Here is a 144,179-nt window from a genome sequence, read left to right on the forward strand (position 1 = left end):
TATAACATTCTGCAGCTTGCTCTGATGCATCAAATTACTTTATCTTCCATTCAAGTAAAAAAAAAAAGCTGAGATTTTTTTTTGCAGTACGTCCAACAAATAGAAAAACAATAAATAATATTGCACATTACAAATCACATTAATCCCCACCTGTGTGCACATGTCCTCCTGTAGTAACTACATTTGATTCTTAACAGGACACATCTGTGATGAGAAGAAATGCCATAGTTAACTTTCTGTGCCCTGTACATATGGACACGGTCATCCTATAAATGACCAGACCCAGGTAAAAGTACTTTGATAATATATAAATGTAATTAGTCAGAAACACTTTATATTGATTTGCAGTAACCCTTCACTCAAAGGAGACATGGGAACACACACCATGCCAGCAAAGCTTTTCACTGTAGGGGTCATTGTATTGTTCTCTGGGTGAATGCCACACATGCACTCGTCCACTCATTCATTGTGAAGAAAGCTGTACGACAACTACTCGGCCCAAATCACTTTATATATTTTTTCCACGTGCCTGTAGATCTTTGTTGGTTTTACATCATGGAACTTTCAAATGTCTTTGTCTGTTGTAAGAAATTTGGTATCTTTCTCTATGCAGTTGTGACTGACTGTGTCTAAACATTGATTTTCTCAGTCTCTTAAGCTACCTTTGGTCCCCCTTTTCTTTATACATTATATCATACAATGCATTGGTAACTGTTCCTGAAACACAGGTCAGTGGAGCAGCCTTTGTAGACTAAAGCAGCAGTTACACATACCTCAGTAATGAAGCCTCTTTCATAGAAACTTAGATGTTTTTTTTCTGCCTACTTGAGCCTTCTGGGCCTGCTGAGTCTTTTCAAAACATGAGAGCATGGTAGGATGGGGACTGCTTAACTGTATCATGCAGCACACCTGTCTGGAAGCGTCGGCACTCGTTAAGTTGTTTCTCTTTTAAGCTGTCACTCGTCTGTTTGCTGAGATAGATATGTAAACATCATATGTAGACTTTAGTAAATATGGACATGCCTTTTGAATGTGTTGCTAAAAAAGAGCAAAAGTGAGTGTGTGAAAAGGAGCATGCAGGGGAAAAAATATATATCGGCATTGCCAGATTTTCAAAGTACCCCGCGAGACACACAGGGTTTCATTTGGCTTTGAACTGTAGAGTCCCGATCCCCTAATTCCCTTTAAAGAACTCATCATCAGAGAATAAGTGATGTGGCTCTGGATGCTCTCAGCGCCTCGAGAGGGTCATTTCTGTCCGCAATATGCATGATTGCAATTTTACCATTTACTCTCCCGCATGAAGTATCACTGGAGAACATAATGGGCTTCCGAGGAGATGAGCCCATCTAGCAGGAGTTATCAGGGCGTGATTATTCAGAGTTATCTTTCAGGCAGGCGCACGCTAGCCCTGAGGCCTTCCATATTGTTCCAGCCAAGCCACAGAGGGCTCATGTACTGACCGTGAGACCTACGCTGAGAAATTCAATTTTGCCACTGCCCACAGGCCTGTAAAGTGAGGGCTCTCCGCTTTTATTAGCGGCAAAGTTTTCTGATTGCTTTTCAAACATGCTCTGTGCTATTGTCTCACTGTTGCCATCAGTGCCGCTAACCTGAGGCTTGTTCCGCAGATTGCAAAACTGTTTAAAAATAGAGTTGGGTATTCCCTCCTTCAAGCAATACAACATGCATCTAGATATATGGTTTACAATACAGCACACTGTAGTTAAGTGATTGTAGTGAAATATGTTCAATTATAGATGTTTTTCCATTCGGCCGCGTTAAGTCTCTTAGACTGTGTGCAACAGGGACCGTACAATAAATCACCACCAATAGAACAATGCTTATTTTCACTAGCACTCCCTGTCATTTGTAATTCTATGCTGATACCAAGCTAATGGTTGTGCATATTAATGTATTTAATGAGAGCTTCAGCTTAATCCCAGACATATGTCTGAGGTAATACAACATTCAGAGAAGTATATTTTTTTCTCAGTATTTAACTGTTTTATAGTGATTTCAGTAAAGATTTTATCTTAAGGGTTTCTAAAAACACCTCTGTTCACACCTTCTGAGCTATGTGCAGTCACAAAGTAAGAACACCTGTAGCATTTTTCTTGACACTAAACGTGCTTTGTTTTATTTATGTGTTTTTTATTATTGGAACATAAAGCAGTCAGCTGAACCACCACCAATGTGCAGCATGCACCTGGATGATGTGACACTCAGAACTCAGCACTCAGAAGAGAAAATGGCTGAAGGCTTTTTTATGACAATAAAAATGAAGCTAGAATATGTCACTGTAGCAGATTTGGCCAGGACACTGAGGTAGCACCTAGACCCAAGGACCATTTATGAGCACAGAGAGTAAGGAAGTCAGTTTTAATGTCTCTCCCAAAGGACAGTGGCCTTTTATTCAGTACACTGACCCTGTCAATCCCCACCTACACCACATACAGCAGACACCTAAGCTTTTCTAAGTCTTCTTTCCAAGTACTGGCCAGGCTCAAACCTACTTGTTTAACTTTTGGGGAGCACCAATTCTAGGGCTGGGCAATTAATTGAAATCAACATTCAGAACTTCTAATTGATATAATGTTGTATATCAAGTGTGTGTGTGTGTGTGTGTGTATATATATATATATATATATATATATATATATATATATATATATATATATATATATTATTATTATTTTTGTTTTATTATTTTTATTTTTTTATTATTTCTTTTTGCTGTTTTCTCATTCTGATATTTCTCTAATGTGTCATGTACTGTCCCTTTAAAATCAAGCTGTAGTTACTTGATTCTTCCCCATCTGCCACCTAGAAGCAACCTAAACACTGAGGCAGACCAAGCGACTCAGGCAGCTCATACCAAAGAAAAAAAAATGCTGTGTCTGTGGTTTGAATGTGCTTTCACTATAATGAAGAAGTCAAAAAAGATGTCAAATGTAAATGTTTAGAAAAAACGTTTACATTTCAGCGAACAAAGCAAAATCACACACCAAATATAAACAGAAAACAAGAGGGGAACAAGCTCCCAGCAACATTAGAGAAAATAAATATTCCATATTTAATACTGGAGCATATTTACAGTACAAGCCTCGTCACTGAACTATGACGGTCAAAAATACAAAAACTATATAATCGTTCATTAATCGTAATTGTGGTAAAATGTGCAATTAATCATTATATTGATTTGCGCTCATATCACTCAGCACTAACCCATTATCAAACCAAAACCTCCAAGTACCCTTGGTTCTTACACAGTTCTGGAATAATTATTAATATAAAAAAAATTCAAACTATTACAAACAGAAAACAAATAATAGGCCTAAACTGAATGAAAGAACGAAATCAGAAAAGACAGATTAGAGGTCAATTTAATATTTAGGAATTCATCATCATTATCTCTTTCATTTCAGGGTCGCGGTGTATTTAGGAATTATGCACTTATATATATATATATATATATATATATATATATATGTAATATATATATATATATACACTAAATAAAGGAGCAAACAGTGAGACGCTTGGAGCAGGTGTTCACATCGGCTCTGGTATCAGTATGTCAAAGAGGCACAGCGCTTCTAGTATTAAATGATGTGTTAGGTTCTCTAATGATGTGAAGATGTTTTCCTTCAGCTGAGCATTTGCTTTTATTTTGTCTTCACATGCACATAATTCTAGGTTTCTGTCTATTTTTGCCTCTGGGGTGTTTCTGTGTGTTCTCTGGCTTTGTCTTTTTTCCTCTTTTCCGCTTTGCCTTTTTGGCAATAAAGTCCAAATTGTTCATGTCTGTCTCTATCCTTTGGTTATGTCCAGAAAGTAAGCAGATAAAACCGTGGGTTTCTTTACATGGATTTCTGAAAATACTGGGGAATTGCGTTCCCTCCCTGGAAAAAATCCGGGAAATGCCTTTCAGAGTGTTGGTACTCTCAAGGGTACATATTCTGTACCTATAGTTTGGGAACATACGTGTACCATAATTTATAATAATTGCAGATTAAGTTGTGTTGATTTCATATTCCCAATTTCAGTTGCAATTGATCTTATGGCAGAGATTTATAATGAAATCTTACGAATATTCAACTCTATTTCTGGATAAGAGAATGTACTTATACAATAACTCTTTTTTCCTCCTGTGTACTGTGCCAGTGTACTGGCAAATCAATTCAGTGCATGTTTTAACAACAAATACTTGGAGGATATGTTGTATAAGGATGTATTTTTAAAACTGGGAATGAAGTTTATAAGTAGACTTGTTGATATTCTTAAACATAATCACACAGCCTTGCTCATTTTGCAATGTAAATTGACTAAACCTTATTGGATGTTCCATTTTCTGATTGAAACCTGATTTGATGTATAATGTATGGCCAAAAGTGTGTTGACACACATCCGACATTTCTTATGAAATGTTTAATGGGCTTCTCCCTGCTTTACTGCAGTACTTCTACTATTCTAAGGAGAACGTGTGGTTGCTGTCAGCTGTGAGAGCATCTGCGAGTTCAGGTACCAACGTTTAATGATTTATTTTAAAGCAAACACACCACACAGTTCCACTGTTCCAAAGCTCAATGCTGGGGGAACCTATTCCCCTCTTGCCTATGCTTGGCATTGAGCAAGGTGACCTTAGGCTCATGTTCAACTCCTCCAGAATGTGCCACTTTACTAGAAAAGGTGTGCAAATAACTGGATGGTAGTATGATCCAAGGGGTTCACCTTAAAGTAACTGAATTCTAAAGTATAACTAGGTTATGAAGCACAATCAGTATGATATAAGCCGAATTATTAATGGATTTGGAACATCTACCTACCTTATATCTACACTCATTGTCAATTTTATGAGCTCCTCTGACCACACAGGAACACAACTACAGATTATAGTCCACATACTTTCTTATCCCCATTTCACCTTGTTCTTCAATGATCAGAACTCTTACAGCACCACCACAGAGCAGGTAGTATTTGTGTGGTGGATTATTCTCAATACTGCATTGACACTGTCGTGTTGGTGGTGGTGTGTTGTGCTGCTAAATCACTCAGTGTCACTGCTCGACTGAGAGTAGTCCAGCCAATTAAAAATATCCACCCAAACAGCATCCTGTGGGTGGCATTCTGTGTCCACTGATGGGCTAGAAGACAACCAACGCAAACTGTGCAGCAACAGATGTGCTACTGTCTCTGAATTTAAATATACAAGATAGGTGTGTTTAACAGAGTGGATACAGTGTTTAAAAACCTGAGCAGCACTGCTGTGTCTGATCAACTCATACCAGCGCAACATACACTAACTACTACGTCAGTGTCACAGAAGTGGTAAGAATGATCCACCATAATCATAACCTAATCATACCTGTGGTTTATGGTACAGTCTTTATATACTGCAATCTGTAACTATAGAACTACAAAGTGCTCCTGTGTGGTCAGTGGAGCTGATAAAATAGATAATGAGTGTAGATACAACGTAGGTGTTCCTAATCCAGTGATCATTCAGTGTATAACTAATGAGGCCATTGTTTTACACAACACACATTTATTAGTACTGTTGCTGTAGACAAAAGAAGCCACTGGACCATGTTCTAATCACTGTGTCTATGACACAGGTCTCTAATCCTAAAAAAAATAAACCTAAAGACATGTTTCGTTGGCTACACATCACAGTTGTTGCTTTCTGCTGACAGGTAATTGGCATTTCACCAATTTAATTTAAACATTTTTTTCTTGTTCAAATCAAGCCTGAGAAAAATATGCATATCATGCAGCCGAGAGCTAATATAATATAAATGTTAATGAAGATTTGTGCAGTGAGTTCGGAAGATGAATAATTTTAATATTGCAAATCCACTTTAACTTTTTGGATATGAAAATTGGATATTGCTTTCTGCTTTTTTTTTTTCTTTTCTTTTCTTTCCCCCTCTCCCTGTTCTTTATAATCCCCTGTCAAATGTTGATACAAAACTGGCAATGGACAGTGAGGTAAATAAGTTTTGGGGAAACAGAATATATGTTGAAAAATGTACCAATGTTTGGGAGAAGATGGAAAATTGATAGCCAACTGGAATGCGCTGTGCTTGTTTACATTTTTATTCAGAAATTGTGATAATGCTGGAATGCAGGAGAAAGGCTTTTTACTTATTTATAATCCCCCCCATAGGTGAGATATTAATAACTTGCATTTGATAAGCCTTGGCTTATGAGAACAACAAATGCAGAGACTCACTATGGAATCATTTGCAAATGTGTTTAATCTATTATTTACTGCTGTTCATATGGTATATGGTTAAGGGTTATATTTCACCATCTATGTTTTTGTGTGAAGCACCTGCTGCTCTACAGTTAGTTTTATAATGCATTCACATTTAATTGTACCTCTGGCAAGTTGACTATCGTTTTTGCTTCTTGACCTTGAAGGTTTGCTTTCTTTCTTTTTTTTCCCAGTGTAATGCTGGATTACTGTACATTTGTTTGCTGTGACAATAACGCTGAATTGAATGGAATATAAGCCTGAATCACAAGTTTCCGCACTGAGTCAGAGGTTTATTTTTGCCTCTCAGCCGCATGCCAGAACAACAGTTGCCATCCGTCTTAAAAATCCTCCAAATCTCTCTGCAGATTTTGCTGTGAGGAGGCTTGCACGGTTGAGATTTTAAAGCATTAATGCCACACTCTGCCTTGACTAATCATGTTATTCAGTTAAATGAATAAGTGCAAAACTTCTATAAGACTAATCTAATTAACTGCTTTAGTGCTCTGTTGGAATTTACTTGGACAGATTGTCTTCTGAACACTGTTGAATTTACAGTGGGCTGTGTTGGCTGCCATTGTGGACATGAGGACAAAATTGATACAGTGAACCAATTACCTCAGATTTAGCCATTGCCCCTCATTAACCCCAGCATGCTGCATTTTATGCAGATGAATTGAGTACATTACAATTGCCATCTGTTGCTACTACACTGCTTTTCACATGCTTGTTTATCATTGAAGGTGATTTTCCCAAAGGCAGATCATAACCCCACCTTAACAGTACTCTTTGTTTACATCATATTTTCATCTTTTTTTTTCCTTTTTTAACTGAGAGAACTTTTATTTGAGACTTCTGATGTTGTCACGAGGATTGTTATTTTGTGAATGACTTTGTTAATACACTTTGGGCCAGTTTCCCCGACAGGATTAAACCCAGTTTATAGTAGCCTAGACTTTTTCCTTATTTAGTGGAAACCCTGTACAGTTAAAACTTCTGAATATATACTTAGGCATGCTCTTTATAAATGTTTATAAAAGTGTATTAAGTGATATTGCAATATCATTTGTATGGTACTAGTTATAGTGGTGCAATCTATTAAACAAATATATGGGCTGGTTTTCCAGACAGTGTTTAAGCTTAGTCCTGGACTGCTTTCTAATTTCAATGGAAAATCACAATTCAGAATGCTCTGTAGTCCAGAACCAGGCTTAATCCCAGTCTGGTAAACCATCCCTATATTCAGCATGCAGTTTAATCCATCAATAAATGCAGTATTATATTTAAAAGATTAAGCCCCAATTGAGTGTATTTCACTATAGGTGAACCACAGTAAAACATTTATTATTATTAGTGTTTGAAGTCTGTAAATGAAAATAGGGCATATTATTGCGTGCACTTCCAAAATATATAAAAAATATTTTAAACCACTACTATAATCGCATTTAGAGATAAATGAATGAGAGATTGTTTTTCTTTTTCAGTTGTGGGTTCCTGTCTTCTTTCTACAGGACAATATTAGACCTAGATTTCCTATTTTTTTCAGACCTGCACAAATTTATAATCCCTGACACGCTCACACATTCACTCACATCTATGGACACTTTTGAGTCGCCAATCCACCTACCAACGTGTGTTTTTGGACTGTGGGAGGAAACCGGAGCACCTGGAGGAAACCCATGCGGACACAGGGAGAACATACCAAACTCCTCACAGAGACACACCCGGAGCAGGAATCGAACCCACAACCTCCAGGTCCCTTGTTCCTTGCTGTGGAGTGACCACATGACTGGACTCAGACCAGATATTAATAATAAAAAATAAAAAAAACACACAACAGACAATTTACTTCACATACAATGCTTTTTAATAGTGCTCTTTTTTTCTATGCAGTGGAGCCCAAAGCCATACAACAAATGCAACAACTAAAAGGAAACAAAAACATACAGTAAACTAATAAACATGCTTATCATAAAAAATAGCTTTACAAATAGTTTACATTTTTATACAACTTTTTAAATTTTTTTATTTATTCAGTTAATTATGTCTTTGGTCCTTTCAGAGGACCAATGTTTGACCACAGACTGTATATAATCTTCATATTCTCTGAAATATTAGATAAAAATAAAAAATAAAAAAAATAAGTGAATAAACACATACTTTCCCCACAATGTGATACTACTTGTATTAGTTTGCATTTTTTTCTTCAGATTTGTTATATCTGTTTTCTCACATTCTCCATTTGAATACATTACACAGAAGCCATAATCCGAGGCATAGTTAGGTCCTCTTGTGGGGGGAAAAAAGCTGACCTTTCTAAAGCCATTTTTCCCCAATCAAATTTGTGCCATACAAAAATAGAGAGCTCATAGTTCATTATCAAGGTTAATGATAATGTATAGCTTTATGGCAGCAGTGGGAGTTGAGATGATGTGGAATGGGTCATCTATTAGTAAACATGCTATCTTGATAGCAACTACACAGGACTGTCTGAATTCTGTAGACCTCATTTAGGTTCCTCACAAATTAACCCTTCACTGTAGGTCATTCATAAGGCTTCATGACACAAGACAATTTACATAAGCCTATATACATATCTGGAAGATTCATCCAGATTCCTCAGTTGTCATAATTAAATACAGCTTGCTGGAAGCCTTTATAGATGTTTATATGGGCTTTTAAAGCTCGTGATTTAGCCTTATGAATAAACACCTACAGTACAGTGCAACCCCTCACACACATCTATGCACAAGTATGCATTGGCACATAACTCTAGTAAAATACACTCCTGCAGCCTGGGAGATCTCACAAATACAGACAAAAGGATTAAACTGAGAAACATGAACACAACGCCAGTTAATTTAGTACCATTTCTCCTGAACACAGAGCCAACGAACGAGGGACAGAACTCATACGGCAGTACGGTGCTGAAAGTCTTTGGACTGAAGGGTCTTTGTTGTTTCAGAGTCTTTTTTTCGAGCAGGTGCAGCACCGCCTCATGAAACAAACCCAATGTTTGGACATCTTTTGAATTAATGGAGTGTGAACAGTAAAACATTAAAGTGAACATCATTACTTCAAGCTTCTGTGTGAGAACAGAACACCTGAGGTGCTGATGATATAGCCCTGCTAGAGACTGGCAAACATAAATAAATAAAAATACGGAGAGAGGTGTGGAAGATGACAAAGAGATAGAGATATTTAGCAAGAGATGGATATATAAATAGAGACACATTAAGTGAGATAGTTATAGATACATGGGTAGATATAAACAGAGAAAGAGAGATCTCACACTCTGTTTATCTTCGTCCCACTATCTGTTCTTTCTCTCAGCATTGATTCAGGGCTGGACAATCTCTCTCTCTCTCTCTCTCTCTCTCTCTGTGTCTCTGTGTCGACACCCAAACATACACATACTGAGAGAGGACTGAGAGAGAGCGAGATGAGTGCCGATAAAGAGAAGTGTGAGCAAGCATCTCCTCTCTATTTGGCCTGAAACATGTCTGCAAAACAGAACCATACTCCATGTAGAGCAATACACAAACATCGAGCTGGAGAACACCAGGGAAACTGAGGGCTTCAGGGGAATTATAATGTAACACTGTTTTCCACTTTCAGACTCAGGCTGTGGATCATCACATACATGGAAATCTACACTTTATTCAATTAAACTAATTTTTACATTTAACAAAATAAAAATGGTTCTTTGAGTGGAACATGACTACATAATAAATAAATAAATAAAAAACCAAACAAATAAATAAAAAACATTATACATTTTAAAATCTCATGACAAACTGCACTGTACGTTTAAAACCAGACATCAGTAGTTCATTATTTTTGCTCCCTACAAGTGTCTGGCTCTGACCTCGACAGAATGAATATTTGAGTGTATTCAAATGAAAGGCCTGTGAAATGTTGAGCAACAGATGCTGAATGGTGGTGAGAGAATTGTCCGTGAAAAAAAAACACTGCTCTGCCTCTCACCGGGACCAATCATGCCTGCCACATTGTCCCTCCGAAAGAGGAGTTATAAGTTCTTTTCTTTTTTTTTTTCTTTTCTTTTTCTCTTTTTTTTGGCTCTTCCACCCTTCAGTGTCTTCTTTCTTTGCCTCACGAGAGCATTCAAAGCTGCAGTGATTTCCCTTTTGACACGGCCTGGCGAGAGAAAAGACTCCTCACAGTGCACTGTTCTTGTGACAAATATGAATTTCTTGCTTCAGAACTGTGATCCAAAGCTTCGGGTTTATAGCCAAGTCTAATAGAGTGTGACATATTTTATGATGAAATTTCAATTCACTTCTAAAAAAGTATCTGACGTACATTGAAATGGGAGGTTTACTTAAAAATTTGAAAAAAATATATAATAATAATAATTTCCACTGAAATACAGAAGGCACTGTTTGATTAGAAAGGAATACTACTTAGCAGTTGAAGCAGTCTTTATAAACCCAATTGTTAGATATCTGTTCAAATGAATCTGCTTGGGTCCCCATGATACTAACTGGCTAATGCACTCTATTGTTAGGATGCCAAAAAATAAAAGAGGTTATCGGTTTCCAAAAGTGAAAAACATTTTGACTGATAAAACTAAAATATAACAAAACAAAGCCTGCTGTGTTTCTGCTTATTGAACACAGCTATAAAGCTTTAGTTCACTTGTTACTACCATTGGCAAATGCATTACGTCCAAACATCAGAAAAGCCATTGGTATTATTACAACCAGAATCAGAAACTGCAGTCCTGCAATATAGCTCCTCCGTCTTCATTAGTGTTAGCTTTGACCTTTTTTATTTGGCTCCTGGTTCATGGTTTAAAAACCAAGGTCAAATGTATTTCAGCCATTACCTGGACATGAAACATAATTTAAAGCATGTATTAATCAGATAAACTAGCCTCATTTTGGACTAGTGTTCTATTTGTTAAGCGCTACACTTCACTATTTGGCTCTTTCTGAATTAATTATATTTAAACGCTGTTCTATATCTCCAAAATGAGAGATGTGACTGTAAACACTGTGTCACCAAAACAAAGAAAAAATATATGAACAAATTTAGTAAATCAAGTTAATGTATTGTTTATATATATATATCCATCCATCCATCCATTATCTGTAACCGCTTATCCAATTTAGGGTTGCGGGGGGTCCTGACCTGGAATTATCGGGCGCAAGGCGGGAATACACCCTGGAGGGGACGCCAGTCCTTCACAGGGCAACACAGACACACACATTCACTCACACATTCACACCTACGGACACTTTGGAGTCACCAATCCACTTGCATCGTGTGTTTTTGGACTGTGGGAGGAAACCGGAGCACCCGGCGGAAACCCACGCGGACACGGGGAGAACACACCAACTCCTCACAGACAGTCACCCGGAGCGGGAATCGAACCCACAACCTCCAGGCCCCTGGAGCTGTGTGACTGCGACACTACCTGCTGCACCACTGTGCCGCCCTGTTTATATATATATATATAATTACTTATTGAGTATTGATTATATATTATTATTACAGTAAATTTAATAGGTTTCCGATTTATTAACCTTATTAAATTCATGTTAAAATTCACACTTAAATAATGTAGGAGTGAGTAGCTGCAGCTAAGTACGATTCTCAAGATTCTGAGGATTCTGAGGATTCTTAACATGACAACCTGAAGTAAATAAATATCCTAGCTACAGTGCGCAGTCTGTTGGTCCAATTTAGTGATTCACTATTGGTAATAGTCTGTGCATGAACACAAACACGACTGCCAGGTTTAACATGGCTCCCAATGATACTAGGCATGCATAAGAGAATGAACTATTTTTGAGCGTTGAATCTTAGAAACGCTATGCTAACATTGGAATACAAGAACAGAAATCCAGAAATATGATTCTGCTTCAGCTGATTAGTTTTGTAATTCTGTTTCTAAGGCCTGAGACAGACTAAAAAAATGTCTTCATTTTCCAGCATTTAAAAAGTCAAGGTTGCTCTGGGCTTACCTTCAGTTGTCGATGTCAGACACATGGTTCTCTATCTGTAAAAGAAAAGACAAATACACCTGATTAAAAGCATGATAATTCCTTCATTCACTTAATGTACTCTGCTCTTGCAAATCAATGTAAATCAAGTTCGCCTGCAAGACTAAATGGAAAAACTCCTCCGGGTCGGTTTTCTTTCGCTGGGACGATTGTGACCTTGATGAAGGATGAATGTCTGTCGGAACAGACCGCTGCCGAAAAATATTATCCTCCATTAAAGCGAGAAGATTCCCATCACTCACAGTTCGCTCCTGATGCCCTTTAAACGGGCTAATAAATATAAGAGAATGCGTGGTCACACTGAACCAGGGATGAACCCACACCAGACAGTCATTATTCCTTTGAAGTAGGTGAGTGATCTTGAGAAGCAGAGCTCCTCTAACTTCACCCACAGCCACAGACTCGGCTCATTGGCCTTCAACTCCTCACTTAATTAAAATAAACAACAGCAGGCTCTTTACTGACACAATGACTCTTACATTTCTTATACAAAGTTTTACATTTGTTTAATTAAATACATTTTATGACCATATATCTGACTGTCTCATCCAACTTTTTTCAGCTAATTATATGCAGTTTGTTCCTGCATTGTTGCAGTAACAGTTTCTGTACTCTTTTGGGAAGGCTTTAATCAAGATATTGCATAATTCCTGAGGATTTATTGGCATTCAGGCACAAAAGCATTAGAGAGATCAGGTGCTGATGCTGGATGATTAGTTCTGGATCACAAACTTGCTACTCGACCAAATGGCATTAGATGGATCACTCCCACTTCTCTGCTCCACATCCCAATACTGTCAGGTTTATACATCTCTAGTCAGTGTATGGCATGGAGCACGGTGAACTTAGACCAGGGGTCATTAAATTATGGCAATGTTTGATGTATGGCCAATGTACATATTTCTACTAGCAAGAGTAACATTAGCTATATTGAAAAAAACTTGTTACTGGGTATAACAGTGTTTTAGGGTCTAGCTCTTTTAAAGAGTCAATATCTGCACGTTTCAGGGATGAGCATGTTTCATGCATGCTGCCATACATTCTACTGTAAAAGAAAGAAAGGAGAAAAAAACATAATTAAAATCATGTTAAGTAGTTTTCTATATGGTACTGAATCACTGAAATAGTTAACTGACCCTTTGAGTAAAAACTTTCTGCAGTCAAAATGTATGTGCACAACTGACTTCAAGTGTCCACAATGGGTTCACTGTAAAATAGTTAAATTCATTCATTATAAAGGCAATCTACAAACATATGGACATAATGTATCAGTTTTTTTACTTGAATGTATAAACTCATGTCTTTACAATGTTGCTTCACATGCGAGAAATGTTCAGTATAATGGCATGAAAATCATGTACAGCATTTAATACATTCACCATACAAGGACAGCTTTGTGAGCTCCATATGTGAGGTCCATATTGTTAGAAAAGGTTGGTCCCCCAAATAGCCCATATAGAGATTATCCAGAAGCACACGCCCATCTTGAAACCTTCTAGCCAATAAACCTTTTTGTATGTATGTATGTATGTGAACAGAAATGACGTAGGCCAACCTTAATTGGTGGCAGAAAGTCACTGTGATTATAGTGGTGTCAAGTGTAGGAAAATGGGAATATGGCTAATCCGGATACTTTCTCCAGTTATTTTATTAGCTTACGAGTAAAAGAGGTTGTCCTACACTAACAAGCTAACTCTTAGTAATGGGGTGAGGTTTCCTTATCTGTACTCACTGTCGGGTAAGTGGGTCAAGGAACCAACGAAATGGCCAAAGTTTCAGTGGCCGGACATCTTCATAAAGCTTATGGTAAAACCCAGTGTTTATACTAAAGAGTTCTAAAGCCATAAAATATCTTGATGATATGTCCAGGATATTAAATACCAAGATTTGACTGATGCTTTTTGTGCATTACGGGCTAACGTACTGCCTATGGTATTTACCATTATAAAATAGCTGAGAATGCTGCTTTCACTAATTTGTTGTTATGAAGTACATCATTCGTTTTGCATTTGTGGGTGATAAACAGTGTCAAAAAAACATTGCCTGATATGAAATGTGCACTGCAGAGGTGAGAATTTTGGATGCTTTCATCAGTCCAGTCTGTCCATTTAATAGTTTGTAACCATAAATGTATGCGTTTTGCATCAAAGGGCGTCTTCAATGATGATATTCAATAAAAATGAAGATAATTTGCTTTTACAGCACGACATATTTTGGCCCTATTTTGTGTATCTCGCCTGTTTCACTCCATTTGTTTATGCTGTTTTAATCCCACCACAATGCCCGTGCAGCTGCCAGTGACGTAACTGAGACATCCATTCCAAATTGGTCTTTGGTCAACCTTTGTGGGCCGGCTGGGTACACTCGCCAAAAAAGCATCGGAATGCATCCACCAATAAAGCATGCATTTGTTTCATACAGTGATAGAAATCACAGTTCTGATTGATTTCACTGCACTCAACAAGACTATGCATGTGAGGTAACTCCTCTGAGGGCAAGTGTAAATGTGTACAGAGCTAAACAGGCAATTCTCAGAATGAGAGGCTGATAAGAGATGAGCTTGGGTGTATTTGGTGTGCAGATGTTTTAAAGTGTCAAAGTTCAGACGTTCCCATTCTTTGGAATCCATGGCAGCAGGGAGTGTCTCAGTCACACAGCTCCAGGGACCTGGAGGTTGTAGGTTCGATTCCCGCTCCGGGAGGAGTTGGTGTGTTCTCCCCGTGTCCGCATGGGTTTTCTCCCACAGTCCAAAAACACACGTCGGTAGGTGGATTGGTGACTCAAAAGTGTCCATAGATGTGAATGTGTGAGTGTCTGTGTTGCCCTGTGAAGGACTGGCGCCCCCTCCAGGGTATATTCCCGCCTTGCGCCCAATGATTCCAGGTAGGCTCTGGACCCCCGCGACCCTGAATTGGATAAGCGGTTACAGATAATGAATGAATGAATTTTGCATAGTATTAAAAAGTAATAATATAATACATTCACAATTACCTTAAAATCACCATCTTTATGATGCTAAACTGAAAGTCTCTCACAGTTTTGAATACTATATTCTATCCCCAAGAACAAAGCACAAAGAACAAAATCAATGCACATGATTTTGTGGCATTTTTTTCTTGATGGAACTTGAATGCAGTGATGAATAAATTATTATTGTTTGCTGTTTCCAAGCAACTAAATTTTTAGGTTACTTTTTGTTGTATAAAATGAAAATAATGTTTAATACTATGCAACAGTTACCATAACATTAAAATTTTTATTACATGTTTCACAAAACATTATAAAACATACTGTACATGTCATATATAGGTTTAACTAGAAAGGAAACAAACCATTTATTTTTCGTATCATGGACTTTCTGTTGTCGTTTCAAAATGACTCAAACCTATTGGTAAATGTCTCATTGCAGTGTTTCTCATTTATGAATGCTGCTAACATGTTTTTTTTTCTGCCTGCTACCATTACTGGGACATGTAGTATATGCAATGCACCACCCTGTCCTATTTACACCGTCTTAATGCCTAGCTTCAAAGCGTAGGTACTATGATGGCTTCTGTGAATCCATTATCAGCTTGTTCGTCTAGACACAAGGCGCTTAAAAGCTTCCCTTGCACATACTCTCACTCATTTCCTGCATTTAAGAAGCGCAATGGCTATGTAAAAAGAGGCCCCCTGCCCGGCTCTTCGCTCCATCTTAATTTGGTGGTGCTATCGGTGCCGGCGCAGTCGGCAGCGCTCTGTTTTAATTACATGTGTGACAGCGGGTGGTGAAGAGAGACCTGCCCCAGTGCTGACAGGAGTCACAGCAACGGGAACGGCATTCCGCCGAGAGCTCAGATCTGTGGGCATGAATAATTCTGCTGCATTACGTTTAATAGGACAAGCTCTTCTCAAGCCCACACTGCTGAACCCCTACCGCTGTCACCCCTCCCATCACTAGCACCATCACTCCCTTAACCCAACTCCCCCCAGGACCCTTGGAACAGGTGACTCTACCAGATCAGTGCTGCCCTCTTCGTCGTAGTCATCCTCGCCTCCGTCGGTCATCTCCCCAGCCTCAGTGTCCAGTGGTCCTTCCCCTGCCTCCTCTGCAGAGTTCTCTGCCGTCTCTGATATAGACTCCTCATGGAGGGAGTCACAGTTATCTTCATACTTCCTCTGAGCCTCTGAGAGAGAGAAAGTACACCATGAGAAATCTGGAAGGGAAAATAAAGAGCTCCTGATAGAGGAAAAAAAGTGGACGTGGGGCCAGAAATAGTGAGAAAGGGAGAGAAATCAATTGAAAGGCAAGGAGAAAGTGGTGGAAAAACATAGAAAAAGTCAGAGGGAAGAGGAGAAAAATTAGAGTAAGTAAGAGAAGGAAGATAAGAAAAATAGTGAGACGGAGAAGATGAGGGGGAAAAAATCAAAGGAAGAGAGCAGAAATAGAAAAGGCGAGAGAAAGCGCGACAAAGATAAAGTGAGTGAAAGAGAGCGGGAAAAATGATAGAGTAGAGCGAGATTGAGAGTGAATGGCAGCGGTGGGCATGCTAACACAAAGAGAGACATCAATCACAGAGAGAACGCAGTCTGAAAAAAAGAGCGCTAATTAATCAGCAGGGACGAATCGCCTGAAACCGAGGGCAAGGTCCAGTCCGCAGAGACTCTGTATCAATGACCTTCGGGCAAACTTTTGAAAAGTTTGACTCCTGGGTCTGCTTTCTGCACCATGGCAATAAAACACAGTGATGGGGAGGGGTTTCAGTGGGTGAGAATGTGAATGACAAAAGGAGTCTTCTGGGGGAGTGATTATATGGCACTGAACATGAGATTCCTCCATAGACGCTGCAGGCTTTCTGTATTTATACGAGCTGTGGCCCTTTCCCTTTCTTGTCGTATTGTCCTCTGCTCTGGGGTGTCTCTATAAAAAGCCCACTCATAACTCGGGGCTTATACTGGGGTTGTCATAAGAGCTCTACTATAACAGAGAGCTCGAGCCTATCTCCAAAACCTGTCACAAAGACTGATCACTTGTGTGCGCTCTTAATTTACTTCCCCCTCCACAACTTCTGTTTGTCTTTGGCATATCCCCACCAGCCCACCCGGTCCCCCTCTCCCACCCCTCCTCACCAGACTCGGCTCTCTGCTGCTTCTCTATCTTCTCCAGCCGGCCCAGGAGAGAGTCGATCTTCATCTTGATCTGAGTGAGCTCCCTCTTGATTGTCTGGACCTGATCCGTCTTTACTGCTGGCGTACAAAGAAACGCAGACACACACACACACACAGAGCACATAGGGTACATCAGAAACATTAATTTGAGCTTTAAGAATCTAGTCTAACTACACAGCTCTTTTATCTATCATTTAATCCAGCCTTAAGGGGTTCCCTATCTTAATCTACACATTCCTTCTATCCTCCTCTCCTGCAGTTTTCAATTTCATCTTTACCCTCAGTTTCAGCTAAGCCATGCTGTTTGATATCGGCCGATACATAACACCGCTGTTGGCTTAGTGCCTCAATCTCCTCCGTCTAATGCACTTTCCAAACTGAATTAGTTTTACCTGAGAAAGTTTAGTGATTGACTGAAGCCTAGTATCTTCAATGTGTCGACCTTTATAGGAGGAATTAAAAACTTTGCTAACTTTCATTGTTAGATTGTTATTAAAAAAACTTTAATTAAATTTAATTTCTAATGATCCACTGGTCCTTTTCAAGTTTTGTAAAAAAAAAAAAAAAAAAAAATCTGCCCTGTTCAGAACGACCAATTCCAGCACCTGTTCCTTTAAATGAGAGTAAGCCACAGCTCAGTTCTACATGAGGACCCAGGAGCAAGAAGCAGGAGTGACATTTTTTTAGGCATTTCCACTTGATTCTTATACTTTTCCAATCTTGTTTCACCATATTTAATCAGTACAATGTCTTCATGCTTGTTTTGTTTGACTTACAGCATTAGACATTTGAATCTGACTTAAAACTGCCATTTTAATCTGGGCTTTAAAAGGTGACATTTTTAATATCACACACACACACACACACACGATTTAACAAACACATGTAGAGTTGTGTACACATCCCTGGTCATGGTGAGAAATATATTTTTACTTTAAAAGTATAGCTTCAAAATCACTGTGATCCTTCAATGACCTGTCATACGGAGAAATAGTGCCTCTGTCGTTTCTACTAAGCTCTGCTAAAAGTGCTCAATTGCACTCTGTAACTGTAGGTGGAGCCCAGGAGCAAAAACACCAAAATGTAGTGTTCTATTAAGTAAACACAGACTTATTTTCCAGCAGGTCTGGTGGTTGGATCAAATCTAAACAGCACTCAACTCAAATCTGGACCAGCACAAACCTCTTATTGGATCAGCTGGAGAACCACAATTTGCTGTACTTTCTTTGCAGAGGAATAAACCAGCCTTTTATTGCATCCAGTACTTTGCTTCATTCATTTATAATTTACAAGACTTTTTTAACACAGGAACTTGGTTTCTCTACCTTATGGTTGTGGAAAAAGCTCACTAGAATAAAATTGAGATAACCATTATCTACAACTAAACTTCAGATAGGAACTCACACATTTGTGATTCAACACTACGAACCTTCAGTTCTGATGCTGTAAGTAGTTTAGATACGTCTGGGTCCATATATTAATGTCCCCTTGTTGTCTGTTGCAGTTTCTCCTGGGCCAAAAATCCACCTTTGTTGACTAACTGACTTTATGAATTTCATAAACTTTCAGCAAAATAACAATGTCCAGATTGTAAGCATGTGATATATAGTGTCTCTTGCGGTGCACTTCCTAACTGTGACAGGGTGTAGGTGTTGGTGAGTGAATGGGGGGGAAAAAAAATCGGAAAAAGTGGTATTCACAAGTCCTTTTAACACATTGGCAGAAAGACGCTTCTTGACCTTATTGATTCTGAATGAGGTAAAGACTAATTACAGCTTGTTCTCTGAAGCGTACCAAAATCGATTTTAACTGCTTATAAATTTGCACCCTTAGTGGCACACTGACGGAAAACCATAAACATCTAGACACTTGGTCGATGAAAAGTCATCATTTAAAACACTGAAGGACCGACTATAACTGGAATTTCAATGGCAACAGTAAATTTCGTTCTTCATTCAGCAGTGGAGAGAAAATGGTCGGGGCTTTCTGTCAGTCACCGATTAGGAGTCTATGAACGTGGCTGCTGTGAAACTCCACAGATAACTATATAAAGATACGCTACATGTCCAGAACTTTGTGGACAGTCCTAATTTTTTAATTGAACTAGGTAAGGGTGAATATTTTGCTGACACAGACATTTAATTGCGCACACACACAGACCCACACACACACACAGCTTGTTTAATTTCCATATAAAGACACTGCCAAAACACTAGGCTGTGCTAAAGCAGCTGGATCAGAGCCCAAGGTCACCCTGCCCTATGACAAGCATCAACCTGAGCCCCAACACTGCATCAGTGCTTTCTGGAGTGATGAAGCTCCATCCAGTACATTTCAGAGGAGTTGGATTTGTATTTGTGATCCAAGACTTATCATCCAGTGCCAGAACTCAATAACATTTATACAGCTCAACTCAATCAAATACTCACAGAAGTGTTGTTAAATCTAGAATAAAGTCTTCCCAAAAGGGTAGAGGATGTTACTGCGGCAAATGTGGATTTACTCTTAATTAATTCACTGGAGAGCAGAAAGCTGTTTATTTATTATATTATTTTTATAGCAACATCCCTCTTGTCTCTGCAGTGTCACTGCTTTATCTGGAACATTATAAATAGCCACATAAAATGAAAGGAAAAGTTGTTAATTTTATATCAACAATTTGTAAATTAGTTCAATAATTTTAGGAACAAGTGTTTAAAAAAAATAAAAAGACAAATGAATAATTAATTTTTTGTAACTATTTTTCAGCCTGATCAGTGTTGCTGTGGCAAAAAACCCACAAAGTTCCTCACAGACCATAGTCTGAGGTGTGGATCAGACCCAGGACCCTGAAACCCTGAATGGAAACCATTTTTTGTACCTTTGCACATTCACAAATGGCAGCTGTTTCCAGCAACCAGGGCATTCTCTAACACCAAGGCAGTCACGATCAAAAGTTTTTATGATTTTCAAAGAGACACATTAAAATGTAACATTTTTCTACCATTTTTATCATGCATGCTTTTTATATTAGGTTTACAAATGAGTTTTAAACATTTTGTGTAATTAATAATTAATTTATTAATCATCTGTAACCAACTATCCAAGGTGGGAACACACACTGGAGGGGGGTGTCATGTATAATTTAATTCCAGCATTCTCTTTTTTGTCAATTTATGGTGACAGTTTCACGGTATTAAGAATGACAACTGTGACTGTACTGAAAAATAAATAGATTAAATCAATAAAAATTAAGTGTTAATATGCTACATCACATTGCTAACACCAAAATCACCATCTTTAAACCATCTAAACCAAAACACTCACACAGTTTGTATACAATATTTTCACTTGCCATTTTCAAAGTACTTAATTTTTAGGTTAATTCCTGTTAATTACAATGAAAGTTATGATTTATAATACTGTAGCACAGTTACTGTAAACCCCAAAAAATAAACAGTAATAGAACTTGTAAAAACAACACATGTAATTTATTCAGTAGCATATGCCACTTTTGCATATGTCTACATAGTCAATCAAGGCATGACTCTGGCTCAGGGCAGCTGTATTCTCATGAATATTGGTGACCTGCCAAGTTGATTTCATGTGACCAGTCTGATGTTCCTCTGTAGATGGACAGAGAGAGAAGGAATCCTTCCTTTTACCCAGAGAACAGCAAATCTAACTGGACTATCTCAGACTCCTATACACAGACAGACACATTTTAGCCCACTAAGGCCAATTGGAAATTGATTGTTTAGACATTATTGTGTTACAGGCCTCTAAAATAAACGAGGCTTAAGCATCTGCTTAGATTCTACATTAAATAAATGTATGATTAACAGATGAGTCCACTTTTTGCAAACCTCTAATTCAAATGAACAAGCAGATATGAAGAAACGACAGAATTCTGTTTTGAATACCAAATAGAAGTTTCTTTTGCTGTGACTGACCATCACGCACCATGATTCAACAAACCTCCGAATAAATATTTAGCTTTTTCAAAGTGTCTAGAATACTTTGCGTGTGTACTTTGATAAGCGTATAAGCAGCTCCGCAGCTAAATATAGGCCATGTATATGCCTTGACAGCTGTCAGATTAATCTCAAGTGTCAGCTTTCTCCAAGGCCTCGCCTCTGCCACAGAATACACGTAAGTAGCTTGAAATGAGCAGATTAATATACAGTAAAAAAGAATCAGGTCTCAGACAGCAGTGGACATAAGCTAGAGGCCAGCGACTATCACTTCTTTGATGCAACATCAGTTTTAAGAGCAGAAATGGCCTTTGACATCCTTCAGAGGCATTCAGTGTTGTTTCTCACAGGCAAACGTGAGATAATTCATTATTGTCATTGGCAATGTCCTATTAGACCACAGGCTTTTCATCTCTATAGAAACATCCTGGATTCTATAGTTTTTAACATTAGTTTTTAACATTAGCATCCATGCAAGCACTCAGTGTCAATGCTGTTCCTGACATTGCTTTACATCTCCATGGGCACCTAAGACTCACTCGTTCATGTGTTTAGTGCAATCCCATAGAACACTGTAACCCATACTATTGACTCTCTTTTTGATGCATTTCACTTCACCTGTCAGTGGCCTTAATGTTGTGGCTCATCCATGTATATACACCTAGTGGTCAAACATTTGTAGGCATCCAAGGTTTAACCTGAAATGAAGGGTATTAACTAATAACTTGTTCAGAGAGTTGCATTCAGCCACAAGAACCTTAGAGAGGTAAGGTACTGATGTAAAACTCTCAGAAAAAGTACCTCATACATACAGCAAGATTTCATAAAGTGTGACAGTGAAGTTTGGCAGCTTTCAGAATTATAGGCAACAGCAGTTTACTGTAGTGAAAAAGGGTAATTAAAAATACTCTATTTTCTGGGGGGCATGTCACTGACAAAAAAAAAATGCCTACACCAGTTCTTGAAAAGAAAACCAAATTCGATGACATGTTAAAGGGTACATCTATGATTGTGGGGAAATGCAGTTCTCTGGTTTAGGTTTAGAAGGGCCGTTTTCCTTTCATGCAGTTACCACTCCTCAGAATTTAGAGCCCATTCCATTTGCAGCGAATATAAGAACATATTACCCACCTATGAAGCAGGAATAGAGCAATATCCTTACCTTGGTTCATGCTCTTTAACATTTGGAGGGTCTTTGCTGTTTACAAACCTCCAAAATGCTGTTTTTTTTTTGCCCAAAGCAGAGAGAGAAAGCCTAGCATACCTACATAGATACTGGGTCTGCATGCAAACAGACTGTGGGGCTAATAAATGGGGCGGAAGTATCCTGAGAATTTTATAAAAAGTGTTATTTTTTTTTTTTTATAAAAATCGCAAACGTCTTTAACACTCCTTTAACACTCTCGAGCATTTAACAGTCAAAGATATTTATTTATTTATAGTATTTTCCCTGTATTTTGCAAATTTAAAAAAATGTGAGGACACTGAGGATAGTGATATTTAAATTTCAGATTTAAATCTGCTCATTTTTGCTTGCTAGATACAGGAAATATAGTCAAGCTGATTGTCCTCTTTATGATGTGCAAAACATTTTCAATAGAAGACAGATCAGCACAAACAGCAGGCCAGTCAAACACTTCATGTCTTTGAGATCATGCTGATGAGGTATCTACAGAATAAGGCCTAACACTTTCTTGCTGAAATAACCATGGACTTCCTTGGAAGAGACATTACCTTTATGGCAGCATGTGTCTCTCTAAGATCCTAATATATTTTTCTTCATTAGTAGTCTTCATATGCTGTGAGCAATGATGCAGCCCCTTACCATTAGAGACATTGACTCTGGCATCAGTGTGGTCGCAAATTTTTTACACAAAGTGGTGAGTCATGATTCACCTCTGCTTGCAAAGGCTAAGCCTTTGGTGGATGGTCATTTGCTATACAATTATGATTATTATTATTATTATTATAAGATAATATTACCTGTTAGCAGTTCACCTGCTTATTCTGCATTGCAAATGCTCTATCTGTTCATATTTTGTATAACTTTATATATGTATATATATTTTTTTATTAACACAATAAAATCTAGTTGGTTGGCCAAAACACTTAAAGTCATTTATTTCTAGGTGTATTACAATTTCTATTATTGAAATCGACATTCAGTAATTCTAATCGACATAATCTTGTTTACGATTATACAGATTATTATATTGATTATTTTTATTATGTGATGTACCAACTGTGTCTTCATGTACTGCCCCTTTAAAACCAAGTTACCAAGCTGTAGTCAGGTGATTCTGCCCCTATCTGCCACATGGAAGCAACCTAAATGCAGAGTGCGACCAAGGGACCAAAGAAAAACACAGCGTCTGTGGTTTGGACGTGTTTTGCTTTGACTTAAATTAAGATGAAACTGGACAAAAAGAAGTCAAATGTAAACACTGAGAAAAAAACGGTTTGAGACAAAAGCACAATCAGACACTAAATATAAACAGTGCTCAAAAAACAAGAGCGGACCAAGCTCCCAGCAACATTAGAGAAAAAAATATTCCATATTTAATACTGGAGCATATTTACAGTACGAGCCTCGTCACTGAACTACGAGGGTCAAAAATACAAAAACAAAATAATCGTTCATTAATGGTAATCTTGGTAAAAACGCACTATTAATCGGGATATTGATTTGCACTCACATCGCCCAGCACTAATGAAATGTGTATGCATGAGAAACATTTGTTTTTTAGTTTAGTCAAATAAAGCAGAATGATTAAACCTTGTTTTTCCTATTGAGTCTCACCCAAAAAATATCTAAACTTTTCTAGCAACAGAAGACTGTGGGTCCACATATGGACTCCTAGGCCAATTTACTCAGATTAAAACTAACATCCTAAATCAAGCCTAATAGACTGCAAATCATTTTGATAGTGATGCAAGTAAGTGCAAGACTAGGTTTACAGGTCAGTTTTTGTAGAATTCACTACTCTTTAATCAAACACTGCAAGTAAATAAAGCGTGACTGCATGCAAGAATATTCTTTCAATTAATTTCCATGTGCTTCGGCCAAACTCTCTAACCCCAGCATGCATTGAAACAGAAAGAGTGACCTTGGCCCACTGTCACAGTCCCTGACTGTGAGCATACAGAGCACAATGGAAGGACGAAGGAACCATGTATGTGTCTGTCCATACACAAAAAATAACACTTTCAAGGATGCAAGCGCTGGTGTCGAACATATTCAGTAGTAACAGTTGTGTGCTACTGAGGTGATAAAAAGGCACAACACATGCCACCAGAGCCATTCTGAAAATGCAGAATCTTTAATTACTGCTAAAATCACACACACACACTACACATACTCACTGCAGTATATGGTCACAGAATCACAAACATCTTCGCTCAGGGCAACAGACAGTGCTTTTTTTTTTTTAGATGATAAGGAAAGGAAACGTATTTTCTCTGTTATCAGTAACTTCAGGCCTAGTACCTTTTGTTTACTGCCTCAAAAGGAGAGTAGATCCAGCGATTAAAAATTTGCTATTCTCACTTCATTTCATCATCACCTTTTCAGTGAAGCATTTGTCGCAGATGAGAAAAGTCAAAGTTTTACTCTCTGGCTAAACTTTAGATCTAAATTTAGTTTCCTATAATGCCCCTGAAGTCTAATCTTTGGTTTTTGAGACGGATTGTGCGGATTCCGAGCTGCTCTCATGGACAGAGTGTGAACTCTGGAGAGATAAAGCTTGGAGCAAACAATATGTGTTTTTGTGCATGTTGCCATGGTTATTTTTGCCCTTAAATTGCTTTGATTCAAGGCAACCTCCAGAAAAGCCACTATCTCACAGCTAAGAGCATTAGTGCCATACACAAAGCTAATCTCCTGGCTTGATTTCCACAAAGAGAGAGAGAGGAGGGGGACATTCGAGAGAAGGATTCGATGGCAAAGCCAGGCACTTGGTCCTTATGGATAAGAGATAAACATCTAAAATGGTGCAATTCATTGTAAAATTCAAGCATATGGACTACAGCATGGTCCGTCGTCCAGTTCACTTCTGCTGCCCAGATCTCCGTCTGGAAACGTAGTGCATCCAATCCAGGAATCAAAGTGACAATTTCAGTGGAGAGTAGCAGCTGACATGGGCAGATATTCGAGCGTGCTCGGAGGAAAAATCAATACATAACTTGCATGAAATGAATGAAAAAAAAATCCATTTCCCTTTTCATCCATTGGCAGGGTGTAAGCGAGAGACCACTGTGACTAGCACCTCCCAGCTGCTTTCATTGATAACACACCACTGAGCAGCGAGGAATAAACCTCATAGACTTCACATTGTGTGCAATTAGGTTGGAACACTATTGGAGCCATTGTGCATTATGTTTCCATTTTTTTTTCTCCCAGATCCTGAATAGGGGTGATATTAAGTCCTTTGTGCTGTGGTGTAGATTAAGTATTGTGAAAACGTTTACACATTTTTTAATACCAATTCCGGACCGCACTTGAAATAATGTCTCTCAAATGACACACAAAGGCCTGTTTAAAACGTGCTGCTTGTGTGCAATGTGATTAGTGCTAACCATTATTCGTGTTATGATTCAGAATCGTGGGCTACATCTGCATTCATGTGTGAATGTTTGACTCTGTACTGCAGGCTTATTCTGGCCCATTGCTGGAACAAATAATATTATTTGGGCATCCATGAGCTGGAGGGCAGGAGGCTGGTAAATCAGCAGGATCCACAGAATGAACAGGACATTCACATTTACAGCAAAATCACCAATGGAAAATCTGTTTATTTATCTTCTCTAACGTTCTTAAAATTCTGTATTTCTTAAAGTCACGCATGCAGGCCTCATAGGTTTTTGTTTCCTTTTTTGAATGTAGTCTTGTATATACGTATGAAACAGTTTGAAAATGTAATATCATGATTATCACAGCCAAAAATCTCATGGTTATCAACGTTATTGAGGTATAGTTAAAATGTGCTGAAAAGTTCAAAAAGTACTGATACATTCAAATTATTTCACCATGTGCTTATATTAAAAACCAAAAATAACAGCACTTTATACTCATTTAAATAAAGTTGAAACAAAAAATGGACTTAATAAACTCTACAGTTTTGTCTTCCTGTTTGCTTTATGTAAAGCGGTATTTGGGTTTGTAACAGTTAATCATAGCTGTGTAAACCTCAATATTATTGTTTTTGTAGAAATCAATTAGCTACAGAGACAAAACATTTCACTCACTCCAGTGTGGTTCCCAATCTCTCCTCCCAATCCTGATTTAACCTCCCCTGGTTTTGAGGGTCTTTGGAGTAAAATCAGGACCTAGAATTGAGATGGGTACAGCACAGTGGCTCTGTAACTGTGACACTAACTGCGTCCCCTGATACTAAACAAACCTAAGTCATGTGCTAAGCCATTGGAGCTGCGCCTGGGAAAGCTGGGTTTCTAACTTTGGTTGATGTTGTTTTATTTATTTATTTAAACCATAAAAAATGGTATCATTAAGCACCAGCATTTTGTAACATGGCTTACTATGAAACAAGTCACAGTTTCATGTCTTGTCATGTCTCACACAAAGTTTAACAGTACAGTAATTGTTTTTTGCTACTTGCCACTCAGAAAGTACATACAAAATAGTGGCTTTAGAGGGGGGCTGCTGTCAAACCTGGGCTGATAACTTCATGAACTTACACTTCAGGCCAGAGGAGAAGGAGGATGAGGAGGAGGCAGGCCGTGAGGATGAAGATGTGGAGGTTTTGATAGGGAAGGAGGTTTTCCCTCTCCTCGTGGATGGCACCACAACCCGTGACCGTTTCAGGGGGATGACAGCGCGCGGAGGTGGGGCCACCCGGCCATGATAGTCAAAGAGCCTGAGGGTGAAAATAAATATAAGGTTGACTACAGTTTTACAGACACGTCTCTCAGTCAGACTAAAGATGACCACAGTCCAACACCTCATTAATCCTTTATTCAAACTGAGTTAAGTTTAATGCACACACTTTAGCAATGGAATATATATTTGTTTACGTATTCCCCAAAACAAAACAACAACAGAAGTATTAAGTCATCTGTAAATTTTGTCTTTCTGAGCTGTTTATGAAGTAAAACCACAGAAACACGGTATGTACTCTACTGTTCATAATGTGTTATGTGAATTTACACCACATTAACATGAAAATTATTATAAAGTAGTTAATGGCGATGCTGTGTGTCTGAGCAGGCAATGTTAAACTCTCGATTTGACATTTTATCAAGGCTTAATGTAGTGCTGCACATTTCACAATCAGCTGCTAAATTTTACTGAACAGATTACACGTTTCAATTAACGTTTCACTAAACATATCCTTTCTCAACAAATGTATAATACGATGTGTTTCTTTTTCTTTAAGAATCTTCAGATACTAGCGGAGAGAAGAGAGACGCAGGAAAATGTCAAACTGAGCACCGTGCCCTTGCTCTGGCGCTCTCTGAGCTCAGCAGCTCTCAGCCCGGTTGACATTTAGCAAAATGTCTCCACTGATAAAAGCCTTGATCATAAGCAGGGGAATTAGTGAAAGAAAACATGGCTCCTTCAGGCTTAAGGATGTGCTCTATTCACTCAATTCTAATGGATTTTTCACGCAAAATTTCCTTTGGTTTGAATTTTTTTCCCCCCTTCTTTCATCCCCAAGGAAAACATGTGGGTGAGTGAGAATGGAGACAGTGGCTCGGGTCTTGTTGTGCTCTTTGTGAATGCCACCGCTAATTGCTTTACTGTTTTCGCCTGCATTTCACTGCCATGTTCTTCACAATGATGAACACTGACCTCTGCTAAAGGCCAAAAAAATTTTCATACCACATTGATGAATCACGTCCATGCTGAAACGGCCATTAGTTTTCTCAATAACTTAAACAAGTTATAAAGTCTAACATCCAGGCATCACAGGAGCAAAATTTTCCATTAGAACAGCAGGACAGAAGTGAATACATACCTGTTATAGAAGTCATCACGGTAGTAGTCATAGTCAAACTCATAACCACTGAAATAAACACAGAAAACCCAAAAAAAAATAGGTTCAATGTGTTTTTATACAGGAACATTGTTAAACATATTTAAAATATAATATTGCTTCCTCATAGACTATAATTTATACCCCGGAAAACCCCTTCACCTAACAAAAAAGCCCAAAAATGTAGCATTCTTTTAGCTTTCTCTTTGCCATAGTTTAAGGACAGTCTTTATGCATGATTCAGCTCCTATAAATATTCCAGCATTTACTCAATCCATGAAGCCCATGGATTTAAAAAAAAAAAGCTATAAAAACAATCCTGCTTTCAATGTTGTTTTTGTGATGTTGCAAAAAAAATGTCTTAAATGTCTGAGAAAGCAGTAAACAACAACATCTTGAGGAGAAGCCGATTATTTATTTGATAAGACTACAGGTTAATCCAGTGTTTGTCTAGATTGTTTTTCAGGAGAGCCACGACACAGAGCAGCCAATCAAAACAGAGACAATTAGCATATTTCAGCTGAAAAAAATGCTCTTGTAAAAACGGATTGGCTGTCTTTGGTACATAAACCCAGGCAAACATCAGTGGAAACCATTGGGTTTTTGGAGGGAAAAAAGGAAAATGGTAGGCTATGGGCTCTAAGTGCAGGCCACCACAGCCCTCAATCAAAAGTGAGTCACCATGGAAAGTACTCTTAAAAGCATGTTTTCCATGGTTCTTGAGCAAACTATAACACCATGGTGAATGATCATTGGGTACTGATTCAGTTTTTACTGGATATGTTCTCCAGACAGTGTTTTTCTTTGTGAGAGGAAGTAAAAAAAAAGGCTGCAATGGTTGTAGTTGGAGAAGGGCATGGTGGTCGCGAAACAATTTTCTCGTGTTTACTTAAAACACAGCTTCTCCCCAAATGCATTAAAGCTGTGACAAACTGGCCACACAGGATGTAGATTAGTTTGCAGGTCACGCTGAGTGGTCAGTGAGAGAAAGTGGAGGATTGAGGGCTGGAGAACTATGGCTTACACTGCCGTGTGGCAGAGCGAAGCTCAAATTGCTTTCGACTCTACGGCACGCCTTTCCAGCCCGCTAATCCCAGCCAGGTCACCATGGCCACAGCCACGTCTCCCGTCCAACAAGCCCCAGTCCACTTCCAGCTCCAAAACACGCTCACTCCCATACATCATTATTATTATTCAGCCAAACGGAGCTACTCCCGCTTCCAAATTTTAATTAAATTTCATTAAAAAAAGCAATTACCATTTGAAACACTTCTTTGATGGTTTTGTCATTCTCCCATTATGTTTTCCTAATTAAGCAAAGTTACATAATGGACGTTTTGAAAAGTACTGTTAAAATGCAAATTGAGTTTTAATGAATTTTGTAATATCAAAAACAAAATGAGAAGGCTATAAATAAATACAAATACATTGATAGCTAATGGAAAAGACTACATCTAGAATGTGAGGGGCACATAACCGAACCGAAACAAAACAAAAAGCAATGAAAGGGTTCGGAGAAGTGTTTCAGGCTGGGGAAATAATAGTCTCCCTGGGTATCTGCAAATGCATGCCTCATTACTTTCCTCCCCTTTTCTCAGCATGGACAACTAACCTTTCTATTAGCTTCATGGCAAACAGGAATCCAAAGATAATCAATGCTGTTTGCTCTGTGCTAGAAATAATGTTTGCGTTGGACCTGTTCTTTGTGTACCTGACTTTATGCCAATTTACTGATGTCATACTCTACTGCAGATCAATTATGCAACTCTTCCATCACTGCAATCCTCAGTCTATTTGGGTTTCTCTCAAAAACATAAATATTGCAATATAGCTAAAAATAAGAAATAATAAAGCTACAAGTCTGGGAATGGTCTCTCATTCTTCGTTTGTTAATAAATTTACAAACCTATCCGTGCTCCACCCACAATGTTCTGTCATAGCAATCACTGTAAGCTAAACTTTACAGCTTTATAGAATGGTAGCCGAAACCAGTCCTGTCTAATGAGATTGTAATATAGCGGTCTTGTTTGGAATCACTGTAAATACCTGAGTACCTTATTATTAAAGAAATATTATTTATTAAATTCAATCTGGAAGTTAATCTTGTGGTTTTTAGTGGTTGATTCCTGCCGACGTAAGAAATGTCTCATGTCTCAAAGTGATGTCTAGTAAAAGTCTAGCTTTAGCACTTGGTTAATGTCATGTACCGTTACACCACTGAGTTCTCGGACACAGCTAAAAACAACATGAACACACATCGAGACTCTTACGAACCCATCTGTGACAGTGAAAATAAGCGCGCACACAGAGCAGTGGGCAGCCAGCCACAGTGCCCTAGGAGCAGAGCAGCACGAGGCAGAGCAAAAAGCCTTTTAGTTTAAATCTGTTTGCAATTGTCTTTCCAACACGAAAATGGCAACGTTCAAGACACTATGCACGTGTAGTGTCTTTGGGTGCCAGACAAAACCCACTGCATCCCTTGCTGTTGGCTGAGTTTTATGCGCAGTTGACCGGTGGAAATGAAATACACAGAGGGCGATGCTTTTCAAATAAGAACTTGTTAATATCTCAGCTAGGTACCAAAAAAAAAAAAAACCTTTATCATGAGCTCATCTGAAGGGATGGTGTCCATCACTAAAACGTCTCCCTAATTTGATTAATGTTAACTTATTATTGATTATTGTGTTAGCATTAAAATAGAACAACGATTTAATTTGATGCAAACATCAAAGCTTATATTTAGATGCAAATTACTGTTAAAAACCCTCTGTTCCTAGTTTTTCCTTTGCACCAGAGAACTAATTAGCTTATGTTTTGACATAGCAATATCAGTGGGGCATGGACGGCAAGTTCCTGGCACTGTTTTGGCAGTAGGTAGACTCAAGGTACACGTGGTCTCACTCTGCAAAGTCAAAGCAAAGTCTTAATATTTTCTTCACACACACTCCTCACTCCCCAACTTTTTTAATCTCGGCCTCCAACAATAAACCTCCCCACTGATCAGCCCAACTGACTTTCTTCCCTCATTAATTCCTTGCTTAGTTAGTTCTCACTTGGGAGGTTTATAATCGTTCTGTAAGTCGTGGACTTTGAGGAGTGGTGCAACAAGGCCGTCCCAAATGTGACACAAGTGCAGCTTCAGCAAGAGTGAAAATAAATTGTCATAGATAAGTGCTCACTAGCAAGACAAAGACACACAGCTTCTGCATTATCTGGAGCTGATAATATGAGTGACGGAAAGTGCTGAGCACTTTACTCAGCTATCTCCACAATCCTAATCTGCTCTCTTTGCTCCTTCTTACCAAAGCCAGGGCTCCTATTTAAAGACAAAAGTCTTAAGATACATGGCATTATAAGAGTGTACCTTCAGGATTATACAAGCACAAGAACAGTGACAATAGCCTATGAATTTGGTGCTTGTTAACAGCAAGCTACACATGGAATAAATCACTAACTTCTAACTTCACTTTCTTAGGGCTTGTTATTCAGTAAATCCATAGGAAAAAATGCACTCTTGAGTTTCCGCCAAGTTTGTTAAAACTTTTCCCACAGCTATTGCAACATGTGCCAGTTAATAACACTGCGGACACCTCTATAAATGTGCACTGTGAATTGTGATTGGCTTGCCACCTGCCCTAAGTTTCTTCTAAATGCAAGTATGTTAATGAGGACTTTCTTTGCCATTGGCTACAGTAAAATAATATACATAGTTTATGCTAGATGCTGGAACACTGTTGTGAGGATTTGATTGCATTTAGTCACATAAACTTGAAGTGGTGAAACCATAGTATTATGTAAGAAACATCAAGCCTGGAACAACAGAACACAACTAATCTGTTGCATCACCTCAAGCTGAAGGTCAAGGAAAATCAAAAATGCCATTAGAATAGTTCAACAGCCAATGGCAATCAATCTGTACTTCTTTCTCGGCAGAATACGCACACAGTGTTGCTTACTGTCCTGTAAAATACAGAATCGTTCCGTATTTTGACACTAAATTATATGTTCCGTTTTGAACCGATACGAGACTCATTTTGTTCCTTATTTTCAAGTTCCGTATTATCGCCACTCTTATGGCAATAGACTGAAACACGCAGCTCTCTCTCAGCCAGAGTGAGGGGCAGGTTCTCCACGGCTCCTAAACAGAGAACACGCTTTTCATTGGTCGTCACCTTTATTTATCCAGTCAGCAGCCAGAGTTATCTGTTCATCATTCAGTTCTGCAGCCAGTGAAGTCCCAGTCCCTCTTACAGGGGTTTGTTTTGCAGCCACACTGAAAGCAGAGGGTCCAGTGCTCAAACACTGGAAACTACAGCTCTGCTTTTAGACAGAAATAATGTTAGCACTGTGTCCTGGAGAAACTACATTTCATTCTCCCTCAAAACATCACAGATACATTTTTGAATCAAAGTAATTCTTTATACATTAATATCACATTAGATATTGTCATATAGATTAACATTAGAGTGCTATACAAAGTTAGAATCCTAAATAACAATTAATTCCATGATATTTTGACTGGACATAAGTTAAATACGATAATGTAATGAGGATGAGTCTTTTAGACTCTTAGACCAATAAAATTCTTTCACTTCAGAGCTTATTGTTTAAAATAATGCAGTTACACTGGTAATACAGTATTTGCAAAATACATGGGCAGATCCTGCTTTGCCATTTTTCAAAAGGCTACTGACAGGTACTAACAGTCCTGATGGAAGTTGGCTTAATAAATGTCTGACAACAAACATTTTTAACTTATTGACTACAGTTGAAAAGGATTTATGAGTGGTTCCATTAATTGAATGCCTGTTACTATCTTTAATTAACCAGACTGAAAAGCCACTGATGCCACTGATTTCAAATAGCATTAAGATAGCAGAGGAAAGCTTATTATTGATGAAGGTAAAGTAAGCCTGCTAAATAAGCCAGTTAAAATGTCCAATTCATTAAACACTGCAGTATAGGGCATACTGAACTGATGTATGTTCTTTCCTGACCTTATGACTGTGCATTTTAGATACCTGTATATAATGAGTTAATAGTTGTTCACAACTCAGTTTTGTTTTTCTACCTGTAGATGGATGTTCAACATTTTTTAATTTTGTAAAGGCAGTAGCTATTTGTGGCTTTGCTTGATCTGTACCTCATCAAAGAAATTTACTGCTATGAGGCAATTACCCTAGACCTTCCAGGATGAAGCTTAGCCCTGAATTTAATTTTAATAACATATAATAATATTTATCATAAGAATATCCCCATTTTTATAGCTAAGATTAAATCCATTAAACAAAAATATATGCAGTATTAAGTAGAAATACTTCTGTGATATTCTGCAGCCTCGTTTGAGCCCCCTGTTTGACGACTGATACTTTTTAGAGTTAAAAATTTGAAGTCCCCCAAAGAGTTTTATATAGGCTATATAAAAATGATGACAGCCTAACAAGGCTCCTGACTTTGATAGGTTGGCTGGAGTGAGCCTTCCAGCTGGCTAGGGTTATACTACAGTGAAATCATCAATTTTACACGGTTACACTGCTTAAAATCTTAATCTAAACTGCAGAATATGGCCGTGTAGCTCTGCTCTTCTCAAACCACTACTAACAACTTACACATGAGCTGCCCATGCTTCATTCTGAGTTTTTCAAAGTAACCTTCTCCTCCAGCAGTGCCTATGGAGCCAATTTTAAGCCCAAGAGTGAATGCAGCATTCCCAGCAATTCTGAACTGCTTCCAAAATTTTCTTCTCCCTCAATAATTAGGTCATTACAAATATGCCACTTTAATATAAGGTTGTTTTTGGACTGTGAAAGGAAACAGAGCACCCGGAGGAAACCCACAGGCACACAGGGAGAACACACGAAACTCCTCACAGAGAGTCACCTGGAGCAGGACTCAAACCCACAAACTCCAGGACCCTGGGCAGCGACACTACCTGCTGTGCCCCTGTGCCACCCATAATATTTTTGAGATTGAGTAATAGAGCTGTATCAGAAATACCTTAAATCACAATATCCCCAATACTTCACCTTTCTAAAGCCTTTTTTCACTTATTTGATCAAAATGGTGACACTCCACTCCACTAATTCATAAACCATTGAACTGATATAAAAAAGACAGTGCTGTTGAGATACAGCCAATGTCTTCTCACCTGGCTACCATCTCACTGTGTGGAAGGAAAACATTTTAATCTAACTCATTAACTAATTACTAATCCAACAGCTTGGTTTGTCTTCATTAAATGATCCTGGGAGGCCTGATCCTGTTTATTTTCTAGTTAAATAGGACTTTTACACAGACAAACTGTCACTGTGGTGGTACCCTCAAGGACACATTCTGTAACTTTTAGTTAGAGACCATTTTTTGTACCTTATTCTATTATAATTGTAGATATATGTTGATTACATATGCTTGATTTCCTTTTCAGAACTTTTGTTTTAATTTGTATCATTACACAATTCTATAATGAAATTGTACAACTATCTGCCTCTCTTTCTGGAGAAGAGAATGCAATGTACCTTTAGGAAAAACAACAGGACTACCGCTTTTGTACTTTTAAAGGTACATTGACAGTCTGTACCTTTCGTGACCAATAATGTACCTTTACATTACGTCTTTCTTTTTGTTTTTTTGTTTTTGTTTTTTCCGACAGTGTATACAGCTTTTAAGTGTACAGAAATTTTAATGTTATTATTCCCTCATTGTCTTCTAAAACACTTTTTCTTTCACCTTAAACTTTAAAGCATATGGAAATTCCCCTATCTATTACATGTACTGTACATTTGAAATTGTTTCACAATTTCGCTTGTGGGTAGTCGCTTTTTCAAAATGTTCTTGTGTATTTAAATAGCTATGGAACAATTATTGTACAATACGCACAGGTTTTGCAGCAAATTGATGGATAAAGTGTAAGTGCCAAATAATTGCTTAAGTGATTTGGGAAATACTTTCAAAGCTTTAAGCATTTTTTATTTTTATTTATTTATTTATTTATTTATTTATTTATTTTAAGAAAGTCAGCCAGATCAAGGATTTCACCAATTATTTTAATAAGAGACCATCATTACTCCTCACTAAAAGTTTAAACAGTCTCTCCACTTTCAGATTTTAAACAACAACGTTTGCAGAATTGTAGACCCAATGCCCAAATGTTCTGCTTGGGGTTTTCTCAGTGTTTCAGTGTACGGTTTCCATACAGTATTTGTTCAAATATGATATGGTTTCCAATGGGAAATGATTGAATGTCTGACAAAAATGTATCTACCACAAATGAAGTGTTACATTTCTCACACATTCCACACAGACTTGCATATGTACAAACAAATGTAGTGTCATGATATTAGAACCTACTTTAGAATACATTAGAATCGACTTTAGATGCAGCATTGTTTGCTTCTACAGCTCAAATCAATGCAAGATTTTTTTTCCTGAGGGTCATGATTGCTTCTGCCCTGCTTTTAACTGTGGAAATGCACTCTAATTTTCAATGAAATCACATGCTCACACTGAAAACCTATTTATCTCTACTGCTAAGACTGATTAGGCAAGCATTGATGCTTAACTGTAGAACTGACTGAGATATAGGCTCAATTTACTCAAGTCATATACAGAAGATTACAAGTTAAGTCAGTCCTAGTGCTCTAATCTAATAATATACACTTATAAATATGGTATAGAATCAATGTATTGTTTAATCCAGAATAAAAATGAGCTTTTAATATATAAATGCAAAAGTTCTGTTTGAATAAGTCTTACTCTGCTTAAAAAGCTTATTAGCCCATTACTAAAAATAGTACATTATAAGCACAAACTGCTAAGACCATAGCATGAAGCTATTAGGCATACTATGTTAGCAAACAGTGATTTTTACATTAACAATATATTTTACCTTTACAATCTTTTGTATGTTCATGTGCTGTGGCTGATCACTCACTGTTATTATTACATTAGGGGTATGTTCATTTTAAGAACTTAAGAGAATAAAAGAATAAAAAGATGCAGGAGCACTCACGTGTAGACAGCAGAGAGCGGACGTTTGGAGCCAGCTTTGGGCCTGTACGGTTTGGGCTCTCCTGCCATGTTTATATCTGCAGAAAAGAGAAAGAGAAAATAATTCCAACACCATCACACACACACACACACACACCTGCGCTCTTCATAACGCACTCGGCACACTCCAGAGTCGACAATTACTCCAGAGCTCTGCTAATACAGCCCCGCTAACAACAACGCTGCCCTGAATTACTCCATTACTCCTTTTCCAGAGAACTCAGTAATTAATTGCTAATCCTTCAGCTATTTGTGCTTTTCAAAATGCTTTTATGGTTCATGAGGATGACGAGTCCTTCCTCTCCTAGTGAAAAACGGAGCTTTGGGTGATACATTGGCCTTTTTTTTTTATTATATATATATAAAAAATTTCTAAATTTCTAAAGTCAGGTGCATACACTTTCAGCCTCTCTACAAACTGAATTTTACACATCAGGTTAGCAAGCCTTTGACAGACCATAGCAGTCACTTTAAAAAGAGTAGTAGGAAAATTAATATTTTAAACTGGAAGTGTTTTGGCAACATACTGCTGTTTTTACAGCACTGTTATGGAAAATCTGTTATTCTACTGCAGTGTTATAATACAAATGCGTGGCTTTTAGTAACAATAATAATACAAATATTAATCATTCATTCATTCATTATCTGTAACCGATTATCCAGTTCAGGGTCGCGGTGATATTAATTATTATTATTTATTTTTTTTATTAGTATTATTATTATTAAAAAAAAAATAATAGCATGCCTTCCTTGATCTTATACACTCATTATCCAATGTATCAACACCAGTTCCAAATACAGTCCATCTTCCATTCGTAAATGCTTTGTTAGCCCGTTTTACACTGTTATTCAATGGTCAGGACCCCACTGTGTCTGGTCTAATCGTACAAGTCAACTGTTATATCACTACCACATCAGTGTCACTGCAGCACTGAGAATGACCCACGACCCAAACGAATCCTGCTCTGCAGTGGTCCTGTGGGGTTCCTGACCACTGAAGAAAGGGTAAAAGAGTACTTGCACAGTATGCACAGCAACAGGTAGACAACAGTCTGCAATTGTAGTGTTTTTTTTTTTTTTTGGGCTGATCTATTTAGACCACCTTAGAATAAGAGCACACTTATTAAACCACTAATTATAATCAATTAACCACCGATGGTATGTATTTTTAAACACTTATGATAATGAAGTGCACCTTTAAATATGAAATTATTAATTTCTATTCTAAATTAAATTCTAAAGTCTCAGCATATTCTTTAACTTGTCATTTTCAGTAAGTCACTTTTAGATTTAGACAAAAAAAGAAATCAGTTATACTGTTTGTATTACAAATGATTCATATCCATGTAATAACCAAATTTAAACCATTTATTAACCTTTATAAGTGTAGACTTATTTTAAAATGGTACCTTTCTAACTGTTTGTAAATAATACAGAAGTCCGTGAATTAGCAAATAGTATGAACACACAATTAACTTCACAGTTTATTAATAAGACAATATAGCAGCATTTATAGCAGTTACATGTACTTTAACACCACATATGTACCAGTAGCCAATATGTCTGCTTAATACAATTCAACACAGCCCATGGAATAAACTGCATGAATAAATTAAAGCTTAAATGTTCAATGAGATTTAAACAGGCCACATTTATATTTAATGTTTTGCCGGTATGTTTAGCTCAGCCAATAATCAGTGATTTAAATGTGTGTGAGTGTGAACTCTATAGGAAATGTGTACTTATGTTTACTAGGAAAATGACAAGGGGTGACCAGCATTAAGTTAGTTTTTATCTGTAGGTGTCAGTACAGTGCTCCACGAGGTCTTGCATTGTTGTTAGGAGTCGTTTTACCTCTCATGAAAGTTCAGAGATCAAAGGTTCTCGACTGGTGGTTTTAAAATGTAGAAGACCAGGGTGAACCGTGTTGAATTCCAAGGTCAACTTTCCTCCATTTATCAGAACAGTGACAGCTGTCATTTTCTTTGTTCCATTAGAACCAAAAATAATTCAAGGCCTTTCCCCTCTTTGCTTAACAAATCCATTGCACATCAAAAGAGGTCGACGGCTTCAATGAATTCCTCAAAGCATAGTAGACGGATGAGAAGCGCATGCAAAACCCGTACGTGGAATGCTAAAACTCAACCTCTTCTAGACCTGTCCAGTGACCTTCAGAATCAAAGCAACAAACATATTTTTGCACAGGTGTATGGACTGCAGACTGAACTATGCAGGTGCTGTGTGGGGGAGTGTGTCAGAGAATGACTTTTAACCTTTTTGAAGGTACTATATATGTCTTTTAAAACATTATTATAAAAATAATGGTTTGTAGATTGATGGCAGTTGTAATATCAGATTGGAGTGCTGTTCTCTCATTTTAGAGCTGATCTGTAAAGGTAGTCTGCTAGGAACAAAGGGTTCTGCACAAATGTACAGTGTAATTTACATAAAAAAATTCAACAGGAGTGCAGTTGTGTAGCTTGAAGGTGCAACAAATTCAAAAGTTTAAATCTGAAATTAAAAGGGGGGGATTCTGTTCCTAAGTAGTACTTACTAGAGACCACTGCAGTGACAGTGAGAGGTATCATCCTAGTGAGCGTTTCTGAATGGGAATTTATTCTGGTAGCCTATCATATTTAACATGCTTCTTAAGAGTATAATTTTTAATATTTTAATCATGTTGATATTTGATAAAAAGGTGTCATATGACCTCTTCTGCCACAATATATCGCACTACAGCACCAGCATATCAGACCAATACACATTCTTCATATTTAGCCACACCCCTTCCTTCAGCAAATCCTCCCTCCTCTCATTTGTGTTCCCAGCAGTGGAAAAACTTAGTAAACAACTGCTTAGGAACATTAAATATCTCTCAAAATAAATGTGACAGACTTTCTCCAAAAATTACATACTGTAGGTTTGGTAGTGCTGAGCCCACTACTAATGCAGCTGCTAAATACAACAGAGGAGCCATAATTGAGAGTCATGTTGCACATCTTGCACGTAAAATGCATGAACACTGTCTCTTGGGAAGACAACTTAAAACATGGGGAGGTACAACAGCTACACTGAGTGGGACTTAAATACATTGCTAAACCAAGGAGCAGGAGACTTCATTCTCTACTCAGGACACTTTACTCAAATAGTATAGCACTATAATCTTATATCAATTCGTTATTTAATGCTATATTAATGTATACATTATTATATCGACTTTAATTTCAGTGTTGTTCCCTTTCTGTATGCAAGTGGATTAATTTATCCCTAATCTCCACAAACATATCTGCTGTTTTGACTGAGCATTAAATGAAGGGTGGCCTCTTTTTCACAGTACTGTAATCTTATCATATTTTCACAGCTGAATATTGTCTATATTGAATTGTCTAGATGGAAAATGTTTGCCAAAACATCTTGCGGTGTGTTGACTCTGTGTCTATGTGGGGCTTTAGTTTTGACAGAACACATTTAGCTCCTTCAGAAAGCTCCTCAAACTCTGTAATCCTTTTAGGTTGATCTATTTTTTTTTTTTACTGGAGATTATGACTGCATCACTTTACATCCAGAACTCCAACCCAAGTCTTGAGCTGATGTGGGAGTTTATGCCCCACATAAAGTAATACACCGTAAACAACATCACACACTTCCGTTGCGGTTGTATGGAGAAACTTTTACTCTCCCTCTCAGCAAAATTGTATGGTAAAGTAATCAGGGCTTGGTGAAGCAGGGTTTTTTTTTTATATACAAGGCTGCCCACTTCTCCAAGCCCCTGAGCGCTTGTCCACTGGACCCAGTTGGCAAGCGGCTGGCTGCAGGGCCGGATTTAACACAGTTTGACTGAGCTGTCAGCAGCAGCTTGCATCAGGTGGTAGACTCAGCAGAGCAGAGGTGTCCATCAAGGCACAGAGATGAGAGAGAGAAGGAGGAGGAGAGAGTAGTAATGGAGGAAAGGAATATAGGCAGGCTAGGATACTGCAATGAGGTGGATGAAGATACATGCAGAAAGAATCTGCAAACAAATTGTGTGTGTGAGAGAGAGAGAAAGAAGAGACATACAGTGTGAAGAGTGAAAAGAGGACCTAAAAAAAACAATGTGAGAGAGACATGGATAAGACAAGAAAAGAGAATGTCTGAGAGACACGAGTAAAGTCGATCAGGAAGGGAGAAAGAGAGAATGAAGTAAGAGAGCAATTACAATGAGGAGAAATTGAAAGTGAGATTCAGAGAGAGCAGGGCAGTAGTGGAGACCAAGTATGAGTGAAAATGAGAAAGAAAAATATTAAAATGAGGAAAAGAGAGCAATTCTGATGAGGGAAATGAGAGAAAGTGTGAAGTATAGACAAAGAGAGAGAGAGAGATCAAATGCTAGGCTGGGTGACAAGACGTTGCCTTACTTATACTTCAGCCGTCTCATTTCAGTGGTGTGTGGTGAGAAGTTGTAGTTGCGGTGAAGAATATTTATTGGTTCTGCTTGTCTGGGCTCAGGCGGTTGCCTGGAGACTCAGCAGAGCTGAGTGTGAGTGGAGCTCTCCGTGGTGCTGAAAGCCGAGCGGCCTGGAGAACGAGCAGCTTTTTGGGCTGCAGGGGAAATGAAAGCTCTCCATTCACAACGGCCCCTAACTCTGAGCCACCTACAGCATCCAAAACAAGCAGCACTGACACACAGCCTCAATAGATTTATTCAACACCACCCCTTCTACTGAGAGCCGGGTTCACTGCTGAGACCCAGCAGAAAAGCAGGGTATATGATATGAATGCATTATATTGTTATCAGAATCAATCCTCTAAAATTATAGGGTTACATCTCCCCTAATTAACATTAACTGAATGAAAGAACTGAATGGTACAATCCTGTATTGTAGGACCTCGGACACGCTATTCAGCCGTACACTAACACATAAAAAAATGTATATATTTACTTATTAAATATAGTTAAATAAAGTTAAATCACCTAATACTAAAACTGATGTCAGAAACTGAGTATTAAAAATGGATGTCTTCATATGGGGAACCCACCAAATGGAACATAAGCTGGTTTATTTATATGAAGTGTTTAAAATAATAATAATAATAAATGATAATGATTTTTATGCTTTATTTTGACACAAGCTCATCCAACCTTTCTTTGAGTTTATTATTTTATTTATTATTAGTACAGATTGGTATTCTATCACTCCCCCCCAACCCTTTTCTTGAGTAACAGCCTCTGCTGCTCTGTTGAAAAAGACAGAACAGTTGTTTAGAGGACTGGATGACATTCAGCCACAAGAGCATTATTAAGGTCAGGAACTGATGTTGGATGACCAGGTTGGATGCTCTAGGGCTTGAAATTGAACATGGTGAACTTGAGCTCATGTGCAGCAGCTCCAGACTATCCCAACCTATTTTTTTTTATAGAGGATATACAAGCTTAATATGCACAGGAATTGTGAGTCCACATTAGGGATGTGCTGATTTAGGAAACGCAAGGAAATATTTTGGTAGTTTTGCTCTTGGGCTCACCTTACAGTTTCAGAGTGTAATTCTCCTGTACAGCACAGTCCTGAAGTCAAGGGGAAGTGGTACTACCCTCCTATCACAGGCCAGTGAAACATCACAATGCTTACACATCACAAAGGTACAAATACTTTCTAGTGTCCATTTAATAAATTACAATGGGTTGTCCACAAACTTATGGACATGTTACAGAGCCTACCTGGAATCATCGGGCGCAAGGCGGGAATACACTCTGGAGGGGGCACCAGTCCTTCGCAGGGCAACACACACTCACACCTACGGGCACCTTTGAGTCACCAATCCACCTGCCAACGTGTGTTTTTGGACTGTGGGAGGAAACCAGAGCACCCGGAGTAATCCCACACGGACACATGGAGATCACACCAAACTCCTCACAGACAATATTAGGCAGTTTGCTTTAATTTTATGGAAGACCAGTGTGTAGTAGCTAGTGAACAATAATCTCAAAATGAACAGTTGAATTAATAACTGGATATGGTTACAAGAAAGAGATGATAAACCTGATCTCAGACAGTAAGTGTTTGATGAACAGGATGGTGTCAGAGAGGGGGGGGGGGTGGGGGAAAGGAGAGAGACGGTGTGATTGAGACATGAGGTACTCAAGTGGACGGAAAAGCTTCTGTCACTCCAGCATAAAGCAAGAGAGTCTTTAGGAGTTCAGATTTCTCCCTGCCCCCATAGACAGACACATATAAATAACATTTGTTGACCTTTAGCACAATTTTCACAATATATAATAACACATTTCTTCTCAGATGAAGAGTATTAATAGGTAAAAACAGGAACTGAAGTGAAGTATTGATTTTAGGACAAGTGATGTGAATTAAATTGACCTAAACGAAATTGGAAAGATACTAAACCAGACTGAAATGAATTGAATTGACCTCAGCTTTAATCAACTTTAATACACAATTCTTGGGGTCTTACAGTGTAAGGAAATAGGTAATTCATTAAGGATTACAAGACTTCTGGTTTTGACAAATGTGAATATTTAAGCAAGCTGCATTACTCTCCCTATTAATATTATTGAATACAAAAGGAATAGGTGTCTACAAACTTTTGATCAGACTAAAATAGGAAGCTTGAGTTTTTGTTGATTTCATTTTCTCCCTTAAAATTCAGGTTAAGTTTAACAAATAAGGGTGTGTAGGCTGTCTTAGATTAAGTTAACTGTTGTAATTTTGGAGGAATATTGGAGAAGTAATTAAATATATAGTCAGTAGACATACTGTAATACTTTTGGAATTATTGTTATAATCACAAATCTTTAAAAACAATAGTAGAATTTCACACAGTAATTTCACTCTTGGGATGATCCGGATCCAGCTAATATGATGTTTAAAAGAACACTAATATTTTTACATAAAAATTGACAGCTTCAGAAAGCTTGTGAGGCTCCTCTGAATTGTAATAAAGACAATAGTGCCTTTCACAGCTAACAGGCCTTCTCCTTTAAAAACTTGGCCATGCAACTTCAGAAAGACAGGGTGGAGATTTCTCACGAGTATAACACTTCATGTCATGTAGCTCATGGATGTTTACTTGTTTTTCCTAGCATGCAAATCATGGCAGAGTGAGCAGTTGTTCAAGAGTTAATATTGGACAGATTTTTTTCAGGTATTGCTGTTAGTGATAAGTTTGATGATAGTGTTATAATCAGGATTTTGAGTATTACTGAGGGTTTGCTGCTGTTAACTTTAGCTGGATTAGATTCCTTTTTAGCGTTAAACATTGATTTGGGTAATAAGTGCTGTTCTCTGTTGCTGGCCAGAGTTGCACTTTGTGTCTTTGATGTTAGAATCAGGTTTTTTGAGAGTTACTGATGAGCAAGGGCCAGTGGTAGGGTCTGCTAACTTTAGCTGGATTAGCTCACTTTTTTGCGTTTGACGCAGATTCTTGTAAGAAGTGCTTTTATAGTTGTAATTACACGGTGCAATGTCAAGCAGTCAACATCATTTTATTCATTTACACACATTCCCCAGGATCAACATTGAGGTAGTGGGAGTGTAACACTAAAAACCCCAGTTGTGTTTATCAGTTGAACCTGAGTCCTTTGTGACCGATGTGAATATTCCTCATCTCAGATAGTCTCTCTCTCTCTGTGTGTGTGTGTGAGTGTGTGTGTGTGTGCACGCTTGTCTGTGAGAGGAACACTAGGTAAGATTTGGTACTTTTACTCCTGGCATTTTTCTCCCTATAACAAATCATTGAAGCATCACAACAACACTGAAGCTGTAATTTTAATGTAACAATACTACCTAGTGTTGCTCTAATTTAAGAAATGAGTAAAAGGCGAATCAGGGAACAATTTCCTCACTGAGGAAGGGTCATTCTTAGAGGAAGAAGTTCAGCATAAAGACTTAAGAAAAAAAGTCCTTGAGAGAACTGGTCTTTTATGCGCTCTCCGAACGCGCCGTAGCTCGGAGGTATTTGATGCTGAAGGAAGTCACAAAGGACTGCTCTTTTCGGCTGCGCTTTAACCGAACCCATACAGTATCAGAGAGGCTGCCTTAACCGGCTCGTTGTGCATTACAGTCACATCGGCTCTCAGCCGCTCGTCTCCGAGTCATCCTGGAATGCCATTTTAGCGCTCCATGACATCCCAGCGCAACAGAGCAGACGAGCCAAGATTCAGTTGGCTTTCTCTAACAGCTCTGTGTGTCTCCACTGAGATAATACCTTGATGCCTTTCCAAAATAAATAAATAATCTAAAATAAAATCAGCTTGGATTGTGTGGGTGATATGATGGGGAGGAAAAGTGTCCAGCATTCTTTCTTTCCTCAGTGACCTTCAGAGAATGAAATACACATCCTCTCGGACTCCAGCTTCTGACTTGTCCTACTTTTCACCTTTTTAAAATCGCTCGCATCTGTATTGTCCCGTATTGATACTGTATATGTCCCGTGAATTTTCATGTTATGGTGGATATGTTTTTACATTTTGATTCACATATATAATGTATAATATTACACAATTCTCACCTTGGCTCAGCTCGATTCGATCTTTACTCACACCTGGTACGAAGCGAGTAAACAGCAGCTAATATTATAGCTGCTGCTGTTGTGGTTTTCAAAGCCTGCAGTTCCCATTAGAGTTTAGTTTTTTGCTACGTCACTGGCTACATATCTTGGGTGAGTTGTGGAAAAGCACATTGAGCCATGCCGAGCAGAGTTGAGCCGATGCCACGCAGTGGAAAAGGGCCACTTTGTTTTCAGAACAACAGACTGACTCGCTGTTCCAGAGCCCACACATCAACATCCTTGAATGTGTTTGGGAATACACGGACAGCGAAAAGGACATAACTGATACCTAAAACTGAACTTGGGAGGTGTGGGAAAATGTACACAGCAGATTATAAAAATAAATAAATGGAAGCCTCCTGAAAATAATGTAAGCTGGAACAAAGAAACAGGGTGGACTTATGTTTTCACCAACAATCTGAGCACTTTTTATCATTATTATTAACAAATATCAAAGAAAGAGCACATATGTAGACAGAGCATGGATGGATTGGACATTATTTTGGCAAAATAGGTGATTTTATTTGAATCTTCCAGTTCTAAGGTGCTGAGAATCCTCCAGTCATTCTCTGGATGGCCTTCTGCTTAAATGATTTCAGAACTCAAATTATTTATGCAAGCAAGAAGCAAGGCAGAGGAAGGAGAGAGGGGTGCATCAGGAAAAGAGGGAGGAAAAAAAATAGGGCAAGAAATCAAAAGATGAAAACTCAGATGATGGGCATGTCCACATATCTAGCCTTCTGGAGAGCCGCGGGCTAGCAGCCCACACACTGCTTCTTGGTGTCTGTGTGTGGTCCAGATATACATAATGTTGTGGGGACCAAAATCTGTTTACACACTCACATTATGGTGATTCTTTTTACGTATGGCAACACACAATCATTTCTGCATATGGTGACTTTGTGATTAGCACGTTCACATTCCCGTGCTGAGATCTTGGGTTCAAGTCTGGGTGGAGTTTCCATGTTTTCCCATTGTCTGTGGGAGGTTAGGTGAATTAGCTACTAATAACAAAAAACAAAAAAAAAAAACAAAAAAAAAAACAATTGTGTGTGTGTTAATGACGTCTGTATGTGTGTATGCCTAGATATGGATTGGCGCTCTATCCTGTGAACCCCCTAGTGCCCGATGCAGTCCTCCAGGTGGGTGGTTGCTTTTTGCCTGTGTGTGTGGACTGAAGGTTGAATGGAATGGCGTTCTGTGCAGTGTTGACTGTAAAAGCGTCCTTGGGTGTCTAGAAAGGCGCTATATAAGCTTAACAATAAATAAATAAATAAATAATATTGTAAAATCTTATGATGAAGACAAGGTTAGGTTAGGTCTCTAAGAAATGAAAGGAAGTCTTTGTACTATCCCCTGAAACCATAGAGACAAGATGGTGTGTGTGTGTTTTGTGAAATGGCTTCTTTTTAAGCTGTGGTGCTGGGCGCAGGTGTTGAGGCTAGAGGACATTGACTGCCATGTCGCTGTGTTCTGTGACAAGTACAGATTTTTGTGTGCCTACGTTTGGGGCATTTAGCAGCTCTCCCTCATTCGTCCAACTGCTCTGAGAGTTAAAGACAACAATACGTGTTTCTTACTTGAAGCAGACAAAAATAAATCCTTTAGCCCCAGGCTAGAGTTAGCATGAAGAATAAATGTCATTATGTATCCATTGAGGAGGTTGTGATTTAGCGTAAGATTTAGTACCATCTGCTCTGAGCTCCAGAGTAAAGAAAGGTCACATTATATTCCATGACAGCTTCAAACATTGCAACCACCGAGACCATGCAAGTTCGCTTATTGGTTTTAGTGGACTGTGTGTGTGTGTGTGTGTGTCTGTTGGAATATCACTCATGCTTAATCAATGGATATGCAACTGGATCAAAACCCTGCATTCTCAATACACAAGGACCATTGGTTCAGCATTCACAATAATACATTATGAGATAGAAAAACTGAATACACACTTTAATAAACCTGAAGCCCCAACATTCCAGTATAATCAGCAATAACTTCATATTAACCATTCTCTTAAAAGCTGAAAAGTTCTGTCTTGCTCTGGTCTTTAATGAAACACATGTAAATATATTTGCATAAACCATTTGTCCAAACTATGCAAATCTGTCAAATGCAATTTTCCAAACCTTTTATTAATCTCCCCAAATCCACAGCACCACCAACATATGATTAAATTACTACAATAAACAGCCTTCAATATGTTATTAACTGATAATGACGATCACAGTTAAAGCCTGTTGCTGTGTAAAAGAAGTTTTTGGAGCTTTATGCAATTAATATAAGCTTGTTAGCTGCATCAAAGAGTAATGGGCTGTTTGGCCAATCCTACTGAACAATTAAAAATGTCTGATTTTTCAGGCTATATATACACATTTTAATTGACTTCAGTGGTGGCACGGTGGTGCAGCAGGCAGTGTTGCAGGCACACAGTCCCGGGGACCTGGAAGTTGTGGGTTCGAGTCCCGCTCCGGGTGAGTGTGTGTGTTCTCCCTGTGTCTGCGTGGGTTTCCTCCAGGTGCTCCCGTTTCTTCCCACAGCCCAAAAACACACGTTGGTAGGTGGATTGGCGACTCAAGTGTCCGTAGAGTTAATGTGTGAGTGTGTGTCGCCCTGTGAAGGACTGGTGCCCCCTCCAGGATGTGTTCCTGCCTTGCGTTTAGTGATTCCGGGTACGTTCTGGACCCACCATGACCCTGAACTTGTTAAGCGGTTACAGATAATGAATGAACGAATAACTGACTTTATAGGAAACCAATTCTACTGCTTTAAAGTTCATGTTACCCTGGAAGCAATGGTAGCAGCTCTGTCTGAGCATTTGGACCTTGCAACACAAATAGTTAAAGGTTTTACTTCTTAATGGACACTCATGCAACATATTTTTTAGAGGGCTGTCTTTGGTTGACCTGGATGAAAAAGGGCAAAGCTGCTTGTGTGTTTTGCTGTTTGTGCTGAGATAAATAAAGTGGGATAAAAGGCAAGAGCAGCTAAATAATACATCTTCCTTTGAATTTACGCCATCTGAGCCTCTTATGAGGGAGACCTTGTGTGATTTCAATAATGTTTTGGTTATCTCAGTGCCTCCAGCATCAGACCACATGCAGAAGCAACGGAAGCTAGTTGTTTGATGTTCTTTTGGTTTTTTGCTGATAGCTAACATGATGTTCAGGTAATTTTCAGGGACGTGTGACCCTCTTTCTGAATCATAGATTAAGCAAGATAAAGAAATAAAAGTAAAATATCCTCCAAACCAGCCCACTGGAGGCTATGCCTAAAGATAGAATCCATCAACATGGCTCTAAACAAGGCAAGACCTCTGAAACAGCAACAGTGGTGTAAGCTTCAGCATGTGTCTGCCATTAGTCATTACAGCTTTTCCTTCAATTGAGATCTCGGAGGCCAGTTCAACACCTTGCACTCTTCATCCTGCTCCTTAAACCCTTTCTGAAATATTTTATTATTATTATTTTTTTTTTTTTTTGCAGTGTGGCAGGGTGCATTATTCTTTTGAAAAACTGCATGTCCATGTAACATCCACATGAATATCAGTGTCACTGGTTCACCATTCAAAGATGAACTTTATTCAGATATTCCCTGTGGTGTTAAAATATACAAAAACACCAGCAAGAATGCTGTGTCTGATCCACTCTTACCAGGGGTTCTCTAGGGGTTATATGGCGTTCTGGACCTTTAAAAGAACAAGCTGAATGGGAGGTAGGAAATAAAAGACTTGAGAATAAAAGGATGTGGAAATGACATCTCAGTGGATGGAACATTACAAAGATTAGATTAACTGGTTATGTATTAATGTAAAAATCTTTTTTAAAAATGCATTCAAATCATAAAAATGTTTTAGTATCGAGTGTAAACCTTTCCCAGAAATGGAGGCTATAACTAATCTACCTGTTAAAACCCTAGATTTCCCAAGAAACACCAAATGTGCAGGTGTCTTCACACTTATGGCCATAGAGCAGATTCACCAGCATTTGATTTATTGACAGAACTGACTCAAAGGAATGAAATGGCTTGTTGCCTGCATGTGTAAAGGATAAAGGGCAAATGTTCAAAGACAAGGGCTATTTACTAACCTAAACTGTCCAAATTAAACTGCCTTTAATTAAACACAACTCCCAAATCCAGCCCTAATACCAGACCTACTCTAAGAGTACTCACGTTTTATTAGTCAGTAGAGCTTCAATAATTAACCACCTAATTTGCACTGAAGAACTACCCAAGGACTATCCCTAGAGAGCTGTTCAACAGGGGCTGGACTCATTTTCCGAAAATACACGTGAGAAGCTTGAGAGTTTATGCGAAATAAATCAGAAAACCAATGCCTGACCCAGGATTTTCTGCACCGATGATCCACTGATGCACATACACCTGCTGCTGCAACCATTTTAATACTGCACACAGAAATGTAGCCCTGGATGCGGCATCTACAAAGGAGAAAGAAGTCTTTTATGTGTATTTCTTGTGCTCTTCTGTTTAAAGGGTTGTCATGTGCCTCCCCTCATTCTGCCCCCCTTTCACTCAAACATCAGTGAGGTTTGGCCTTCCCTCGTGCACCAGCGTGTGTCAGTGTGTGCTCATCATTCACCGGTGTGTCCTTGGCTTCCTTCATCCTGCCTCTGAGGACCTCAATGACATTTTTTTTATTTTTTTTATTTTACTCACGGAGCAGTGACAAAAAACTACCTGTTTACCAACTTACTCAAACCGAATACAAACAAGGGCGCCGTGCCAAGGGGCTCTGTGCTGCCCGGGGTCAGACTGCCATTTAATCACAACGACAAACACAGGCAATAGCAGGCCAAGACTTGCAAGTACAAGCAAACAGTAACATAAGCACGTCTAGGGAAACTAAAGCAGACATAGGCAAAAAACAGACAAGCATGAGCAGACATAGGCAAACACTGCCAAAAAATAAAGAAACTCTTGTGCATTAAAGATGCTTTTCGATGCTGCCCAGAGTTAGCTAACCAATGGGGATGAAGAAAAAATATCCCCATGGACATTGTTAATGCGCATTTCAATGCCTCTTGTGAAGTACTGCTTCATTTCATTATGTGGTTTGCATGTAAAATACTCATGAGTTCTGAATGGATATGGAGAAGGACACATTATGAGAGAGAGAGAGAGTGAATACAACTATAATCTTATGTGGATTACCCCAATACCTGCAAGATATCCCCAAATCCAGCTAGATATACCCGTACACTCAGCTCATAGAACAAACCCTTCTAGATACCACCAAATCCTGCTGGCCTAACCCTGAACCTTTCTAAACAGTCCCATGCCTCACTGCATAACTTCACCATTTGCTAAATAATTAAAACCTGGCTAGACAACACCAGCTCTTGCTAGAAAACTTGGTGTATAAATAAAATCCTTATATACAGTATAGTTCCTACACCTACCCTGAGTTTCAATTCAGATTTTCACTTGCTCTCACCCACTTCCACTGACCACTCTGAAGTGCGTATAGCGCCTATAAGTGCCCACTCTTTGTACAAGGGGAGGAATGGGCAAGAAGGAGAAGCTATTTCAAACAGAACATACTCAACCGCAGGAACAAACACAAACATGCATCCTCCCCTCCTATCCTACCCTGCTATGGAAATTGTTATTCTGGGAAAGTTCCACTTCTGAAGTGGACCTCAGGCTTATTTAACACACTTCAGTTCATATGGAAATGGAATGTCCCTTAAGATGGGGTGGGATTTATGACCAGAATTGAAACACAGGGCTAAGTAATCCCAACGCTTGGTAGTAACTAGGGCTGCCCACCCCTCTGGACGTGTGTACTCACTGCCCCCTAGTGTTCACTAGTGTGTGTGTAAATGTTTCACTGCACAGATTGGGTTAAATGTGGAGACGAAATTGGCACAGTGGCCAATAAAGTGATTACAATTCTAATGACCACCACAAACTCTTCTAGATAATCCCCCAAAAAATACTACTATGTAAACACAAAACGAATACAGCCCCTTCATTGGCTAGATGACCGCAAATATTACTGGGTAATGCCAAATCTTGCTAGATAACCAAACCAGACTTGGTTAGACGCTCCTAAAAACCAATCTGGCATAACTTCAAAACCTTCAACACAACCCTATCTCATTTTAGACTTTCTCAAATCGTGCTGGACATCTTGTTACATAAGCCCAAACTTGCCTAGACTACTCCAGCTCAAGCTAACTTACAATGAAACCAGCTAAATGACACCAAAGCCTGCTATAACACTTGGCATACAGCCCAAAATTATATAAATATTTACATATTTTGGATATTAATATTCACAATATTTAATTCTAAACTCCCATGACCCAAAGTGCTCCTGGATGAGCCAGAGTCTTGCAGGAGCTTGCCAACCCCTTTGAAACAGCTCGGCCGATGTGTGATGCAAAATCCTGCTGACAGACCCCCAAACCATGAGGTGTGCAGCATGTGGTGGCCAGCCCGCTAGCTCACTGCCTCTGTTGAATGTAGAGAGTCTGATCAGCTTGTGCTCACACAATACATGGTGCGTGAAAAAAAAAAAAAGCAGTACGAAGAGACAGAAACCCTGCCTTTTAAACGGATGAATATTGCAGTGTGGAAGCAGCTCCAGGGATGTGAAGTTAATTGGTTTAAAAGCCTGTGATATGATAGTGTGCAGCGATGTATGAAAGAGAAAAACAAACATAAACACTCAGAACACGGCCTGGCTTTGATATCCGGCTATATGAAATAATCGTGCTGTTGGACCGGAGGATCCAGGCTGAGAGGGAGATTAATCTCAGCTAAATCAGAGGTGCCGGAGTGCACATGCTAAAAATAAGATGTTGCCATCCTCTAACCGAGACAGCGACAGACTACTCGAATTGCCTGCAACATCCCGATGCTGGAGAATTCATACTCTCCGAGCAATATCCAAATTCTGCTCATTTCACAAGTGCACACACAATCTTTCGCTCTCTCTCTCTCTCTCACACACACACACACACACACACACACACACACACATTCGCATGCATAAAAACATACATCTTAACCAGAGCTGTATTCTAATACCGCAAAATTCTAATCACACTTTCCCCATTTATCTTACAAATTAATATCATATGGAAATATAAAAATCAGTAAAACGCACAGTATATCAAATGATCATATTTGTGCCTATAATTGAAAATACGCATTAAGACCTGCGCATATCTGCCAGAGAAGCACAGGAAGAAGGAGGCAAGAGTGAAAAAAGGAGCTCCAAATAGGCCGCTGAGGTCCACTGGGGATAGGCTAGTGGCATTTCCAAGAATTCTGTCCTCATTAGAGACATGAACCAGACGCAGCATTCGTCTTTTTTTGTCTTGGGAACGTGTATTAGTTTGTGTGTGTGTGGATGTCTGTATGTGTGTACTCGTGTGATTGCTTAGTGCACGCATGTGTGTGTGTGTGTGTGTGTATGTGTGTGTTTGCATGCGTTGATTGGAGGCAGACTTATGCACCAATTTTGCACCTACGCACAGCGTCCCACTGATGAGCCCCAGCGAGACCCAGGAAGCCCAGGGAAACTCATTTGCTCTGACTGGATATTTCATAAGGCATTGCCACTCATTAGAGCGACATCCTGCACAGTAACTACTGCTCCAGCGCGAGCAGAAGAGACCCAGTGTAATTCTGCACCATGGAGAGCTCTTGCACCACTGAAAGAGCTGGAAAGGTACTATACCCACACAAGGACTTAGCTTTTTGTCTCTAAAAGCAATATGAATGCTGTATGCAGATCAGTGAAACCATGTCCACCTGAGCTGATTTTATATATTCCATCTCATATTTAATCTTTGACAGTATGTACATACACAGACACTGAGTGGAGCAACATTTAATGTGTTCCATGCTATTTCCCAAATGGCTCCCTATTCACCATTCCTTATATTTCTCACTTTACATGCAGTCAACTATTATAATAAAACAAATTCAGGAGATTAGTGAACAGTTTTGGACGTTATTCCATGCAGGGTTTTATCAAACAGAGCAGTGTACTATGGGTACCTTCTATCCACTAAGGTATATGGGTTGTATGCTACTTATTGTGTACTTACGTATTGTGGGATTGTTAGAGTGCACAGAAAATTGTCACGATGTTTTCGAACACTACCACAAAATGGCGGAACCCCAAAACAGTGCATTATATAGTGAACAGGGCTCAGCATCAGAATTAGTAGCTGCTCTGGCAGTGTCTGAGCAGCTCAAGGGTATTTTGGACTCTATTTTTACTGGAATACAAACTTAAATGAGCACAAGAAGTTTGTAAGTCGCTCTGGATAAAAGTGTCTGCTAAATGCTGTAAATGCAAATGAAGTGTTCTCCTTCAAGCGTGTAGAGCTGGCAATGATACTGCATTAGTGGCAGCTCAAAAAGGTATGGGGGATACTTCATGGGATTCAGAGGAAGCTTGTGCTAGTCTTAACCCTCCCTGTTTTGCAGCATCAGATGAAGGTATATCTACTGACAATGACTAAGCTGAGACGATTATAAGTGTAGAACAATTTTGGAAGCTCATATTTTGCACCTATTTTCTTTGGGTTTTTTTCTTATTTAAGTGGATGTCTATCTAAATTTCTACATATTTTCTAATAATAATATATATATACAATATACATGCAGCCAGAATACATGCAAATCATTACACAAACCAAAAAGAATAATCAGAGGTATTTCCTTCAAGCTAAAAACATACATTACTGTCAGAAAGGTTTAGAGTACAGTCTCTCTCTCTCTCTCTCTCTGAGAATTTGAGCTGAACCTGATCCGCACATTTCTGCACTGCCAGTACTGCTGTCTCACAATACATTGCACTACAGCTCAAAATCCCCCACCACCAGGAGCCATGTATAAATGAAGAAGAGGAGCTCTGCTCTTGAAACTAAAAATGAAGCAGCGTTATCCATTCAGTCGTGCAAAACTCTATTCATTCTGACACATTCTGGCTGTACTTTAGTTGTCTGACACGGGACTCAACAAAAGCAGCTCTGAGCTCAGTTCTGAACGTGAGCCGTGGGAGAACAGTGAGAAGTGGAGGAAGACTTTGCTCACCTCCCGTCCTGGGGAGCTCTAAAATGATATCAAAGCAGTTCACACACATTTTACATCCTCAGAGAGCTGCAGTTTTATGAAAGAGGTCTAGTCTGCTGCCATACATTAGATTTTGTGATTATTTTTTTTTTCTTGTAGAAGGAATGTGATGGTGGGTGGGTGAAGTGTGTGTGTGTGTGTGTGTGTGTGTGAATACATTCCTGAGTGTTCTTCCAGAGTACAATGTCCCTCTGAGTCAACAACGTGCGATCTTATCTTAGATGTTCTCAACGATGTTCATGCTGCTGCTGATGATCATGAACACCATGATTGTGTTTAGGTCTACACTCATCCAATTTCTCCTGAACACAACAGAGACCTTCTGTCGGCGCAGATCGCTTCTTCACTTCTGGAACCAATGGGAACCTAAACGCTGCAATAACCTAAAGTTGATACGTTCCACTGCAACTGCACAACCAGCTGATAAACAAAGACACAGCGACAATAACACACACAAACAAACTTATCATTTCACATCACATTCAATCAAGATAATTCTAGTAACTTGTCTATTCACACATGTGGCGCCACATTAAATGGTAGTAAGTAAAACACGTTGAATGAAACTGGTGCACCGTTTAAGGTGGACTGGAATATTCGAAAAAATAGCTAACTTCTCCACTAACGGAAAGAGTCACGAGAGTAACGAGCGTCAGGTAAAAAGTGTGGCTGGAGACTCACAGCGCTGGTTGCGGCGCTTGCCCTTGTACATGGTCATTCTGAATGGCTCCAGATTGACGGTTTCAAACTCCTCTCTGAAGATAGATGAAGTGTCTCACTCTCTCTCTCTCTCTCTCACTCAAACACACTCTCTTCTGCTTCTCTCCCTCGCCGCTCCGAAACTGAACCGAGGTGAACGCGCTGTGTTCGTGTGGGCTGTACCATTGCGCTCATCCACGGGGGAGAGGGGGAGGGTCGACACGCACTGCACAGTGTCCGTATCAGTCAATAGAGAAAGGTCTATACTAATGATGTAAGAAATTCTAATTAATTCAATAAACTGTAATACTCATTGAAATAAGGTAAATGTTAATTTAGTGGTGTTTTGTTGTGTTTCTAATACAGTAAGGAAAGGGGTTAATTTATTGGGAGCCAAAATTCCACTACTGCAGTGCTGGGCAAAAATAAGAAAGAGTTAGGGTTAAGGTTAGGTTTAGATTGTTATTTATTTATTTGTGTATTTATTTATTTAAACTTCCACTCAAAATGGCCATTAAAGACAAGTCATACATGTTTAATTAGAAGCAGCCAAGTAGATATAGGGAAGTCTTAAAGGGGAAGTCCAAGGTCCCAAACTGAGGCCATCAGAAAATCTGATTCCATGTTTGAGAGGCGGGAGAACATCTCACTCCACCCCTGCTACAGATCTGTGATAAAACATCATGTACTCTTGTCCCATATCCTCCCAATGGGAAGACAACTCAACAGGACTAGTCTGAAAGGATTGTGTAGCTGTTGAGGCACCGCTAATGAGGAAAAAAATAAATAAAAATTGAAGCAATAGACAAGAAAGAGGCGTGTCTGGAAATAATTATATCATGAGAAGCAATGAAAATGTAACTCTAAAAGCAAACTTTGAATGTGTGGAGAAATTTGAAAACCACTTGAAAAAAGAAGGGAAGGATGGACAATTGAAATAGAGGTTAATAATATTCTATAATTGTTTAAGTTTATATGTCAGTTTGTAGTTGGATCGCTAGTGTATAAACTGGGTATTTACAGTTTAAGACACCCGTTCTTGTGGTTGGAGATTAAAATCTGGGGGTGGTCAGGGCTTCAGGAAAAGTGTTGGTCACTGTTTTGGGCTCTTGATAAAGAATTTATGCATGTTACATTGCTAAGTGCATTTAAATTATTTAACAGACACCCTTATCCAGAGCGACATCATGTTAATCATGGTACAGAGTTAGTCTAATGCAGTATTAAGAGTCATGCACAAGGACTTTTAGGTTAGATACTTGGTACTTCTGCTGGGAATGAAACTCTTGTCTGCCAACTAGAGGGTAGCAACATTGCCCACTATGCTTTACCAATAATACCTCATCTCCGTAGCCCCAGCCTTTTCTGCTTGGCACGCTGTAAAGTTTATTGACCATGCGTATTCTGTAATGTTAAGTATTTGGATACGACTGAGCCTGGAGCCAGGCTTCTGTATTCTGATATATGCTCAGGGCACTAAACATCAAAAAGACAAATGGACCAATGGCGTAGGTCCAAATTCAGCATCAGGTCCTCTCTGGAAAACTCAAACTAAGGTCAGTCTGTTGGAGTCCACTTTCCAAATGGCCCTGCAAGAGCAGAATGGCTTTTCATCAACAATTACACCGTAAATTTGTATACACTGCCTGCTGCCTGGTTCAAGCATTCAAAGTATAAAATAAATGAAAACGCTCTGCATGCAGTTTCACTTGAAAGAATTCATTGCAGTCCATTTTTGGTATTTTATCCACTAAGGACTATGAGGTCAAAGTTTAACCGCCTTGAGATGCTTTTCACTGAGGCAGCTGCAGCTCCACACACCAAGACAAATGTCTCATCTGCCTTTCACTGGGAGATTGCGTTGCTACGGAGACAAGGGAAGGAGAATGTATATTGTGGATATAGTGAGCTATTTATTGCACTTTTGGTATCTGTGTAGGGGTTGGATGACTTTCTTTTGACCAGAAATAACAGCGAAAAAGCAAGTGAGTAATATCCAGTGGCACTGTGGGAGATAAGGGAAGTAATACACTCTAAATCGCACTGCCTCTCTACAGCTAAGCTTAAATATGACACCATGGTGTTTTGTCCTCCAGCTCGACCAAAGGACGAGTAGGGATTGTAATCAAGACAATCACAAGTATTGAATGAACCCCTGTAAAAATAAGGCAGAGTTCAATAGCTCACGCATTAAACGTCAGGCTTATTACAGTGTTATTCATCATAAGAGTTATTATTCAGTCTGTTCTGTGAATCATTCAGAAAGCACACTGAAACTAATATGTACCTTGTGTAGTGAGTAATTACAGAAATGGAGCACTTGCAGAGTCTTGCAGCTTAAGGGGTCAGATGGGTCTGGAGCTGAGATTTGCAGCTGACAGTTTTTATTTATTTATTTATTAAAAATGAAACTACAGAGATTTTCAAGCAACAAGCACTACAGCCTTTAACAAACACACAAAGTGCCATTGATGCAAAGCACAACAGCACCCCCGTGTGGAGGAGTCCTTATATGTGATGAATATGTGAGAAATGGGGGTGTCATGTTGACACCCAACTCCAGGGTCCTTGGGGTGTGGGTTTGAGGCAATAATAGGATGATTCAGAGTTTAGTGTGTTCTGCCTGTGTCCGCGTGGGTTTCCGCCAGGTGCTCAGGTTTTCTCCCACAGCCCAAAAACACATGTTGGTAGGTGTATTGGCATTGCTTTTGTGTATTACTTGTTTACAGCAAGTTCAAACATGTGTGTAAAAGTTTCAGAGAACAGAGCCATCCACCTGAGCTCATAAACAGTGGAGAAAGTAGCCAAAAGGCCAAAGGTAAGATATGGTATTTTGCACAGTGTAATTCACCTTTACAACACTGTCCTGAAATGAAAGGAAAGGGGGTGGTTTCCTACCTTTCTACAAATGCTCCATAGTGCAGTTTCTGCAGTGCTGAGCCTGGAGTAGCAAAGAAAGCGGGTCTGTTCTCTCTATTACAGGTCAGTGGAGCACCACAATGGTTTTGAAGCTGTCCTACCTAGTGTTCTTGTAATTTTTTATAAAGCTTAATATAGTGTTGAGGGCGGCACGGTGGCACAGCAGGTAGTGTCGCAGTCACACAACTCCATGAAACTAGAGATTGTGGGTTCAAGTCCCATTCCGGGTGACTGTCTGTGAGGAGTTTGGTGTGTTCTCCCTTTGTCCGCGTGGGTTTCCTCCGGGTGCTCCGGTTTCCTCCCACAGTCCAAAAACACACGTTGGTAGGTAGATGGGTGACTCACAAATGTCCGTAGGTGTGAGTGTGTCTGTGTTGCTCTGTGAAGGACTGGCGCCCCCTCCAGGGTGTATTCCTGCCTTGCGCCCAATGATTCCAGGTAGGCTCTGGACCCACCGCGACCCTGAACTGGATAAGCGGTTACAGATAATGGATGAATGAATGTAGTGTTGGAATCTACTGTTTATTTTGTAGTGTACGGGTAATTATTGTAATGTACAGACATATCACATATCACGCAGCAGCAGCTATAGAAATGACATATAGCACATCTTTTGTACCTTTCCAAATGATCCATGTTATCAATAGACAAGGAGTGATACAACACTTATATAAAGTAAAACCTGTGTTTTAAACCAGATAGAGATAATAATCAGAGAGTTGCTGAGCAAATTGAGCAAATAATTGCTGGTATTAGATTGGCATTTGTCTTTGTTATTAATTGTTTTGATTTGCCCAGAGTCTCACAACTCTCTTGAGCCATCTGCTGACGCCAGTGCTTTATTTATAAAGACACCATCTGTTTCCTGTCACTTTAATATATTGTAGCTGTCCAATTTAAAAACATGTATCTCCAAAAGAAGAAATAAAACCTTAACTTTCAATGGAAGCACATGTAAAACATAGATTGTATTCCAAGTACATTTTGGAACGTTTCTATTGGGCCATTCTTGGACTTTGAAGGACAACTGCTGTGTTCAAATGATGTAGTAAACTAAAATGGATATACATGTTTTTAATTGGAAAGCGATAATATTAATTCAGGTCAAAATATTAGCCAACTCTCTGCTATGATGTGCAGGTATTCTCAATTTTTTTATCTGTCATGAGAAGGTATGGATTATGATGTAGCAGATCAAAGACTCATGGAGTATAATTTTGTAATATTCTTCCTATAAACAATGTCATAAAAACCTCGTGCAGCATGTAAAATCTTTCTCTCTCTCAGAGAAAACGTCTCCTCCTGTGTGATCACCATCCCCTCTGTATAAAATTATGTCTTACTTCAACTATATCTGCACTAGAGCGGACAACACAGCAGGTTTCTGCACTAGCCTGTTCTTTCATATTTAAAGCAACACTGCAAAGTGGGGAACCGAATTCAGACTTTTATTCCAGTAATATATTCGCACTCCTGTTGTAACATTAAGAAAATCCATTTCATAGCAGAGTTCAGAGACAGAGATGAACTTTTACTCCATGTGAGTTTTAAATGCAAAGCCGGTACAATGCTCAGTATTCCAGAGGGCAGTGAGTGCTGTCTGAACAGGCTCTTAGTATTTTAGTAAGTTGTGCCAATTGCTCATATGCTTCTTACTGCTTTGTTTTGTGAAGTGTCAGTGACAGCCATGGTGTAGAATGGACGGAATGGATACTGAGGCACTCAGTGTCACAGCTTAGTCACAGACCACAGCTGAAATGGTCACTGCAGCAAACCTGTAACAACATTAGAACCCATGCAATGAACAAGGTTTTTTTTTTAATCTTAGATATTTCACAATAACATATTTACACTATGCTTCACTAATGAACCTTCCACTGGAAAAAAAAAAAAGATTTTAGGCAGTGGTTCTTCTATAGGATCCAGGCCAGGATTTTACAATGGCCAGCCGGTATGGTGCTATACCTGGCCACTGAAGTGCAGCTATAGTGTTGTACCTGCTGGCTGGTCTAAACTTGAAGAATATTCTATAGCATTAGGTCAGACACTGGCACTGTTATTTGTAAAAGTGAATATTAACACTATTTTAAAAAGATTTTGCTTTTTACATGCTTCAGATTTCTGTCTCCTCATGATCTGTGTCTGTTTCACCCTCCTGGGAACCTGGACTAAACTATCACTCCTGGGGAATGGCTGCTCCATTCCCCTTGACAGTGACTCTCATCTGCAGCTGCTCAGAGACTCATAAACACAGCTTTTTAAAGCCCTGTGACTGAGGAATGCTTGTTCACTGCTCAAAATGTTCCTGAAGGCAGTGCTACCTTCGAGGAAGCATGTCATTGGCTTCCAGCCAGCAGGCACTGATGAGCATGATTGGTTAGCAAACACATTGCTTTACCTGTCAGAATTGAATTTGAAAGAAATACATTTTTTGAAGTATATATTATTATTTTCATTTATTTGTTTGTTTGATTGTTTGTTAGAAATCTTGCAAAAATTCCAGTATTTTGTTTTGATAATATGGAGGAAGTATTTTTGAAGCCTACTATACACCGAACCAGTTTGTCCTGTGTCTCTGTGGTTGACCACCTTGCTTTGCTGCTGCTCCGTAGTTTTGCATGTTACTGTTTTATTATTTTATTTACTTTTTTTTTTTTTCATATGGACCCATCCTGGCTTAACTAAGATGTGAAACATATCCCCATGAATGCTACTCTCAGCTGAGGCAAGAATATGCACACACAGTGCTGAAAAATGCATCAGGTCTTGTTTTGGTCTTATCTTAGTGCATCACTTTAGAGCTGTGTTTATAGCAACACTGTGTCCGCTCCCACAGCACATTTTCGTTGAATTTTGAACAACACTGCACCCTGGTGGACGAAACCGAGCAATACAGAAAAGATCCTGCAATTTCTTATTCAATTAATCTGAAGTCCAGCACTGAAAGCCAAAAGCTTTTATTCAGCTTGGTGCATTAATGAAACTTCCATTCAGTACTAAGTGATATGAAAAATTCAATGCTTGATTTAACCAGGGCTCCTAAAAGCAATGGCATAGCTTTAAATGTTGTAGTTTTAATTCTGTTACATTAGTTTGATGGACTGGATAACAAAAGCCTGGCTAAATATTTTTAAAGTATGGAGTCATCTGTTACTATTTATATTAATCACTATTATCAGTGTAGCTAGACTGGTGGAGGCATTATGCATCTCTCACATCCAAAAAACAGAAGGCTAAATAATAAGAACGAAAATTATTATTATTATTATTTTTAGGACATAATAAAGTAAAATGGAAGCTGGATTAAAATGTTCTTAATAACAGAGCAATAGAAATGGGCCAAAATAACTATGGGCCATAATAAAAAAGAGGCGAAAATAATAATAATAAAAAATGAATGAAATTTGAAAGGGCACCTCAGCTGTGGATGTTGAGGGAGGATATAAAGCTGTTTCTTCATACCCCTACCCCCACCCACAATCCTGCTTGGATCAAACCAGTGAATTTCCAGTCCCAAGTCCCCTCCTTTAACCATTAGGTCATGTCCAATGTATTGCCATTCAAAGCAAATAATAATTTTTCCTTCTCCTGTAGATCTCCCAAATGGAGGATGCTAGCATTTGTTCTGAGTGTGACATGGTTTCCAGTTACTGACTGTAAAAGTCAACATAATTATCACCCAATAACGCCCAAAGGTGCAGAGTTTTTGCACTTCTCCTTAGGTCTCCGTCAGTTTGCTCACTTAATTTTAAATAGTGGGCAGAACAATGGCAGAGTTAGTGTCACTGTCAGACAGCCCCTGGGGTTGAGGGTTTGAGTTCCACTTCAGGTCACTGCCTGTGAGGAGTTTGGTGTGTTCTCCTTGTGTCTGTGTGGGGTTCCTATGAGTGCCAACCATAATCCAAAATCACAGAGGTAGGTGGATTGACCGTGCAAAATTTGTCCACTGGAACCCTGTCCAGGATGTGTTTCTGCCTTTCACCCTGGAAAAGCCATTATAGATAATGAATGGATGAATGAATACATTTTACATAGCATTTCTCTACACACTCAAAGCACTTTACATTTTTTGGAACATTAGGGAGTAACCTGAACCACTATCAATGTGCAGCATCTTCCTGGATGATATGATGACAAGCTAGGTAGAGGTTGTCAGATTCACTATAGTGCAGTACATTTAAAGGAAATTCTGGATAGGACAATGGTATATGAACTACATAAACATAAGTAAAATAATATAATAAAATGGGGGGTGTGGAGTTAAAGCAAGCTAACAAATGAATAAACAAATAAATAAATCCAGTGTCATTTTCAAACCTATTAAAAAAAATTTGAAAATTGAAAATGAACACATTTGCATTACTCTATCAACACCAGTAAATGTCTCTGTGTAAACTTCTAAGATACCAAGCAGATTACATTCAGCACACGCACACTCATATCACCCTCTCTCTCTCTCTCACACACACACACACACACACACACACACACACACACACTCGAGGGCAGCAGAGTGCAAAGAAGCACATTATAAAAATATTCAAATTTTTGCAGAATGCTATTCAAACAGTCATTAGAGTCTGACTAATCGAATTCAGCGTGGGCTGTATCGCTCACACACTCACTCACCCTCACAGACAGCAATAATACAGCTGACCCCCCCCCTCCCCCCCACCAACATACACACATAAAACACACACACACAAATGCAACGAATCACACACTGCATGACTCCAAAAAATAATGGAGCTTCAAATGGCAAGAGCGTCAGCCATGGAATCCTATTCAGAGAGGCGTAGACATTTTTATTTCTCGATTCATCTGTTGAGGAAGCAAATTGTCTCCAGTCCCACTCTCACAACAGCCCCCTACTATTATTTCTAATCCCCCACCACGAGCCGCTTTCATCAAGTAATGTGTCTGTAATGAAGAAACTATTATTCCCCATAGCTCAGCGCTGGAGTGATGATATCCGGCGCTGGCAGCGGCGATGCGATCAATACAGCGTGTCTGATGGATGGCATCGAGTGGCACTGAGAGTGGCAGCTTCCTGTCTGCTCCTGAGGAGAAGGAGAAACACAGCTCGGATTTCAGATTCTGTACTAAAACATCTGAACATCCTGAAGAAAATATCACCCGCGTGTATTATTCAGACTTCAGAATGATTTCAGTGAGAAGTGTTCAGACTAAGGTTAAAGAGGTATTTCGATGTACTCTGAAAGCTTAGTGTTCATTTTATCCAAGTAACCTTAATTTGAGTTATTCTTTAAGGAAATAATGATTTAAGTCATTACTGGCATAGCATTCAGTCTCAGACACTGTATGATCTCCACAGAATAGCCCTGGCAGAACAAGCAGCTCCACATGAGACTGAAGTTACTGTATCCAATGCCAAGTGTCAGAGGGGTATAAGCACTAGGTTGAACACCACCTCTGAGAGTTTGATTTTGGGAACACATTCTGATAGAATAATGCAGAAATCTGAAACAAGACTGGCAGTATTATGCACAGTATTTATGCAGCTTCTAAATGATTACAGCTTCTAAATGATTGTGATGTTTTACAGAGCTGTAATAGGGAGAATAGAGCCTCTGTGGCAGCTAAGCCAGGTCCTCTGCTGGTTTACTGCACTAAGCAACTTTTGAATCATGGGGTAGAGGATTCACGAGAAATGGGTAACACTAAACGTAGCACATAGCTCAAAGGTGGATGGTTGCCTAGTTACAAGAAGAATCTGGCTTGGTATTCCTGGTACAGACATTATATGGCAGAGAGAGCAAGGAGGAGAACAGAGTCAATACTTCACTGAATTTACACAGTAGAGTGAGCTAAAACAGACATGAGCAGACGAGTTGGAGCAGTAAGCATTTGTTGCCCTTTTTTAATGTGTTGCGGTGTACGTTTTGATGACGAAGGTGTTCAAATAATTTTTGAGAGTTACTGAGCAGTGAGTCAGGGTTTGCGCCTGCTAACCTTAGCTGAATTAGCTCACTTTTTAGCATTGGACATCGATTCTGGTGTGTGTTAGTAGAAGTCACAAGAGCTGGTCATGTTTGAGTGAGTGAGCGAGCGAGGGACAGAGAGAGGTGTGTGAGACTTGATTTCATGACAGTACTGTAAACGTGAATTACACTCAGCAGTAGGTAGGGGGCAACAAAAAAGGCCAATTCTTATATTGTATTCCTTTAAAGCGCAGGTGCTGATGCATTAAAGCAGGATGAATCTGAATCTTAAGAGAACATTAATAACTCAATAATTCAGTTTAAAAAGCACATTCCTTTCATCATTTGAGTAGAAGATTGAACGCTGTCCAAAGAAAAACATGATGAATTTTTTTTAGAATAAAATCTTTTACATTGACCTCCACTAAAAGTTAAGAAGAGTTTTTCCTTTTACTATGAAGTTTAATATTTTGGGGATACATTTTTTTGGATAGTGTATAATTTATTATTATATGAATAAATGCACCATGTACCTACATCATCTTAGTAGCAATTACAGTTATATACGTTGTAAAATATCAAATTGTATTGAATTTTATATTTTTAATAATTAACTTTCCAATTATTATAATAATTTAGTGTAGTTTTTTTTAAATCATGTACTTGTGACATCAGCATTATGCCTATGACACAATAATTATAGTAACAATTAGCATCATAGAATATTATAGCACAGAGTTACATTAGGGTTATTTCTTTCCTTGGCTTTTTTTTTTCTTTCCTTTTGCTGCTATACATTTGTGAGAGTCTGAATGTGCTCCATATGCCGTGTAATATATTAATCACACTTTGTCATCCCTGTGGATTAATTATGCATAATTATGGAGGTTAAGTCCCACACTAGAGTACATAGAAGCCACAAAGTATACCACGTGACTTGACTGTACACACTTTATTATTGTATGAAGTAAAAGCAGGGGTAGAGAGTATAAAACATGAAGTGGGAGAGTGAGTGTGTGGGAGAGAAAGGCACTCATAGGGAAGTTAGAGAAAGTAGATGAGAGAGAGGGAGAGGGAGAGACAGAGGGAGAGGGGCATATATAAAGAAAAGAAGGAAAAAGTGTGAGATGAGAAAGAGAGAGAGCGAGAACATACAGAAGTATAGTAAGGCAGATAAAGGAAGGGAGGTGAGGAAAGAGAACAGTGGTATAGCAAGGAAGACAGAGAAAATGATGTGAGGAATGAGAGTGAGAAAGGAGAGTCTCAGCTAAAAATACAGACAGAGATCCAGACAGAGAACAGAGATGCAATATACCTAGTTCCAGCTGAGTGAGCTTTGCTTGGGTTCGGGCGGTCCTAATGCGTTTCAGGGCTGTGTGAGTCATGGTCCTGCTGAGACCCTGTCTGTCTGAACTAATGGAGAGCTGCTCGGAGGTCAGCTCAAAGAATATGGTGGGCTTCTGCTGCGCTGGCTGAGAGCCAGCTTGATTAGCCCTCCACAGAGCTGCCCCGGGTCAACACGGCCTGAGTGGACTAATCGAGGAAAGCGTCATAAATACAGACGCCAGCTCTCTCAGGCTGAATGTCTCACCAGCACGATGAGGAGAGGGGCTGCTGAGAGCTGAGAGGGTCAGGGGGAAACAGATTTACTTTACAGAACACACTCCAGACTGTGGGCTTAATGCTAGAGAGAATACCTGCCTATAATGAGGAGCTTTCACTATCTCTGTGCTCTTAAAAAATGATGGAAGCTCCTAGAGAGGGAGAGAGGTTTCTTTAAATGAAACCAAAAATAGAGATTTCTCTGCCATTCCTATAAAATAAATATATATCCTCTTTTATATATATATATATTTTTATTTCTATTATCATTTAAAGTGAATGTGGCTTGGTGACAACCAGTAGTGTTTCTGCCACACAACTTTAGGGTCCTGGCGCTCTGGGTTCAATCCTTGCCTTGAGACATTGGCTTGAATTGGTGTATTCTTTCTGTGTATGTATGGGTTTCCTTTGGATGCTCTGCATTCCTCTCACAGTTCAAAACACACATTGTGAGTGTGAAATTGCCCAAATGTGTGAGTGTGTGATGCCTTGTTATGGACAGGCACCCTGTCTAACTTGTTCCCAATGATTGTAGGGTCCAGACCCACACTGACATTGATGAGAATGAAGAGGTTTGAGAAAATTAATGAATGAATGTTAAACATGGTTCTTTAAGGCTACTTTAATGTCTCCTTCCTTTGGTTTTGTTTCAGTATAAACAAACTCAAAATCTACATTCTGCTCTGAAGTTAACAAGCCATAAATATGCTGTGGAATCTGCCAAATGCTGTTAATGTTATGAGTGTTTGGGTCTTGTGTCTTGTTAACATTACCAGTAATAATCATAACATATGTCACAATGATTATGTTATGACCCCCAACTAGTGCATGCTGCAAACTCTGACATGTGACATAAGCATCTGTCAAGACACTGAGTATTAATAGCAACATGACTGTTATATAATTGAAGAAAATCTGCTATCGCTATCAGAACAACACCTTTAGGCAGCTTTACAGGAGAAGATTCACAGGCATGTACTCACATTTATGTAAATCAAATGTGAAATGTGAAAAAGACATTTCCAAATGATTTTGGATCATTTCTGTTTGTCTGTTCCTCATAATATACACAGAGGGGGCAACTTGTGACTAGGGAGCAGGCAAGAAGGCAGAATGTAAACGTGGCTTTTAAATAGACACCATGTCAAAAATGACAAAGACACAAATAAATACACATTAACTAAAAGACAAATAAAAGGCATGAAACAAGAAATAACTTGGACTAATTAGTAACTGACCAGGGCATGGCCAAGGGGAGCTAAGAGCAGAAAAATGAGTGACAGGAGCAAGTGGGAAGTTAAACTAGGGTGACCAGATCTGAGATGGTGAAAAAGAGGACGTCTCGGGCGAGGGTTCTGCCGTTGTATGCTTAGCTGAACCTATGTGTGCTTTTAGGTCCTTTACATCTTTATTTGCCACACAAAACATGGAGTAGGGGAGGGCGGGACTAGTTTGTGAACGAAACGCTTCTCGAAATTCTATGTAAGCTCCAGAAAAACAAAATCCCGGACATTTGTGAAATTCCTCCCGGACATTTTTTTAAGTCTAAAAAGAGGACATGTCCGGGTAAAAGAGGACGTCTGGTCACCCTAAGTTAAACAAAGACTAAAAACAGAGACAATGGCAAAACAGGGACGGTAAACAAAGCAAAACAAGGCCAGATGTGACACATGCCTGCCCTCCACGTGGCACAATGGGTTCAATTCCTCAATAGGGCAACCTACTGAGTCCTTGCACAAAAAAAAAAAAAAAAAAAATTGATAAGACTGTAATGCCTGGCCCACACTACAGGATAATCAGGATGATTCTGGCACTGATTTGCTTCTCCCCACAATCGCAAATGTTCTGTCGATTGTATGTGGCTCGTAAATAATTACCTTCTCAGATTATCCTGTAGTGTGGGGAGTCCATAATCCAATATTTACTCCTTCAGTCTTCTCCCAGTGCAGTCAGGGGCTGTGCAGATCGTGAATCGTAAATATGAAACGTTACACTCAGAATAATGTAGCGTGGGGTGGATGCTGACTCTCAGGTGTGAAACGAAAAGTAAATATCATACCTGAGAGCTGAGCTAGGTTTATGGTCTCATTGCCATCCACTGTTTGTTTACATCCCGCGTGTTCTCGCGATGCAGCAGTTCACGAGAAAATGTGTTTAATTCCGGGCGTATCGTGTAGGGTGAGGACGAACAACGATCAAGCACATAATAATGGGTAAAAATGCCAATATATCACTACATTTTCAACATAATTTATGATTTTTTAAATCCTGTAGTGTGGAACAGACATAAGTCGCTTCGAGTAAGAGCAAATGTTTATAGCAAAGTGGTATAGCACAGTGGTGTCAGTGTTACTCAGCAGGATTGAATGAAGGTGTGAAAACGTGAACCATGCAGACCAATCCCGAAACCTCAAAAACACTTCTACAATTTTTCTAAGACCTGGTCTGCATTTCCATCATCAGCCACATGGTGGCACTCAAAGACCACTTCACTATACACGACAGTGGCTACACTGCAATTTCACAATGCAATTAATATTTATTACATCGCCATTTAGGCTATAACAAGGGCCCATCATCCTATTGGGAGCCTAAATTTCAGCTGACAGCGGTTTTCAAACTGCAGGGAATGCGAGCGGCTTCATTTTCTCTGGAGGATATGAGGTGCATAAATACAGCAGGAGCCCATTAATAACGCTGTCAGCCAGGTGGCCAGCGAGACAAGGCAAAGCACAGACAGGCTTTGTGTGTGTAATAACACACTGACCTGCGCGGCTTTCACTCAAGTCTGGCCAGCGTACCACCTTTCAGCTAGGAGTGGGAATAACGGGAAAGGGCTTTGATGAAGGCCAGGTGTCTGCGCACACACACACACGTGCACGCAGAGCCAACATGGCAGGACACCAGCAGCAGAGCACACTGAGGCGAAACCTGAGTGTGGCACTTCAGTGTGAGAGAGTCCCCCTTGGGTGGGCAAAGCTCCATTCTCGACAAACCTTTACTCTGCTGGTGACCGTCGGGCTCCACTTTTCAAGTGGCTCTGGTTCTGCTCCTTTTCTTTACTGGGTTGAGCAGTGTATTTTGGTCTTGGCACCAGATGGAGGTGAGAGAAGTCGATGGCACAGTTGTACCAGCTTTAGGAAGAATCCCCAGGCCATCGGTGGCATGTGAGTGAGCAGTCGTGAAGAGAGGAGGCCAGATGAGCTGCTAATGCGCTGTGCCTCCTTTCATCTGCTCCCACTGACCTTTAGCAGGCTGAGGAGCCTCCAGGGGGGGAACACACACACACACACACACACACACACACTTCTTAGCTCTTAAAGTCCCCATCGAGGCACGCTGCAACCAGCAGGCAACCGTAAACAACAGAAACAGGCCTTCAGACATCACAAACAGTGATGACAGAAACATTTGAAATAATGAAAACAAAAACAGCATTAAGGTCAGCAGCAATGACAAAGTCTGCACTGTTCAGTAAGGACAAGGCAAGAGACATTTCAGGTGGACAATCCCAACATTTGACCTAAAAAGCTAGCTTATTGTAAAAAGAGTTATTTTAATGTAAAAAAAAAAGACTGTGAAAGTACATCATAAAAACTTGAGACGAAAAGCCATTTTTTCAGTAGAGAGGAAATAAAGTACCCTTCTATTAGTTTTCTAGTTTTGGCCTAAGTCCTTCAGCTTTTTGATATACCACAAGAGAATCAAGAAAACAGATAGAAACAATAGTTGCAATATAATTAGCAAGAACAGCAATAGAAAAGGGGAATATTTCACAACACTGGATTTCTCAGTTCGCCTGATAACTTGAGCCCAAGTCAAACCTGGGCCCTGTCTCACAAAGCAGGATTTCCATTATAAATGTGGGTAATTTTGACCATGATATATGGCCGTGACAACTTATGCTATAGGACCAGAGGGGCTAGGACCCACCAGGTGTCGCAGTGGAGCAGTGCAGGACGTAATCGATATCTAAATAAATATACTGTCTTCACAACTAACATTGTGCATTTGACATATGAAGACTCCTGTACTTCACCATACAAACACACTGTATATTCCTGTACCCATTGTGTAAAGCCTAGTGTATCAACCAGTCTAGCATGTACTGAGAGCCAGTTTAACCAAATGAGCAACATGATCAGCGCACATTCAATAACAAACGGGCATTATCATGCTGAGCCCATGGTGGGAGCAGCCAATAAGAAATGAAAGGTTTACACTGTTTACACAGTGATTTACATTGTCAGCTCTGATACGCACCTAATCGTATAAGGTTTCTTTAACATTTTCTGTTTCATTTCCTCCTTCAAGCCAAATCAGTCCTTCACAGAAGGTACTGAAACTACTTTAACAATGTTAAGGATTTCAGTGAGGTGCACTGTGTACTACATACTCAAAGTTACATTTATGATTACTGTTCTCATCATTTCCAATATGTCACTGTAGCATGAGGGGAGTCCTATAACTTTGTGCATAATTTTGTGTGTACAGTGCCTTGCGAAAGTATTCGGCCCCCTTGAACTTTTCAACCTTTTGCCACATTTCAGGCTTCAAACATAAAGATAATTTTTTTTTTGTGAAGAATCAACAACAAGTGGGACACAATCGTGAAGTGGAATGAAATTTATTGGATGTGTCATACTTTTTTAAAAAATAAAAACTGAAAAGTGGGGCGTGCAATATTATTCAGCCCCCTTGCGTTATTACTTTGTAGTGCCACCTTTTGCTGCAATTGCAGCTGCAAGTCGCTTGGGGTATGTCTCTATTAGTTTTGCACATTGAGAGACTGAAATTCTTGCCCATTCTTCTTTGCAAAACAGCCCAAGCTCAGTGAGGTTGGATGGAGAGTGTTTGTGAACAGCAGTCTTCATCTCTTTCCACAGATTCTCGTTTGGATTCAGGTCTGGACTTTGACTTGGCCGTTCCAACACCTGGATACATTTATTTGTGAACCATTCCGTTGTAGATTTGGCTTTAGGTTTTGGATCATTGTCTTGTTGGAAGATAAATCTCCGTCCCAGTCTCAGGTCTCTTGCAGACTCCAACAGGTTTTCTTCCAGAATGGTGCTGTATTTGGCCCCATCCATCTTCCCATCAATTTTGACCATCTTCCCTGTCCCTGCTGACGAAAAGCAGGCCCAAACCATGATGCTGCCACCACCATGTTTGACAGTGGGGATGGTGTGTTAAGGGTGATGAGCTGTGTTGCTTTTATGCCAAACATATCATTTTGCATTGTGGCCAAACAGTTCGATTTTGGTTACATCTGACCACAGCACCTTCTTCCACATGTTTGGTGTGTCTCCCAGGTGGCTTGTGGCAAACTTTAAATGAGACTTTTTATGGATATCTTTGAGAAATGGCTTTCTTCTTACCACTCTTCCATAAAGGCCAGATGTGCGCAGTGTACGACTGATTGTTGTCCTATGGACAGACTCTCCCACCTCAGCTGTAGATCTCTGCAGTTCATCCAGAGTGATCATGAGCCTCTTGGCTGCATCTCTGATCAGTCTTCTCCTTGTTCAAAATGTTTAGAGGGACGGCCGGGTATTGATAGATTTGCAGTGATCTGATACTCCTTCCATTTCAATATGATTGTTTGCACAGTGCTCCTTGGGATGTTTAAAGCTTGAGAAATCTTTTTGTATCCAAATCCAGCTTCAAACTTCTCCACAACAGTGTCTCGGACCTGCCTGGTGGGTTCCTTGGTCTTCATGATGCTCTCTGCGCTTTGAACAGAACCCTGAGACTATCACAGAGCAGGTGCATTTGTACGGAGACTTGATTACACACAGGTAGATTCAATTTATCATAATCAGTCATTTGGGACAACATTGGATCATTCAGAGATCCTCACTGATCTTCTGGAGTGAGTTTGCTGCAATGAAAGTAAAGGGGCTGAATAATATTGCACGCACCACTTTTCAGTTTTTTATTTGTTAAAAAAGTTTGACACATCCAATAAATTTCATTCCACTTCACGATTGTGTCCCACTTGTTGTTGATTCTTCACAAAAATGTTAATTTTATATTTTTATGTTTGAAGCCTGAAATGTGGCAAAAGGTTGAAAAGTTCAAGGGGGCCGAATACTTTCGCAAGGCACTGTAGCCACCAGGCATTTAATGCTAGATATGCCCCTGTCTAGGACCAACCAGGGTCCAGTAACTGTCCAATCAAGTACAGCCTTCTTAAAGAGGTGCGTGCATCAGACACTGATCAACAGGAGGAGAGTTGAGGGATGTTTTAAATGGACAGTCCTCACTTTTGAGTTTTAATTTATTCAACTCACTGAAAAATATTGCTTTACAGACTACGCCTCAGTAAAATGGAGTAAAAACAACAAACAGAAAAGAACATCACAAACAACAACAATAACAAAGAGAGTCAAGCAAAACAAACAAATACAAAGCACTAAAGTGAGTTAATGAGTTCACGGTGTTGCAACTTCAGAGCAGCTGTTGAACTGTGTGGAACATGGCTATGGCTGTTAATAAGCTGTTTGACTCAATTTGTGCATGTTTTTGTGTCGGGTGTCCCCTAGGGTGCAGTATATATTTTTTTAATTATTTCTTTTTCTGCTTTTTATTTTGTCAACCAAATGTGTTCTGCCCAGTTTCCTAATTTGTGGGGGAGGCATCCTTGCCCCTAAAAGGAGTGTGTAGGAAGCAGCAGCGCCTGTGTCTCTCATTTATTTATTTATTTATTTATTGTCCCTATCGTGCTGCAAATCAGAGTGGCACCCCGAGACCTCGGAGGGTCAGAGTAATTATAGCTGCAGCACTGATTCAAATCGCGTTCAGTCGTGTAACATTGCACAGTGCTACAGTCCTGTGGCAGAGAGTTTAACAGGCAGCAGGGCAAGACCGGGTGATGATTAAGGCATGAATAAAGAGGTGAGTCGATCAATTCTGCAGTGGAGCTAAAGGTCAGACTTTCCATGGAGGAGGGCTGCAACAACTCCATAAAGTTCTCTGTGTAGATGTGTGCGTCTGTGTGTGCAATTTAGGCCATAAAGAGCAGCCTTGCTGAAAGGTCACTGAGGGTTTCTCTCCTACTGCTGTTATATGCGTTATCCCCCCTCACTGCTTCCATGACGTCTCCATTAAACCTCAGTGTAAACACAGCAGCTTCTGATCCTTAACAAATGCGCTGCACTTACAAGACACTAGGCTTTACATCAAATGCTAATCCAGTGATCTCCGGTCCTGCTCTTGGGGTAGTCTGTTTTCCGTGCTCTAAATCACCCACTTTGTGCTGATCAAAATATTATCAGTACTGCTATATTGGTTGTGACAAGTAATCAATAAATGTGTAATCTTATTTGCTGAGATAAGTCTCTGAAGTGCAAGTCTGAGTCAAGACTTGGGTCTGCAGTGAGAGTCTGAGGCATGTCTCACAGCAAATCATGGCTTGGTCTCGAGTCTCAAAGAGGCGATTCAGAATTTAGTCTTGAGTCTCTGAGAAGTGATTCAGAATCTATTCCTGAGTCTATGGGGAGTGATTCAGAATCTATTTCTAAAACTCAAAGGTGTGATCTAGAATCTGGTTGTGAGTCTCAGAGAAGTGATTTGTTATCTAATATCAAGTATAAGTGGTAATTCAGAATCTAGTCTCATGTCTCTGAGGTGAACTAAAACACTGTGTGTAGTAAATGTAATGCAACTAATGCACATTGATGTATGTTCATGTGGAAGTAATTTACTACGTTCCCAGTGTAAATTTGACAGCAACAATAAGAAGTGTGAAAGTACTGTAGGACTGGGCCTAAAGCAATTGTGATCTTCCAACACAAAACACACTCTAATAAGGAAACTCTCTTCACTCCCTTTTATCTTCTCTTCACTTTTTTGCTCTAAAACTATCAAATATTTGACATTGACACCAGGACTAAGCACATACCAAAGCACAACCCTTAGTAACCCCAAGTAGACCACTGGAACCACTAACTGAAGACTGTTTGCATGGTAAAGCAGTCGCTATGTTCCAGGCCCTGAACAGAATTCTAATGAACACTTTCTAAAGCAGATTGCCTTGTTTTGGCTGCGTGCTGCGTGTGTGTAGTCCTCACAGTGTGCAGCCGCTCTGTGCACTGTTTACTGGCTGCTGGGAGTAAACGTAGCTACATACAGAGACTTGTTTGACTCATTGATGCAGAAGGTGAAGATGCAGAAAGGCAGTGATAAAGAAGAGCAAATACCTGCAGAAAGCAGGAAGATGAAAAGAATGTGGAGATGATGCAGGTGGAGTTAAAACAAGTGTGTGTGTTTGTGCATATATATATATATATAGACAAAGGTGAATCAAATTGAGCTGGATGAAAAGCAGGTGGAGGTAGAGAGGTAATGCGGATATAAGCCCAGGAGACACAAAGCAAATATAGAACTGATGGACTGATGGGAAGGAAGGGTTAAAACACACTTAAAGCAGGTCAATTAAAGGCAGGTGGAGATAATACAATGTCTATAAGGAAAGGGCAGTGCAAAAAAGAGATGCAGGTAAAATTGAAGCATTTAAAAGTAAAGAAAGCAGAGGTAAAACAGATAAAGTTAGAGCAGGTGGAGGTAGCAGATAAAGGTAGAGCAGATGGAAATAAACCAGATAAAGGTAGAGCATGAGGAGGTAAATCAGATAAAGACAGAGCAGATGGAATTAAACTAGGTGGAGGTAGAGAAGGTGGAGGGAGGGCAGTTGGGAACAGAGAAGGTGAGCGGGAGCAGATGGAAGAGATGGTCAGAGGGTGAGGTGGAGCAGACGGTAAAGCAGGAGGAGGCAGAAACAGAAGGCCTGTGTGAGTGGAGGAAGAGAAAAATCAATAAATTAATGGCTTTACACTCAGAAAATCTGTAATAGTGTGAGGAGTTGTTACATTTTGCTCTCACTGCAATGGGGGACACAAGGGTACACCTTCAGTACATTTAGAAGGAAGGGAACATAATTGGACCATATCCTTTTTCTTAATTCTTCCTCTTTTTTTCCCTTTTAAGTTGCATTGGTTCAAAAATTTTTCACTTCAAGGACTTTTATTGTGTTTTTCTACCTAACAAAAGTTCAATTTTATACATCTTTTCTTCTGGATATGTGAAGGTAATGTACATTTACAGAACACAGCTGGACTCTAAAAACACTGGTGTATCTTTAAAGGTACATTTACACTGAGCATCTCACCATTCAGATGAAGTATGCCTGTGACATTCATTAAAAAATAAACCAGGGCTGGTATCCATCAGTAATGGGGCTCTCTAACTCTGAGTGGTGTGTGTACATGTGTGTAAGCGTGTATGCTTAAATAATGAAGAGCTTGGATGGCATGGTTGTGGTCTTGTGGTCAGAGCAGTCAACTATAAATTAGGTCAGGGTTCAGTCATCTCTGTCATGGGGACATATATTATGAAAAACAAATCTGTACATTAATTTCTGGATATGGAGCACATACAAACACAGAACCAATTAAGTGGTTTGGTCAGCCTAAGTCTGAACATATGGGATAAACATAAAAAAAGACATTTTGCTGCACCTTACATAGAGTACAGAGACTTTAGGACTGTCCTTGTTCTTAATGACTTGCCTTAAATGTGCTCTTCACTCCCGTGCTCTCGTGCGGAAACGAGGCTCATTTTATTTTAAAGGAACAGATGCTGAAACATGTCATTCTGAGCTGAGCTGTTTAGACAGAAATGTGCTGGGTTTTTTAACCTTGTGGTGTTTTAACGAAAGCATGCCACACATGCACCATTAAGACCCCAGGGAACCATGTAAACCAGTGGAAAAAGGATGTAATATGTCCCCTTTTAAGCAAGAGATTTGAGCATGTATTTTTTGTAGCACCGGCAAATGACTAAATGTAAACAAAGTCCTGCAATGGCATAGAATGACCCTCAGTCAAGGCATTCAGAAACAAAACACCAGTGGAACCTTGCCTCCTTTCTTATATCTGCATTTGTATAATACTAAACTGATAGCACTGACTTCTGTTGGGTCCCCTTTCTTCTTTTACAAGAGATATCATTCCAGTAATTCCCATTTTCTTACGATAGTGAGCCCTGTAGTCCGCAGATAACTGGGCTGCATTGTCGCTGCCACAAATGCCTTTCTTTATCAGGACACAGAGCTTCTGGGGCTGCTGGGATTGAAACCATCACCTTTCTCCAGATTCTCTTTATTCCACACCAGCGTTTACACACACATACACACACACACGCATACACACACATCTAATATTTACTCAAGGCTTCTCTGGCTCTGGCATGTCTGGGCACACTTCAAACGGAGAAAATACACAGGACAAAACAAACGCAGCACTCCCGCTGCCTCATTTTAATTGAAATGAAAAAAGCAGGGCCTCATTAACATGTTCTGCCGGGGCTAACACACCTCCACTGTGTTTGCAAAACATACAGAAACATGTCTGTTTTCAATACCCATATACGGCACATTTCTTTTCTGTTTGTGCTGTTGCAATAGCAACAAAATCTTATGATCAACAATACAGGACCATTCTATACACACATTGTTATTTTATTATTTTTTTAATTTGTACAGTAAAGTGAATGCAAGACTGCACATATATAATACGTGTTTCTCCTTTTCTTTCCTGACTTTAAGGAAGTTATTAAACAAGTTATTTTAACATAATAACTTTAACAAGTTATTAAGTAAATAACTTGTATTTAATGGAAATGCATAAATGTAGGGCCTTTGCTTTTCACAAGTCTCTATATTTACATCATATGTGTATCTTAACTTCAGTAATCATAGAATAAAAGTTGCCCTTTCGTTTAAGAAGACGTACTGAAAGTCATGGCCACTGTGTCTGTTCTTACACTGTAGGTAAGGCCTCTTTTCCTTTGGCTTTTTTACATAATCCAGACATGTGTCTGTGTGTGTAAGAGACAGAAAGGAGCCATTTTAAATCACCTTGTCTTTGCAAGGGGCTGGAATCTGTCAATACAAAGCCCAGAACCATCCCTATGCTCACGGTTAGATGCTCATTCATTCATTGTGTAAGCATGGGTGATTCTGTGGTCACTGTCGTCCAACAGAGGCCCGGGAGTAAACAGCAGATGGGCCGTTTGTGCCAAGCTCCTCTCCCCAGCACCCCTCGTACCAAAGCCACCGCCTGGGCAAAGTGAGATGGATTATCCGCATGCTCTCAGGCAGGACAACCACACTAATTCTGCGATTAGATATTCAGGTTCATTCACAGTGAAATGCTAAGCGGTAAGTCAGCCTCCCAGCCACGAATAGGCTTTAACATTTGCATTCATCTGCCTTAACAGAAAAAAAGAGAAAACGCCATTGCGTGTAGTGTACTCTCCAGCACTTTAATACTGTGCGATCTGTATAGAAATGTGGCTAGGGTTGTGTTTGTAGACAGGCTGAATTTTACACTGTCCTATGTGTGTGTTTGTCTTTATTAGAGTTATGAATATTTGTATAACGAATGAGGCACCGCTGGAAAAATGAGGGAGGCATGATAAAATGTGTGTGTGTATACTTTACGAAATTCACCTACTTTGCACATGAAAGTTGAAAGCCTAGATATGCAACAGTTTTCAGACACCTCTTAGTAAGCTCAACTATTTTAACATGTTATCAACCAGTGTTCATTTTGGAAACTGATTTTGATATAATTTTAGTCTTGATGAGAATACATTAGTTTTAGACTCATTTTAGTCAGAAAATTATTGTTAGTTTCCAAATAATTAAAAAATATATAAGCCTAATTTTAGTAATGCATATTTAAGGTTTTTTAAAGAGGCATTATTTATTACTATCTTTATTATGCCACATTTAAAAACACTTAAACATTCCAAATTATGCAAGATATTTGCCAACATTTTTCATCAAATACATTTAGCATTTATTTAACATATAATATTTAAAATCCAGAGTGTGCTACAGAAGGCCTTTAGAAACTGAGACTCCAAGACTTTCAAATCTATGCATCATTGGCAAACACTTCCACCAATTGTGCACTTAATACCAATTGTAACTAGTGTTTGAATGTGTAGTATGTAATGTAGTTACACATGTCAATGTTTGTATACTCCAGTGCATCCTTGGGGCAGTACGGCGGTGCAGCAGGTAGTGTCACAGTCACACAGTTCAAGGGACCTGGAGGATGTGGGTTTAAGTTCCGCTCTGGGTGACTGTCTTTGAGGAGTTTGGTGTGTTCTCCCCGTGTCCACATGGGTTTCCATCCATGATCCAAAAACACATGTTGGTAGGTGGATTGGTGACTCAAAAGTATCCATAGGTGTGAGTGAATTTGTGAGTGTGTGTCGCCCTGTGAAGGACTGGTGACCCCTCCAGGGTGTGTTCCCACCTTGCGCCCAGTGATTCCGGGTAGGCTCTGGCCCCACCGCGACCCTTAATTGGATAAGTGGCTTAAGACAATGAATAAAAGTGCATACTTAGAAGGAGGTGATTTTTGAGAATGGCAGTGATGTATCTGACATACAATGCATTAGTTTAGTGTAGAAACTGTTATTTTATGACATAAACTGTGCACTATGAAGTGTGGTGGGAGATATTTGAAGGAAAAAATGGCACCCAGCAGCATGGTGTGACATGTTGTCATAGCAACTGTTCATCACGTTCTGTTAGAAAGAAAAGGTTTAGTATGTTAATATTTTGGCTGTGTCAGAAACAGAGTTCAGCAACCTCAATGTCCTGTGTCATGCTTTCTCAAGTCAGTGCCCTAGAAGGCAGCGTTTTGAAATGAAGGGATATGTAACTGAGACACATTAGAGACAGGTTTTTAGGGCAGCAGTATTTCAACACATTTCCAATACACTAACGCTCCCTCCCCAGAATAATTACAACTTTGAACATATTGGCAAAAAGCAGGCAGCATTTTATTCAAGCGTTCAATGCAGACACAAAACTGTGCCTTCCTCCCTCAGAATACTGCCTCAGTAAACACTGTTTCAGTCGTTTCAGACACATAATGTACTAGCCATAGTGTATTAGCCTATCGAACTTACACTTTTAAGGTTAGTGCCCTCTACATTATTAGTGTGCACAATTGTGAAGAGAGACACTACACCTGGAAAGCTTTGAAACTCTCTAAAAATAACTAAATATTTTTTGAGTAATATTTGCCCCATGTTGCAGCAGTCCCCTCTCATTGTCCTGACAACAGCAAACAGATGGAGTATTTTCCTGTTTATTTTTCCTTGCAATTTCCTGTTTTCATAAGAGGAATACCAGGTCATTTTATAAGTTTTTTTTTCATATGTTAATTTAGTAGTTATTTGTTAGTGAAAAATGCAAAACACTTTTTCATTGGTCTTGTCTTCAAATGTTTCTTTATATGTAGTTCTCGTTTAGTATTTGATGTGAAAAATTGGTTGTCAACAAATTTGTTTCTCTTTTTACTTTTCATTAGTGAAATAAACACTGCTGTCAACAAAACTGCTCCCTTTTATAATTTACAAAGGTAAGCTTTGCCAACAAAACAAAATGCTCTTGAGCACATCAGCCTAAGGTCACTATTGTCAGGGTCAAATGAGAAGGGTAGAGTGTGGTGAGAGGGGTATAAAGGCACTTTTCAGTACCTTTAGGATGAGTTGACATCTGTGATCCAGAACTAATCATCCAACATCAGTACCTGACCTCACTAATTTCATATGCCTGAATACCATCAATTTCACAACAGCATTCCAACATTTAGTGTAAAGCCTCCCCATAGAGTATAGTCTGTTAGTGCAGTGAAGAGGGGCCAGCCCTCAATTAATGCCTTTTGACTGAAATAATGTTCACTGAAAAATTAGGCCCTCTGTTTGTATACCCCAATAACACAGGACCCTTGGCACATGACCATGTGATTGACCTTAAGACCTACTAGGTTTATAGATATAATTTAGTAACCACTATGAAACTATGATGTTAGTTGTGCAGTTAGGTTATAGAGGCAGTGAATTGCACCCCCATTTAAAGTCCTTCAGGATTTAAAGGGCAGGGCCATGCACAGACATTTTAGGAGGCAGGGACTCAAGGGAAAGAAAGGGCATCATGAACGTGAATAAAATTTAATTGAATTTACAGCATATGGCAGAATGACAGACATTCTTATCCACAGAGACAGTCTAATTATTTTTCAGAGGAAAGCAAACACAGACTTAAGAGTTTTCCCAAGGCAAGCCTGAACTGTTCCCATTTCTGCCTGAGTGGGGAATTGGTTCTCAATCTCATGAATACAAGTTGATGGTGTTTGCCACTATGCTACATGACTACTGGGGCGAGGGAGTAACAATTCTGTTAGGAAAAGTCACAGGCTAAAAGAAGCCAGTTAAAGGGCTTAAGGGGTCCAAATATGTGTAGACACACCTTAAAATGAATAAATTCATATATTTTAGGTTGCTGACACTTGATAGCCATGTTACATTTTGCACACAGTGTGCATTTTATATCTACAGAAAAGCATAAAATGAAAGGGGATGCTCTAGAGCAGTCGCACATGAGCCTAAGGTCATGCTGCATACCAAGAATCTACCAGAAGAGTATAAAGACCTCAAGCATTGAGGTGTTGGACCACTGAAACTGCATTCACTGTAACAACAGAATATTAGAAGCTGTAACTTCAGCAAAGGGGGTACATTTTCTATTAATATCCCAATAATTATTGCATACTTTGGCCTACCAAAGTATGCAGAGCACTGACTGGACTATAGGCTGTAATTGTGGAACTACTTAGTCCTATTTTATGGCAAGTGGATCTGAGTAAATTGATAATGAGCTCATTAAATATTATGGCTGACTGACTGGCATATAGTGATTTAGGACGTTGTAATATTTAATATAGCTTTTTATTTTCTTTTTCTAGAATATCAACATGTTCTAATTTAATGAAGCATTTATGCTGTAGAAGTTTTCTGCTCAGACTTGTGAAAGACTTATCCCTGGTGCTTTTATTCTGCATCACCCCTCACTTTTGATCTCACTATCTGTGAGAGTTTCAGACTCTCTATCGTTGCAATCAGTAAAGTGATGCCATAATATGGACCAAGCTTCATGGTATATGGTTAAGAAACAACACTAGAGGCAAATGGGTGGGTACAAACCGTGCTATCATTATCAAGGGCTTGGCAGTAAGCCTCTCATTTGGCCATGTGCTGTGCATTATAATCATTTGAAAGCATTATGCCGGAAAACTCAGGTCTACATATTAAGGTCTGCATACAGCTTGGGACAGATTGTGCCTTGATTGCAAGGAGCTTCCCCTGCGGGGTGCTGGCCTGTGTGTTTAACTGAAGCTCTTCCCAGTGAAGGCGCTCCTCCAGCGCCAGGCTGTGGGGCGCAGCGGCAGCCCAAGGGGGACAGGGTGATGAGGACACTGTTTATTCAGCAGCCACCTCAGTGATCACAGGCTGATTAATGAGCACACAGACTCTGGCGTTTGGGATGCATTCTAATCATTCACAAGGACAATGAGTGGCACAGTCAGACACAGGAAAAATAAACACCAGCAGGACCCAGTGGGCCAAAAGTGGTTAACTCTATATGTGGAATGAGCCTCACTTGAAGATGGATTTTCCCACTGCAAAACCTGAACAGGATAAAGCAGTCACAGAAAGTAAATGAATGAATAAATGTGTGTACACAAGCGTGAAGGCTTGATTTAAAAAAAAAAAAAAACATGAGGTGAAAAAGAAACTATTTTCAGGTTGTTAATTAGGTAACCCTTAACAAAACAAGTCAATATTCCTGAAATAACCAACTGTGTTTGCTTAACTGTCTCCAACATCAGTACCTGACCTCACTAAGACTCTCATGGCTGAACGCAAACCAATCCTCGCAGTTATGTTCAAACATCTACTCAAACCATTCCCAGAGGAGCAGAATCTCTTACTGCAGGAATGCTGAGAAGGACACTGTATATATTAGAAACACTCCTGTTTCCAGAAAAAAGAATAAACAAAGATAAGCACATGTCCACAAAACTATTAAGTGGCTTTATGCTAAATCCTGTTTCTCTGCATTGCTGAGAATGTTCCCCCACCTATATCACACCTGCTCTGTGGTGGTGCTGTGTCAGTCCTGACCATTGAAGAACAGGGTGAAATGGGGATAAGAATGTATGTAGAGAACCAGGTTGACTATAATCTGTAATTGTAGAACTATAACGTGCTATTGTATGGTCAGTGGAACTGATAAAATGGACAGTGAGTGTAGATACAAGGTATCTGTTCCTAATCCAGTGATCGTTCAGTGTAGTGTATATTAAGAGCAGTCCATCGTTAATTCATATCCAGCCAAGAGTGGCTTTGTGGTCAGACACACTCCAGCTGACTGTTGATGAAGGGCTATAGTCTTTAATTGAACCAGTTCTCTAATCATTCACAAGGACACAATGAGTGGCACAGACAGACACCCAGCCCCAGGAGAAATAACTGTATGTGGAATGAGCCTGGTTTGCAGTTGTATCTTCATGTGGAATTGATGAAAACACATGGGTACATGCTTCATATGAAACCTGAGTCAAAACAGAAAGTTATTTACAGGTTGTAAATGAGGTAATCATTACTTCAACAGCAAGAAATCGACACTACTGAAATGGCTGTGGTGCAGAGTCGTAGGGGTATTGCCGAGTGAAATTTGTGCTAAATATAAAGATAAGGGATGTGTAAAGAGCAAAGGGATATGGTTCATCTGCCTCAGGGTCTAAAAGGAATGTACAACCAATGGTGACATTAGATGAAGTTTTCCATCAAAGTCAGAGCTAAATATACCTCCTTTAAAATTTCTCCTCTGCCTCAATGGTGCACATTCAGTTAAAGAATGCAGTTTAATTTCCAGACAATATGGCCATTAAAGGATACCATTTTTAGGAGACGTTACTTTGGACATTAGATATAATAACATACAATTTGGGTATGGCAAAATTAACTCAAATTAAAAAGTAGTAAAAAGCAGTAAATTCACCCAACATCTAAAACTGAACTTTGGAGGTTTGGAAAGATTATCACACAGATACTCTGGAAAATATGATATCCTCTAAAAAGAACAGAGGATGTAATAAAACATTAAAGGAACATTAGGTACTATTTTTACCTTGAAATTTAATGACATTCCAATGATGCACCGACACGTAAGAGGGAGAACAGAGCCTCTGACTTTGCTAATCTGGGCTCAGCACTGCAGAAACCTGCACTATGTAAAGTTTTGAAGAGAGAATGAATTTCCCTGCCTGCTGTACCTACTCCTTTCCAAGACCATAAGGAAATCTTTTCATGTTGACACTAAAGCTAACCTTCAAGACTAACAACAACAACAACAAAAAAAAACATTTAATAAAATTCAGATGTTTCCTCACCATTTGCTAGTGCTCTAATCTGTTTGTGTGCTTGAAACCTGTCTAATGTGTTCACGGAGTCCCAGTGTCTACAAATGAGTAAAAAAAGTACAAACTATCTAGGTCCAGTATGCTAGGCTTCCTCTTTATCTCATGAGTATATTGCTCTTTTCCTGCTCCACAGGTGGATTAAATTGACTTATTTTTGCTGTTTTGGATCCCTTAAGGTGGAAATGCCCCCAAACTCGGTAGACAGCTAACCACATTACCGAAACCTCTACAAAATTAAAGAACTTGAGTTACAAATGAGTTTCTGTGGTAATTCAAACAGTGAATAAAAACTTACAGACACGAACAAACAACAGATATTTTTTTCCCCTCTAAAAACACACAGTTCAATTAAAGACGCAGAGCTTCTGAATGTAAACAACTAGAGAGAATTGTTTCCTCATCATAAAGGCTCCCTTTAAGTGTTGTGTGTTCATGATGAGTTTAAGACAATAGTTTCATATTCAAACAAAGTGTCTTTCTTACAATGTGTTCTTGTGTGTTCTGACCTTCTTGTGTTCTTGCTTGCTTGTTCTCATCTTCTTCCTAAGGTCAAGTTATATTCCAGAATTCAGAAACACAAGATGGTGTTTTTGATCTGTTCCAAATACAACCTGAAAGTCCTATCATTCACTGCTCCATCATGCGTTCTGACAAGGTGAAACAAGTCCAATTTTTTGCACTATTGCAAGTGCTATTGAAAAACAGCCACTGAGGGTTTTAAGATGAGTTTTAAAATAAATGTTCATCAATAACAGTACTAGCAGGCTTATGCTATGTGGGCTAATCAGGAGCTTTTATTCTGTATACTATAATTTAAACATATAGCCATAATAATATTTCTTTGACTTATAAGTACTACTATGTAACAGAAATTTTCTAAGCATGTTCTAAAACTTAGCCGACTCAAAAGTGTCCATAGGTGTGAGTGTGTGAGTGAATGTGTGTGTCGCCCTGTGAAGGACTCGCGTCCCCTCCAGGGTGTGTTCCTGCATTGTGCCCAGTGATTCCAGGTAGGCTCCGGACCCACCATGACCCTGAACTGGACAAGCAGCTAAAGACAATGAATGAATGAATGAACTTGGAGCTTTTATAAACAAGTAAATTACAAGAAGTTAGTATCTTGGCCTTGCAGTCGGGACCTGTTTATTCTGCTTTTCATACATTGTTTGTCTTCAAAATATATTAAACATACACAAACACACACCACCGGTCAAAAAACATGAAACTGAGTGACAAGAGCTGAGAATGAGGGGCACTAAAATCTTAACCTACAAGATAAATTTAACATTCCTACTCATATGGCTCACATTTCAATAAGGGTATGCCATACAATACAATGAGGACTTCAAATGCTGAATATGCCACTTAAATGTGTCATTTTTTTAAGTGAGGATTTTGTGCTCCTAGAAAGGATCACAGCAGTAATTCTGATGCACATTGACAGCGCTGGTGTGAAGTACTCCACACTGCTCACAGTGGTATATAGAAGAGACTGGAACAGGTGGATATCCTGCTATTTTCCACTGAGGGAGCAGATTAATGACCTGACCTTTTGTTTCAGTGGAACACATTGAGAGTGGAGGAAATGGAGGGGAAACAGAGTGGGAAGTAGCAAGCAGTGAGAGAAAGAAAAAAAATATATCAGGAAAGAGAATGGTGCGGAACTGAAGAGGGATTGGAAAGACGTGGGTAAAGTTACATCAGACATTGAGAAATGGGGTGGGGTGGATATAGAGGAGTGCAGGCAGTGATTGATCTCTTCACTGGCTCCTATGGTCTTGTTTCAGTGTAGCTGTTCTTGTGGTTGAAACGGTTTTCACTATGTGATTACAGCATGCATGCATCACATTGCTTTGAAATGATGACTGATTGCAGTGTTGCAGCCACAGTAATCCACTTAGCATGGATTTTTAATCTAAATCACTGGGTTATTTATGTACCTAATTTTACTCTCCGTCATTCGGAGAAAGCAGTAGGTGATCAATCTTTGCTTTTTCTGTGGACCAGACGCTGCTAATGCACCTTGTCTGTTGTGGCCAGATAGGCTAGCTACATATATCGCTCATGGATATCCATAAGAGTTCAGCCAGTGAATAGCAACAGCTCCATAGGAAACATAAATCGGAATATTCTAGCTGATAATTCATGCATGTTCTGTAGAGAAATCCCCTGGCGCACAGTGCAGCACACAGCTTCGTTATCTCATTGGGTTAGTGTAGCTTCATTGACTCCAGTGACCTGTTAGCAATACGGATCATCCATTCTAATTACTCAGGGGCTGCAGAAATGGAGAGGAACGTGGGCTGGGTATGTATAACCTTAGTGCAGTTGATCCTCTGCAGAGGCTGTGTATCCTGGAGCCACGCTAACAGCCTTCAAGCAGTACGTCTCTCTGGAGATGTCGTTAGCACTTGGAGTCTGACTGTAGCTGCAGGCATATGGCTCTTTGTAGCTGGCTAGCTGGTGTTGCGTGTTGTGTTATCCTACTCCCATCTCTACCATTAGAAACCTGGGAAACATGTGCTCAGTCTCCTTATGTCAGTCAAACTCTTGTGCTGGCCTCTGGGCACAGATCAACCTCTTCAGCACCTCATCCATCAGCATGTTGTTCAGCACCGGGAGTCACACACTGCTTGCTTTTCTGCCACAGACTACAACACTAAGCTTTATCAGCTGGGCTTTTAGACATTGTTAGACTTCCAGAACATGTGCTTTGCCAGCTTAACATGTCTTACTACAGAAACAAACTGCACAGACTTTGATACTGTAGGTCCCTCAACACATGCAAACTCTCCTACATCGTATTGCATAGACAAAACAGGTTATGTAGCATTAAAGGCGATGTTCACAATTTTATTAGAAAAACACTTGCAGAAACACTGGCCTAATGTGTTTCTGAAGCTTGTGTCAGTAACCGTTTTTTTTTTTTTAAAAGGCTCAGTCTGATATACTAGGATGTTAGCAGAGAGAGACCTCCAAACGTTGAAAAGCATGGAAAAAGATAAGGCTCTATTCCTACTCCATAGGTGGGTAATACTGACTTATTTTTGCTGTTTCAGATATCTTAAGGTGGAACTTACTCCAAATACAGGAGACCCAACTGCATGAAAGTAAACAAAGACAGAATGTGCTACAAAATTATTTTTGAGTTACAAATGAGGTTCTGTGGTCATTCAAACAGTGAATTAAAACTTACAGACAAGTTAAACTTCAGAAATGTACAGCAACAGTCTTTTTCCTCTCATATATACTGTTCCACCTTAAAAGACACATAGCTTCTAAATGTAAACAAACCAAAGAATAGCAGTTCCCCAGAATCATAGATGTTCTCTTTATGGAGCTATTTTGAAATTTTCATTTGAGTTCAGTTGAAAATCTGCTGTGGTGCATAAAAATGCCAATGTCCAAGTGGTGTATAATGCTGGTTGAGCTATGTTTTGCATTAAAGTGAAATGTTAAATTTATCTGTACATCTGTGGTTACCATGTGTACTTGTGTGTTTTTCACATTTAGCCTGTGATACAGATGGAATATGCTGAGTTAATGATACTAATCTCAACTCATACCAAAGGTACTGAAATATCATTACTCCAGAGAACACAGTTCCACTGCTCCACAGAGCAGTAATGGAGTGGGATTATATATCCCTCCAGCCCACACTACATTTCATGAAAAGTTATAAATGTATTCTTCGTGACTCATACTGTATGTGTGCTTTATTTGAAGAAACGAAGCACATATTTAGAAATGAAGATCAAAATCCAAACTTGGAAGAACTTGGCTGTTCTAAAACCTGCTCACAAGCACAAACATCATATGAAATTCTGCCATATGTTTTGCAGTTTCAAATGAGATATATAACGAATAAACTCATTAAAAATGAGAGATGAAAGAGATTGAGTTTAAATTGTATAGATAGTATTATTTTTATAAACATGAATGTTCCTCTGATTGACTGTTCAGGACCCCTACAAAGCAGGTATGACTTGACTGGATTGTGTGTGTGTGTATACAGTGGTATGAAAAAGTTTGGGCACCCCTCAATTATCATGATTTTCCTTTATAAATCTTTGGTGGTTCGGATCAGCAATTTCAGTTAAATATATCATATAGCAGATGAACACAGTGATATTTGAGAAGTGAAATGAAGTTTATAGGATTTACAGAAAGTGTGCAATAATTAGGTAGATTTTCAATCATATTCAGGTCTGGGGACTGAGATGGCCATTCCAGAACATTGTACTTGTTCCTCTGCATGAATGCCTTAGTAGATTTTGAGCCGTGTTTAGGGTCGTTGTCTTGTTGAAGTATCCAGATGCAACTTCAAATTTGTCATCCATCCATCCATTATCTGTAACCGCTTATCCAATTTAGGGTCGCGGGGGGTCCAGAGCCTACCTGGAATCATCGGGCGCAAGGCGGGAATACACCCTGGAGGGGACGCCAGTCCTTCACAGGGCAACACAGACACACACACATTCACTCACACCTACGGACACTTTCGAGTCGCCAATCCACCTGCAACGTGTGTTTTTTTGAACTGTGGGAGGAAACCGGAGCACCCGGAGGAAACCCACGCAGACACGGGGAGAACACTCAAATTTGTCACTGATTCTTAAATATTGTTCTCAAGAATCTGCTGTTATTGACTGGAATCCTTGTGACCCTCAACTGTAACAAGACTCCCAGTACCTGCACTGGCCACACAGCCCCACAGCATGATGGAACCATTGATGGCATCATTCCGCACACTTTTCAAAATAAAAAAATTTAGACTGATAATAAATAAAAAAAGAAAAAGAAAAATTTGAACGTTCTGTGCGGCCCAGTACCTAATGGCCCACAGCCCGGTACTGGGTCGCGACCCGGTGGTTGGGGACCTCTGCATTAGCATACCTCAAGCAACTCTGTTTGTGGCATGCGCAGAAATCGCTTCTTCTGCATTGCTCTCCCTTACAGCCTCTCCTTGTACAAAGTCTGCTGAATAGTTGAATGATGCACAGTGACACCATCTGCAGCAAGATGATGTTGTAGGTCTTTGGAGCTGGCCTGTGGGTTGACTATGACTGTTCTCACCATCCTTTGACTCTGCTTATCTGAGATTTGGCCTGACACTTCGAGCCTAAACTATAACTGTGCCTGTGGTCTTCCATTTCCTCACTATGTTCCTCACAGTGGAATCTGACAGCTGAAACTATGATGTAGAACAATCTTTGTTTACAGGTCATTTGAGAGTTGTTTTTGGGCTTCCATATTGCTACTCCTCAGAGAAGATGCAAAGAGGAGAAAAACTTGACCACCTTAACCCTTTCTCAAAACTGGATTCACCAGTGTATGTAGGTCAAGGTTCAATGAGCTTACAAAACAAATTTTGTGTTTCAATAATTAGTGCTAAAATTATTCAAATCAATAAAACAACAATGGTGCCCAAATTTATGCACTGCCTAATTTTGTTTAAATAATTATTGCACACTTTCTGTAATTTAGTAATAAGATTTATAAAGGAAAATCCTGAAAATTATCAGGGGTGCCCAAACCTTTTCATACCACTGTATATACCATGACTGTCCTATGAAAAACACATATCTTCAAAATAGCAACTGTACAGGGGAAGAAAAAAAAATAAAACATTTTCTTACTACAAACCGGATTCCAAAAAAGTTGGGACACTAAACAAATTGTGAATAAAAACTGAATGCAATGATGTGGAGGTGCCAACATCTAATATTATATTCAGAATAGAACACAAATCACAGATCAAAAGTTTAAACTGGGAGAATGTATCATTTTATGGGAAAAATATGTTGTTTCAAAATTTCATGGCATCAACAAATCCCAAAATGGCCGGACAAGGAAATAGGAATGCTCTCCCATTCATGTCTAATACAGGCCTCTAACTGTTCAATCGTCTTGGGCCTTCTTTGTCGCACCTTCCTCTTTATGATGCGCCAAATGTTCTGTATAGGTGAAAGATCTGGACTGCAGGCTGGTCATTTCTGTACCCGGATCCTTCTCCTACGTAACCATGATGTTGTGATTGCTGCAGAAAGTGGTCTGACATTATCTTGTTTTAAAATGCAGGGTCTTCCCTGAAAGAGATGACGTCTAGATGGGAGCATATGTTGTTCTAGAACCTGAACATAGTTCTCTGCATTAATGGTGCCTTTCCAGACATGCAAGCTGCCCATGCCACAAGCACTTATGCAACCCCATACCATAAGTGTGATGCAGGCTTCTGAACAGAGCATTGATAATAACTTGGGTTATCCTTGTCCTCTCTGGTTCAGATGACATGGCGTCCCAGTGTTCCATAAAGAACTTCAAATCGTGACTCATCTGACCACAGAACAGTCTTCCATTTTGAGATTCAGCTGGCAACGGTGGATGGCACGGTGGATTGTGTTCACTGACAATGTTTTCTGGAAGTATTCCTGAGCCCATTCTGTTATTTCCTTGACAGTGGCATTCCTGTTTGAGGTGCAGTGACGTTTAAGGGCCCGGAGATCACGAGCATCCAGTAGAGTTTTACAGCCTTGACCCTTATGCACAGCAATTGTTCCAGATTCTCTGAATCTTTTGATGATGTTATGCACGGTTGATGATGATAACTTAAAAGTCTTTGCTATTTTACGCTGGGTAACACCATTCTGATATTGCTGCACTATCTTCCTGCACTACAATGGTGGAATTGGTGATCCTCTTACCATCTTGGCTTCAGAGAGACACTGACACTCTGAGAAGCTCTTTTTATACCCAATCATGTTGTCAACTGACCTAATTAGTGTTAATTTGTCTTCCAGCTGTTCGTTATATGCTCAATTTCCTTTTTCCAGCCACTTATTGCTACTTGTTCCAACCTTTTTGGGATTTGTTGACACTGTGAAATTTTGAATCAACATATTTTTCCTTTAAAATGTTACATTTACTCAGATTAAACCTTTGATCTGTCATCTATGTTCTATTACAAATAAAATATTGACATTTGCCATCTCCACATCATTGCATTCAGTTTTTATTCACAATTTGTTTAGTGTCCCAACTTTTTTGGAATCTGGTTTGTAACATCTTGCTGTTATTATATTGGACAGTTAAAAAAATGCCACAAATCTGTGTCAGAATTACTATGAGTGGACATTCAAAGCCTGCCTATGTTGGATATTGGGCCTGAATAATACATTAACTTTTTATGAACATAGGTTAATGCTGACTTTGGGCAACAGGCTGGTTCATTTCAGAGGATGAGGATAGTTTTCCTCTTGTAGAAAATGGTGTAAGGAGAAGTCATGAATGACACCATGTAGTGGGTGTCCCCTTTTAATTACTAGTTCATGTTCATCAGAATATACAGCCAGATTAATTAGTTTGTTCTGGCCTGCAATGTGTAGGCGGTCAATATACAGATGAGTAGAGCAGGTGGCAAATGGGCTAACTAATAATATCCTTACTAATCATGGGTTTATCAGTTGTATAATAATTAATAATAGGCTAGCAGGTAAGTGCTTAGAATAAATTATATTCTAACCAACAATAGGTTACTCAATTATAAGACAGTTAAATAGATGCTTGTCAAATACGGTGTAACCAAACAGATTTCTAATTTCTTCTAATAGTTCATTCATTCATTCATTATCTGTAACCGCTTATTCAGTTCAGGGTCGCAAATTCTTCTAATAGTAATTTACACAAATTTTATTCATAATTTGGAAAATTGTAAAAATCAAGGCCACCAAAATTCCCAATGACAGATTTTTTTTTTTTTTCATAATTCCAGTAGGTCTCAGCTAGTGTCCTGACATTCAAGGCCAGCCGTCAAGTCTTGCCAGCCATGCACAACACAGTTCTGGCACGTTTGTAGTGGACATGTGCATGTGAGGGCACGGCACTGTGGGAACACATGGAGAGGTTCAGCTTAGGGCTTGGATTCCTTATGTAAACATGTTCATACACACTAGGGGGCTGAGGTAAGGGCCCTCTAGCCACATGCCCCCTGATCCAAACGCAGAACACACACAGCAGGAGATCTGTACCAGCAGGAGCTACAACAGGACTCATGCTGGGAAAGACCTCCCCTACAGAGACCGCCAAAGGGCAAGCAAAAGCCAGGGCACATTTCTACTTCAATAAAAACTTACAAATATCTCAACAACTTCTGTAAGCACCAGCAGAAAGCATTTCAATCTCCACTTATTAAAATGTGATATTTCAAGCTGTGCTGTAATTGACGGTAATTGCACACCTGCCACCATAAATAATTACTCAAACCATGTGATCAACTTCACCCATGAGCACTTGGGTGTAAAATATTTGCTTAAAATATTTCATGCATGGACAAGAAAGTGGTGATGCATATTGTTGCTGTCTAAGAAAACCTGCCATAAAACACGCTAACTTGATGTTACTGAAGTTTCTTGCAGACTGCAGATGCTGGAAGTTTTAGAAAGGAACACAATAAACTCACACCTTCAGTGATCTTCCAGCTACATATTCAAATGTTCTGTTCTGCCTTAAAAGGTGGATAGGAAAATTCAAACAAATGGAAAATATTGAGCCAACCTCAGGCTCGTATTCACTTTGGATGATTAATGAACCTGAGAGCCACCTTTTACTGCACTAGAAGTGAAAGCTGAAGTAGGTGATTTGTCTTTAAAAAGTTTTTGTTATATTTCTTGAAATACGCTTTACTCATTTCTCAGTGGCAATCGGTAAATCAAACGGTCTGGCGCCATAAGTTAAGAGTCCTTTATATAGTTATATAAAGTCTGCAGGACTGTTAGAATCTCCGTCCAGTCATTTCAGTTGGAAAGAAATGATTCGATGACTTGCCTTCCTCTCTACTACATCACCCTCAGAGAGAAGGTATTCGAACCAAAGGGGGGCTGGATGAGGGCAAACAAGAGTGAACATCTGTGTAGAACTTGGGTTTTATTCGAACATATGAATGAGACATGAGGTTAGTGGGTGTTGTTTGAAAGTAAGACAGGGTTTTCTTCTCTCTCTCTGACTTATCAAGCCATGTTCACATATTTTAGAGGAGTGATTTTGGAAGGACGACTGAATGTAGCGGATGGGAGTTTTCTGGATTTTTTACATTTATTTATTTATTTATTTATTTTTTATTGCCTTATACAAAATCACCTACTTAAACCACAGTGTTTTCTAGCTTTTTTCTTTTCTTATGTTCAGTTTTTGCTACTCATGAGCTGTTCAGGAAACCTTCAGGAAAAAGGGAAAAGTACATGAAAGCTCATTTGAGACTGTTGCAAACATTCACATTCTAATATATCAATCCAATATATCCATTGCAATTTGTAGCTCTAAAATTAGAGACTGTAGCCAATATGTTGTTCCTGAATGGTTAGGACATCCACAGGTATCATTAGGCTTGTGGATCATTCTCCCTACTGCAGTGACACTGTCCATGACACTGTCATGGAAGTGGTGTGCTTGTGTGTTGTGTGCTGGTGGGTTGATCAGACACAGCATTGCTGCTGGAGTGCTTAAACCCCTCAGTGTCATTGCTGGACTGTATGAAAGACCATTTCCGCCACACAGGCACCTCTTTTTTTTTTTTTTTTTAATGTAGGTTTCTATCTCAATATTTCTAGATCACATTATTTTGACATACCAAGTCAATATGTTGAGATATAATCTTGATTTTGAGATAAGTCAGTATACTGAGGTATTATCTCATTATTTTGAGATACTAAGTCAATATTTTGGGACACTATCTCATTTTTCTGAGAAACTAAATCAATATATTCATTAATATATTCATTATTATCTCTTGATTTTGAGATACTATAGCTTACTTTACTTAGTATCCTAAACTAATTAGATACCATCTCAATATATCGACTTATTATTTTGAGATTCTAAATATATTTATTGAGATAGTATCTTAGTATATTGGCTTTTCTCAAAATTTTGACATAGTATCTCAAAATAATGAGACAGTATCTTGAAATACTGCTATAGCAACTTACAAATTAATTGAAAAAAATATGTGCCTTTTTTATTATCATTTTACGTGGTGGAAACGGGCTTCATAATAGGAATGAATATTGTCCTGTACTGGGTTAAATGCATCTTGTAAAAGCAAGTAACCAGATAGGCTACTTTTAATAAAGCAATCCAGAAAATGTGAACTACAATCTGTACTGGAAGATGATTCCAGCTAATAAAACAAATGATTTCACTTGCTAATGTATGATACCGTTAAGAACTCCTTTTCCATTTTGAATTAAAGAAGTTGTACATTTTCCTTAGTAAAATGTTCAACATGAGCAAGTGTATGGTTGGCATATTAAGTCTTAGTAAGACTATCCAGGGGCCATTAAGCATTTCCTAGCTATTTTGCTGACAGAAATCTTCCCTGGGGGTTAAAAACAAAATTTATTATCACAGCAAACTAGTTTTGGGTGAAGGGACTTTTTATCTCTCTCTCTCACTCACTCTGTCTCTCGCATACCTGCTTGCCTGAGGCTGTCTTTGCAGTAGTACAGGAGAGATTATACACCATTACCTCGAGTGAAACAGGGGAACTTTAATGTCCCTGTGCATCTCCTGTCAGGAACTCCAGCTTTTTACACATTTAATGAGATTTGGCATTGAGCTGTGAGAGCCACTAAAAAAAAAAAAGTAATTTAATTTCAGCACTTGGCATATACTGTCGTTACCCCTATGCCCAGTTCAGAAATGTAAGCTCCTTAACTTTTATACACTTTCCCTTTACTGTGCGTGCTTGGCTTTGGCTGACCCAGTTACACAAACAGGTGAAGAGGCCTATTCACCACATTAATAGACTTTAGCTGCTGAGAGGTTGCCATTAAACATGTCTGTCAACATGTGAAGAGCCCTTCAGATTTGCTCCTTATCAACTTCGGGTTGCAGTGCGCCTCAAATGAAAGTCACCTCGGCACATCACTATTCAAATATGCAAATCAGCTACTTGTCACTGTGCTCTATACAATGCAGCATTGATGAGGGACCAGATGATAGTAAGAAAAAAGGCTGTTGATTTAAAAAAAAAAATGCATGTAAAACAGAACCTCTGATGAAACTGGAACGTCGCACCGGCGCGTGACGGTGACAAACGTCAAAGTCACTCTCACTCCTATTCTGAAAGGTGGAGTCTGACAGTGGCAGGGGAGATCTCTCCGGTGGGCTGCAGAGTGACACACTATGCCTCCAGTGTTCCACCACAGTGCCAGGAATTTGCGCCACAGACCTCAAAGTCCAAACTCATTATGTGCAACACTGCTTCTCACCTGAGGACATGAGGGGCCCGTCTGCTGTGAGCAAGCTCCGGCATCCCACGTCATCCATCCAGCCAGTCCTTACACACACGCACCCACACACGTAGATTGTTAACAGTGGTGGACAAAGTGCACAAACCATGTATTTGAGTAAAAATACAGCTACTCAAGGTAAAATATTGCTCCAATAAATGTAGAAGACCTCGTTGTAGATTTAAACTTAAGTAAAAGTACAAATGTATTTACCTTCAAATGTACTTGAGAGTATTGTAAGTAAAAGTAGCATGACGTATTATGGCTCTAATGTCCTATTATCATTTTTGTAATAAGACTCATGCTAAATACATTGTAGGTGATCTAGGTACATCTAGGTTCCTTGGTTCCACAGTGTTTTAATGGGACGTCATTATTTAGTCTGACAAACACATGGATGAACACTGCAGATTTGGCCAAAGATTAAATACAATGATTGATGTTATATCAATTATTACATACACCCAAGGTGCTGCCCCTCCAAACAAACAGAGGTCACTGTCCTGTGAGTATTAATCCAATTTCTGCTTCTGTGTTGAACCTATGCCATAGGCAACATGGCTTGATGTGCACCTCTCGAGAAATGTAACTTGTGTCTACGCAGACCACAGTGAATGATTGGTCTGCAGTTGGACGAACATGGTTGCTCAAGTTAAGAAGTCCAGAAAAATAAACTCCTCTACACCACCCTCACTAAATAGTGCATTTTAAAGATTTGTTAAACTAATATCACTACACCACTACATTGTATACTACATAGGGTTGAAGATGTTTGAAATACAGCCTTAGTGGTTGGCAATGTAATTGCAGAGGGAAGCAGACACCAACACACAAGTGTAATCTTTCATAATGGCATAGGACACTTAGTAAAACAAGAGAAAACAAGCCTACTTTTGCCAGACCGCCATTAGCCATATAGCCATTGTCACGGCGGTGTTTCTAGCATTTCAAAAAGCACAAAGATTTGTTCGTAATATGTAACACCAGCATCCGTGTTAATACTAGATGATCTACCACCAAACAACAAAGAAGACCAAGAACATTTATTTGATTTTAAGAATTACAATTTTTCAATGTAACTAGTTAGACACGTAAAATTTAATGTGGCTGTGCACAGCTATAAAGAGTTTTATAAACACACTAATGCCACAAAAGACACCAAAGACACACACTCACATGAAATAAGACAAATTCAGATGTCTCTCTGTGAGATATAATGTGAAATATGGCCAAACTAACAATAGACGGTGTAGTACAATAGTAGCACCACCTTAAGTTTTCTTTGTGAAGTACGACTGAAATAACAGGTACTACTTGGCGCATGTGTGTTTTAACTTTAGGAGTCAATCAGTCAGTAAGCGAAAATGCTTCTAGGCTGGCCTGGTAGGCAGTCTGCCAAAAACACTTAGAGTAAAAAAAAAAAAATCATAGTTTCTTACTCATTTCGGAACACTAGGTAAGATTTGGGTTCTTTTGTTTTGCTCCTGGGTCTCCCCCTAGTGCAATTAACATTTACAGCACTGTACTGAAATTGATAGGGAGGGGAAAAGAAAGTGGTGGTTTCTTACCGTCCTCCAAAAGATACATAGTGCAGTGTCTGCAGTGCTGAGCCGAGAGAAGCAATGACAGAGGCTCTATTCTCCCTATCACAGGTCAGTGAAACATCACAATGATTTGTCAATGCTTTAATTGTCAGGTAAACATATTACATAGTGTTCCTCCTTTAAGCTCTCTGTTTAGTCTACATAGTTTCAGGGTATGATTTAAGTTAGTTCTGCAATTTCTGTTTCTTGCCTGGTACTTGTTTTTGTCTTTTGGACTTGTTTATCTCTCTGTACTGTTTTTTTGGCTTTTGGAATAATTATTCTGGTTTTGACCTCGCTTCACGTATTGTGTTTAATAAATCTTCAACTGACTATTATTGGTTTTAGATGGAGAAACATGTTCACTTGTTTTAAGTGTAGCGACTGTGTTTATTCATCTCCTAGCAACGGAGCCACTCTGTGTCTTGTGGAGAGCTGTGCAGAGCAGGGAGGTTTGTTCAGACACGTTATGGTTTTATTCACACATAAACCAAAAGTAAACCAAACCAAAATATTTTCATAAAGTAGTGGAGTAAAAAGTAAGATATTTGACTTTGAAATGTACTGGGGTTAAAGTAATAAACTGAAATACTTCAGTAAAATACAGATACAAGAAAAATACACAGTACAGTAATTACATTTACTTCATTACTGTCCACCACTGTTATAAGGGTTCTCTGGAGTGAGACAATACAAAAAACTGATCACGATCTCTGTAAAATCTTTTGATTCAGTGGCTTCAACTGCAATCCTTTGTTTTGTCAGATGTTTTTTTTTCATTAAAAAATACCAACACCTACTGTCATAGATGAGATGAAACATAGCCTATATAAACATTTTTTTCCCTTTAATAAATGGTTTATTTAAAGAATGTTTTTCAGTTGCCTCACTCCAAAAGAAAAAAAACAAACAAACAAACAAACAAAAAAAAAACAACCCTGTATGGAACATAATTTTTCAGAGCTTGCATAGGATATGCTGTGTAAGACATGGATTTAATAAGGGTCTAATATATTCACCATGGAAACGGAGAAGAGATTTTATATGAGGGTAATTTGCAGTGTCTGTCTAATCAAACTAAGTGAGGAATGTACAGGAACCCTTGAAGCCTACTCTGCTGCATAATGATTAGTGACTTTTATTGACCATTGCTTTTGATCTTTTTACTTATAAAGAAGACTGCTTTGAAGCTCACAACTGACATTTTGTGTATGAAGCAATATTTTCAAACATCTTGCTTCCCAGCCAGGGAAATCCAGTTCATGAAGCTCCTGATGAACAGTTCTTGTGCTAACATTTCTTCTAAAGAGAGTTTGAAACTTGGGTAGTGAGGGTTACACTCAAAAATCTAACTTCTTTAGCTTTTCTGTTGCTTCATAGTGGAGCATTTGCTGCTCTATTTTATTGTTGTCCTTTTACAATAACAGTAGGTACTTCTGTCTGGGGCAGCTCTAACAGGGCAGTAATGTGATGGTCTGGCAAACTGTAAAAGTGGCATTAAATATATGTGTATATACAGGGGCAGCTAGTCAATAGAGAGTTCTAGGGTGCTGGTAGAAATATTACTTTTATTGTTTCTAAAATTATTTTTTAGATATTCATCAAATAATTTCAGATATGAATGTTACAAATGTAAAATAATGTGTAATAATGTGCTGCAGAAAGCAAGATCCTGGGCACCAGTCATGTCATGGTAATGACAGGACCACAACAAATCAAAAATAATTTTTGAGAGAAAATACACAACCTAACCCTAGCAACCTAAATTTAGCCAATCTGTGTCCTTGAAACTGAGGGCTCTTGGGCAAGTCTGCATGTCACCTCGGGGACAGTCAGCACTGAAATAAAGACCTGAGGGTTAATGGTGATGATTCAGGGCACATGATTCCAGTAGTGTCCACATTCAACAAGATCTCTGCTCTCCAATATCCCTGAGAGGAGAACTTTGGTTAAAGAACTACAGGTCAAAGATCTCGGTCAAGATACACACAAAAACACACACACATGCCTTGTAGCAAAATAAATAAAATAAATAAATAAAAACTATCCAAAAGCCTTGATGTGATCCTATAAACTCTCATTTATATTTAATCAGGTAATGTAACATGAACTTTGATCTTGTTGGAAGCAGCAAGGTGGAGGAGCTTAAGAGCTAAGCCAAAGGTTTTGCTCCATGTCTGAGAGAGACTTTCACCTCAGTCTCTTTGTCTGCTGCTCATCAGCTCCATGGCATATTCCACTCGCACATCCTCAGGGCTGAGGGGGAGCGAGCTTCGGCAGAGTGTCAAGTGTCTATCAAACGTGGCATCTGCTGCACCAGATTTCATTTCATCCCCTTGAAGCACCACAACCCTAATGCATTTAGAGGGGCGACGTGCACATTTTCCTAATTTCAGAGCATTGTTGTAAAATCCACATCAATGACTTGCACATCTCTGTCATTAGCACTGCATTAATTAATAATGGGATTATGCAGGAGAGGGGAATAAGACTCCAGATCAGCATTAGCACGATAAATCCATCATTTCCAAATTCTGCCAAGGCCTGTAAAGTAAGATTCAAGCAAATATTCTTTTAGAGCAGCAGTCACAAATTTGGAAACATTTCCTTATAGAAAGACTTTGTTTCTTTGCACTACTGTCCAAAACGTAGACTTATATATTATGTGGTATAATGAATTTGGAATTCTGCATTGACTGAAATGACCCTGAAAAAAAAAAGCAACTGAATAAAATGATCCAGTAGTTTAGATGTTTAAAAGTAGGTCACACTTTGTCTTGATTCAGCGCTGTAACTCTTGGCATTCTTCATTGAGAGCCACCTGGGATGCTTCCCCAGCAGTCTTGAAGAAGTTCCAGACCTTGATGGCTGGAGGGAGTTTTAAAATATAGTAGTAACTAAACAAATGCACTTCTATATGTTCCCTAAAATGGAAAGTACCAACTTTTGAAAGCTTCCCAAGGGACCCAGCATTGCCTAGTAATGACTTGCTCTGCATTGTAAGATGCCTACCTAGAGTGGTGGTCTTATCAATAAACATTGAGGAGATCCACAACTGCTCTTATCCATACTTTCCACTGGTGTCCCACAAGGCTCTATGCTGGGCCCTCCCCCTTTTCAGTTTATATTTGTCCTCTTGGCAACATATATACCCTCTCATAGCTTCTCTTAACATTGATATACTCATGACACTAAACTAATCTTTTCCTGCCTACGTTTTTGACAGTCGTCTCACCATTTCAGACTGACTGCTCATCATAGATGCCAGCCTACCAGAAACTGTACTCCAGCAAAAATGAGCTGCAGCTGCAGTTCTGTGGAGCAGATGAACTGCATTCCGAATTAAAAAAAAAAAAAAAAAAAACATTAAATGGAATGTGATATTGTAGAGTTTGCACATATGAGTTATATGACAAATGATGCCATCATTCTCAATGCCAGGTGTTGACTAAATGAGTATAAAACCAAAATTGGGTGGTGTAGCAGTGGAACTGTGTTCACTGGTGTAACTGTGTATGATTTAATAGCTTCGGGATGAGTTGAAGTGATGATTATGATCCAGAACTAATCATCCAATACTAATACTTGACCTCACTAATGCTTGTGTCACACAGAAATCTTTCGTCAGCTTTTCGTAAAGCTTTCCTAGATGAGTAGAACCAAGTTTAAATACATTTGATTTCAGGAAAAAAATAATGCATGAGCAGGCACAAATGTTTGGCCATATATCGTACATATTGTCACTGTCCAATCAAAAACATATATCTATTTTGAAGCATTTCTATTGGTCAATTTATCATGACATATTTACACAATGTGAAGGACAGATGATGTAGTAAACTAAAAATGGACAAAAATGGAGATACACTTTTGGCAGGATCCTAGCACAAGAGTATTTCAGAGAGTAACCTATTTGTACTAGGATTCTCAAAGACACGAACGTACTTATTTAAGTGCCACTGGATTTGGACATTTTGAACATTATTTTTTCCTTCAAGGTGTTTTAATAAATTAATGGTTCTATACAGAGAACCACAAAGCTGCTTAAATTGATTGCTGCCTTTTAAAAATTGTTCTTTATTATGAAGGACTGAATACCACATGGTTCTATGTCAATGTCATGCCTTCATCTCTTTCTGCCACTTTGTCCAGCACAAACTCTTATTCCAAGGACCCTCTAGGTGGTCATAGTGACAGACACATCTGCTTTTCCACCAATCAGAGAATAGCCTCCCACTGTCCCTCTAAAGAGTACTGATTGGTTCCACCTGTACTAGGATATTTATAAGTGGTGTGCTCTGCACAACTTGCAAAGTATTTATTAATTCTCATTACTAAGCTGTATATACTATGTTTGTAGGCCTTCTGTATACTGAACTGCCTTTGTATCTTTGACTACTCTTTTTCCTTTGCATTGTTTAAACTCTGATTTTCTGGCTGTTGCTGGACCACCTGCCAGGCCAGCCTAGAAGAGGCATTTTCGCTTACTGACTGATTCACTGAGTCCTAATGTTGAAAGGTGCATGCACTAGTAAGAACTGTTTGTTCAGCCATATGTCACAGAGACAACTGTGAAAGGTGGTGCTAATATACCACCCAGCCATATTTCATATTCCAGTTTGTAAACTAAATCTGGAAGTGTTTGGTGCGTTTCCACCGACATTATTTATTATTATTTTTAAATAAAATGAACAAGAAAAACCCTGATGCCGGTGTAATATAATGTGAACAAAACTTTGCTCCTTTTTTCATTTCTGCATTTATTAGTCCTGCCCTCCGTATTTTATGTACAACACAATCACATAATAAAACCCCACATGTAAACAAAAACATTGATATAAAGCACCAAAGCTTATCCAGACCTTCCAGTGACAAGGGTATGTATTTGGGCTTTCCTGTTTTTGAAATGCCAGAAACACCTGTTACGATGGCGATATGGCTTATGGCAGTCCAGCAAATCTAGGCTTGCCTAGGTTCTCTTTGCTCTTCTAATTACTGCATTCACCACGAGTGTGGATCCTTGTTTAGTACCCTTCATTATACAAAATACAAATACTAAACCTTCAGAAAACAATTGTCTAGTGTTTTAGCACAGGCTTTCAGATCGAATGCTCTCAAAATGGTGAACAACAAACACAGAGTACCCAAACAGACTGTGGTGTTCATTCAGTTGGCATTTACTGGACAAAGGACAGAACAGACAAAGTATATCATAACCCTTACTTTAAGGCCTCTGACACAGATAAGCCAGAGGATACAGCTGTGTGTGTGTGTATGTGTGTGCGCTTGTGTTTCTGGATGAGGTCAGGTCATTGGGAGTGTGTTTATACAGAATAAGACTTCACACTCACACTGGACATGTCTGCCATTGAACCTTAACCTTACTGGACGCAGCATCTTACTGGAGATCTAGCCAAAGAATTTGGCCAATAGGGATATAAACTTGCTTGAATCTACAGCCAGAATAGTAACATGGTGTGTGTGTGTGTTTGCTTGCCACAGTGAAATATATCTGTCAGTAGAATCTTTGTATGTTTTGGTTTCCTATCAGTGTATAAATGGTATTTCATGCTTCCTATATTACTGTATACAATGATTAGTATTATTTTATTCATTCATTCATTTAATTTGTAAACTTTTTTAGGATACAGGTCACTTAGAATATCATATACATATACATAGAAATCATTAAATGTGACATAAAAATATTCTTTATAAATAAGCTAAATCTACATATATTTGTATTGTCTTGTGTTTTATCATATATATAATAAAATTTACTACAATATGTACAAACAGAGAATTATAGGACAAAATGATTTTTCACCCGTCTTAAAAGGTCAGCCCTCAAATATTCCAATTTTAATCTTGTTTAATATATATATATATATATATATATATATATATATATATATATATATATATATGTATATAATAGCCAGAGTCCAATGAGCTTATTAATATAAAGCTGCACCATGCTATAGTTATTGCTGCTGAAAACTGAGACTTCTAATGGTTTGTGTAAACAGCAACTGGAGCTGTTGAGCAAGTGCTGTTAGAGTGTATGGATGAGGTCAGTGGTGTAGGCATGTATAATGGCCAGGCTTAATGCCAGCAGGTCGCCTGGGGAATACGGTGCTACGGCTGAGTATCTGGCCGAGCAGGTATAATGGAGAAGAATGGAGTTTTGGGGAGTTTTAGTGATGACAGCATCTAAAGACAAGTGCATGACACTGAGATGTAATGCTTTCAGACAGGTAGTGCTCCAAGCATCTAGAGCAGCACTTTTGGCCTTTGTCTATATGCTAGTGGCAATATTATGGGTGAATACATACATTTACCACCACTAAACCACCACCTTACTGCCTATTCATGATTCACTAGTAAATCGTACTCAGCATTGTTATGCATGTATACCTATACACTGTAAATGGGTTAATGTGAAGGAATTTATTTAATTAGAGGTGAGCATCTGGATAGGAATGAACCAAACTGGCACCCATTGTGTTTTATGTGGATATTGTCTACAGAATGATACTGAGATTACTTAAGAAATGTAATGCAGTACTGATTACAAACTGTGTAACTTCACTTTTACAACAGTGTCCAGAAAACAAGGCGGAGCTATTTGAATGTGAGGGTGGTTTTCTATTCTCCTCTGAAAGTTACATAGTAAGGTTTCTGCAGTGTTGAACCCAGATTAGCAACAACAGAGTCCCTTTTCTCCCTATTTCATGTCAGTGGAGCATCACAATGATTTTGAAGCAGTCATTTTTAAAAATGCTACCTAATGTTGTTTAAAATACCTAAGTAAGTATAATGTAAAGGGAGATACAAATGCTAGCCTTCACCATAACCAGATAGATAGGGAAACTTCATATTCATACATGTATGTTACTTACATGATGTCACGTTTGTATATAAATGTATAATGTATGAATTTCGTTTTATTTAAAAATCAATAGAATGTTCTATTGCCAGACAATATCATTCAGTTCAGTGAAAGATGATACAGCAGCGTGTTAGAGCACAGGAGCTCGCTCTCAACAGTTTGTATACAGTTCAGTTCACTGACATCTGGAGTTTAAAGAGATACAGAAAAGAGTGCATTTGCTTTCTGGGAAGGCTTCTGAAATGCCTCTGTATGAGTGAAGTGCCCCAGCTGAATTGACTGCGAGTCACGGCCACGTTAATAAAACATGTCAGGTAGGTAGGATGAGGCTGGGTAGCAATCGGGAATTTATTTTCCTCGCTCTACTCCCAGTCATGATTTGTTCATCTACTGATGATTGCGGAACTGCCTTTGTGCAGCGCTGGAATGATCTGACCTTTAAAGTGATGGAAATAGTTACCGTTCCTCTGGCTATTCTGGCCATGGGCATGCTGATGCTCTTTCACACCTCTGTCCTGGAAAAAACACCCACATCTACACTGCAAGTGCAAACATTTGTAAACATCCCTTATAATGAATCCATTTAGCCATTTTAATGACCCAACATTGTGGACACAGAAGCTCATAACTTCTAACTTATATAAAAGTATAGGGATATAAGCCCTGCCAGCTGCCAGCACTGGTGTGTGTGTGTGTGTGTGTGGGGGGGGGGGGGGTTTATATAGTGGCCATATATTTGTAAACATTCATTCATTCATTTTCTGTAACCTCTTATCCTGGAGGAGGCGCCAGTCCTTCACAGGGCAACACACACACATTCACTCACACACTCAAACCTATGGACACTTTGCCAATCCACCTCCCAACGTGTGTTTTTGGACTGTGGGAGGAAACTGGAGCACCTGGAGGAAACCCACGCAGACACAGGGAGAACCCACAACCCCCAGGTCCCTGCGACTATTTGTAAACATTCATTATCTGTAACCGCTTATCCAGTTCATGGTCGCGGTGGGTCCAGAGCCTACCTGGAATCATTGGGCGCAAGGCAGGAATACACCCTGGAGGGGGCGCCAGTCCTTCACAGGGCAACACACACACACCTACGGACACTTTTTGAGTCACCAATCCACTTACCAACGTGTGTTTTTGGACTGTGGGAGGAAACCGGAGCACCCGCAGGAAACCCATGCGGACACGGGGAGAACACACCAACTCCTCACAGACAGTCACCCGGAGCAGAAATCGAACCCACAACCTCCAGGCCCCTGGAGCTGTGTGACTGCGACACTACCTGCTGCAACACCGTGCCACCTATTTGTAAACAATTTTAATAAAATAATATCTCACATATACCATTCAAGCACAACATTAAAAACACTGGAAGATGAAGTTAACAGCATTGATAATCTTGTTACAATGGCACATGTCAAATGGTGGGATATATTAGGCAGCATATGTCAGTCCTTGAAGTTGAAGTCGGAAGCAGGAAAAATAGACAAGCTTAAGTGATTTTACAAGGACGCAGATCATCTGCAAAATGGCAGGTTTTGTGGAGTACTCACCATATGCAGGGGTTTGTAGCTGCAAAAAGCAATCCAAGTAAGGTGTCAGAAATCATGAGCATAAACACGCACGGGGAGTTGAGGCTAGCCCATCTGGTCTGACGCCACCGACAAGCTAAAGTAGCACAAACTGTTCAAAAACTTAACCCTATAGTGCAGAGGCAGATTTTAGATAATTTTCCAGCGTTTTTGCGCTGGAAATGGAAACATTTGAGAACCTCAAATAGAAAAAAAATCTGGTATTTTAGGGTTAGTTTAGGGTGATCTATATTTAGGTGTTGAGAATAAAATATTTACAATGACTTTACATTTTTTTCATTAGGTCTGGAGTTCCACAGCATTTCCTTTAATGTAGGCAATAAGTGCCCAAATAGTTTAAATAAATCCTCATATATCCTTCTCTTTATTTGCTGTTCCCAGGCGCTCCCTCCTCCACTCAGGCCCAACGTGTGAATAATCTAGGCATATCGCTCATCTTTGTATTCGTCTCTGCTATTGGTTTACAGAGGTGTCAATTACTTCTAAACTAAGCTGTTAGCGAATCCCTGGGCAGAGAGGCGCCCAACAGCCCGCCCCACCGACCGTTTGATAGGACACCTGCAGTGCCGCTCAAAGCCCGCTGTCGCTCATTGGTCAAAATAAGGTCTACCCCTAAGCTTTGAAATCATGTAAACTTAACGTAAATAATCTTCCCCTTGCTTGGCGCCATGAGTCATGGGGCCTCATTATATAGTCTGAAATGTGTGCGCGCAACATCTCAAGCAGAAACTGTGATTTATACAGAACCACTAGACGTAAAAACGAGCTTATGGTTAAGTAAGTTTTGACCCATGCTTACACACACCAAACGTTGCGGGGAGAGCGAGAATTGGTGGCATCATATGGTAAAATAGAGAATTGCAAGTAAATGTGCAAACCTTCCTCACCCATAGATTAAGATTAAAAAAAGAGAAGTAACACAGATTTGTTTACATTATCTTTCATATGTTTTAATAACAATTTAATATGTACAAATGTAGTTTGCTGTGTTTCTCTGACTTTTAATTCTAATTTTATTTATACTAGTCTATTTTATCTCTGTAATATTTTTATTTTCAAAGTGTATTTTATAATAATAGTAATAATATACTTATTATTATTATTATTAATAATAATAATAATAATAATAATAATAATAATAATAATAATAATAATAATAATGATTATTATTATTTAAATAATTCATTCATTGTGAGACATTAAACTCCTCACAGACAGTCACCTGGAGCTTGGAGTTGAACCCACAACCCCAGGATCCTGGAGCTATGTGACTGCGACACTACCTGCTGCACCACCGTGCCACCCAATAATAATAATTATTATTATATACATATAGTGCTTTTCAAAATAATAAAAACACCATAATACATACAGAGAAAATTGTTCTGAGCTGGTAGTAGTGGAGTGAAATTATAAGCTTAAACAGCTGTAACTACTCACACAAAATCACAGGTCTCACGCAAAAATGAACATGGAAGCCCATATTTAAATTTTTTGCAGGTCCTCTCCTGAGACTGTAAGTGATTTTTAAAATTAAAGTCTGTAAGTGTTTGTAGTGGTTTAAAATGCTGAGTTTTAAAGGGTGGTGTGTTCCAGGCGTAAACAATCAGACCCGAGCAGAGTGAGCTCAGTTTGGTTTATCCAGAGAACGGCTGTCTGAGTGTGTACAGCTGTGCAGGTAGTGGATTACTTCTGAAAAATCTAATCAACATTAATTATTTGACAGCGTCAAATGTTTGTATCATATAATAAACAACAACAAATTAGAGTGCGCTTCTGCACTAATGCCAGTTAGGACAGAAATGTGACACAACACAGTGCATTATAGCTTGCTGCACATGGAGCTCTGTAACCGCGCACTGGTCAGAATGTCCATACTGACCACAGCCCATGCTGGAAGTACATGAGCATGGACCATGGAGCATTGGAAAAATGTGCCCTGCTCTGATGAATCATATTTATTTTGGGTCCTGGTATTTATATGAATGTTACTTTGACGCAAACATTTCTGCAGACCAAGTACATGGCAACAGTATTCCCTAATAGCAGTTGTCAAATTGTAAAAGATCTGCTGCTAAAGTCTTGGTGACTATTGTTGAGGCTATGGCTTGACTGGATTTTTGGCAGCACAGGGAAAATCCTAGCAGGTGGTTTTAATTTTATGGATGAATTGAGCATGTGTTAAATATTTATCAAATCTTAACCTGGCTATGCCATTTCATTATTCAATCATTGTAGCTGTAAGTAGTGTATTAATATTAAGGTATCACCCCTGCAAAACAGTGCAGTAATTCTGCTGAAATTATATGGAATTATTGTAAAACACCTATTCACCTGAACAAGGAGTCAAACACCAATCATCATTTCTTACAGCTCTGTGCTTTTCCAAATCAGGATTGAATCAACGTCTTCTTCAAAGGAGGGAGCATCTAAATTTACTCAATATGTTACACAAGTACTGAATGTTTACTCTGATCTGAATGTTAAAGTGTAAATGTTCTTCCTTTGGTTTTCCTATAAGTTAAGCAAATATTTTGCTGGAGGTATTTGCTCCTGGGGAAAAAGGAGGAAGTGTTGGGTTCCTATTGAAATGCAGCCTGGATTTTAAACAACAGACAGAAACAGAAATCTCTCTCATCAGATATTACTGTGAAAATAATTAAAAAAAAGTGCTCAGGGGTTGTTTGAGCTTGGTGTAAATAGATTAAATAAATAAATATAAATTCCTTGCACCTTATCGTCAGGAAATGTCAGAGAGTATTAATATGTAACATCCGGCGTGGCTCTCTGAGATGCTCCTTGCGCACGGAGAGGAGAGAGAGCGGTAGTTTATCGAGCCACTGCAGAGCCATGGGTGATGCTATCTGCAGCGCTTGAGTAGATTCCATTAAACACCACCCTGCTCTGTACATACAGCAAAGTGGACACATCTTCGGAGCATGTGGAGACTCAGGGAGAGGAAGAATGCGAAGGGGTGGTGGAGAAAGGCAGGGAGGAGAGAGAAAATAGACAGTGAGTGTAGGAAGAGAGAGAGAAGAGAGTAAGAGAAAGGTGATAGGAGAGAGAGAAAGAGAGAGTGAGAGAGAGAGAGTGTTGCCGGCCTGTACTACTGAAAGCATTAGACTTCATCATCGTTCAGCTGGGTGAGGGACTATCAGCTCCCCACATTAGACTACAGGCTGCAGGCTTGTGCTGGGGGGAGATTAGGAGAGAGGGCAGGATCATCTGTCTGTGTGCTCCACTGACATCACCCATAGCCACAGTAGGACGAGGGGGCTCTTTGTTCTGTAGCCTGAAGTCCTCCAACACACAGTAATTCAGCCTACAGTCCTCCACCTCACAGTTCAAAAATCTACATTTCTCCAGCGTACAGTCCTACAATTTACAGTCCTCCAGCCTACAGTCCTAGTATATAGTCCTCAAACTGAGAGCTCTGAGTCCTCTAACCTATGGCCCTATAGTCCATTGGTTCTTAAACTGGGGGCCAGAATCATCCGTTGCCCCCCCAAAAAATGGGAGGGGCCACCAGAAATTTCTTCTGGTGAAAATTTTTTTTTGGTGTTTTATATCTTTAACATTCAAATCTATGACATTTTAAACTATGCAGCAGGCTGGAGAGTCACAGTGTTTCCTTGCTGTTCCGCCCAAATAATAACATGGACCGGATGCTCTGTCTGCACTTTGGTGAAATGATGGAACGGTGGCTCCATAAAAAGTCAGTTAAAAGTTCAGGTCAGCTGTCGACAAGTGGTTCTGGTTCTACACAAGCTTTTTCAGGTGGCTGTGCATAAAACAAATTGGGAGGAGAGGGAGGGAGAGAGAGTTGGTTGTGGGGATTTCCAAGTGTCAGCATGATCAGAAAGAATATACACAAGTGCCAAGTTAGAAATTAAAAGGATCACCTTGGGTGCTTGGATGTTCTGGCAAATGAGAGTTTAAAACCAGTAAAAATGGAGGCATCTTAAAATGAGACCTTGCAGTCAAGCTGTGTGTGTGTGTCCGTTTGCACGTGTGTGCCTCATCTCCTTTGTCCACGTCCACACACATTTGATGCTCTGACATGTCTGTGGCCCATGTAAGATCTGAATGTCTGACACATACACATAGACAGAGTTTATTTATTTATATATTCATTTTGTGGCGCAGCAGGTAGTGTCACAGTCACACAGCTCCAGGGGCCTGGAGGTTGTGGGTTCAATTCCTGCTCTGGGAGGAGTTGGTGTGTTCTCCCCGTGTCCGCGTGGGTTTCCTCCCACAGTCCAAAAACAGACGTTGGTAGATGGATTGGCGACTCAAAAGTGTCCGTAGGTGTGAGTGAATGTGTGAGTGTGTGTGTTGCCCTGTGAAGGACTGGCGCCCACTCCAGGGTGTATTCCTGCCTTGCGCCCAATGATTCCAGGTAGGCTCTGGACCCACCGCGACCCTGAAATGGATATGCGCTTACAGATAATGAATGAATATATTCATTTTCACATTGCACTTGCTTATTGTTTTATTGTGTGGTTTAAACTCTGGGGATGTTAGCTGTGATAGTGTTCTGTCAGATCAGTGGGTTGGGTAAGAGGGTGGGTGTGAGATTTTACATTTTTTTATTTATTTGTTTATTTAGGAGGCAATTAGATTAAGAACCACTGCTTCCGCATGTCCTATAGACCCCAATCTTCCTGCTTAATGCCCTACAGCCCACAGTGTGGGCCACAAATGTCAATAGTCCTACACTACACAGTACTCCAGCACACAATCCTCTGGCCTACAGTTTTCTAGCGTAGTCCTACAGCACAGATTTCTCTAGGCTGCAGTCCTATAACCCACAGTCTCCGGCCCACAGTCCTTATGCTTACAGTCCTACAACCCACGGTCCTATTTCAGCACAATTTACCTTTATACACTCCCATTGTTAGATGTCTATTGTTCAAATAAGTTGAGCCTCATTTAGACTTCACATCAAATAAATAAGTAAAAACATGCACAAAAGAATAAATCAGTAAAATTACATTTAGCTAAGAAATCCAAATCATTCACTGTTGTGAAACACATTACTTTTTAAATCTTTTACCTGTTATCTTAGCCCTACTCACTGCTTCTGAAGCACTATCATCTGCTATTACCTTGGGGAAGTTTTTAGTTCCTTACTAGCACAAGTGTTGCCACTGGATTTGTTTTGAATCTGAGGCTCTAGATAACGGTCAACAAATATATATATTCCTTACAGATTTGAAAATGTCTGACACAGTAGAGTGTGTTTTTTTCCACTCATGTGTTGTCTGAAATAGTGTGAAAGAACCAGTCTGGTAAAATGAATCAAACATCCCATTATCAGAGATAACTCAGCCTGTATGCCATCTTTCTTTAGTAAATACAAACAGACTTTCCATCTCAGAGTAACAAAAATAAAATCCCTTAAATATAATTTGTACAAACAAAATGGAGAGCTGTAGAAGCTTTTCAGTCCCACTATGTTATTAATATGAGGGTTACTTATAGTCTGTGCACAACTATTATTTTCATTTTATCCAAATCAGCTTAAGAATTCTGTATTAGCAAGAACAGAAATGCTCATATATTCATCCGCCTCATGCAGTGTTGCTCTGTGACCAGGAGAATTTTGTATTTATATCTCTTTGTATTGCAGTAGTCACATATGAAAACACACATCTACTGAGAGGAAAAATGAAACACAAGTGAAAGCTTTACTTAGACAGTCTCCAGTCTAAGACCAAGATGACAATGTTTAATTACTTTAGTGTTTGGCTGAAGGAATATTACCAGCCTTAATGTCTAAAGCTGTCAAAACAAATCATAATGTGCAGCGCACTCCGAACACACAACCATATGGCAGATCCACACTGTTCACTGGATAATCCTCCTAGTACAATGATCTAGAGTTTATGTTATTTGTAGATAATGTGACACATTATCTTGTGAAATGTTTTGGAACATTTGTGTGAGAATTTGACTGCATTCAGCCTCAGGAACTTTTGTAAAGTCAGGAATTCATGTTTGATGACTCATGGTATGTAATAGAAAAAGTATTAGTATGATGCTCCATTACTCCAGAGAAGTCCACAGTTCCCCTACTCCACAGCCCATTGCTGAGGCGCTATATGGCACAAAACTTCTTAACCTTAGAGGCAGTTATTGATACAGTACTGCTGTCAAAATTAACGTGCAAGGACTCTTAAGTGTACAGAACCAAATGGTTACCCAAAAAGGGAATCGAACTCCAGTGTGCCATATTGAGGACAGACATGTTTTGCCATTGTCTCTATCTTTCTTTATTGTAGTGCTGTCAAAATTAAGGCAAAACAGTAAATCTTAGAACTATAGAACAAACTCTAATTCATATCTCTCTCTCTCTCTCTCTCTCTCTCTCTCTCTCTCTCTCTCTCTCTCTCTCTCTCTCTCTCCCTCTCCCCACAGACACATATGTAGCCCCACACATGCACAGACCTCCTTTCGTCTCCTTTCTTGCATAACTCCTTTGAGCCATGAGCTGCGCTGTAGAGTTAATTTTCTCCATTAAATCTTCTGTGTCTGATGTTAAAGCGCTCCCTGAAACTTTACACTGCAGAATAAGAGATTCGAATTCAAACATAATTAAATCTACACTGAGGTATTATAATAAAGTAAACAAAGAATGATTATTCTCTAACCAGTTTTTCATGTATATCACACTACATATTTATCTCCCTCTCAGAAAATACAAGAAAGTATTAGCATTTTAACTTTATTAGATGTGACTGCCGTTTTTAAATTGATAGACACTACTAATCGAAATATAATTCCATCGGGTTGATCTTCCATTGATTAGTTTATTTTACATTTAAATATCAATTATTAAAAGCTTCAGTCTTAGGAAGGGACAATGGGATTAATTGCAATTAATCGCAGCAAATTGTGAGATTAATATTTTTAACAATAATATAGATTATACCTCAAGGCAAACCGATTAGCCTAATACAGGGGTTGGACAATGAAACTGAAACACCTGATTTTAGACCACAATAATTTATTAGTATGGTGTAGGGCCTCCTTTTGCAGCAAAAACAGCGTCAATTCGTCTTGGGAATGACATATATAAGTCCTGCACAGTGGTCAGAGGGATTTTAAGCCATTCTTCTTGCAGGATAGTGGCCATGTCACTACATGATGCTGGTGGAGGAAAACATTTCCCGACTCACTCCTCCAAAACACCCCAAAGCGGCTCAATAATATTTAGATCTGGTGACTGTGCAGGCCATGGGAGATGTTCAGCTTCACTTTCATGTTCATCAAACCAATCTTTCACCAGTCTTGCTGTGTGTATTGGTGCATTGTCATTCTGATACACGGCACCGCCTTCAGGATACAATGTTTGAACCATTGGATGCACATGCTCTTACTGGTGCAATGTGCAATTAATGAAGATTGGCCACCAGGCTGGTACAATTTAGCCATGAAACCTCCCACACTAAAATGACAGGTGTTTCAGTTTCATTGTCTAACCCCTGTATTTGCATATGTATAAGATGGAACAGCAGTGATACATATTATTTAGTGATATTGTTGACACAAGTTCCACCAAGTCAAATTTTATTTTCATAAATGTGAACTTGGCTTATAAATTGCAATCCTCATCCTGATTGTATGCTTGAAGAACAGTGGCACAGAGGCATAGGAGCATGTACTGTAGATCTGAGAAACTTGACTGGGCTTCATGGATAATCTTTCCTCCTCCTCTTTCTCTTCTAGTTCATGCTCACTGACTGACCTTGTGCATACAATTGCACAATCGCACCAAACTCTCAGTGGCTGCTCTTAATGAAGGTCTCTTGGCTATATTTTGCATTATGTATAAAGAGCTGCCTTTCCACTCTGTTTCTTGGATTTGCATTCCAAGAAGAAAAACAGATTTCTTTCCTTTTCCCCTTTTTCTTTCTTTCTGTTTTTTATTTTTTTTAAAGCAGGTCGAGTGCATAATGAGACACCAGATAAATGCTAAGTAATGTCTAGCGCCTCCTTTTTTTAACCAGAAGCCTCTCTTGAGGTCACAGATGTGAGGCAGCAGAGCGTTTTTGCTCCAGCTCCCTCTCTCCAGGGGACAGGCCAAAAGCAGCAGTTCTCCACCCAGAGTAAATCCAAAGTCTGAACAGTCTGCTGCTCACAGTCTAGGAGACTCACGTCTTCAATACAAGGGCCTTGAAAGCTTTAAGTCATGTGGACTACCCATGTGCTTGTCACACAAAAGAAGACACAGCATGCACTGTGATAGCAAACACTGGCAAAAAAGACATAGCACTGGCAATACACTGAGCATAATGCAGAGATAGATGTGGGGGTGCTCTCTCGATGCTTGTTTCAGCCAGCACAACCCAAATTTTTCCCCAGTTGTCCTGACGATTTCCCAAACATTTGCAAAACATCCTTTTTCGACAATGATGCTCAAACAAGGAAAAACACAGCCCCTCTTTTCCCCTCCGCACAAAACCCCAACTCAAACAAAACAACTCCAAAAACCCTTTTCATGTCCAAAATCACAAGCAAAATCATACCTGTTACTGCATCAAAAGCAAGCTGAAAGCAAAGAGAGGTCCTCCAACACAGCCGGTCAATCCATCACAGTAAAGCATGAGACATGAGGGTAGAATTACAACACCATTCAAAAGTTTGGAATCCTTTTTGTCACTACATACAAGTAATAATGAGCTTGACACTAAAGGGTACATTTTTAGAATAAAAAAAATAGAGAACTGCAGATAGATTCAGGTAGATAATTGTTCTCTAAGGTGTAGATGATGTAAATTAAGCCTTATTAGTACAACACAGGTCTAAATGTAGCATTACTTGTTATTTATAATGTTCTTTATCAAAAAAATATATGGACATTTCCTCAATTGTTGCTGACCTGTTTGCTGTTGCCCATTGTGTACAGGTGTGTTTGTTTACATAAGAAGAATGTCACCAATATTTTAGTCAGTTTAGCTAGCTTTTCTGTTCTCAGGTTTCTCTATTCTGGGCTTGTCATGTCAATCTTTTATTTTATGCTTTTGCTACAATTCATTGCCCTTTTAAAGTGCTGTAAATTAATTATTATGCAGTTATATTTTCATTAAATCAGTGGCATAAAATGATCTTAAAATGACATATAGTTTATCTCAGTTATTTCTGGGAGAGTATATCAAGCTCAGTTGGCATTTGTGAAAGGTCTAATCATGGCAATGGTGTGGAACATCTCACCTCTCTAGGGTAGTACCCCTCAAGTCCACCTCACATCTCTCAGGTGATGCCCTTCAGATCACTGAGATGGTTCCTGCATATGGTACCTCTGACTTAACTGAGGTGGTGGTACTTATGCCAGTGAAGGATGCACACTCAAAGTTACACCTTCCGTACCTTAAGTTTTGTAACACAATTTTACGACATTCTTTAACAATCACATTGATTCTATCCTCAATGTTTTGGCTGTAAAAGCTTACGTTTCTCTTTAATCCCTTTAGTAAAAAATGTACCTGTACCATACAATTTATTCTGGCAGCAATAGATCATGGCCCGAAAACAGTGATTCCAAACTTCTAAATGGTGGTCGCAGTCTCGAGAAGAACAGTATAGAAAAGGCGAGACACTCACCCAGTGGTTGTCCTGCTATGATCCTGGCATTTTCTCCAGCGACGGCGGCTCGAGCGTTGCGTTCGCTAATGTACTGGACGAAAGCATAGCCCTTGTGCACGGAGCAGCCCACGATCTTGCCGTACTTGGCGAAGATGACCTCAATGTCACTTTTCTTGACGATGGCTGTGTTGAGGTTGCCAATGAAGACTCTGGAGTTGAGGGAGCGGGGGTCATTCTTGTTGGTCACGTTGCTGGTCTGACTCTTACCAGTCATTCTCTTCTGCTGGGTCTCCTGAAGTACACACACAGGAGCACGCTTGCTTAGAGATTAGACCACGACCAACAAAAGACAAGTGCTCAGTGTCCTTAAAGACGACCTGAGAATTGTGTGCAATGTCCTTGATAAAATTGAGAGGCATTCTGTTGCTGTTAACCATAAATGCCTGTGGTTAAATAGCAATTAATATCTGATATTATCAAAATGGAAAATTCTTCAGGGAACAGAATGGCTCAGTGTGTGGGTGTTATTGGAGATGACTCATTATCGCTGCATATTGTTCATGGAGCCTCTTGTTGTGGTACATTTATGTATTGCTTTCAGGTCACAGAATGCAATATTTTATTGAATAATGATAGCCCTATGCTTTATGGGCTGTTTTCCTTAACCGTTTGAACATATTTGACCATTAATTCCTTTTCAGATATGTCAGTTGTGAAATGTCCAGTTTACCTACTAGTGATCTGCTGATATATGCCTTCCTTTGTCCCTATAAACCTGAAGTTTTGAGCTTTGCTACATGTTGAAAAGGCCCAATTAAACCAAATGAGAAATGGGGCATACTTATTATTTTTATCATTAGTAAAAATGGTGTAAAAAATGGACAGTAGGCATGTGAAAGGACAAATTATGTTTGTTTGGACACAAACTTTTGGTCACGTAACATTAGCCCTGTGGTGAGGTCAGCACATCCTCTAACAATAACATTAGGTACAGCTTAACATACTTGGAGATAGGGCTGGGCTATATATATATTTCAATAACAGTGATTTTTAGACACATTTTCAATATTTCTGTATATATTCTTTATCGCATCTGTCACTCACTGACATTCATTACAGGGTGCTGCCATCAGTTCGTTGCACTCAATTTTAAAGTTAGTATAAAAATATGAATATTGACAAAGCCAAGAGGCTGTTGTTTGTTGGTGATGTCATGTTGCTTTCAGTTTGTGGCAGATTTTCTGTGGCTTTTTTTATTGTTCCTATTGATATAGGAATTATACCATATTGACCAAAATTAAGAAAGATATTGTGCTATTAATTTTGGCTTTGTAATCCAGCTCTACATGGAGAAGATTAGTTAACTCTGTTTAATGCCAGTTTTTGATAGGGGAAACATCCCAGGCGAACTAGAACCAACCGCACAACTCAAGAGTACATTCTTATAAGGTAGAATGGCATTTTAACTATGTTCTGCTATGTTCTATGAAGTTTAATGAACCTGGCAAAAACTTTTATATACCAAAGTGCACTTATGGACTATGAAATTATGACATTTTTGTTTACTGATTAGATACGAAATCTTTATTCCGTGTCTATATACTGCATGCATTAAGTAATGCCACTTTGTTTAAAGTCAGACCCAGTGTCCTGCTGCCCATGCCATTTCTCTGATAGATAGAGTGACAATATGCCTTAATTAAGGGCATTAGAGAGAGGGGGAGAGAGGGAGGTGTAAAAGTTTGTCAGGCTGAAAGCACTGGTTCCCTGTATTCTTTCTGTTGCGAAGTGTTCACTGCATGCAGAGACCAGGCTGGCAAACCCCTGCTATGAAATGACAGCTAACCTCCCATTGGGTGTCATCCAAACCACACACACACACACACACACACACACTCTCTCTCTCTCTCTCTCGGTAAATGTGTCTTACACTCTGACTGTTACTGTTGTTGACAGAAATGTATTATTCTCTTACTCTTAAAGTGTCAACCAGCTCTGCATACAATCCCCCCCCCCCCACCCCCAACTACCACCACACACAAACTCCCTCTCTCTCCCCAAACCACACACACGCACACAAACACACACACACACACACACACACACACACACACACATTTACACAGATTATTAAGATGTGAGGTTGTATAAATGTCTCTCTCTCTCTCTCTCTCTCTCTCTCTCTCTCTCTCATTCCATTTTATTGCAAAGCTGGTGTTTTCATATAAATACCTAAAAATGGAGACATAAGAGCTCTCTGTGTCACCTCATTCAACTGCATCATCCCTCTCCATAGGTTCCATTATGAAATGTAACATTTACATCAACGAATAAAACGGGATCTGTGTCTTTTATAGTCGGCCTGCTGCAGCAGTGTCCCTGAGACATGAAGATTACATCTATTTAGCTTTTACACTTAATGCCTGAATAATGGATCCAATACCAAGTAAATAGGATTAGTTGCCAAGGTAACACACAAGCTGTAGAAATGCTATTGGCTGTGCACTCACAAACTCAGTCACTCATGGAGACAGGAATTGAAAAATAAAATTTGCCCCGTTGTCCACACTCTGCCTGCAGCTTCCAGCTAATGCTGGAGTGGCTTTTGTAAGTCTCTCTCTCTCTCTCTCCACTGAGGTCTACTCCCCTCAACAAAAATGACCCTGTTACAATGTTAGCCACATAAACACTTCATCAGATCACTACAAACACACACACACCCTCTCTCTCTGTGAGAAAGTACATTAACCTTTACAGTTTACAATATAACGTATTTTGGAAACAGAATATTTTCCAAACATTTTAAATATGAGGCACTATGGGTATAAATCTCAAGCTGAAATCAAATTGGAACTTGTTTTATCAAGATTATATATATTTAGTAATTATTTCCAAGAAACAAATCCCTTTATGCCTTAAAAGTGGATTAGACGTGCAATGGTTTAGTTTTGCCACTTGCTTTTGGTTTAAATCTCCAAACCTGCAAGTTCACAGGAATGGTTCTTTAGGTTTATGGCATAGTGAACTCTGGCTGTATGACTTTGCTCATTTGAGACTGTCTTATGAACACTGTGGTTTCAAACTGGATCTGTGCCACCATGCAGCGGGCTGCTCATTTCACACGTCTTAACAAGGTTAAAGAACTTGATCCTCATTTAATTTGAACTTTCTGCCCAAATTTCCTGTTCCACTAAGCAGTACATCACATTAAAGAAATAAACTGTATTCTGTTTTCCAGTTCATGTTTACCTTTTAATATGTTGCTAATTTATTATAATTGCTATAATTATAGCAATATAATTGTCTCAATTATAATGGAATCATTTACAACAGCTCTGTTCATTAGCTTCATACAAATTATTTGTAACCTATAGAATATTAGCATATAAATATGAAATATGTAAAAATATGTATAATATATGTATAATATAAATATGGAGCTGTAACTAAACTTTTGAATGGCAGTGTATATTCTGTTATAAAATCTGCCCATGGATTATATATATATATATATATATCCCCTGAAAATCTCTGGATATTTGTCCATATATTAGGAGCTGGTCATCACATTCAGGATTATTCTCAGGTCTGTCCTGTGGCCAACTCCACACTTTAATATTCACTGTGACATTCATGTCAAACCTCCACTGGAACAGTTTCCTCCTGAGAGCTTGAGCAGGAGTTCTTCACTGTCTTTAGAGAGAGAGAGTATGTGTGTGTGAAAGATTCAGTGTGTCTTACAAGCAACTGAAAGCTGAGACTGTAATTATTACAGCTGTTCAGAAGCGTGGGCAGGACAGGGAGCAGAAGAGCATTAATGTACTCTCTGCTGCGTATTCCTAAACAAACACACTTCACTATGTCTCTCGCTCTCTCTCACACACACACACTGTAATCTCTGTAGTGATGTGGTCCCATCATATAATTTTAATATGAGTTGGAATTGCATTTGTGATTCAGAACTAATCACCCAACATCAGGACAAATGCAGTTACAGTCAAACAGTCAAACCCTCAACACAATGTTGAATGATTACAGAGTTATTAAATTATTATTTTGCATGGATACCTGCACACACCCCTCAGTAGAGAGCAGAGAAGAGGCTGAAGGTCAGGAGGTGGCCTTGGTCTGGGTGACAAAGACAGGCCCCATTCTACAGAATAATGGCCAATCTAGATTAAAGCACTACAGGGCCTCAATATTTATCTCTGCATGGTCATTGAGCAGGACGCAGGTCAACCTGCCCCTCCTCCTCTTCTCTCTCAGCTCTTCTGTGATTCGATGGAGTTGAGCAGCACAATAAGCGGCGTGCTGTTATTTAGGGCCTTGCACTGACACGTGTATTGATAGCAGTGGACATTGAGGCGAGAACATTCGCAAATCAGCAGAGATGTGTTAAATTGCCTCTCTCGTCAGATAAATCAGTTTTGTGGAGAGCAAGCGCGACAGTCCCCCTCCAACTCCCCCACCCCTCGCGACGATGTCAGGTGCTCAGCATGTTGGGCTTTTGGCTGAAGTTAATTGATTTCATCTCCCAATTCTTCTCCATGGCCTCTGCTGGTTTCCTTAATTTACAGCCCCCCTGTAATGCTGCATGTCCAGACCAATGTCAGAATGGCAAGAGAAGCCTCTCCCTGCCCTCATGTGGAGCTCTTGGGGCTGAGTGCTTAAAAGCAGGAGACAGAGATGAAAAGAAGAATAAGATGTTACCAGAATGTGATAAGCCAACTGCACTCTCAGAACATAAAAACAGCAGTATCACTGTTCCTTCAGTTATACTTCACTTACTGACTTATTAACATCTACATTTCTGCTCTTTGGAGTAGCAAGACTTTTTCTTTCTCTCTTCTAAGCTCCAGGTATTGTCTTTCACTCCTGCTGAGCAAAAGACAGGTAGGTAATACCCACTGATATTGGCTCTTGCTAAACTTCATTACCCTGGTCGCACGTTTCCCAAATCCACTTGTGTTTTCAACAGTACATTTACTTTACATATCTTTTGTGTGTCTGTCAGCAGCATGTATGTTGTCCATATAAGAAAACAAAGCTAAAAAAAAACACTGTTTGGAATACACTGTCACAAAGAAAACAAAGAAAATAAATAAAAGTAAAAACACTGCAACATCCAAAACATGTATCAAAAGTAAGTATTAAAGCTTTGTTTTATGTGACATATGATAGTAACTCTTTTTTATTTTATGTTAACTGTTGTGTAGTTAGGGGCGGCACGGTGGCGCAGCAGGTAGTGTCGCAGTCACACAGCTCCAGGGGCCTGGAGGTTGTGGGTTCGATTCCTGCTCCGGGTGACTGTCTGTGAGGAGTTGGTGTGTGTTCTCCCCGTGTCCACATGGGTTTTCTCCGGGTGCTCCGGTTTCCTCCCACAGTCCAAAAACATGCGTTGGTAGGTGGATTGGCGACTCAAAAAAGTGTCCGTAGGTGTGAGTGAATGTGTGTGTCTGTGTTGCCCTGTGAAGGACTGGCGCCCCCTCCAGGGTGTATTCCCGCCTTACGCCCAATGATTCCAGGTAGGCTCTGGACCCACCGCGACCCTGAATTGGATAAGCGGTTACAGATAATGAATGAATGAATGTTGCATAGTTTTAGAAATGACAACTGTCATTAAAAAATCGCAAATGAGAAGTATTTGTCTCTATGTTTATGAATTTCATCAAGGAAAAAATGTGTTGCAAAAGCATGTGCATCAGTTTTTTCTTGGGGATAGTATTGTGTTCAAAAGTACATGTGAGTTTTGGTTTAGATGATTAAAACATCTGTGCAATATTTTCTCAATTAAATCTTGTCGAGGCGAGGCAGGACGATAATGCCACACTTGTTGCCACGCTACCTTTAATTGCTTGAAAGAAATCCCTTGTCCAAGGAAGACAGGGGGACAAGACAGTGGAGATGGGGGTTTAATTGTCTTGGCTGGTGCAGCGCAGTGTTATTTACGTTAATCTCTGTAAACGCCTGTGTAGAAGGGAATCAGTCTTTTCTACAGATCAGAGTGGAGCTGATTACCAATGTTCCTCTCCTCACCACTCCTGTCCTCTCCTCTTCTCTCCAAAAACCAGGACATGGACATTCACCCCGCCAGGCCAAGTGCTCCACGCCAAGGTGAAAATCAGCCAAGGTTGCCACTGATCTGAAACGAAAAGAGCCTCTGCACACAGCCCCTCCCCCCCTCAGTGTTAGATCGCCCGGTGGAGTCCAGAGCACATCACCGAGCAGCTCTTTGACCTTAATATCTCCCCTCGGCTCTGCCCGTTTGTGGCCGCAGGTGCACTGACAAGTCTCCCTGGCCTTGTTCCAGTCCATTATTCAGCTCCAACATGGGAGTGACTTCACAACTTGCCCCAGTTTGCCCTTGAAAAGCCTGGAAATCATATGCTGGCCATAACTCCAGCAAACACAACAGTCCATGCCAGCTGCTCTTGGCACTGCTAGCATCCAGTAACTAGCATGTGGACAATCACAGCTGGGCTCGTGCTGTCTGACCATCAGAAACCCATCAGCACCACACACCAATCAGCACCTAAATAACAATATTTAGCATGCTTCCTTTGAGAAGCTGGACCAGTATGGACCCGTGCCACTCTTCAGCAGCGTTCCATGATTTTATTCCCAAATGCCCGAGCTTTGTTTCCAAGCAGCCTGTAACACACCTGACTCAGCTAATTAAAGACTTGGCTGCTGAGAATTATTGCTTGATCAACCGAGTCAGTTCCACAACTCTTTGATGAGAACAAAAAAAAAAAAAAAAACCCTGGCTTGTCCGAAATATGCCTGGGGACCACAGCTCTATGGGTGTTTTCCACAGCGTTGCGGGAGGCTCTGTAGCAGCGAGCATGATGTCAGTGCTGTGTGAAGATGGAAGAGCCTCAGTCCCTTATCAAGGATCTGACCGTGTCGCGTTCCTCATTAAAGCAGCGTCCTGCACAAAAAGCCCATTAGTACTCAATAGCAGGTGTATGGTGAAAAATCACAGCAAGGCTGTTAATGGGAGCAAATTAGAGCTTGTTTACATTCACTCTGCTCTGCAAAGTAAAACACAACCAGTGCTCTTAATTAGCATGGATAATCCTCACAGGGAAAAAAAGAAGAAGAAAAAAAAGACCAGAAAGAAAATAAAATGTGCATGTTCATTTGTAAAGAGAGCCTAGCCATCGTTAAATACATGGTGTAGATGTAACATGGGCTATGAAAAGCTTCCCTCCGATTAGCCAGAAACGTTTTAAAAGAATAGTCAGAATGCTCTCTGGCTGTAATTGCTGTTGTAAATTACTTGATCTATTTACACAGCTCTGGACTAACAATTAGCAGCTAGCTGAGAGAGTGATGGGTTTCGAAGGCCAAATGCAGACCACATGATCGTTCAAGAAGGAGACTGCAGTTTTGTCAAGAAAAAGTATTAGTAATAATAATAATAAAGGACAAAGTGAGGAGGGAAAAAAAGGAGAAAAATAATGCAATCCAAAGTGGTCCTAAAGTTGCCTGAAGACCTTGAGAGTGCGCCTTCAAACGAGCCGTCAGTCTCCGGCTGCATGATGATGACAGCCTTATTACTGCCTCTTAAGGCCTGCCAGCAGCACAGGCTGATTGGGCAAAAGGAACACAAATGTAATGCTCTGGTAATTGGGAAAACGGCTTTGGCAGAGGCAAAGCAGCACACAGTAATGATGACTCTGACTATGGAGAGGGAAGGGGGAAAAAAAAAAGTTCAAAGAAATTTTGAAGTGGTACATAAAGTGGCTGTCTTTAATAAATGGAGGCATGCACTCCAGCTTTTTTTTTTTGTATACATTGATGATGAAATAAGAGCTATTTTTAAAGCAAAATGATGCATGTGCTTAGTTTATTATTAGTATCTTTTGGTCAAAATTTAAATAACTTAAATCTTCAATACTGACACAGTCTGTTTCATTTTCTTTGCATTTGATTCCTTTTTTTCTTTTCTTTTTTTGTGTCTGTTTGTGTCTGTATGGGATGTGCAGGGCCTTAGCAAGTGTGACAGTTTCTTTTCAGGGTGTGTGATTTGGTTGTACATATGTACAGAGAGAGAGAGAGAGAGAGAGAGAGAGAGAGAGAGAGAGAGAGAGAGAGAGGAGAAAGGAGAACAAAGTCTTAGTGAGTGATACAGTGTCTATACTCCCATTTATGTATGCTATACACACACTGTCTCAAGAAAAACTTTATTATCTAGAAATCTTTATAAGAGAAGGAAAGCCCTTCTAAACTTTCAGTGGAAGTCAGTGTAAAATATTTAATTCCAAGTAGTTTTGGAGCATTTCTATTGGTCCGTTCATCATGAATTTTTCACACAATGTGAAAGAGAGTGAGGGAGTAAACAAATGTAGTAAACAAAAAACAACAAAATGGACAGTGACAATATATAACACACACAGAGGAGAGAGAATGTGTGTTTGTGTGTGGAAGCGCAGACTGGCCTGCTGTCTTTACCCGCAGCGTCCAGCTGCTCTTTGACCTGGCGCTGTGTGTCGTGTTTAGAGGTCAGCCTCGTGCTCCTCCCGCTCGCTTATTTAGTAATTTATTTATTTCTTTTCTTAGTTTTCTGGCAGTGATATGGAGAGAACAGCTGAAGGCAGCTGGGCATGCTGCTGATATTTCTCCCCCCATTTTGTTTCTGAAATTAAAGCTGTGAAGGTCCGCCACCCTGAGGCAAAAGTTTTGTGATTGAGGTTTGTGTGTGTGTGTGTGTGTGTGTGTGTGTGCAGACGTGTATTTATTTGTGTGTAGCTGTGTGTGTTCTAGAAAGCAGCAGCTGGTTCATCTCCCTCAGTAGAATCACTAGAAGAAGAAGCTTCATAGATCCAAGTTTACCTGAAAAACCATTAGAAGGTGAAGTTACGTTGAAGAGATGGAGACTAGACTTGAGTTGCATACTGACTCCCAACTTGACTAGGACTGTCCAAGCATCAGGAGTTGATTCCAAAAGCTGATACACACAATAATTTAAACTCCACAAATCTAATCATAGCATTTAGCAAATGCACTTTCTCTGCAATGACAGCTACTGGTCCTTTGAGAAAATTTTAGATTAGATCTTGGAATATGCTGGTGAGCATTTGATGGCATTCAACCACAAAACATAGTGAGGTCATTCACTGGTAATGGAGAGTCTGTTATGGATCACAAGCCCCACTCCAGTTCTTCTAGATGGTTTTGGATGGACACATTTCCACTAATCCACAGCCCAGTGCTGGGGGCTTTAAATACATAAATGCACATAGTTGAATATCTGGAAATATGCACATAGTTGAATATCTGGAAATATGCATTTGGACATAGTGTGTATAAAATTACATAATAGACTTACGATGGTATACATGACAAAGGGTCTTGACATATTAACTAAAGAGAACCTATTCATGAGGGTCAATGAATTGTCTGTGAGATGCTTTGGTCAAACTACCACAAGGATCAGTTCAGCACAAGAGCCCAGGAGTGCAGAGTGAGAAGTAGCAGCTTAGGGTTTTTTTTTAGCCATTTTTGCAATATGTAATCTATATTCTTATTCCTCCATTCCCGTTTTGTATGTTTTTTGCCCAGCTTAACCTCGTCTTTTGCTTTCACACAAATGCAGGTGCAGCAGTGTGATTAAAGATACCCAGACGAGTAGGCTGGGCAATTCTGAATTCACTGCACTTGACGTCATAAGTAGCTCAAAATCAAAACGGCTTGTGTTATCTTATGTTTTCTGACTCAACCACCCACAGACTCTGTATAAATAAGAGCACCAATTATTTCAGTGGCTGTCTATGTTCCAGATCCCCAAATTAATGTGCCAGTGCACTGACAAATTGTTCTGGATCATGGTCCTCTTCCTCTGTGAGACGTTTAGTGAAGTGTGAAAGTTTTTCCAAGCTAGGGACCTCTGGTACTTCTCGAATCTGTGGTCTGGGGTTCACTTCCAGTCTGCTGCAGGTTTTGAAGCCGTCCTCTCCCAGGGCCACATATGGGGTTGCGTTCCTGGCTCGTTTTGTGACATGACTGCTTTGATTGTCACATTATTTATGGCTAGTTTGCAAGTGCTCCTGCACAGTGAAATACCATGTATCCCAAAAGCAGTGTTCCTTGTTGCTTGAGTGTTTGTATCCAAGGCAAAAAAGGGATGAAGCTTCTTCTTACCATTTTGTGAAGCTACACACATATTGATAGAATAGCACAATCGATCCATGGTTCAAATGGAGTTCTTGTGTTTATTGCGATAATGAGCCCATCCCCCAAACGAGCTCAGAATCTGTCCTGTGTGCAGATTCAAGTATCTGAGACAAGTGTGAAAACTCCTTAAGTTGAGTAATTGGAGTTGGCTAAATTATGCCTAATTGTCTTCCATCAACATCTTGAGGTGGGTAGATGTTTCGGCGCTGGCACAGTTCAAAGCTCATGGTTCTCTGTTCTGTTAAGTATGCGTATTCTAAGCATTCAATCAATACCCCATTTGTGTTTGTAAGTACGCTGTATGTCCCAATGTATTCCGACTCCTTCTAATTAGAGGATCCCGCTGCTTTAAATTGCACTGACACAGGCGTTCAACTGCACACACACAGCATGTGTAATCTCCACAGAAAAGCATTAACAATAGAATGGGACAATATGGAGCAGCTGCAAGTCTGAAATCACCGTGCCCAATGCCAAGCATTGGCTAGAAGCCCCCTAGCATTGGGCTGTGGAGCAGCTGACATGGTTTCTCTGAAGGGATGGACATCACTCCAACTCACCACAGGAAGTACTGGATAATGTTTGTGATCCAAAACTAACCATGCTACATAAATACCTAATGCTCTTGGGGCAATTAAATCCTCACAATGAGTTTTTCTGAGGCTGTTATTGCTGCAAAATAGGGATACAGTAATTATTAATACCCCATGAATAGGTGTCTACCTTTAAATGAGATGGGGATATTTTATTATATATATAAAAATACGCTAGCAAGTACACATTAATTAAAACAGAGTATGTGTGTGTGATTAAATTAATTAGTTTACAACCCAACTCTGCATGTAGGCCTAAACCTTTCAAGGTTGAAAGCAGAGGTTTTGGGAGAGGCTAGTTCCATGGCAGGCAGTAACTCTCTCCTCAGGGATGCAGTGATGTTGTAGCAAACCACAGCAGGACGAATTGGCCATAGCAACGTGTTCGAGTGTGGCTTTGAGGTTTTGCTGAAGCACATCACAGGGCTTTATGGTAGGATGAATGCTAGATGGACGCATCCAAAGGCCACGTATATGAACGGGAGTGATGAGGTGTGAGGCAGAGAAGTGCTCTAGCACATCTCAATTCACTTATCTCTGCTCTGCACAGAAATGTGCCCTTTCATAGCGATTGGTTGCTAGGCGGACAAGCTTTAGAGAAGATTGCAAATGTAACCTAATGAAAAAATGTAGCATTTAGCCTTGCATTTTTTCAAACTATAAGCAATCTGACTGCATTATTATGAAGATGATTGTGTTTGCATTTGATTGGACTGGATAATTGTAACAATAATGAGATCTGGCATAAAACATGTTAAATACATAAATAAGTAAAATTATATACCCTGATGGAGAATTTTCCTCAGCAGGTTGTCCAACAAGAAGTAATTAAAGAATACAATTAAACAATCTTCCATGTGCATCAGGATTGTGGATTTTAAAAAGCATTTTACAGGATCAGTAATTTTCACTTATCTCTGCTCTGCACAGAAATGTGCCCTTTCATAGCGATTGTTGCTAGGCGGGACAAGCTTTAGAGAACATTGCAAATCCAACCTAATGAGAAAATGTAGCATTTATCCTAGCATTTTTCAAATAATAAGCAATCTGAGAGGGCGGCATGGTGGCGCAGCAGGTAGTGTCGCAGTCGCAGGTTGTGGGTTTGATTCCTGCTCCAGGTGACTGTCTGTGAGGAGTTGGTGTGTTCTCCCTGTGTCCGCATGGGTTTCCTCCGGGTGCTCCGGTTTCCTCCCACAGTCCAAAAAACACGTTGCAGGTGGATTGGCGACTCAAAAGTGTCCGTAGGTGTGAATGTGTGTGTGTGTGTGTGTCTGTGTTGCCCTGTGAAGGACTGGTGCCCCATCCAGGGTGTATTCCTGCCTTGCGCCCAATGATTCCGGGTAGGCTCTGGACCCCCCGTGATCCTGAATTGGATAAGCGGTTGCAGATAGTGAATGAATGAAGCAATCTGAGAGCATTATAATACAAAATTGTAATAATAATAATGAGAGTTAGCATGTTAACTAATTTACTTCTAAAACTTGTAATAACAAAAATTGAGATTCATTTTTTGAATTGGACAGTGATGAAAATATAGATGCTGCCCAATTGAAAACACACATCTCCATTTTGATTTGGTTGACTTTTAGTTTACTGCATCATTGATCACAGCAGCCAGCTTTCACATCGTGTAAAGTTTCATGATGAATGGACAGATAGAAATGCCCCCTAATTGCTTTGAATTAAACCTTTTTCCATTCACTTCAATTGAAAGTTAAGAAGGTTTGGTAGATTCATGTTTAACTGGACAGTGTCCAGAAATTGTGATTATATAATATTAATATAATGTGTGTGTGTGTGTGTATAATGTGCGTATACACGTACTCCTGATGGAAGATTTTCCAAAGCAGTTTGTCTAAAAAGAAGTTAGGAAAGAATCCAATAAACCACAATCTTCCATGTTCATCATGTTTGTGGTTTCATAAACAGCTCTTGTGTTCACAAAGCATGTCATCACAGCAATGCAGTTTTGCTGGATCAGTTACTTTTCAGTACTCAGTGACGCAGGCCTAGGACTAAAGCACAACGCTCGATCTTGGAAGTGCTATTCTGAAATGCCTTTTGAATGCACGCCAAGAGCTCGGCTTCAAAAGGCAAATTTTCCGACTTCAGAAGCCGGGGCCTCATGAGAAACGCTGCTGTATTTTCAATGACACGAGCGCTGCCGTTTCAAGGGCGCAACACACCCGCCGGCCATGCTGGGTGGGCCAGCGCTCCTCTGTCCTTCACCCACACACTGAAGTGTTTTTCTTTCGAAGAGAGGGACCGAGCAAGCAGGGGGCGATCAAAGGGAGCAGACTAATTGAGACGGAGGCTGCCCCCTGTCTGTGCGGATTGCCCTTGCCTGCCTGAAGACACTGGGATAATTACAATTGTCAAGGCGCTCCAATCAGTCAAGCTAATGCGCAATCACAGGTTGAGACCTGACATTAAAAGTGGAAGTCAGGGATATTTTGTTGTCGTTGGCTCCTCCTGTAAATACCGGTGGCTTGATTTACCACCGTGTCCTCGGCACATCTCCTTGGCCTGATTGTAATTCGGGAAACAGAAGGCGCATTAAGGCCAAGCTCTGGCCTGCAGAACTTTTCATTTGATGCGGCGTCTTCGGCTCCTTTTCCTTCTCTTTTGCCACTCTGATCTTTTGCCAGCTTATTTAATATTTATCAAAAGTTGAGAATGCTCAAGTGCAAGCTGATTGAAATCTCCTGGCACACTAGCCCCAAATTCCCAGCTCTCCAAACTGCCTTTTTTTCTGTAACATTACGAATGCTATTTTCTTTTCTTTTCTTTTTGGTAAGGAGGAGAGTTCTGATATTTTCCCCCATGTTCTCTGAGCCTGCCATGAGGTGATTGATGCCCCTTGCTCTAGCAGAGGTTTGACAGAGAGGCAAAATAAGCATATCTGACAAGTATACCCTGTGAAATATGCCTGTCAGAGAGACCATTGAAACTTCAATATCTTATATTTCTGCACCTTTTCAATTCGATTAACACAAAGATGCAAGAGATCAGACCTCAGAAAATGGGCTGTGTTAGGTTTGGATTTGATCATTGATCTGATCTGAATCTGAAGCAAACAGAGTCAGGGAATATCAAATCAAAGAGCAGATAAATGATAGTGTGTGTCTCTTCAAAGTAAGAGAGGCACCGAAAACCATACATGATTTGCACTGAAATAGAGGGCTTCACTGTAAAGTCTGTTTAAAAATATCACTATATTTCAGTATTGATAAAGCAGAAAGCAGCTGCCCTAAAAAACCCTGTTCTTTGTTCAATAAAGGTTATGGATATATTTTAAACCATGAAAATGTTACTCACATTGTTAAATCGTTGTTCTCAGTGGTGAAGAACACTTTATGATTCTTTAGCAGGTCCTGGTACAATGCAATTGCCTAGAGGAAAATGTACTTAGTTACATTTTAAATGTAATCAATTAAAAAGAAAAGTAACATTTTTATTCATTTTCTATAACTACTTCATAGTGTTCAGGGTCACAGTGTGTTGGGAGCCTACCCTGAATCACTGAAAGCAGGGAACATACCCTGGGCAGGGCACCAGTCCTTCACAGGGCATCACACAATCACACATTCAAGCATTAGAAATTTATGTGTACCTCCACAAAGAGCAAACTATATTTTCTTCATGTCCGTACCAATCCTAAGAATGGTCTTTTAGTCTAATATGGATGAATTCGTATTGAGACCAGGTTAAAGGTTTCCCAGTGCTGTTTTAGTAGACTGCTAAAGAGGGAACATCTAATTAAGCTCTCTAATGAAATCACTGCATGCTTTATAGTGTGGGGTGAACATTGCAACCAAATCACAAATGAACTTACAAGAATGTAAGTGTGCCCATTTTGATTTAACCAGAACACACAGTCCAACAGACATAATCCATGCAGAAATAATGCAAGTAATTCTTTAAGATTGTCAAAGATTCCTTTCAGTGGTTAAAAGGGGATGTATTATACCCCTTTCCACTAGTTATCACATTTCTTCTGGGTCTTAAATATCTGTGACCTGCTCAAGGAACAAAGAGCACAACAGCATTGCCCTATTGTCTAAACAGCCCTGTTCAGACTGAATAGAGAGAACAGAACTTCTGTCACTGTTACTGCAGGATGCGCACTGCAGAAACTGCACTATGTCACTATTGGAGCAGGGTAGGAAAGCATATCATGCTCGTTGATTTCTGTAACTCTAGGGGGGAGCCAAAATGCAAAAATACCCAGTCATACATAGTTTTCCTATAATATGTTGCAAGGTTGTGATTTGACCATACTATGCAGCTCTGTTCCAAATCTAAGATAAGAATTCTGGAGCTGAGGCACACTCAGGAGTGTCAGAAAACCAGTGTGAGTCTGACATACATTCCAGTGAGAGAAGTGTTAAAGTTCAAATCTGTCAGAAACTCTGGAAAGACCTATAAGGCCTGGGGCTGAAGAGAGGAGCAAGACATTTCCGCCACGCTGCAGGAAACAACACATCTATCTAACACATATATATACCATACCAAAGTACCCGGCATTTCTCCCTACCTCTCTTTCTCTTTAAGTGTTCCTTGCTATTACTTTTCAATTTCCTTCACACATGTACTTGGCACGTAGCTTCGACCTCCTTTTTCCAAGCCTATTACAGCCTGTGGCTAAAGAGAGTCAAAAAGAAATGGACCCGCAGCCCAGAGATCAAACCCTGCTGACACCCAGTCAACCATAAGGATGACACCATTAAGACCCAATTCGGGGCCAAGAGGGGAGATTGCAGGTTGCGTGGAAGTAAATTACATGTTTGACTACATTACTTAATTAGCATGGCAGAGCATGGTGACTGTATTTAATGCTGCAGCCCAACCTGACTTTGTCAGGGCCCTTCTGGAGCTGGAGAGAGCGAGCACTCTCATTACTCTTATTTATTTCTCTTGCCTTTAATTGCGTTTTGCTTGTGTGGATGAAGTACAAATAGCCCTCAATATTTCATGGCAGCCGGGGAGCCGGCAGTGCGGAGCATGAATCTTTCAACAGAGGTGCATTCCATGTCTGCTGCATGGTGAATTATTCAAGGCTGTTGATGAACTGTGAAGAGAGCAAGAGAGGGGTAGAGGGAGCAAGAGTCTTAGCAGAGAGGGAGTAAGAGCAAGTGAGAGTTGTGAAAGAGACTCAGAGCAAGACAGAGGAGGATGTGAATTAGGGATAAAACAGTTTGGGTAAAGGGGATAAAAAACACATCATGCAAAAGGCTGTCCTTTTCCCCACTCCTCTCATATTCCATCATATGCTCTCTTTCTAATTTTCCATGGCCCTCGAAATATAGTCACTCTGTCACACTGTCTCTTTCCTCCATTTACATTCATAAATTACTCTGCTAATTACCTGCTTTTCTAGCAGCTGACCAGAGAGGAATCATTCAAAGCCAGTAATTAGTTGACACACACACAGACCAGAGAGAGAGAGCGAGAGAAAAAGTAAAATATCAGAACTTTGTGAACTAGCATGACAGAGTCTGGATGGTCTGCACAGGCCTTGATCTTCTTGTGTCTGTCAGTCTGCACTCTCTGTTTTAAAAGTTGTCTATTCAGCCCAATATGGAAAGTCCTAAAATTAGAACATTATGAACAGTTTTTATGCCACGCCAATCGGCACATTTGCATATATCTGCAAACCTCCAGTTGTTTGGCTCTACCCATTCAACTTGAAGTTATAAGGAACGTTTCAGCTCTGCATGCTTTCTGAATGAGTCCCAATATAATGCAGCTGGTCAGATCAGAAAACGTCCACATTTAACATTCTTAAAGGCAAAGCAAAATAGATTTCCTGGTTATGGCTGGTGGATAGTTCTAACAATTATGTTTTACGGTCAGTACTGTTCCAAAATTTAAGGCATCTGAATAACCTGAGCAAATGCAATTAAAAGGCTGTTTATCTGAGCAAAAATGAATTGGCTTAAGAAATAAATAATAATAATAATAATAAAATCCAATATTACAGCAAGTAGTTATACTCTGTATGTGAATGTATTGGTTTGGCCCTTTCCAAATGTCTCCTCGTGGCATTCCAGTATTATTTGAGGTTGTCATCCAATACCTAGTAATACTGGTTAATAAATACATTATGTCATTACAAGTCATTATGTTCATGCAAGTGTGCTGTTGAATTAACAAATCCATACGATCAAGGAGAATATCTGAACACAATCTCTGGCTACGTTCATATTATGATACTTGTTTATCCATTCAGAATTTTTGCTCAGATTGGATTTGGCTATTTTGAAAGTTCATGATTATTAAGCACCTGTATCTGTCTGTAATGTGAAATACTGATATGTTTATAGTCAATTTGTGAGATGATTATTTGTATTAAAACTGGAAAAACTCACTTGTAGCTCATGTGTGCACTGACTATAAACTTCACATCTTGCTGTTGAACTTCTGCCCTGTCTGGGTGTAGTAATTTCTTTTATAATCTATGAAGTGCACTATGTAGGTAGTATGGCTTTATTAGGGACTTTAACTAAGCCTCTACTATGTTGTTGTTTCACCAAGCTGTCAACTCTGGCTGAGGACCACTGTACTAAGCATGTGTACAGGCAAAAAGACACATGAAATGTGATCTGGCATGCCAACAAATTCTGTACACATCAGATCTAGAACAACATATGAAAATGACTCAAATCTAATTTGCTGTCCACACATCCCTGAAAAGATCAGATCTGAGTCATATTAAGGCAAAATGGTAATGTGAGTATAGCCATCTACAATTTCTAAGAAAAAAGTAAATAATTTGACTGAATTCATGTTTTGCCTTGTGCCCAGTAACTCCACGTAAGCTCCGGAGCCATCACGGCACTGAACTGGATAACAGACAATGAATGAAGTAATTAATTTATGTTTTAGTAATTCACACAAGAACCATACTTACTGAGAAGATCATTATTATTATTTAAAATATTGGACATTTGCCCAGTATTGTATTTGAGTATAAGTGGACCTCTGGGGAAATCAACAGAGGGAGAAAAATATCATATATGATTTTTATATAACTGTATTATTGAAAATTTGAGATCAAATAAATAATAAATAAATAAATAAATAATTTAATAAAACAGGTCCCTTTATGAAATGAGATCTGAATGAAATATGATTGTCTTGCACTTCTGATCCATGACATGATACAGAAGACACCAGAAGATCCATCACATACTCTTTTTTGCTGCTTGCTCGTGTGCATCTATCACTCCTGTCATTCTCTCTGCAACCCCAATCTCTGTCCTGCTGACCAGACCAAAATGCAGCCTTATTAATCTCAAAAATAATCCTACAGTTCTACAACAACTGAACCCAAATGGCAGTGTCATGTAGCAGCCTGCAAGTCGATTATTCTTTCACCATTCTCTTGTTTGATGACTGAACAGTGAATAAGACACATACGTAAACCTTTCATCACAACTGACCTAAACCTACATAAACATTTCTTCCAAAAAGTGTAAGTTTGAAAAAAAGCTACTGTCACATTCACCTTCTGTTTTGTCAGTTTAATAGTTAAAACATCCAACATTAACATCTCCATGTCATTTATTGCTTGGGCACCTGTTTTCTCTGAGGGGTTCATGGTCCATCACATCATATAGCAAAAAAATAATAATAATTTCTTTTGAGCATGATCCAAAAATGTTCAATATATTGCCAAAGGTATTTACTCACCTATTCAAGTAATTGAATTCAGGTGTTCCAATTACTTCCATGGCCACAGATGTATAAACCCAAGCATGCAGACTACTTCTACAATCATTTGTGAAAGAATGTTTCACTTTCAGGAGCTCAGTGAATTCCAGCATTGTACCGTGATAGGATGCCGCCAGTGCAACTTACATTTGAAATTAGAGTGAAATTTCTTCTCTACTAAATATTCCACAGCAGCAGCTCAGCTATGAAGTGGTGGTCCACGTAAAATGACAGAGCAGGTTCAGCGGATGCTGAGGCGCACAGTGTGCAGAGAACTTTCTGCAGTGTCAGTCACTACAGACCTCCAAACTTCATGTGGCCTTCAGATTAGCTCAAGAACCGTGCATAGAGAGCTTCATGGAATTGGTTCCCTTGGCCAAGCAGCTGTGTCCAAGCCTTACATTACTAAGCGTAATGCAAAGCGTTGGATGCAGTGGTGTAAAGCATGCCAAAACTGGACTCTATAGAAGTAGAGACGTGTTCTCTGGAGTGATAAAGCATGCTTCTCTGTCTGGCAATTTGCTGGATAAGTCTGGGTTTACCAGTTGCCAGGAGAACGGCATTTGTCTGACTGCGTTGTGCCAAGAGTAAAGTTTGGTGGAGGTGGGGATTATGGTGTGGGGCTGTTTTTCAGGATTTGGGCTCTGTGAAAGGAACTCTTAATGCTTCAGCATACAAAGAGATTTTGGACAATTTCATGCTTCCACCTTTGTGAGAACAGTTTGGGGATGGCCCCTTCCTGTTCCAACATGACTATGCACCAGTGCACAAAGCAAGGTCCATAAAGACCTGTCCTTACCACAACCTGACAACACTTTTGGGATTAATTCAAGGGGAGACTGTGAGCAAGGCCTTCTTGTCCAAAATCAGTGTTTGACCTCACAAATGTGCTTCTGGAAGAATGGTCAAAATTTTAAATAAACACATTCCTAAATCTTGTGGAAAGCCTTCCCAGAAGAGAAAAGGCTGATATAGCTGCAAAGGGTGGGCCAATATCATATTACATCTCATGGATCAAGAATGGGATGTCACTCAATTTCATATAGTGTATATCCAATTTGGAATCTTATGCTGCTAGGGGTTTCAATTCCTCAGCAGCCACACAGAGAAGGCAGTTACACTGCTCCACAGCCTGATACATGGGGGCTTTATATCATATTGGCAGATTGCTTCTTATTGAGCATGGAGACCTATTGGCCCAAGAGTGACCCTTTATCTTTCATGTTTTTCTAGGAAGATTCCGTAGTTCTAAAATAGCTGTGATCAAAATTGTGTAACTAAAGGATCAAACCTTGAAGTAACCAAATACACAAAGAACATCTACAAACTTTGGGACACAATTATTCATTCATTCTCTGTTAACAGCTTTCCACCCGCAGTGGAAATCGAACCCACAACCTCCAGGTCCCTGGAGCTGTGTGACTGCGACACTACCTGCTGCGCTACCGTACTGCCCTGACACAGTTACCATAAGCTAATGTATAAATTAGCTAAGTTTTTTTTTTTTTAATCGGCTAAACTAAATATACAGGCCATATTGGATGAAGGAAAAAAAACTGTAGTAAACAAATAAGCAGTACCTACTTTTTAAAATATTTATGAAATTATTTTTATTTTTTACCAAATCTATTTTAACAAGCCGGAGAATCTTTGCAAATCAAACATAGGAACTGTGAAGGAGGACCCCTCACTACATGTAGCAACTTGATGACATAGCTCTCCTTAACTGAACCCTCTTGATTAACAAACCATAGAGCTCACCTCAAACTCTCTTCACTTCTGAACAAAAACTTTAAAGAGCTCTTCGAGTGTCCCCAGAGGTGACGGGTGCATTACCTCATTGGCTCCAGTGAAGCCCCCACCTTCTCTACTCTTCAGTGGAGGATATGAAGCACACGAGGACAACGTGTTATGTAATCATGGTGCACATACCCAAAAAATGCAAATAGAGAATTTTTTTTTGCACTACACTAAAACAGATACAAATAGTAGCACGGTGTTACACTCCTACTCCCAAAACATGCAGCAGCTCTACTCAAGAAACATTCTACACAGACTTCTGTCGTTCTCACAGAAAATATCTTTCATTTTCAGTGTCCCTTAGTCTCTTTGTAAGTCTCCTTCCTTCACACCAGCCTCCCTTTATAACCTATTCTGTCGAGAGCGCTCATGTGACTTTTCAAAGGTTCCTTGTCCTCATGTGGACTTTCAGCTCAAATGTGTCTCCTGGTCTGATCTGGTAGCTTCCTTCGAAAAGACAGTCAAACATGAGAAACAGGCCACGGGTCCATAGCGGTACCAAGAAAAATCCTGCTTCATTCTCAGCACTGTGCTTAGATCAATGCCCCTCATAACACAACCACAAGACATCAATAATTGATAAGCTGACACTGTGTAATTCTCCGCTCTTGTGTTTTCTCCTTTCACTGCAGTCACACTGACTATGGGCAGAACAGACACATCACACAATCAGGAGGGAAGCCTTCAGCCAGCTGTTTTCCTGTTGTACAAAACCTGTAAGGGTGTGTTGCCAAAGAAAATCATCTTCAGTCTGTTCGGTTTCTCTGCTGCTTCTCACTACATGTTCATTCATTCAGTCATTCATAGTCTGTAACTGACGGTCAAGTTCAGGGTTGCGGTGGGTCCAGAGCCTACCTGGAATCACTGGAAGCAAGGCAGGAACACACCCTGATCCAGTCCTTCACAGAGCGACACACTCACACACACACACGTGTTTTTGGACTGTGGGAGGAAACCCATGTGGACACAGGGAGAATGCACCAGACTCCTCACAAATCTACACAGCAAATTCACCAGTGTTAAATCAACACTACTAGTGTAATAATTTAACACTCTCAGTGTTAACACTAATAGTGTTGATTTAACACTGGAGAATTTGCTGTGTATATACATATATAAAGCTGGATAAATATATCATTGTGTAAAAATAGGATCTTTCCTGTCAAATTTTTTAACACCAAAGCTATTAATATTTGTATTTGCTCACCTGAAAATGTGACTTCTGCACATTTGCAGGTCCCAGAACGGTGGGAGCTCTGATTCAATTAGATTTAAGTGAAAGAGATCAAAACCCTGAAAAGATGATTTTCTCTCTGAGGATTCAAACATTGAAAGAGACATATCTTCAAAAGTTTCATTTTACTTCATAGATGAAACAGCAAATTAAAAATATGGGTGGATCAAATAGTGGAGCTTTAAAGTTCAGCTCTGGACGCTTGTTGCTTTGCTGCTTCAGGGCGTACATCCTCAAACACTTTGAGACCACTGTGTTTGATCAGCTCTTTTTAAAACATTGCAGTCGATTTGTTCAGTGAAGATTACTAACTGCAGGGAGCCTGCTTTGTGTGCTTGTAACTCAGGAGCAGTAGAACCTTCCCATAATACTCACTTCAAAAAATGCATTGTTTTGCCCAGAACATACTTTGGGAATGTTTTAGAATTGTCTATTTTTTATATAATATGAACCCAAAAATATTATTGGACATTTATTTATTAAAGAATATGATCCAAGATTACAAATGAGTGGCAGAAGTATGTGAACTAAGATTAGCTGTTTACTTGAAAGTGAATAGGTAGGTCAGGTATTTTGAATCAATGTGATGACACTTGCATATGAGTGGGTACTCGTAATCATCACATTTGTGGAAGTGCATCATGATATGAACAAAGATTTCTGAGGACCTTAGAAATGAGTGATCCATGTGAAGAAACCTACCAACATCCAAAACTGAAGCTTATCTCTATGCGGAAAGGGCTACAATTCTTCCAAGCTGATGTGCAAGGCTGATCTACTGTTACTATAAAGCCTAGCTAATTATTGATGCACAAGAAAGTCACACCAGACTCTGAAAAGAAATGTTCACAATTTTTTTGCCACTGAGATCTGTAATATACTGGATCATAATCCTCAGTGAATAAATAGTGTATTATGTCTCTCTTTTGATTACAGTTGCTTTATCTACTTTTTAAGATTCTACTCAGCAAATTCACCAGTGTTAAATCAACACTATTAGTGTGTTAAAACTGTAACACAGTGTTAATATAACAGTAATGGTGTTAATATAACAGTAATAGTGTTGATTTAACCTTGCTGTGTAGGTAATTTTTGGTTATTATCATTATTAATCTTAGATCATTATAAGGATAAGATTCCTGACTCTTCTTTTCTTCACATTTCTGCTTCTTACAAAGAAAAAAATATTTTTAGTCGATTTTTACTTTGCTACATCATTTGGACACAGAATCTGCCCTTTAAATTGTGTGTAAAGTATTTTTTTTTTGATAATGTGCTAGAAAAAAAACAAATTCATCTTTCACTATAGTGAGATTATTATATTTTAAAAACTGTACATTACAGCACTCTTCTATGGTGTTAATATCTGTCAGTGATTGAGACAGAAAATCCAACATTATTCCCAAAGATTCACTAATCAGTCATTAGATATCTTCGGCACAGTTTTCATAATGCAGACATGGATGAGACCACCACTAGCCATGATAATGACAGGTCATATCAAAACCTGAAACTGGGCAATTTCCTTATCTGTGAACATGGCTAATTATGATTTCCAACAGGGCTAATTAAATTAAACATAAAATTCTGTTTAGGCCCCTTGGCACCACACTAAAAATAGAATAAAAAAGTACAAAGCAATAAAAGGGATTTAGGACCTAATTAGATGTGCACTGTAGTATACTACATGAATTAGAACTAAATGAAACCTCTTAATTTAAAACAATATTTCACCCAAAAAGGCTAACATGGCTAACAATGAATCAAATCCAGTCAGTCCCAGTTACCACATCCTAATTTGCATAATATGAATAGGACACAGCACGCCTTAATTATTTGTAGCTTTAACATTTTGCTAGGATTCCTTTGAGGTTCATATTCACATCACCAAGTCTAGGAGTTATACTCTTCTTGAGTTCTGGTCTCAGCACTATCAAGTTTGTTCTGGGATTTTTTTTATTTAACCTAAACCCCCATACTACATAAACCATTCCATACAGCTTCAAATTACTTCTGCTAATTGCTTTATAATCTAAAACGTGGCTTGTTCGATGTTTTAATCTCAAGTTATTTAATCTTTTAATTAGTCAGTTCAGCTACTAAACATGTACCCCCACTCCCACCTCCCCCCACCAGAAGTTCAAATGTGCACAAACAGAGCTCATAATCTCCAAGGAAATAATGAAATGAAATGGGATGCTCTTGAACAGCTGTGTCACCGTGCCCAATGTCAAGTATAGGCTAAATGGGTATAAAGCCCCCCAGCACTAGATCGTCAAGATTTGGCACTATGTTTTCTGGAATGATGGCGCTCCACTTAAATACCTGTGGGGTGGGGTGGAGTGGTGTTTGTGATCCAGAACCTAACATGAGTACCTGACCTTGCTATGTTCCTATATATGCATGCAATAATATTCATACTGAAAGGTTTCAAAATCTATTGTAAAGCCTTTCCAGAAGTGTAGAAGCTGTTACTACATTAAAAAGGGTGGCTTCGTAACCCTCTGTGTTAATCTCTGATTATAGATTTGTCTTCTTTAAATAAAACATAAAGTAATGCTTAAACAGGGTTCCTAAACAGTGATTAGTTGGGAGTCATGTCAAATATTATTTTACATATAGGCAGGGTAGTGGAGGTCAAAATGTAATAAATGTTCAATCAGCTTTTCACTCTACAATAGTCATTCATTCATTCATTCATTGTCTGTAACCGCTTATCCAGTTCAGGGTCATGGAGGGTCCGGAGCCTACCCAGAATCATTGGGTGCAAGAAACACAGGGGGCGCCAGTCCTTCACAGGACAACACACACACTCACACACTCACACCTACAGACACTTTTGAGTCGCCAATCCACCTACCAATGTGTGGACACTACCTGCTGCCCCACCGTGCCACCCACTGTACAATATAAAAGTGAGAAATAGAGACTCTTGTAAATCAGTCAGTAAAATTAGTTAGAGTATGCATGTGAACAAATGAATGACTGAGTAAATAATTACATGGATGAGTGAGTATGCATGTGAGTGAATAAATGAGTGGGTGAATTACAAGTCAGTTCCCTAAGGTGCTTCACATCTACAAAACTTCACTAGATTTCCTACACATAAGGATTTGGCAGCAGTGTGCATAACAGTTACTACTTTTATCAGTAGGGTGAGTTAAACCTGTATAATTAGGTTCGTCAAATAGAGACAGACACCAATTTCCATAAATATATATGGTCAAAGTCCTAACAAAACCTTGCATCTCCAAAACTGTACAACTGTACAATCCAATCCAAGTTTTTGAATTATGCAGAAACAATAGATACAATGTTTTTGTTTAATATAGTGAATATAGACAATATTTTTACAACCCAAATGGACATGCCAAGTTTGTACCAGAAAGCATCTCAAAGGTAGAGTCTTAAATGGTCTTATGCAGTCTGGGGCATTCATTTTGGAGGCAGGTTTAACGTTAGTAATTCAGGTACCTAGCAAAACCACATCTGTTCCTCTTCATGCATTAAGTATCAGATAGAATCCATCCTTGTACTCTGACCACTCCAATGCATTGTTAATGTTGTCTTACAGCATCTTGCATTTTCGCTTCATCCAACCCAGTATTCCCACCACAGGACAGAGCTATCAGCTGCTGAGATGGGACGATGCATCGACAGTAATTCAACATCTTGACAGGATCATGAATTGCAGGAGAAAATAGAATTGAATCGTGAGTGGGACATGATTAAGATGGAACAGAGCAATTACCCTCATCCCTGATGGGCAACTTGGGCCTATTTTACACACTGTACCTCAGTAAAGACAACTGCCAGGGCTGCTGTAATGACATATCTGAGTATGGGGCTATAGTGTCATTATGGCATATTAAATGGCTGCGTCTCGAAAAATCTAATCGCTTCCACTGCCATCAATTGAAAAGAATGAACCTGTGTGGGAAGAGGGTGTGAAGGGAGACACCATGGCCTTATCTGTAGAGGTCGGAAACATCCAGTGCCAAAAAGGAAATGATAAAAGGAAACACAGTTATAACTCCATTATTCCACTGTTATACACAGTCCAGTGTTCTGACCATTTTCTTGTTTCTACATTCACTGTCCATTTTTTCAGCTTCACAGACCATAGAGCACTTTGTAGTTCTACAATTACAGACTTTCACACTGTTCTTCGTTCTTAGCACTTCAGTGACACTAACATGGTCTTGATGTGTTGGTGGTTGTTGTGCTGGTGCGAGTGCATCAGAAACAGCAGTTGCTGTTGGTATTTTTAAAGCCCTCAGTGTCACTGCTGGACTGAGAATAATCCACCGACCGAAAAGCATCCAGCCATCAGCATCCTGCGTCCACTAATGAAGGACAGAGCTCGACCAACACAAACTGTAGCAATAGAAGAGCTACTCTCTCTGATTTTACCTCTACAAGGTGGACCAACAATCTAGGTGTATCTAACGGAGAGGACAGTAAATGGACACAGTGAATAAAAAATTTGAGCATCAAACACCATTTGAAGAACAGGGGGAAAGGGGGATAAAAAAAATGCAGAAACACAAGTGACTACAGTCTGTATTTGTAGAACTACACAGTGCACCTGCGTGGTCAGTGGAGCTGATAAAATGGACAATGAGTTTAGATAGAAGGAAGTGGTCATACTATTATGGCTGCACAGTGTATATTCGCCTCCTACACAAAATGTGCATTACCCTCTGAATCTCTGAGCTATAAAGCAATCAGTGTACACATTAATAAATGCAGTGCTGTTATTAATAGCACACAATTATACTTCAACCCTCAGGGAAAAAATCTAAAACTTTTCAATACTGGCAAGCAGAATAGGAATGCATTTTCTAGCCCATGCAAAAGCATATATAGATTTCTAGGCCAGGCTGAGGGTCTTATCACTGGCTCTAATCTGAATGTTCCCTCATCATCCCCCTGTCTGTGTTTGCATCAATATCAAAAGCACACGTAATGGAGTTGGCGGCACCTAAATTGTCCCTGTAACAGTGGAAAAGAACAGGACCTCCGTGATAGCTACCACAGGCTGCGAGATAACAAGATAGGGTAAACAGAATAAGTCCAGGAATTTACATATTTAGCAGCAGCTCCCAATATTGCCCCAGGAACTTATCAACAAAGTGCACTACTGTGACTGGCAAAGCCATAAAAAATTAAAGCATCCAAATGAAAATGGAAACACGAGCCAGCTCTGGCGCTAAACAATGGATGCTTTTTAATTGGCTATTTGATAAACGGTTAGTGTAGATGATGTGAGGTGAACTTACAACTCCACAACATGCACTCTTGTTTGAAGGGGGGTGGGGGGTGGGGGGCTGTAATTATGTTTGTTTTGATTTGGCATGGTGATCAGCAGGCCTGGCCGCAGCAGCTGGGCAAAGTAATCTGTTGACACACCGCCTGTGCACTGCACTTGATCTCTTACAAGTAGTTTGTTTGCAGTTGCACAAGCTGTTGACACAGGCATATTTGCTTAAACATACATGGTTATACCAATGTTTTTCACTCTTCCAACTGAAACTGTCATACTGTGTTTGGTTCATGGGAAGTCTCTGCACAACACTACTTCACGGAGGAAAAAAAAAAAAAAAAGAAACAGGACAGGAAAAGCAGCACTCGGAACAAGCTCACGCTCCACACTGGCACATCCTGCCATACCTGCGGAGACAGGCACTTTACATAAACGCTCAGAGGGAAATAGTCAGCAGGAAGGAGCATTGTTTTAAACCTCACGCTAATTGACCTTTCTGCCCTCAGCCCACGCTCCATCTTTCCACACCAAGTATTACAAGGCTAGACAAGCTTTCAGTGCTGAAGGCTGGAAAATATCATTTAACCCAATGAAATGAAAACCACAATTCTGTTTTTACTAGGGATGCATAAATACCATTTTTTTCCAACCAGGTACAAATACAAATATATATATTTTCAGGAGCATTGTGTAAAAGTGTAGTTATTAATTAAAAATTTTTGTTTAAGTAAAAACTTTATTGTTCATTTCTGGAACTCTCCAGCTTTTATTTAGCATTTTCGCACCTTACACCACCAATAATTTGAATTTCCCTCTGGGATCAATAAAGTATTTATCTATCTATAAATCAGTAACATGAGATGCAAGGTCTTGACATGCATTTGCAGATTGTTGTGCATCTTTGGGAAGAGAGTTTCCATTATATGATAACTGCTGGGAAGTTCTGCTCTCGTGAACATTTCCATGAGGAAAATGCACTTTGATTGAAGACAAATTCACCTTTTTCGAGAACGGCCTAAACAGTGCGACATACTCGCTTCTCTTGGGTTCTCCCTGCAGCCCGCTATTCTTGGGTTGCCATCAGTGAGTGTGAAATAATTACAGATCGTCGACATTTTAAGTTGTCTGCTCATTAGCGCAGCAACGTGCACAAGGCACAAGGTATCAGGTGTTGGCACCAGAGACTCATTTGTGATTACGAATACGAGTAAATGAACACAGTATCAGGCAAATACCCGATACCAGTATCGGTTTTCATGCATCTCTAATTTTTACAATATATGATTTTACAGTACCTGCATTGTAAATTCCAAATAACATTAATTATTAATTAGGTGTAGGCAGTCTGAAAATTCACACTGTTTGGTGAAGTCAGGTAACTGAGCTACTGTGAGCATAATGTTAAGCTGGGGCATTTCATTCATTTTGGACACATTACCATTTTCTACTGGCTAAAAAGGGAATAACATAACATGATATTTAAATATGTAACTGCTTTTCTAAACACAATTTTGATGGATATGTCTGTGAAACTGGCTCGAGTGTGAAAAATGAAAGCCAGTGAACACATCATTTACAATACCTAGAAGCTATGGCCCTCGTCTCTTGCATTCTGCATCTCCTCCTAGTCATTATCAGATTCAGAACATTAGCCGATCAGCAACACAGAAAAATGCATGAATGAATGAATTCATAGTCTGTAAATACTTGTCCAGTTAAGGGTCGCAGTGGGTGAGCCTACCAGGAATCACTGGGCGCAAGTTCGATAACACACCCAGGAGGAGGTGCCTGTCCTTTGGGGGGCGACATACACTCACACCTATAGCCAATCTACTATCATGTGCTTTTTGACCATAGGAGGATATCACAAACGCACCTGGAGCAGGGCTTGAACCCACAACCCCAGGACCATGAAGCTGTGTGACAGCATCACTACCCATTGAACCACCCAACAGAGAGTAATAAAGGGGGAAAAAAGCTTAAATAAGACAAAATTTCACAGAGTATCAGAAAGGTGGTTAACATTATTAGTATTAGTGTTGTTACATTTGTTGTTACACCTAATTTTAAATCTGATTTTATACAGCTTATATATTGTTGCTGTCCATTGAAAAACATGTAGCTCCAGCTTTCTGGATTTCTAGTTTACTACATCTTTTTAACCCAGTAGCTCTTCATATTGTCTAAGAATTTCAGGATGAATGGACCAGTAGAAATGCTCAAATTACTTGGAACAAACTTTTTTGAGTTTATTTTCTTCTCCTGAGATATAGATATATGTTTTTCATTGGGGCGGCATGGTGGCGCAGCAGGTAGTGTCACACAGCTCCAGGGGCCTGGAGGTTGTGGGTTCGATTCCCGCTCCGGGTGACTGTGAGGAGTTGATGTGTTCTCCCCGTGTCCGCATGGGTTTCCTCTGGGTGCTCCGGTTTCCTCCCACAGTCCAAAAACGCATGTTGCAGGTGGACTGGCTACTCAAAAGTATCCGAGTGAATGTGTGTGTGTCTGTGTTGCTCTGTGAAGGACTGGCGCCCCCTCCAGGGTGTATTTCCACCTTGTGCCCAATGTTTCCAGGTAGGCTCTGGACCCACCACGACCCTGAACTGGATAAGCGGTTACAGATAATGAATGAATGAATGTTTTTCATTGGACGGCGATGAGATAGTTTTGAATTTAGCACTGATTATGTTTTAGAACATGCTCAATTGGTTGTGTGCTGTATATCTAGTTTGATTTGTTAGATGATCTTCTATTTCATTCTTTCTGTCCACCTTGGCCTGGCTTGTCACTTACTAACTTACTCATTTCATATTAGCAGATTGACAATACTACACAAGGGAAAGCTATTAGCACTCAGGAAGACACTTTGTAAGATTGGAACACGTCCTTTCTTTCTTTACATAGTGAACGTAAACTCTACATCCATTAGCTTGAAAGTAAGAGTAAATCCTGTCCAGTCTTACTATAGTTTCCATGTTAGGCCACATCTGTAGGTGGAGTGTAGTTTCGTTGCTCCACACCTTGCATCTCTGGCATACTGTTAAATATATGAAGTCTGCATTGTTGCGCTAATGGAACTGGGAGCTCTTGTGGACGAGCAGTTGTATATGTAATGGAATGAAGTGGATATAGAGTATGAATGACAAGTACAGACAATGCACAACATGATGCACTTGCAGTCACATCCTCTGCATTTAACAAGCACCTCTCTCTCCTTGTGACAGGGACAAGGGCCATGTCAAAGTAAATCTCATCAGCACAGTTTATTATTAAAAGGCTGATATATTGTCCTCCATTCATGAAAGTTTCAAGCCTTTGCTGAGTGTCTGCCATGTGTTATACTTGAGATTACAGAGGTTCTGCATTTATTTTTTTTTTATAATTTTAATTATTGCAGTAAAGAAACTGTCATTTCAAAACCATAATTCTGTTTTTATATTTATTTGTTAAAATCCAGCCTCTCTTTACATGTTGTTTCCTGACACGTGTCTACAAGGAAGTGGTCTGAATTAAGAAATGAATATAAATAAGTAAGTTATAGCAAAGGTTATGTTATTAGCAAAAATGGTTTATGGACCCAAAAATAATTCTAATATGGCAGTGGTTCTCATTTTATTTTAACCAAGTACCACTCTTTATCAACCCAAAAAAACACCATGTAACACCTATTAATTATGTCACAGAAACACACACACATCACAATCAAAATACAGAGCAGACACATATGCATTTACTGCTTGCCATTTTAGTGAAAGGGTGAATCAGTGAGCTATGAATGCAGATCTGGCTCAGAATCCATTTTGTTACAGTACACGGTATTGGTTTTCTGTTTGGCAAGTGGTAAAAA

General features: G+C 39.5%; 1 protein-coding gene and 1 long non-coding RNA gene across 4 annotated transcripts; both read right to left on the reverse strand.

Moving 5' to 3' along the window:
* Positions 1–8,123: 8,123 nt before the first annotated feature.
* On the reverse strand, positions 8,124–113,833 carry LOC136708362 (RNA-binding Raly-like protein). 3 transcript variants are annotated; one of them, XM_066682870.1, is made up of 8 exons: positions 113,563–113,833; positions 36,390–36,465; positions 28,364–28,411; positions 27,084–27,262; positions 17,398–17,511; positions 16,285–16,454; positions 12,250–12,284; positions 8,124–10,417 (listed from the first exon to the last, which is right to left on the reverse strand). In XM_066682870.1, the coding sequence occupies exons 1-7, from the start codon at positions 113,816–113,818 to the stop codon at positions 12,252–12,254; spliced, it is 876 nt and encodes a 291-aa protein (XP_066538967.1). In that variant the 5' UTR covers positions 113,819–113,833; the 3' UTR covers positions 8,124–10,417; positions 12,250–12,251. The 3 variants fall into 3 exon arrangements, with proteins under 3 accessions (XP_066538967.1, XP_066538968.1, XP_066538969.1); XM_066682871.1 differs by lacking the exons at positions 8,124–10,417; positions 12,250–12,284; positions 113,563–113,833 and adding exons at positions 13,147–15,194; positions 54,761–54,926 and having other exon boundaries at positions 17,398–17,514; XM_066682872.1 differs by lacking the exons at positions 8,124–10,417; positions 12,250–12,284; positions 28,364–28,411; positions 113,563–113,833 and adding exons at positions 13,147–15,194; positions 54,761–54,926 and having other exon boundaries at positions 17,398–17,514.
* LOC136708363 (uncharacterized) lies at positions 62,314–67,610 on the reverse strand. The gene is made up of 3 exons (XR_010804343.1): positions 67,301–67,610; positions 67,119–67,197; positions 62,314–62,757 (listed from the first exon to the last, which is right to left on the reverse strand). It is a non-coding gene; the product is annotated as an uncharacterized lncRNA (long non-coding RNA).
* Positions 113,834–144,179: the final 30,346 nt, after the last annotated feature.

The sequence above is a fragment of the Hoplias malabaricus genome, chromosome 10, assembly GCF_029633855.1.
Source record: "Hoplias malabaricus isolate fHopMal1 chromosome 10, fHopMal1.hap1, whole genome shotgun sequence".
NCBI classification, from domain to species: domain Eukaryota; kingdom Metazoa; phylum Chordata; class Actinopteri; order Characiformes; family Erythrinidae; genus Hoplias; species Hoplias malabaricus.

What these genes read in the sequence shown, in the direction of transcription:
- LOC136708362 (XM_066682870.1), bottom strand. Translation starts at nt 113,818, where the DNA reads ATGACTGGTAAGAGTCAGACCAGCAACGTGACCAACAAGAATGACCCC. An exon ending in CCGCTCTCTGCTGTCTACAC is followed by an intron (nt 28,412 to 36,389) that starts GTGAGTGCTCCT and finishes TGTTTATTTCAG; the next exon opens with TGGTTATGAGTTTGACTATG. An exon ending in GCAGCAGAGAGCCGAGTCTG is followed by an intron (nt 16,455 to 17,397) that starts GTGAGGAGGGGT and finishes TCTCTCTCTCAG; the next exon opens with AGGCTCAGAGGAAGTATGAA.